At 42.6% G+C, this 144,179-nt stretch overlaps 2 protein-coding genes across 2 annotated transcripts; both read right to left on the reverse strand.

The window, feature by feature from the left end:
- Nucleotides 1-21,204: 21,204 nt before the first annotated feature.
- On the reverse strand, nt 21,205-105,324 carry UCK2 (uridine-cytidine kinase 2). The gene is made up of 7 exons (XM_054438099.2): nt 104,872-105,324; nt 42,427-42,586; nt 41,468-41,564; nt 36,486-36,628; nt 29,562-29,659; nt 26,878-26,926; nt 21,205-25,151 (listed from the first exon to the last, which is right to left on the reverse strand). The coding sequence occupies exons 1-7, from the start codon at nt 104,968-104,970 to the stop codon at nt 25,012-25,014; spliced, it is 786 nt and encodes a 261-aa protein (XP_054294074.1). The 5' UTR covers nt 104,971-105,324; the 3' UTR covers nt 21,205-25,011.
- Nucleotides 105,325-116,245: 10,921 nt separating this feature from the next.
- On the reverse strand, nt 116,246-116,638 carry LOC129009582 (large ribosomal subunit protein uL24-like). The gene has a single exon (XM_054442760.2). It carries the CDS (start codon nt 116,636-116,638, stop codon nt 116,318-116,320), a length of 321 nt encoding a protein of 106 aa, XP_054298735.1. The 3' UTR covers nt 116,246-116,317.
- Nucleotides 116,639-144,179: the final 27,541 nt, after the last annotated feature.

Below are 144,179 nucleotides of genomic sequence, written 5' to 3' on the forward strand. Positions count from 1 at the left end.
CCAATAAATAATACTCCTGTCTTCTCCTCCTGAGTTCTGAGAGGAGAAACATGATTTTTTTTTTAAAAAAAAAAAAGACTAAATTGAGGCAGAGTACATTTTTTAAAATCAATCAGTCTTGGCTGGGGACGGTGGCTCACACCTGTAATCCCAGCACTTTGGGAGGCCAAGGCGGGCAAATCACGAGGTCAGGAGATCGAGAGACCATCCTGGCTAAAACAGTGAAACCCCATCTCTACTAAAAATACAAAAAAAAAAATTAGCTGGGCATGGTGGCAGGCGACTGTATTCCCAGCTACTCAGGAGGCTGAGGCAGGAGAATGGCGTGAACCCGGGAGGCGGAGCTTGCAGTGAGCAGAGATCACGCCACTGCACTCAGGCCTGGGCGACAGAGCGAGACTTCGTCTAAAAAAAAAATCAGTCTTATTAATAGAGCTAAACTGAAGAACATGGATTAGATTTCGGGCCAAGGGGGCTTCCTGGTATGTCTCTCCTGAATGCACATGTGAAAGCAGAAGGCATCACAGGCCTTCTGGCCCTGCAAAGCCCAAGCCTATGGAGTGTAGCTGCGGCAATTGGAGAAAGAGGTCAAGCAGTAAGGCACAGTCTGTGTCCATGCAGGAATGAAAATAGTTCAGGGGTGCCCTGACAAAAAATCACAGTCCAGACCCAGGTAGCAACTCTACCTGCGAGTCAGAAGGTCAAACCCTGATGCAGGACAGCTGGGTCTCTGGGTATCACTTCTCCAAGCCCTGCTTGGTATAATGGAGTATACCATTTTTATCTCCAATATACACGTACAGGACCTGTGGCTATTGTTACAGAAGAGGGAGCTAAGGCCCAAAGAGATGAAGCAACTTACCTAAGCCCACATACCTAATAAGCTGCAGAGCTGGGATCTGAAGCCAATTAGTTGATTCCAGGCTTTCACCACTAGTCTGGGGAATGCCAGGGCCTAGCTAAAGCAAGTGACTTTGCTGCAGTTGGAGGCGGAGGCATGGGACAGCAACTATCTCAACCAAGGGGTCATGCTTATACTCTTCACTTCACCATCTCACTGCATTCACTTATCCATTCAGTAAACTTCTACCGAGCACTGCCCTGTGCTAGACCATCTTCTAGATCCTCGGGATGCAGTAGAAAACAACATAAGTCCCTGCTTACATTCTGGCAAGGAGACAAACCCAGAAGAACTATCTGCAGAGGAAAGGCAAGTACACAGGTAGAGACTAAAACAGATAAATTCAATGGAAAACTAAATCAGTGTTAAGGGATGGACCAGTCAAGGATGGCTGCTGTGAGTGTCACATCCAGCAGAGACCCAGTACAGTGAGCAAGTGTGACTATCAGGGGAAGAACATTACAGGCAGAGGGAACGGCCAGTGCAAAGTTCTCAAGAAGGAAGCAATGCAGTCATCAAGTACCAGCCAAGTCCTCTCAAGTAAGGCATTGTGGCTAAAAAACAGCAAGAAGGAGAAGCGTAGGAGGTGAGGTCTTAGAGTTAGTAGGGAGTTATGGGGCATGGATAGGGGTGATACATAGTCTAGTTGATCACAAAAAAGACTGGGTTTTATTCTTCACTGTGTCAGAAACTGGGGGATTATAGAACCAGTGAGTGACTTGATCGAATTTACATTTTTTAAATATAGCTATGGCTGTTATGGGGAGAACAGGCTACAAAGGGCAATAATGGAAACAGGGAACCTAATGCAGTTATGAAGCTATTACAGAATTTCATCTGGCACACAATGGTGGCTTGTACCAAAGGGTAAGCAGTGGAAATGTTGAGAAGTGGTTGGATTCTGGATGTATTGTGAAGGCAGCAGGGTAGGTATTGTCCCCAGAAAAAAAAAAAAAAGGGACTTGCAGAGCCCGGAAGTAGGAAGGGAGGATGAATGCACCAGGTGTAGGGTATCCAGTTATCAAGACCTGAGCCCGCTCTGGAAGCAGCTCCCTGACCCTGGCCTGGGATCTCTACATTGGATGCACCAAACAACACTGAATGTCCAAGCCAGGGCCCAGCCCCAGCCACGGATCCACCCCTGGTTCCTCACCCTTCTCCTGTCAAGACGGCAGGCCAGATGCACCATCTAACACTTGCTGTGTATTTTTCAAATGACATTTTCCCAGTAGTGAAAACACAACATGGCACTTTAATGCAAGATGGTGGAACAAAGGAACAACTCTGGGGGGAGGCATCTCAAATCCTCAAATTCACGGAACCACACCATATATCCCACAGAGAAGCCAGTGACGCTGCATTTCAAACAATATCCCTGAGCTCGGGTTTGCCAGGTGCTTGCTGCAATACCAAGGTATACATTACAGAGGGCTGTGCTCCTAGTCTGATGGTAGCGACAAAGAGACGGATAAACTAAGGGTCCAGTAGACTGTTCACCAGGGGCTGCAGGGACACAGGATAAACAAAGGCTAAAGCAAAGGATAAACCCAGGGTAAGGAAAAGAGTCTTCAGTGTGTGCCCCGAGTGAGATTTGGTGATGGGGGTCCAGGGGGAGAAGATCAGGTAGGGCAGTGTGTGAGCAGCGACCCGGAGATGCGAAAAGGCATGGAAGCAGAGTAGACCCATGCAGGGAGTAGTCTAGTGCATCCTGAGCAACAGAAGCTACAGCAGACACTAGTGTTTACTGAGCAATATGCCAAGCCCTGTACTGACAGCCTGTAGGCATTCGCTCACGTGTTCCTCACCACACTGTGAGGCAGGCATTATCATGGCCCCATCAGGTGGGATGAAGAAACTGAGGCTTGGAGAGCTTAAGTGACTTGTCCAAGATTATACAATTAGTAAGAAGTGAAACTTGGATTTTTAAAAAATAAATGTCTTTTATTGAAATATTTTACAGAAAAGATCGCAAATTCTAAGTGTACAGCTCGAGAGAGTATCACAAACAGAACACACCCAGTAACTACCACCCAGATCAAGAAACAGAATCTTACCATTCTGAAGCCCCTCTCATGCCCCTCCCCAACCCATTCCCTTCCCTCCTCCCCACAGTAAGCACTATCCTGACTTTTAACTCCATAGACTAGTTTTTGGAGTTGAGGTTTGCATCCAGGTCTGTGGCCAGGATCTGTAGTAGGCACAGTAATAGGTGGATGGCTGTCTGCAGTCTGATAGGGTCTGTGCAGGATTGCCAAGATTGTTTTCCCCAGCTGCATCCCATTCTGTGCTGTTCTTCTTCAATCTCCTTGGAGGGGGTGGTGGCTTGTGGGAGACAGGTGCTAGCTCTAAAGAGGACCTCTGGAAACAAGTGAGGGAGCCACCTGTGTCCAGTGTGGAAGAGAGTCCCTTCCTGTGCTCAAGGAGCTGGCTATGCACTAGGCTGCAGTCAATGAGGTTTGCTACATTCCGTCTTTAGGAAAATATGATTTAATGACAAGAACGTCCTTTTGGAGAGAGCAAATCAACAGCTCTGGGCAGTATCTTTGGACAGGTTTAGCCATATTCTCAAAGTAAAGGGTTTCAATCTGTGAAATGTGAAGAAAACTCTATAGTCATTACCAAAAAAAAAAAAAAATAGAAAGACTTCAGTTTGTCAACTGGATAATAAGACTCAAGACTCACTCCCACCCCTCTATCCCACCCCCTGGCTCGTGTTCTAAAACAAAAGCAAAAAATAAGCACAAATTGTGCTGAGAGAATGGTTAGCTTGGGCTCCTTTGAAGCCCTAAGTCACATAAGCCTCAGCCCATCTGCCGCTTGCCTTCATCCCATATTTTAGCCAAATCTTCATACAGAATTCCATGGTCCCAGCCTTTGCTGCCCACTCTCCTCTCAGGAAGTCTTCTGTTTCCTCTGTCCCATCATTCAGGTCAAGATGGACCTCTAACTTTCTCAAGTGGCCTCCAGCAAGATTCTGCTCTCCTCACCAGACAGTCCTGACTGGGGTGCTGTATTGCTAACTGGAAATAGCTTAAAGGGTTGTCCCTCTTGGAGGCAGCATCCCTCCTCTCAAAAGCTACTCTGAGTTTAGGGAACAGCCACCTTAAGGGAGACTTAGGCCAAGCCACGGAGACAGGTAAAATGAAATGTGGATGTTTCCATAGCATCTAAGTTGGAAATGTGCCTTTAAAATGCAGATATCAGCTGGGCGTGATGGCTCACACCTGTAATCCCAGCACTTTGGGAAGCCAAAGCAGGCGGATCACCTGAGGCCAGGAGTTTGAGACCAACCTGGCCAACATGGTGAAACCCCATCTCTACTAAAAATACAAAAATTAGCTGGGCATGGTGGTGAGTGCCTGTAATCCCAGCTACTCAGGAGGCTGAGGCAGGAGAATTGCTTGAACCTGGGAGGCAGAGGTTGCAGTGAGCCAAGATCTCACCGCTGCCCTCTAGCGTGGGCAACAGAGTGAAACTCTGTCTCAAAAATAATAATAATAAATAAAATGCAGACATGAATGACAAGGTCCCAAATGGGGATATTATAAGGAAACACAAACCCAGGCTAAGGGCCGAGGTGCTCACCTGCTGGTCAGGTGAACAGGGACTTCCACGGAGTAGCTCCGTGGAGAGCTGAGCACTGTAAAGATATCCAGGAGGGAGAGGGTTGGAGAACAGAACTCAGTCTTTGAGATAGCATGACATGGGGGAGGCAGCAGGGTGTAAGGGTATTGGGTTTACATTCTGCAGGCAGAAAAACACGGGTCCAAATTGCGGCTTCTCCATGTATTGCTGACGACATAATTTACTTAACCTCTCCTAAAGCTCAATTCCCTTTATGGAAAGAGAGGTAATTCAATCTACCTCACAGGATTCAAATGAGGTTTAAAACAAAACAATGCATTTCAGTGACAGGCATACAGTAGAGGCTAACTAGATAAATGGTTGATGAGCGAAATGAATGGGAGAAGTTACAATTGCGCCCCCTGGTGAGGTTTTGAAGCCTAGCACATTGGAGAATGACAAGCACATGGGAGATAGTGTCATTACAGGATGTGTCAATGTGTCACGGCCAGTACCTACACACACACACACACACACACAGTCTACCTCTGCCAGATTCTCCTTGCTGCTACAGCAGCAAATAGAAGTGACCATGTATTAGTCCTTTCTCCTTATTCTCACACACACACAAATGCAACCAAGAGAAAAATCTCCACATCTAAGTGTGTCCAAAAGTCGTATCCAAGTTCTGTATTATCAAACGTCTATTAGCAAACTTAACAAAAATAAACGATGGAGAAAAGACTCCCTATTCAATAAACGGTGCTGGGATGACTGGCTATACATATGTAAAAGAATAAAACTGGACCCCTATCTATCACCATATACAAACAATAACTCAAGATGGATTAACGACTTTAATCTAAGACCTCAAGCTATAAAAATCCTAAAAGAAAGCCTAGGAAATACCCCTCTCAATATTGGCCTTGGCAAAGAATTTATGACTAAGTCCTCAAACGCAACTGCAACAAAAACAAAAATTGACAAGTGGGACCTAATTAAACTAAAGAGCTTCTGCACAGCAAGAGAAACCATCAAGGAAGTAAACAGACAACCTACAGAACGGAAGAAAATATTCACAAACTATGCATCCAACAAAGGTCTAAGACCCAAAATCGATATAAAAACTTAAATCCATAAGCAAAAAGCAAATAACCTCATTAAAAGTTGACAAAGGACATGGACAAACACTTCTAAAAAGAAGACATACAACCAGCCAACAAACATATGACAAAATGCTCAACAACACTAATCATCAGAGAAAGGCAAATCAAAACCACAATCAGATACCATCTCTCGCCTGTCAGAGTGACCTTTGTTAAAAAGTCAAAAAATAACAGATGCTAGCAAGGCTATGGAGAAAAGGGAACACATATGCTGTTGGCAAGAATGCAAATTAGTCTAGCCACTGTACAGAGCAGTTTGTAGATTTCTCAAAGAAGCTGGGCTGAACTACTATTTGTCCCAGCAATCCCATTACCAGATATATGCCCAAAGGAAAATAAATCATTCTACCAAAAGGATACATGCACCCATATGTTCACTGCAGCACTATTCACAATAGCAAAAACATGGAATCAACTCAGGTGCCCATCAACAGTGGATTGGATAAAGAAAATGTGGTATATACGCACCATGGAATACTACATAGCCATAAAAAAGAACAAAATCGGCTGGGTGCGGTGGCTCCTGCCTGTAATCCCAGCACTTTGGGAGGCTGAGGCAGGCGGATCACGAGGTCAGGAGATCGAGACCATCCTGGCTAACACAGTGAAACCCTGTCTCTACTAAAAATACAAAAAATTAGCCAGGTGTGGTGGCAGGCACCTGTAGTCCCACCTACTCGGGAGGCTGAGGCAGGAGAATGGCGTGAACCCGGGAGGCGGAGCTTGCAGTGAGCCGAGATCATGCCACTGCACTCCAGCCTGGGGGACAGAGTGAGACTCTGTCTCAAAAAAAAAAAAAAAAAATCATGTTCTTTGCATCAACATAGATGCAGCTAGAGGCCATTATCCTAAGTGAAGTAACACAGAAACAGAAAACCAAATACCACATATTCTCACTTATAAGTGGGAGCTAAACATTGCATATACATGGACATAAAAATGGCAACAACAGACACTGAGGAATATTAGAGGAGGGATGGAGGGAGGGGCGCAGGGGCTGAAAAACTACACATTGGGTACTATGCTCTCTACCTGGATGATGGATTCAGTCATACCCCAAACCTCAGCATCACACAATATACCTTTGTAACAAACCTGCACAGTTACCCCCAATTCTAAAATAAAAGCTGAAAAAGAAAAAAAAATATCTATTAGCAAACCAGATGGTGCTGTTGGTGCTGTTGTTGACTGCATGATCAAATAAATCTCTAACATAAAACAGCAGAGAACAAGTTAAAACCCTCTCAGAGGAAATGCTATTCTAAAAACAGTCTCTCCTTTGTCCCCATTCCCACCCCAGCAGCCCCCTGACACACGCACATACACACACACACCAATGTGTGTGCATGGAAAGCTCACCTTAACTGAAGTTTTAAAAACACCAGTTTGATCAAATCAATAAAGGCTTTTTCAAAATAGACTCTGAAAGAAAACGGCCCTAAGGATCTCGCTGGGGTGTTCTTTGGTGCAGCAGGCGATAAGCATGGTGACTGACATTTCCAGTCTTTCCTCCTCCCCTCTCATCCCACCGATCATGAACAGGCACTTTAAGTCTCCCATCAGCTTGAGAAGGGGTCAGTCTCCTTTCCTCAAGCATGAGAGAGGATGGCAAAGCTCCCTCTACCATTCAGTTCCTTTATTGGTCCTGAAAAGTGACAGTGGCTTTTCTTCTCGGAAGCTTATCTCAGGGGTTAGGGCAGCATCATGCCCCACCCATTCTTAATCTCCTCTTCCTCAGGGTCCCTGCCTGGAAAAGGAAAGTTCCCCTCTCCACAGGCTGGAGCATAACCCTCCCACAGGGCCATCCTTCTTGGATGCCAGGCTGACACCTCCCCAGAGAGTGTCAGAGCACAATGTTCAGCCCAACACTTTGATGACACTGCTGTTTCCTGGCTCTGAGATTTGTCTGAACCTGCCTGGTATACCTCGGCTTACTGTGCGTCTCCTCTTCTGGAAGAGTGTACATTCTAGTTAATTCAGTAAATGCCCATGGTGGACCCAAACTTCCTAGACTCCGAGGGCATTTTAGGGAAATTTATATTAACAATTATTTTAAAGCTTCATAAATATATGGCACTTATGAATTTTCAAAAGTACTTTGATCTTCATTACTTTGCTTAAATCTGACACAATCCTATGAGGTAGAAAGGACTTGATATTATCATCCCTAAATAAAGAGATTAAAGATTAGAGAGTGGTTAGTCCAGGGTTATGCAAATAGTCTACTGCAAAGCCTGGGTGGTCTCTGGCGGCAACAGTAAAGCCGTCTGCACATGAAACAGGTGTCTGAAGAGGTGGGTGAGGGTGAGACTGAGACTGAGAGAGTGGATGGTGGAGGTCCTGTAAGTTTCCTTCTCACAGACTGACTAATCTGAGTTCTACAGGAAAGCCACCCACAGTTCCTCCTTCTTGAGAGCCCCCTAGATCTAGGAGTTGGGATTGTACCTCCTCATGCACATTCCATTCTGCCTTGTACAAGAGTTGTGCCTGTATGTGAGGGGCCACTGGCCATTTATGAGGACCTGGAAGGCAGGGAGGGCTTGGCACAGTACCTGGCACATGATAGGTGCTCTCTAGTGTGTTTGAATTGACCGTCCTCCAGCTGTTCTGAAGGTTAAAACAGGACTTTGCTGTGCTGTGGCTCATTCTCACCCTCTAGTGGCCACTTTTAAGAATAACGGACCACAGATGGAGCTGAGTTTCCAAAGCCAATCAGGAGGCACTGCCATGCCTAGGCCACAGTCCACCTTCTGGTCAGGAGAAACTCAGTTATCAATGGAACTCTTTAAAAATACATGTGCATCTCGGGCCAGGCGCGGCGGCTCACGCCTGTAATCCCAGCACTTTGGGAGGCCGAGGCGAGTGGATCACGAGGTCAAGAGATCGAGACCATCCTGGCCAACATGGTGAAACCCCGTCTCCACTAAAAATACAAAAATTAGCTGGGCGTGGTGGTGCGCGCCTGTAATCCCAGCTACTCGGGAGGCTGAGGCACGAGAATCGCTTGAACCCGGGAGGCAGAGCTTGCAGCGAGCCGAGATTGCACCACTGCACTCCAGCCTGGCGGCAGAGCAAGACTGCATCTCAAAAAAGAAAAAAATAATAATAAAAAAGTGTGCATCTCTGCTAGCAAGGTGTCTGGCTCTAAAGCAAAAGTCAAATAAGGAAATCAGCCAACTGTTTATCAGGCACTGACTACGTGGCAAGTACCCTGCCGGGACACATGAGATACAGGAAACACAGTTCCTGACCGTAAAAGAGCCCACAATTTAATGCGAAGTAACAACACTCCACCGCCCAGGCATCCCAGCATGCTTCACATACATAGAACAATGGAAGTTTTAGAACTCCAAGCAACATTTGATGCTATGAACAAAGCAGAATTTCTCTGGAGGAGAAAGTTTGAAAAAACCAATGAGACACTTTTTTTTTTTTTTTCATTATCATGGTTCAGATAATCAGAAAACCTTCCTGCTACAAAATACCTACAAGTTCTAGGTAAAATACAAAAAAGATAATAATAATGAAATCCTGCTTAATGCATAGCTGAGCATATAAGAAAATGACATTAGACAAGGGCCAAGAATAGCAATTTAAAACATTAGTATAAAACACAATCAAAAATCAACAAGCAGATTTGGACTATAATGAAATGGTTTTTCTAAAAGCCAAAAATATGGTCATTGAAATTAAAAACTTGGTAAGTTTTAAACAGCAAACTAAACATGGCTAAGAGAGAGTAAGTAAATTGGAAATGATCTAAGGAGCTTAGCTACAATGTAACTTGAGAGATAAAAAGATTAAAAATAAGGCAGGGCACAGTGGTACATACCAATAATCCCATCACTTTGGGAGGACAAGATGGGTAAATCGCTTGAGTCCAGGAGTTCGAGACCAGCCTGGGCAACATAGTGAAACCCCATCTCTACAAAAAATACAAAAATTAACCGGTCATGGTGGCTCACGCCTGTGGTCCCAGCTACTTAGGAGGCTGAGGTGGGAGGATCACTTGAGCCCAGGAGGTTGAGGCTGCAGCAAGCTGTGATCACTCTACTGCATTTCAGCCTGGGCTATAGAGTGAGACCCTGTCTCAAACAAACAAACAAAAAACAGATTAAAAATAAAATAAGAGAGTAAGAGACTTAGAGGAAAGAACAAAAGGTCATATGTACGTGGAACCACAGATCAAAAGATAGAAAACAGAGAGAAAAGTGAGAAGGCAACATTAGAAAAGATAATAGCTATAAATTTTCTAGAATAGATGAAACACATAGAACTTGCCTTCAGGAAGCACATGCCCTAAGTAGGATAAATAAAAATAAATCCACATTTCAACACATCATAAGGAATTGCAAAACATCAAAGAGAAGTCTTTTTAAAAGACAGAAAACAGAAGACCAATCTATTCAAAATGTTGAGAGAAACAGCTAAATTATAACTCAAGAATGAGGGTAAAATAAAGGCATTTTCCAACAAAGAGTGTCCCACTAATAATTCTGCCAAATAATTATGAAAAAATGTGTGATCTGAAGAAAACTGAATCCATAACCAAGATTAACAATACAAAATAAAATAGTGAACAAAGTCATTAGTAATAATCTGGGAAAATCTAAATGAGCACTGACAGGATAAAACAGTAATCGTAACTAACGTCAGGAATATAAAAGCAAGGTGGAACTATAATACTTAACATCAATAACATGTAAGATAGACAGAGTGGTCAGAGATTAAGCTTTCAAAGCTTTCATATTGTTTAGGAAGAGGAGAGAAATATTGATTAAATTCAGATTTTGTCAACTATCCATGTCAATTTTAAAAGATGGCCACTAAAGTAAGAAAAATATAACGTGTAATTTTCAAACCTAAAAAGAGGATAAAAGTGAACATAAAAATCTCAACTTTTGGTTAAACAGCATAGGTTGAACCACTGTTTTCTCTCTGCTGTCTTCTAACACCACTCTAAAAATAGTGAATTTAGCAAGATTGCAGAATAAAAGACCAATATATAAAAATCAATTGTATTTTTATATGCTTGCAACAAACAATTGTAAGTTGGACTTTTAAAAAAATACTATTTACAATAGCATCATAAAATATAAAATATGTAGGGATACATCTGATAAAAGATATATAAGACTTATACATTGAAAACAATAAAACACTGCTAAGAGACACTTTTAAAGACCAAAATAAATGGACAGATATATCTTGTTCATAAATCAAAAGACATAACACTGTTAAAATGTCGGCTGTCCCCAAATTGATCTATGGATTCAACACCATCCCAATTAAAGTCCCAGCATTTTTTGTAGAAATTGACAAGCTGATTCTTTACAATTTACATAGAAATGCAAAGAACTCAGAACAGCCAAAAACGATTTTGACAAAAATAAATTTGGAGAGCTGACACTACTAGATTTCAAGATTTATTATAAAGCTACAGTAATTAAGACAGTGTGGTATAGATGTCAAGATAGACAAATCCATGGAACAGAGTCTAGAAACAGACCCACATATATGGACAAATGACTTTTTCACAAAGGTGCAAAGGCAATTCAAAAGAGAAAGGACAGTCTTCAATTATGGTGCTAAAACACATGGATATCACATGTAAAATAATGATATTACCTCACACCATCTTAAAAAATTAACTTACCAGGTGCAGTGCTTCAGGCCAGTAATCCCAGCACTTTGGGAGGCTGAGGCAGAAGGATTGCTTTAGCTCAGGAGTTTGAGACCAGACTAGACAACATAGCAAGACCTTGTCTCAAAAAATCAAAAACTTAGCCAGGCATTGTGTTGCACAGCTGCAATCCCAGCTACTCAGGAGGCTGAGGCAGGAGAATCACTCGAGCCCAGGAGGTCAAGGCTGCAGTGAGCCATAATTGCGCCACTGTACTCCAGCCTGGCTGACAGAATGAAAAAAAAAAAAAAATTAACTCAAAAAAAAAAAAAAAACCCACCTAAAACTATAAAACTTTTAGAAGACAACACAAGAGAAAAACTTTTGTGGCTGGGAGTGGTGGCTCACACCTGTAATCCCAGCACTTTGGGAGGCAAAGGGAAGGAGATCACTTGAGGTCAGGAGTTCAAGACCAGCCTGGCCAACATAGTGAAACCCGTTTCTACTAAAAATACAAAAATTAGTAGTGGTGGTGGGTGCCTGTAATCCCAGCTACTCAGGAGACTGAGGCAGCAGAATTGCTTGAACCTAGGAGGTGGAGGTTTCAGTGACCCGAGATCATGCCACCGCACTCTAGCTGGGGCAACAGAGCGAGATTCTGTCAAAACACACACACACACACACACACACACACACACACACACAAAAAAAAAAAAAAAAAAACAGAAAACACTGGCTGGGCGTGGTGGCTCACGCCTATAATCCCAGCACTTTGGGAGACCCAGGTGAACAGATCACGAGGTCAGGAGTTCGAGACCCACCTGACCAACGTGGTGAAACCCTGTCTCTACTAAAAATACAAAAATTAGCCTGCTGTGGTGACATGAACCTGTAATCCCAGCTAGTCAGGAGGCTGAGGCAGAAGAATCACTTGAACCTGGGAGGTGGAGGCTGCAGTGAGCCGAGATTGCGCCACTGCACTCCAGCCTGGGCAACAGAGCGAGAATCCATCTCAAAAAAAAAAAAAAGTGACATTAGATTATGCAAAGATGTATTAGCTATGGCACCAAAGCAAAATTGATAAGTCAGACTTCATCAAAATTTAAAACAAGAGTTTTCTAAAAGACAATGTCATTTAAGAAAAGAAAGACAAGCCACAGAATAAGATAAAATACTTTCAAAGTATAAATCTGAAAGTGACTTGTATCCAGAAGACGTAAAGAACTCTCAAAACTCAGTAAAGAAGGCCAGGTATGGTAGTTCATATCTGTAATCCCAGCACTTTGGGAGGCTGAAGCAGGAGGATCACTTGAGGCCAGGAGTTCAAAACCAGCCTGGGCAATATGGCAAGACCCCATCTCTCTTAACGAAAAAAAAAAAAAACTCAATAAAAAAACAAACAACCCTCCTCCAAAACAATGAGCGAAACTTTGATATACAAAACATGGATGAATCACAAAATTGTGCTGAGTGAAAAAAAGCCAAACAAAAAGAAAAGGAGTACATACGATATGATTCCACTTATATAAAATTCTATAAAACACAAAGTAATCTCTAGCGAGAAGAAGGCAGGTCAGTGGTTCCCTGGAGTAGGAGGGAGAATTACGAGGGAGCATGAGGAAACTTTAGGAGGCGATGAATGTTCACTATCTTGATTTTGGTGATGGTTTCAGAGGTGGATACGTATCTCAAATTTATCAAATTAAACATTTTAAACGTGTGTAGTTTATTTTATGCCCTTTATACCTCAATAAAGCTGTTTTTTAAAAATAAAATTATATTAACAGATGTCATTGACTAAGTGCTTGTCATGCTTGATTGTTTCTTTTTGGTTATATTATCTTTGCACATCTCTTATTTTATTCAGGGTAGGCATGCAGTCAACTAAAAGGATCACATTTCTCAACCTCCCTAGCAGATAGATGTAGACCTAGACTAAGTTCTGGCCAAAGAGATGTAAGCAGAAGTGTTATGTGGTGTTTCTGGAAAGTCTTCCTTAACAGGAATAAGGCACACCCTTCACCTCTTCTTCCTTCTGTATAGAATGAAGATCTGCTGACTGTGATTCCAGCAGCCTTTTCAGACCATAAAGTGACTTTGAAAGCATCAACCAAGTGCTGATGATAGGAACGGGAGCCCGAGTCCCTTACGATATGATGAAACCGCCATATTAGCTCCAGACTTCCAAACCCTAGACTTCTGTGAGAAAGGTCAACTTCTACCTTGCCTAAGCCAGTTGTTTTGGTTCTTTGTTTTTCTGTTATGTGCCATTGAACCTAGTCCTTCACTGAAAGAGCTTCCCTCAGTGATGCTCAGTATGGTGGGGCTACCTCTCTGATACTGGGGTATTTAGGTCTTATGACAAGCTGACACCTTGAGTGAACGTTGTCTTCATACTTCCTGCTAGCTCGCAGATATTGCCGCGAGCCTGGCTGACACAGGCTTTGATTCCCTGAATCCACTTTGCTGTTCTCATCTGCTCTAATCTGCTTTCGGGCTTTGTGTGGACATCTTATTTTCCTTACAAATACATTGGTCTAGGCTGAACTCGATCAATTCTTAATACCACTTTGGCCCAGTTGCACTTTGTACTGAAAATAAGTAACACAGTATATGTTTGTTATAGTTTTTTTTTTTTTTTTGCTTCCAATTCATGTTATATTGATTATTTCACACGGTCTTCTAACCCACTAAATTGAGGAGGGCAGAGATGACACTCTCATCTCTCAGATGAAGAGGACTAACAGAAGCGAGCAATCTACAAATGTCCCCAGGAAAGAGTGGGGCATTGAGAGTAGAGTGAGGGCCCCGACTCTGTGCCTGTCCTGTGCTGCAGAACAGCTCTCCTTCAGTCACTCATTCCTTTATTCCCATTTGTTTTTCAAATGCTTGCCAAGCACCTGCTCTGCAGCAGGAACCTGCCATCCCACGTGTTGGGGACACTAAGAGGAGCCAGACATGCTCCGGGCTCTCAAGGAGCCACCAGTGCAGAAGAGGCCACTCACCATACACACCCACAGTGCCATGGACAAGCAAGCCGTCAGGGTGGCATCTCGGAGTAGATGATGGAGGTGCAAGGAAAAGGACAATTCCCTGGTGTCTTCCCTTATCTGTTTTTAGGTAAGAACTAGAGCATTCTGCTATTTCCTCCTCTTTTCCTTTGATCACCAGTCATTTCCACCTTCCATTCATTCCAATCATCTCCTCTTAAACTCTGTGGAATAAATGGACTTTAATATGTTCCCATCTATTCAATATCATTGCAAATATTTTGCCAGTTTATCATATTTCTTTTTGGCAACTTAGTGTTTACTTCTCTCCACCCTGGATTTCTTTGAGAAAGATTCACTTTCTCTTCATCCATTCCTTAACCAGCATTTACTCTTCCTGCTATGAGGTGACCCCATCTCCCATCACTATATCCCCTGAAGCCTTCATATTCCAGGCCTTCCTCTCCTCGGCTCTGGTTAGCTGTCCTCCTGGCATCACTCATCACTGGGCTTTCAGAGGCGGAACCCCCAAAGCCTGGGCTTGTCCTGAAAGACTCAGGCCTTCCATCAGACTTAGGGCTAGGAAAACATAACCTTTACCAAAAGGCAGCGTGATGGTAGAACATCCACTAGACCAGGGCCTAACCAAAGCCTTGCTCTCTAACTAGCTAACCATGACCTTGGACAAATCACCTTCTCTGAACCCCAATTTCCCCTTAGGTAAAACAATAGGATTCAACTGCAGCCTTGCCCAGCCCTGACATGATATAATTCTAACTATATTGACCGGTGCTGCCCAGTGACATGGCCACTAGGCATGTGGCCATTGAGCCCTTATGTGGTTAGTCCAAATTGAGATGTGCCGTGAATGCAAAATAGACACACCAAAGACTCTGTACAAAAAAAGCATGCAAAAATCTCATGAATAATTTTATATTAATTACATATTAAAATAATATTTTGGATAATTTATATGAATAAAATATAATGCAATAATAAATTTCACCTGTTTTCGGTTTTTTATTTTGTTTTTGTGTGTGTGTGACAGGGTCTCCCTCCGTCACCCAGGCAGGAGTGCAGTGGCATGATCACAGCTCCTGCAGTCTCGAACTCTCAAGCTCAAGTGATCGTCCCACATCAGCCACCCAAGTAGGACTCTAGGTACGCACCACGATGCCAGGAGTCTTACTATGTTGCCCAAGCTGGTCTCAAACTCCTGGCTTTAAACCATCCTCCCGCCTTGACCTCCCAAAGCACTGATTACAGGCATGAGCCACTGCACCCAGTCCTGCCTTTTACTCTTTTAAATGTGGTTCCAAGAACATTTTAAATTTGGGATGCTCATTTTGTTTCTACAGGCCAGAGCCAGTACAATTATCTCACAAGAAGCCTAGCACCACTGACTGAGGCTCAGCTCATTCCACACACAGGGTAAAGAGGAAAATCTTCGGTCTGCCTTAGTCTCCAGGTGACTAGGATGATTTGGATCTGGACAGGGGTTCATAACCTGAGGATAAAGCACTGAGCAGAATTCAGGTAATCCATGAACTTGAAAAATGACATCTATCTTTTCACTAGCCTCCAACTGAAAGTTAGCAATTCCTTCCATTATGAAGGCAATTTGTAGGCATCATAGAAATGTTGGCTGTATTTGTTTGTCAGCAACAGAAATCAGTTATTTTCATAACACATTATTGTTGTTACAGAATTACAAAATATCACTCAGGTGCATCACTACCACACAATTTTGGTAGATATTAGACCTGCTCCTGGATCTTGTTATTTGATGTGTTAATAAAGCAACATATACCTTACCATATCCCAGATTTGTCTTTAAGTTTTGGTAACTGTATTGCAATTTATTTCCTTTGATATTTGTGGGGTGTTATTTCATGTATGTAAAAACATTCTGAGAAGGGGTCCTTCTGTAGCCTGCTAGAGGGGTTCATGGCACTCCCCCACAAAATATATGTATATAAACCCCAACTGACAAAGATGGGGTATTTTCATCAGCCAGGGTACTGAAACACCCTGAGTAGAGGCGGACACTGGGCCTAAAGGGGTTCCAGGCATGATGTAGACTGTCCCACTAAAGATGCCAAGTGTCCCTCAGCTTGTCTGACCCCCTAGGCAGCCCCTTTAGCTGAAGAATCAGAGGACACAATATTAGACCCTTTCGTTTTGATGCCAGGACTTTTTGATTTTCACTATTTTGAAGAAATGGTGAAACACACATCATTAAATTGTAGGATCCCTTTAAAACTACTAAATAATATGCGCAACAGATATCCTTCCTTATGCCATCCCCGAACCAAACTTCCGTATCACAACCTCACCCCAAAGTGGGCATCGGGATTGGCAAAAGGCCCAGAAATGGGTGTGTCTCAGCCTGCGAGGCACAGAGCTCCAGGGCTAGGCCAAGCTCTAAAACCCATTTGATGTCTGATCAAAATATCCTGCTTTGGTTTTACTAAACCTTTCTCTGCCAACAGCTGAGTTTAGCCTAGGGGCAGGGCTCTAGCAGTGGCTGCTGAGAAGTCTAGTTTAGGTATTCTTTCCCAAGCCAGCCAGCCGCTCCCAGATCTCTGGGCAACACAGCCTCACCCACAACCCAAGCACCAGGGATAGACTAGAAGCACAAAATCAGCCACCACTCACTGGGCAGCTCTTGTGCCAACACTGTCCTGCCACTCTACCTGTAAAGTCTCATTCAATACTCTAGGCAAAGCAAGGAGGTTAGCCCTGGGTTATGGATATAGACACTGAAGCCAAACAGCCTCCTCAAGACCAGCTATTAAGTGAGGGAGCCAAGTTTTTAATCCAGGTCTGTTTAACTCCAGAGCTGTTTCCCCAAGCAAGCCACCTCCCCACTTGGTTGAGGCCAGCCAACACTGAAGTCCTTGAGGAGAAGGTGGAATCCCTTTTACAGAACTCAGTGGATATCAACTAACCAAATGTAACTTGTAAACAGTGTTCAGTTCTCTGTAAAGCCCTAATCCAATCCACTGCAGACCTACTGCCCAACAACGGGATCTTGACCCAGTCACTTTGCTTCTGGGTCTATTTTGTCATCTGTGAAATGAGAAGCCTGGGTTTAAATGGTTTCCAAGCTCAAGGGAGAGGCTAAGGGGAGGCTCCAGACCCCCCTTGCCAGTTTCAACCATACAGCTTTGCTTTCCTCTGATTTCCACGCTGAAACTTCAGGTAAGATTTCCTGAAGGGATCCATAGCCAAAACATGTTTGAAGGCCACTGGGCTCGCTAACTTCTAAAAGCACCCCAGCTCTAGCAGACATCCTAAGGAACATTCCCAGGAAAATTCCAGCCTAGAACCTCCTGGGGTCTGACAACCTTAGAGAACAGTGCTGGCTTTGAATGGGCTTGGGAGCAGCCTCGAAACCCTCTTTCCAGTCTCCATGCAGGAAGGGGAGCTCCTTAAGCAACACATAGGACATTTCTGGGAGAAATGGGATCCCCAACGCAATGAACACTAGATTTTAATGGTCTATATGGTTAAATACACAAGGCCCCTCATTTCCAACCCTGCCTGTCCATCTGATTCACCTGTATAGTTTGTTATGAAAGATTCCCTCCCCAACATGGCGAAACCCCATCTCTACAAAAATAAAAAAAATAGTTGGGTATGGTGGTGCACACCTGTAGTCACAGCTACTCAGGAGGTTGAGGTGGGAGGATCGCTTGAGGCCAGGAATCTGAGGTTGCAATGAGCCATGACCATGCCACTGCACTCCAGCCTGGGCAACAGCAAGACCCTATCTAAAAAAAAAAAAACTCCCTCCCTAGAATTCTCAGGAATGGATCCCACTAAAGTTTTTAAACAAGCCCACCCACTGATTATGATGGCCATCTTGTGGAACCACTACAACAGATGGTAGCAATTAAGAGGGTCAGCTTCTATCTCCCCTAGTGAAGACTTTAATAAAGATTTTCCAAAAGCCAGGTGCTGTGGTGCATGCCTATAGTCCCAGCTACTCAGAAGGCTGAGGCAGGAGGATCCATCCCTTGAGCCCAGGAGTTCAAGACCCACCTGGGGAACAGCAAGACGTGCCCCATCGCTTAAAAAAAATTTTTTTCCAGAAAAAAAAGAGACTTCTAGGGACACTCCAACAACTCTCTTATAAACCATGGTAGCCAAGCATATGCCAAGTTCAGCAACCCGAAACAACCTTCCTGTTGCAATCTGAATCCCACCATTAGATGGCAGGCACACATCAGACAACCTGACTATACCGCCTGTCCTACTTCCCAGCAGTTGCTTTGGGTTTAGATCAAGTTTCCTTCTCAGTAAAACTGGAGCACGACCACTCCTTATATATTTCGCAGGACTGTTTTAAGGATAAAATGAAAAGTGTTAACGAGAGCTGGAAAAGGTGAATATGAACATTACAATGCAAACTGGAAATTTCAGAAACAGAAGAGAAAGCATATGCCATTATAAAGAGAAATCTTGAGAACATCCACAACTACAATTATCTTGGGTGAAAAACTCCTGGGCTCTTCAGCATAGAATTCCACCATCACATGTGAGCTATTTAGGCAGAGGCCATGGTGGCTTTCCCTGGACCAGAACAGTCAGAATTCAGTGAACACTGCATTAAACCCTGCACCGTTTTCATTCTGGGCACCATGGCATAGGCACCATTGGATCTAGTCCAAACACACCCTAATATGAAAAGGCAATGCTAAGCGTGGATTTGACTGTATGAAAAGGGAGTGTGTATAAGGCACAACTTCATATTCTCCTGCCCCTCACCTCCATTCATTTAATTGAGAATATATATCTTGGTTTAGTCCTAACTCAAATTTTTTTACTTGGTATTTTGTTATTTTAGTTCATGAAAAAATTATAAGCACGTGTGTGTGCACGTGTATATATGTCTATATATATATATATATATATATATATATATATATATACTTGGTAGATTTTGTAAAATCTAGCAAGTAGCTTTACTACATTCTGGGTTTAGGAAGTGATCTGATTACAGTCTGCTTTAAAATAGAAATCTAAAGGCCGGGCACGGTGGCTCACGCCTGTAATCCCGCATTATAGGAGGCCACGGCGGGTGGATCACGAGGTCAGGAGATTGAGACCATCCTGGCTAACATGGTGAAACCCCGTCTCTACTAAAAATACAAAAAAAAAAAAATTAGCCAGGAGTCGTGGTGGGTGCCTGTAGTCCCAGCTACTTGGGAGGCTGAGGCAGGAGAATGGCGTGAACCCAGGAGGTGGACCTTGCAGTGAGCCGAGATTGTGCCACTGCACTCCAGCCTGGGCAACAGAGCAAGACTCTGTCTCAAAAAAAAAATAATAATAATAATAGAAATCTAAACATCCCCCCAGCACCAAATAACAGAAATCCATCTCTGGTTCCATCCTCTCAAAGCACTTTCCCACATCCCAAGTCTCCTTCTCCACCCCTTATTTAAAACCTTTCAGCAGGTCCTAACAAGTTTCTTTTAATCTGCCCCAATTAGGGTTTGATTAAAGCAGCACTAGTCAAACAGGCGTCTCCTCCTAGCTGTGGAGCTGGAGGATGGCTCAGAGGATGTTGTGACACAAGGGTGGGGAGACAAAAATAAAAAATTGACTCCGGGGCATTACTGGCCTGCACCACGGTCCCCTCCAACTACAACAAAGGTGCAGAAACACACTGTGAGAACCAACTGGCATCCCAAGCAAAGCATCAAAGTCCAGAGGTGGTCGGCTTGGGACAGGCGAGACTGCGAGCAGTGCAGAGGGAAACTGAACCACAGCTAAACACTGGCTTGCACGACCACTGCCTGTGTGACACCAGGTAAGCCACTCACTGTGACTCACGATGTCTTCACCTGCCAGAAGTTGACAATGCTTACATTAGCTCTTGCAGGGCCACTAAGTGTTGTTTAAAATAGCCACCTTCTGAGGGCAGATCCTGTTAAAAACCTGCTAAATTCACAGATGGGGTTGCACCTGTCAGAGTGGAGCTAGTGGCTAGAAAGAAAATGGCTCTGCTTATCAATGACAGTCATTGGGTGCCTGGCAGGCAGTGGTAGAAGAGTTGAACGAGAAGCTAAGAAAGGTGGCAAGCTGATAGGGGATAGGGCACCACAAACAACAGAAAAGCCGTATTTTTTTCCTTTTTTTTTGAGACTGTCTTGCTCTGTTGCAGTGGCGTGCAGTGGTGCGATCTCAGCTCACTGCAATTTCTGCCTCCTGGGTTCAAGTGATTCTCGTGCTTCAGCCTCCCGACTAGCTAGGATTACAGGCATGCACCACCACACCTAGCTAATTTTTGTTTAGTAGAGATGGGGTTTCACCCTCTTGCCCAGGCTGGTCTCAAACTCCTGGCCTCAAGCAGTCCTCCTTCCCTGGCCTCTCAAAGTGCTGGGATTATAGGCATAAGCCACCACAACCTGACAAAAGCCAATCATCTATCTTTGGTGGGTGGCCTAAGTTTTTGAAAAACAGGGATGGACGTACACATACGTCCATTCATTGCATGTGAGCAACATGCAACTGTTTGTGTTGTTATAATGTAAACTTTCCTCATCTTCCACCCACCTCCCTCAAAAAAGTTTACTTTAAAAGGGTTTGAGCAAGGAAGGGGCTGGTTCACCAGCCTAAGGAAGGCAATGGGGCAGAGGCCAGGTAAACTGGATGGCATCGGGGGAACATAGCGCCAGATTGTCCTAAGAACCAAAGGCTCCCAGAAACCCTGGCCCGGGCTTCTCACTTGACAAGAACTGCAAGTCCACCAACCTGAACCGGTATCTGAGCCCAGGTGAGGCCTGGGGTCTGCCCCACATACACCCCAGGATCATGAGGCTTTGTGACAGCAGGCCCAGTGACATCTACACCACACATGCACAGCATGGCCCTTCCTGAGCCACTTGGGCCTCACAGCCAGGATTCGGTCGCTGCTCTGGGCCAAGCATCACACAGAAGGCGAGAGCCGGATCCTTTTTGTTTGTCTTTATTTACAGCAAAGTACATAATACGTGGTCACTTTGTAACCACTAACAATAAAGGTAGGGTGGTAAAAAGAAAAGGGAGAGGAGCAAGCATCTTAAAAGGGGGGAAAAAAAGCCTAAGTCTGTATTTAGCCACTCACCCTGCTCCTGAGGCAGGACTGGGTAGGCACTCCCTGCCTCTAAGACCACAGCCAAGCTGACCTGGAATGCCAGTCCCCGGTATGAGGAGGGCAGCAGAACGTCCAGAGACAAAAGATTAAAGGGGACTGAGCTCTGGATGCATCCACTTATGCCTTTGCCAGACAGTTCCCTTCCTTGTTTTGTTTGAATGCTTCCCCCACCCCGCCCTGAGCAAAGTGTAAAGGGCAACGGTGGTACAGGAGTACAGGCGGTCCCTTCCAGCAGCAGTCCTGAACCGCATAACCCACCTACCTAGCTGCTCCTCAGCCTGCCCAGTTCTTGGCCCTGGAATCTTTAACAGGCACATAGGAGATTCCAGGGCAGAGGAGAGTATTTCCCTGCAAGAGGCTACTTCCTTCCAACAGCCGTGGGGGCCAGTGCAGGTCAAGGTTGCTAAATCAAGGAAAGTGCACGAGGGCAGCAAGAGAGGTCAAATACAAACCAACCAGGCTTCCGGCCCTCCTGCTGCCCGACTGCTCCGAGGTATACACAAGCCTCCAGCCTGACCCAGCGACCTAATGAAACTCTGGCAACCCACCCTAGGCGTGGCCACAAGTATCCAGCTCCAAGCCCAAGTGAGGCGGGGAGTCAACTTCCCCATGATTGCCAAGTGGCCAAGACCAGAAGCAGGGACGATTAGCCTAGTTCTGTGGAAAGGTGAACTGGAGACCCTGTCTCTGCCCTCCTCCCCTGGCCTGTCCCACAGACATCTCGTTGTTTAACCCACTGCCTTTGCAAGGACCTGCTCTGTCCACTCCAAATCAAAGGACACTTGCATCCTTCTTACATAGACTCCCATCTCTCTGCTCATAGTGGTCCCAGGGTGCCTGAGAATAAGAAACTTGGGTCAGTAGAAGGCTCATTAGTGTGAAGGAGTGTGAGGCCAGGCCTTCCTGTGACATAATGCTTCTATGCTTGTTTCCTAAACACGGTCCACACACAATACCTGGGCAGGAAGAGAAAACCAAGCACCACTGGATGGCTCTGGAGCCAGGGGACTTCCATGCACATACAACCAACATCACCCCACTCTGCTCATCTGTGCCTCCACCCTGAACAGCAAAGAGTTCCTAGATGGCAAATGTCATGGTTTCTGGTCTAATAATTCTACTCCTGACTCTCCATGGAATCAGAGACCCAGAGGCTCTTAAAAAACTAAGACGATTGTTTGTTCCACAGAAAGCTCAAGTTCAGATACAGAGTTGGCTAAATGCTGGGCTGCCACAGAGGGGTAGAGCCTTCCATCCCCTCCTTGTTCCAGACACAGTGTGTCACAGACGCCAGCAGACACTGTTCAGTGTCCCCAGCCAAGCCACCAAGAATTGGTGATCATTTGACAAGGGGCAGGGCAGCCCTTATAGCTGTTTCCAAGCTACGAGTGGGCTACTCAGAAATATTGGAGGCTTGGTCCCAACACCACAGGTAGATGAGGAAGCAGCTAGGTAAAGGCTCAGAGATGAGACGAGTCCATCTTCCAAGGCAGTGGGATAAACAGCCAAGGCACTAAATGGTTTGGCACCTGGGAGCTTCAAGTAAAGTTGAGCATGCTGCCCACTGAAAAGCCAAGGCTCTCCTAGACAGGGGTGGGCTTCACCTGAGCACGGCCCAGTGCCATCAAGGCCAGGGGCCCTGTGTCCTCAGGATGCTAATCCAGGCCTGCATTCCCTGCTTCATCTCAGAACTGATCAAGGCATGACTACAAGGATAATAATGATTGATCCTGAACTGATCCCGGTGAGCACCGGCTTTCAAAGGAGGCATCCTGGGAGCCTTCCCTTGCTCCAAGTAGGCGGCTGCTGTGACTGGGAGCTCCCTTCAGAGTCTGCACGGTCTCCTGAAAGTTTCCAGGTGGCAAGCTCTGTTGGGGACCAGGTTTGACTTTTTAAGATAGTAAAACAGATTTAGAGTCAAACTGAACCCAGAAAAGGGGAATCAGACTGGATGGTGCTGAGTCTGAGGGGAAAATCTGGTGTGACCAGGTAATAACGGAGACCAATTTACCTGAATGGCTCGAACAGGCTCTGAGAGCAATGGAAAGAAAAGGTTCTCCAAAATGTTTCTGGCAAAGGCAGCCACAGTGGGATAGCTAAGGGCACAGTCCACCAAGCACTAGGGTGGTCAACAATGAAATGAAAATCTCTGGCTCTTCCGCAGTCAGAAACTGAGGCTCAGGACTCTATTAATCAGACCTCCTTCAGGCTCACTTGGGCTCCCCTCTACCCAGAATGTCAGGAATCTGTACTTCCAGAGAAAACACTGCCACCAAGCAGCGGCTCTCAGGAAAGCTAGAACTCTCCACCCCAAATATTTCAACCTCAGACTCCAACTTAGGTACCTATGATTTAAATACTCTCCTTTTAAATACTTTTTAAAAACTGCTTTTCCGAGCCCCTTTTATGCTCTGCAGTTGCCATATCCACTAGGTGGTATTGCAAATAAGTAAATCATCCTGCCCATGATGCTGCCAGTGAGAATCCCTGACCAAAGTTACTCTCCTCACCTCACTGCAAACCTCCAGGAAACGGAAACTACTACCCCTCCACAGACAGAGCTTCCCTGCCACTCCATGAGGCGCTGCTGCCGGCGTCAGTTACTGAAGCCCTCACCCACACCCAGCCTGCAATGGTCCACTCTATATTCCACAATACAGGAAAAAGCCCCAAGGAGTCAGATCAGTTACATCCCTGGGAAGCAGAAAGAACCAGTGATTCTTCAGATATGACAGCAGGCAAAGTTCTGCCCTCTCCTTCCCATCTTCTGTCAGGAAGTGATCCCATAAAATCTCTTCCAGGGAAGGAAAGAGGCAGCTCTGGCTTCTTGGAGAGACGGAGAAGCTGGAGGGTGAGGAAGGAGTCACCAAGCTATCCAAGCAGCCAGAGGCAAGAGGGTGGGAGCAGGGCAGGAAGAAAATGCAGAAGACTTGTTCTCCTCAGTGGGCCTCTTCCCTGAGTTTGATTTTTGAGTTGAGATTTTACCTAATTTCAACTCAAAAAAAAAAAAAAAAAGAAAAGAAAAAAAAAAAGACAAGAGTATCTCTCATTGACATATCACTAAGCTCCAGCTCCAAGAGCGGCACGTGACAGAGGAGGCAATCAAGGTTTTCCAACCCCATTCCCATCAAGTTCCACGGGGCACTCAAAAGCAATGGGACCTTAGCCACCCTCCCTGCCTCTCACAGATGCCCGAGCCTCCCCACCCTGGGACACAACAGGCAATTTCCCCTTGGTGAAATTCCAGCTCCAGTCCTAAAACACTCAAGTACAGACCCTCCTGCAAAATACTTATGGCAAACAGCTTTACAGTATTTGTACATTTACACAAAAATAGATCCTTTTATATATATATATGTATTTATAACTGGTTACACGTTGGATTCATAATTAGGCATCACCAGTAGTAGTTGGCACAGTTTTGTTATTTAAGCTCAGGGTCAAGTTCTGTTTCATTTTGTCGTTCCAAAGTACAAAAAGAAAAAAAAATCAAAGGCATTTCATCTCCATGGTGTTTTCTTAAATACAGTAATGTCATAGGAAACAGTATGTACAGATGAGCAGTGCCTCCTGACCCCTCCTCTGTCTCTTGGAGATAGGGGCTGGGGTCCGATGGAGACGGGTCAATGCGGCCTGCTGCTGGACTCCGATGCCTGCCTCTTGCGTGAAGGGGTGTAGCCGTTGAGACAGCCATTGGTCTGCCGTTTGGAGGGCCCTCCATTCAGGATGTCCTGGATGTGCTGCACGATGAGGTTGATGGCCACTGTGGGGCAGAGACCAGCAGAGCGTTACGGGTGCAGGCACGGGTGCAGGCATGGGTGCAGGGGTGAGTGTGGGAGTCTGTCTGGGGGAAGGGCATGCAGGAACCACAGTAGAAAGACTTCCAGGGAAGTGGCTCTGCCACTTGCAGGCAAGTCATCCAACTTCCCAGTGGCTCTGCCTGAGCTAATATGATCCTCCTCCTTCACAGGAGGGCTCTAAGGAGTAAGATAGACAATGCCTACCACAGAGTAAGCCCTTAACGAATGGGCTTCTTATCAGCAGATGATCAGTCACCACTGGATGAAGCACTCGGGCCAAAGTCTGTAGACATGGTAACCAGCCATGGTTCTGACACATCAATTAGCTATGAGACCTTTCCACCAGGGAACCTTCCAGTTTTCCATCCTAAGACAGAGCATCCCTATGGAAGGCCCTCTTTCCCTCCAAAAAATATAATGCAGAGAGCTATCTTTTATTAGCATTAGAAATAAATTATACACCTCAACCAAGAGGTCAATTTAACATCACCAAAAATGGAATACACATCAAATGCTTTCTGATGTGATACACAAAGAGGACCACGCCACATCTCTCCTGGGATAATTCCTTCAGACTGTATAAGCTCATGAAACCAATCATAAGAAAACAAAAGACAAACCCAAATTGAGGACCATTCTACCAAACAATGGGCCTGTACGCTTCAAAAATGTCTTAAAAAACAAAAGATAGGGAACATCTCCAGGTTAAAAGAGGTCATATCAATGGTAAGTGTCTTTAATTTAATGACTGCATTGTGGTGATTAATAAGAATGCCTTTGTTCTTAAAAAATACAGGGTTAAATATTTATTGCTATAACTTACTCCCAAACAGCTCAACAAATAATCTTTTTAAATGGAGGGAAAATTAAATAAATTCTAAAGAGAATGAAGAAACCAGGTCCTATCTTACAGATCAACTCTGCCACACTATGCCTAGTCCAGAGACATTCATACTTCCTAGACAGGCCAAAAAAATAAATAAAACAATGAGGCCAGGTGCTATGGCTCATGCCTGTAATCTAACACTTCGGGAGGCTGAGATGGAAGGGTCGCTTGAGGTAGGAGTTTTAGACCAGCTTAGGCAACATAATGAAACCATCTCTACAAAAACACTTTTTTTTAAATTAGTGAAGCATGGTGGTGCATGCCTGTAGTCCCAGCTACCAGGAGGCTGGGCCCAGGAATTGGAGGCTGCAAATGAGCTGTGACTGTGCTACTGCACTTCAGTCTTGGTGACAGAGCAAGACCTTGTCTCCAAAGTAAAATAAAATAAAATGAAAAATAAGTACAATAACGGTATCAACGAGCTCCTTTTAGAAAGGGCTACCGTGATGGCAGGTCATTCTAAATTAGATCAAGGAGGGAATCTGCTTTTGCTAAAAGGTGGCCTCAGAAGCAAAGTACCCAAGTGTCATCATTGGGAAGTGATAGTAAAAGGTAATCTACAGCCCTCTATTCTGCCAGAGAAGCACAAGTGCATGTCTGTCCCCATAACACATGGGTGCCTACACCCAGGGACCTGTTCCCGAGGCCAGACGTGTAGGTAGAAAGGTTCTGCTGGCTCACAATCACAGACAAGCAGGGCAGCCATGTATGCAGAGCCCTGTAGGGTCACCACATCCTGCCCCAAATTATGACTGACAAAGGGCAGACATTATACTCCAGGATGACACTCTGCAGGGACTCACCTAGATTATCTGCACCTCTAGGGATGATCACATCAGCATACTTCTTTGTCTGTGGAGAAAGACAGTTAAAATGCATTAACACAGTTAAGAGACAACTGGCCCGAGACCCTCTCCAAAGGAATATGGGGAAAGGGCAGCATTCATACTAGCAAGCCCAGAGGAGCACCTTTTAAGGCTTCAAATATAATATTGTTTACAACTTCACAGTGAATGCATCTATTAATAGAAATTTGGGGAAACCTAAGGAAGTGCCTTGTTTAGCTGAAATGTGAATGAAAGAAGATAAGCAGGGAATGAGGAAAATGAGAAAGGATTGAAGACTTTCATGTATCAGTGAGGGAAAATGGTCCAGACTGAGTGGTTAATCCAAAACCAATTCATAATTCAATTTATAACTATCTACCATGGATTTTTATCCACTTTATCTACATTACAAGAATTTAGCTTTTATTCAAGTTCTCTCTCACTCTCTCTTTTTTTATTTTTTTAAGACAGTGTCTCACTCTGTCACCCAGGCTGGAGTGCAGTGGCATCATCACAGCTCACTGCAGCCTTGACTTCCTGAGTTGGGGAGATCATCCCACCTCAGTCTCCTGAGTAGCTGGGACTACAGGCACCCGCCACTACACCCAGCTAATTTTTGTTATTTTTTATAGAGAGGGGGTATCGCCATGTTGTCCAGGCTAGTCTCAAACTCCTGGGCTCAAGCGATCCACCCACCTGGGCCTCCCAAAGTCCCAGGATTACAGGCATGAGCCACCACACCCAACCGAGTTCTCATTTCTAACCCTTAACACTGTTTCAGCTTATGATCTACGCAGAGAACATGGTCTTTGAAGCCAAACACTTAATTGCCTCTATTCCACTAGCACACTATGAACTAGAAAAACCCAAACTTTCCAGGGGACGGGTTCACCTCGGACTTTTATGCATAGTCTGAAACATGACACTGTTCACTCCTAGCACAGGGTAAAACCAGAAAAACTGTTCTTCATTGATGACTAGTTCATAGGTTCTGTTATTACCCAATTTTGAAAAAAAGAAAGTCAGGCCACAAAGAGGCATATTTCTTTTTTCTTTTTCTTTTTTGTTGGTCCAAATTTACTGAGATTTTGTAGACCATTCTACAAGTAACTGCATCCTGGCATATAAACTAAGTCTAGCATAAGAACACATAAACCACACCTCAAGCGTGTGGGCATCTTACTCTGTGCAGCTTCTGCCTTAGGATTGCTGAAAGGCAACGGTGTCAGCCCCAAACCCAACTTGAACTGAGCAGACATTTATCAGGTCCAAGTTCCTGGCTTACAGGGGAATGAGCTGATCTTCCCTGAGCAAATGTGGCTGGACAGTGGGAGCAAGCAGAAATAACCCAGAAAATGTCTGCAGAATTTTTAGCTTTGTTACAACTAAGTTAAACAGCAGAAAACTGACAGCTAACTATAACTGATATCCAATAATAAATTCATTTTGTGTTCTTATTAAGTCAAAAATAACAGGAGAGGTCCTCAGATAGATAAATGGGTGGAAATAAGTTCACAGCTCCTCAGCCCCCTCTGGTCTCTTCCCAGAAACCTACTCTTATAGTCTCCAGGGCAATGGATAGGGCATCAATGTTACTCAGTTGGCTCAAAAAGTCCACCTGTCCCACATCTAAAACCAAAGTCAAGTATGGGTTGCTGTAAAAGCTACTAACATCCTTAAAGAAACAAAGACAGTTTGAGATATTTTCCCAGAAGAAAAAGAATGAAGTTTATTATTAGAATAAATAGGGAAATTCCAATACCCAGCCTTACTCTAAATCTTCAATGTCTTCAGAGATTCCAGCCTTCCCAGTATATCTCAACCAAGACCAGGTTAAGTCCCAACCTCTTCCTTCCCTTCCTCCCGGTCTCAGAGCTTAACTATAAATAATTAAGGAGCCAGACCATGGTTTGGCCAAGCTGGAGAAGACTCAGTGACTCAGTAGGATTCTCCTGAGTTAAATACTTCTCATTCTGCAGCCCCAGCACACCACACCTCTTGTCTCTGGTAGCCTTCCCTCAACATGCCCCTTCCTGTCTTTCCTGGGCTGAGGGCCAACTCTCTGTGTTCTTCCTTCTCTGAAAGCCACCTCACTAGAGAATTCCTAGCTGCCACAGGAAGGACTGGTGAGTCTGCAAGGGTGAAGGGAAGGAAGCTTATTCCAGTAAGGCATGACAATCTCCAAATGGGAGCTAAAGACAAGCTCAAAGCAGGGCTCACTGATGATGGCAGGAGAGGCTCAGAGGGGAACATCTTGGGGCACAGCACCCAGTGCATCCATACTTCACCCACTGCAGACCCTTCAGAGATCCAAATGGCTGAGGACTCTCCTTGGATATGATACACCCTCAGTAAAGGGTCTCACACCATGATCCCACCAAGCAAGAAGCCTAGAACTAGCTGGGAATTAAATGACCTGCCTAAGGACTGGCAGGACCCTACAGGGCTACCCAAAGAAAGAACAGCAGGACAGGGCTCCTGGAGAACACAGGGGACACAAGGACCAAGGGCTGCCCTCTCTTAGGACTTCAGGACAGAGGATCACTCAGAGAGAGGAATGAGATTCAGGCAGGGGAGCTCCACCAACTTGCATACCTTCGTTTATGTCATCAAATTTTAAATTCTACATTCAACAAAAACAAACCAAGAACACAACTCACCGGCAAGCAGAATTCCTCAAAGGCAGGCTTGACGAACGTAATGTACTGAGATAAAATCTGCTCAAGATCCCTGCCTCTCTCGCTGATGTCCCTTAATACTGTAAGAGAAGGGAAAATAAGAATCAAAAAACGGTGTAACGGCCAGCACACACCCGCCCTTCATGGGGTGGACCTAGCTCCCACAGGTTCCACAGTTACTCTAGATGATTCTCAAGCTGGAATCCTGAGAGGCTTGACCAAGAGCAGATCAGCAGCAGCTTCGGAAAAGACAAGTTACATTCTGACATCTTACAATGGTCAAACGTGGCAATGATACAATGCTCTTTGAAACAAAAGGCTGTCCATGGAGGCCAACAGCCTTCTTGTTTCAAGAAACATTTGCTCCAAACAAAATTTCAGTGTGAATTTTTTTAAAAAGCAGGGCAGCCCTGGAGAGTTCACTGTTAACAAGAAGCAATCTGGGCCCTGAGAGGGCTGGGCTACACGCTGCCTCCTTGCATGCACTTACCTGTGTTCAGAAGTCCAGCGACCCATTGCTCAGGCATCAGCTCACTGCTCCCAGCTCCCACCCATGCCCCCTCTGCAGCATGGAGCCCAGGCCAGGCCGAGGACCCAGCCATGGTTAACCATTTCTACCTACCTCATGCACAGAGGTTTGCCAAAAAAAAAAAAAAAAAAAAAAAATCACTCAGTGAAAGATAAGAAAACCATGGTCTAGAGAATGGTGGGCTGGGGCTGAGCTGAAGCCCAAATTGACAACAAACTCACCATCTTGTCTTCTACCTTCTTCCCCTGGTCAGTTTTATCCAGGGGCTTTTACCATTCTTTTTTTTTTTCTTTAAAAATTTTTTTTTTCTTTTAAGACAAGGTATCTTACTCTGTCACACAGGCTGTAGTGCAGTAGCGCAGTCATAGCTCACTACAGCCTCAACCTCCTGGGCTCAAGCAAGTGATCCTCCCACCTCAACTTCCCAAGTAGCTGGGACTACAGGCACATACCACCTCAATGGACTAATTTTTTGTTTGTTTTTGAGACAGAGTCTCGTCACTCTGTCACCCAGGCTGGAGTGCAGTGGCGCGATCTCAGCTCACTGCAACCTCTGCCTCTGGGGTTCAAGCGATTCTCCTGCCTCAGCCTCCCAAGTAGCTGGGACTACAGGCACCTGCCACCACGCCTGGCTAATTTTTTGTATTTTTAGCAGAGATGGGGTTTCACCGTGTTAGCCAGGATGGTCTCGATCTCCTGACCTCATGATCCACCCGCCTCAGCCTCCCAAAGTGCTGGGAATTACAGGTGTGAGCTTTTTTTTTTTTTTTTTTTTTTTTTTGGTAGACACAGGGTCTTGCTTTGTTGCCCAGCCTAGTCTTGGATTCTTGGGCTCAAGTGATCCTTCTGCCTCGGCCTCCCAAAGTGCTGGAATTATAGGCAGCCTATACACTCTTTATTAAATAGAGTCTTCTGTCAATAAATAGAAAGAAGACTGATCACCCTGGTTCTGCCGCTGTACATGAGCCTTAGTTTCCCCATGAGTAGGGAGTTTGGAAGGAGATTCTCTTACTTAAAACTGCCTCTCTTTGCAGATGTCATTTTAAATGTTATCTTAATCTAACCTTATCATCTGAGCTGCTAAATCTTTCACCCCAAAAAGTTACCACATCCATCTACAATCATTTGCAGTGGCTCTTCAGCTCCTTCCCAACCGTTTCTCAGTGAATAGACTCAAATGTTGGGTGAAACTCACTGTAAAAGAACATGGGGTATATCTGTGACGGAACTTCTGAAAGCCATTTGTCTAAATAATTCTGTCTTTATACACACATGCACAGGTGCATGCACAGAGAGGACAGGGAACGGGGAGGCTGTCACGGCTATGATCCAGGCTGACAGGAAATCTATAAGATAAGAAGGCTAGAAAACTGTCAGGAAATCCACATTTCCAGAAAGCCGGGCACTAATGATGCTGCCATTCGACTTTTGTAACAGCTCCTCAATTTATGAAGTGTTTTCTCCATGGGAGACCTGGTAATAAAACAGTTGGTTGGTCGCTAATGTGTCAGGACTTGCCTACCCAGCCCAGCAGCAGCCTTCTCCAGCTAGGAAATGGTTTTCCCCATCCCTGCAATGCTGGACCTGGGCTCCCGCTGCCGACCTGCTGCTCTGGCAGATCTGCTGGGAGACTCGCCAAGAAGAAGCCCTGAAGAGCTGCCACGTGGCTCACCCCCCAGAAGTCCCCAGAGCTCCAACACACGTGGCTAACCAGAGTAGCACCGCCAAAACACACAGCCAGCGCGGCCTCCAATTCTTCACATGTCTCCAGATAAAGCCCAAAGAAAAAAGGAAACCAGATCAAAAGGGTATCAGAGCTAGGGAAAAAACAAACACACCCGTGCTTGGGCAGCTTTTACTTAAAGCCCTACAAAAGCCTGATGCTGGATTGTTTAGCAACACATGCTTTTCATACAATTGCTGAAGGCTTTAGCACTGGAGGAAGCTTTGTCCTTCTCCCAGCACACGCACACACACACGTGCACACACACAAACACACATGCACACACACACGCACACACAGTGCACGTCCACACCCTGTCACGTAGTCCTCCTACTGCCCTCAGCCTGGGCCTTCAGCCCCCTTCCTTCTGTAGACCTCGTGGCTTCAGCTGTTTTGTCACTGGAGAGAGGAAACTGGTCGTGCAGAAAGTAGAAGGAGGAGGTAAATCACAGTGAAGCTGCTCTGTAGCCCAAAAGCTGCTTCTTGTTCTACCTCTATGGGCTCTGGGGGGAAAACTGCCCTGGACCTGAATCCTGTCCCCAATAACTCTTACCTCTGTGACCTTGGACAAGTGACTTTAACCTCTTTGAATCTTAAGTTCCTTAACTATAAAACAGGGACAATAATGGTACCTTCCTCATAAAGTTACTATTCAGGAATACAGAGATGTGCATAAAATTCTTCAGCACCGTAGCTGGCGCCTTAGCACATGTTCAATAAGCATGTGTTCTATGATGATTACGACCACAACAGAACTTGAGGACGCGTTGGGAGGGCAGTGCCTCCCCGACAGAGCAGCTCAATACCGTGGGAGCGCGGGAACCTCGAATTCAGGTAAGCAGGTCAGACCCAGCTGAGCGGGGGCAGCAAAGGGAAAAAGGAGTCCTGCAGGGCAGCTGGAAAGGCGGGGTGCCACGTGGGAAGGGAGAGCAGGACACAAGCACGTGGGACAACATACGTGAGGAGGGAAAAAAAGCAAGGAAGACAGGGAAGAGTCTCACTACGGCTTCCATGCTGGAAAAGCAAATGGGGAATGGGTCAGAATGTTGCCCAGACACTGGGAACACGCAACATCAAAAGGCCTTGCCCACCTCTGCTCCCCAAGAACCTCCGATAGAACTATCACCTCAGGCAGACTGGGCCTCCCTGAGCCAAGGACAACAGAAGGCCAGCCAGTTCCCTGCACTGAAAGGCCCTGCTCCTCAGGCAGAGTCAGGAAACAGGGCCACGCCAAGGACTGAGTCAAAACAAGGTCTTGGCACAACCTGGAAACCCCAGGGGCTCAAAACCAGCCCCTCCATCACTGCTCTGACCCCAGCACATTTGCTGGGCCAGGACAGGCCCTTTCAGAGGACAGGGTACAGGGCAGGAAGCTACAAGTCTGCCCACATTCCCTGCTGGGCTTCCACGTCAGCCTTTCCAAACCCAGACTTGCTCTTTCTGGTTAGCCAAAAGCCAAGAAAGAAACTTAGAGGGACCCAAAATAAAGATAATTCCTCAATGGTGAAGTCAATCACTTTAAAAATCTGATGAGGAAATGTGCTACTCTATAGTAAAAGAACAGGCTGAATCCCCCAAGGCCCAGTGCAGCCCTAATTCTATGAGAACCAGAGAATGATGGATGAGGAAGATGAGGGGTCAGCCATCCTGAATCTCCCTGCCCTGCTTCCTCCCTGTCCCTGTATTCAGGGCTGGGTGGCGGTAAAGAGCACAGAGGGAATATGAAGGCAAACGAGGCTAGAAACCAATCCTTAGAAGGTCAAGGGTTTCCATCAGGAAGAAGGTAGCTTCCACGGCTGCTTCACTCAAACACAGATCTCTCCCACATGAGGGTCAACTCAGAATCTGGAGGTCACATGCCCAGGAGGGTGTGACAGATGGGTAAAATCATGGAGCTAACTCAAGTCTCCAGGAATGTTCAAGCTCACTCAACAGCTGCTTCTGACTAACCAGCCTCCCTACCCCAGCACCCCCGCACTCCACAAAGCACATGCCAAGCATGTTTTTTGTCCTACGTGGAGAGAGAATGAATTTGTAGAAATAGCATGCAGAAAAGTCCCATGAGTCCATCAGGAAAGTGACTCGGCAGTAGGTGACATGTGAAGTCAGCAAATCTGAAATGAGAAAGCAGAGCCCTGCCCAGGCAGCCTGTTCAGAGAAGGCGGAGAGGCAGAGCTGGCCCTAAGAAACCCCCAGAGGGCCAGCACTATTGTAGGAATTGCTGCTATTTCACACAAGAATCCCGTGCAAGAAAGGAAGGGAAAATGTTCTGTTGAACCCACATCGCGATGATCTGTTTGAATTAGACACTAGGATGCACTTTATTTCCAGCGTCCTGCTGCTGCTCAAAACTTGGTTCTAATCTCCTGTGCTGGTTCTTGCACTCCCTGCTGCGAGGCCTCCCTCGGCAGCACTGCATCCCTGAGACTGAGTACCACTGCTGGACTAGTGATGGCATCAGTCCGGGCATCACTAGCTCCTGAAGATGTGACCGGAGCAGATCCCCTTGGAGGACCTAACTAGTCTTGTCAGAAAATTCAGAAAACGAACAGCACTGACCCCTTCGGCAGAAGCAGATTTCTGATTTGCCACATAGATATGTATTGACTAATGCACCACCAGGCATTTTACCTGCATTACCTCTCATCTTCACAACTATCGCAGGAGTACCAATCATAAGACCACATTCTAACAGGAAAATGAGATACAAAAAAGTTAAAACACAATTTGCCCAAGGTCACACATCTAGTAAGTCGTAAAACCAGGATCTCAGCCCAGCTCACCAGACTCCAAAATTTATCTGTCCCTGTGTATCATGCTGCCTCTCTAATTTGACAAGCTGACATGGACACTGAGCAGATCAACTAAAGCAGGGCCAGAGTTTGTGGATTAAGGTGACAAGCCAGGCCCTGGGGCAGAAGCATGAGGGGTTGTCAGGCTCAGGGTTCAAATATCTATCCAAAGTGACCATGCAACTCTTACCCAGCCAGAGTCGTGACACTAAGAGCAGGCCTGTCTCCCCTATATTATCCATAAAGAAACCCAAGCCGGGGTGTCACAAGAGAGCCTAGTCACAAAGTTAGCTGGGAAGGGCTCTGCTAGAACTAAAAGTCTCTCATTCCATTCTTTATTCCGTCACACAAAACTAACCGTCCCCCATCCCACCTGGGAGCAAGATGTAACTCCCACTGACTTAATAGCATGTTTATCTATTACTACTTCAGAAGGGCAAGGCTCAGGACTTGTTTCTGTAGGTTCTACTGGTCTCATGAATAGTTCTTACAATTACAGTGCTAAATGGGATAAACTACAGATCTGTTTCATGAACCGAAAAGAGAAAATTACCCAGACTTTGAAGTCAGAGGGCTCTGGGATAGAGCTTATAAAATCTGAAACTGTCAATAGTGTGTCCTGTGACTAGGAGCTAACCTCATCATTTCCTGTGTCTCCCTGCCTCTTTCACACAACGGAGACTCAAACATTCTCACCTTTCATTCCTCTATTCAGTTGCCTCCACCCACTGTCCTTGCTGGGTCCTGGTCAACTCTAACTCTGCTAATACTCTTCTCATCTCAACTCTGCTCCCTCTCCCACCCACCTAAGGACCACAGCCCTGCCTCTTGTCTAGATCAGCAGAGCGGTCTCCAAAGAGCTGCTCCAGCTACAGGCTTCACTTGCATTTCCTCTGTCAGAACCAGCGTCCAACACAGAACAGTGGCCACTTCACTTGCCTTGCCCAGAACCTCACAGTAGCTCTCCCTTGCCCACCGAGAACCAGACTAGAGATCTCAGTCTCTAAAACCAGACCCCAACCTACTTTCTAGTGTCTCTTCGTACAACCCTCTGTACACTCCAGGTTCCTGCCACTCTCGGAACAAGCCACTGTCTGTACATCTGTGCTGTGCACCTTCATGGGTTGCCTATATCGTCACCCTACCCCACCACATCCAAGTCCCAACCCTTCTTCCTCCATGAAGCCTCCCAATCTCTCCTGGTGGAAGCAAACTCTCTGCTCAATACCCTATAGAGCTCAGTTCACAGGCTGGGCTCCTCTACCAAGGGGCACTGCTGTGCCTTCAGCACACAGGCACAGGGACTTAGCACAGGCAGGTCCACACTCATTAGGGCCTGCGGAGGGCACAGCTGACTTCCCTCCTGAGCTGACTGGAAAGAGTGGTAATGCCTCCATAAAGCCTGCTGGAAAATAAAGGGCTAGAGAAGCAGGCTAACAGGATGAGCTGCCCAGCGCTTCAGGCACAGGGGATCCTATCCTCAGGGGTCCTACAGTTAGTTCCCCAAATCAAAGCATCTTCATTTTGATGTCTTATAAACAAATGGCAAGGAACTAAGCATTTAATCAAACTTTTCCCAGCAAAACCAGACGTCAATGTCTTATTTAATCTCTGTGACCTCACAAGCCTTTCGTTATCCCAAACAGTAAGTGACTAATCCCTTCTCAAATGTTACCAAGTGTCTGGGCAGCAGGATATCCTGGGGCTGGACTGGCACAGCCGGGCTGGACCATGCGACACACAGCTGCCTCAGGGAAGGCATGGGCTTCAGACTCAGGTGGGTGGGGTCCTGTCACAGGCTCCCAGCTCCCCAGCCCTCAAGGTGGCTGCCAACAGGGCCACCTGAGGCTTTTAGAACGCACCTCTGCGTGAGAGCCGGGTGTCCGCATCTGTATCCACAAAAAGCTTCATCTGGAACAGGTCTCGTACCTCCTGGGAGTAGAAGGCCAGGATCCCTTCAAAGAGCACCACGTCTGCGGGATAGACAGTAACTGTCTCCTCCTTCCTGCAAAGCACAGAGCAGATAATGGGCCAAGCCAGGCAGGGGCTATAGCAAGGGACAGAGAACAAGGGCCAGAACATCTGGCTGGGCTGGGTTCTGGGTTCCTTGCCCCCACAGACTTCAAGCAAGGGCTAAAGACTTGGCTAATATGGTCTTACAGAGTCCTTGGACCACCACCAAAGAGCCAAGGGTGATCACGGCTGGGACAAAGGTCTCCTTTGACCACTTCTGAGCTTTCACCATGAAACAGAAATACACGGCAGACATCCTTCGCCTTGGAATTAAAAAAACCTGCTGTTGAATGAAGAATAAATGCAGACAAAAACAGATGTGATTTCTTTTTTTCTCTGAAGGCGTCTCCAGGAATGCTCTCATGGCCTGGCATTTATGGAACCTAACACTCTGAACTTTAAAAACAGAAACTCACAGTTTTCTCTCAACAACCCCACCCCCTCCCCGCCAGTCCTGAGGCAACTGAAAGGAGGGAGGAAAGGACAGAAGGGGAAGGGAAGGAGGGAAAATAAAGAAAAGTTTTGGGAAAGAGGATACAGACGAGAAAGCATTTGTGAGGAAGTACAGAATTCCGATGTCTGTCTGGTCTGGCTCTACCCCAAACCAATAAAGTGGCCACAGGTCAATCCTGAGCTCCCTAGAGCTGCTCTTCCTTATCAATAAAGCAGAAATATGCACGACCTCATCCACCCAACCCACATGTTTGGGAAGCCTAGGGAAGGCACTAATTGTCAACATGACTTTTCTTTCTTTTTTTTGTTTTTGGAGACAGGGTCTCACTTTGTCACCCAGGAGGCTGGAGTGCAGTGGCGCAATCTTGGACTCACTACAACCTCAACTTCCCAGGCTCAGGCGATCCTCCCGCCTCAGCCCTCTAAGTGTCTAGGACTACAGATGCACACCACCACCCCAGGCTAATTTTTGTATTTTTGGTAGAAACGGGGTTTCACCATGTTGCCCAGGCTGGTCTATAACTCCTGGACTCATGCAACCCACCCACCTCAGCCTCCTAAAGTGCTAGGATTACAGGCATGAGCTACCAAGCCCAACCAACATGACTTTTCAAAAAGCAAGAAGGGTGAAACATTGCTAAACGGTTAGGCAATGGGCTTTCACAGATGGCCTTGCTTGTGCTCAGCTTTGCCTTGCTGCAGCTTTCACTGTGTTTTGTCTTTTGATTCTGTCCTATGCCCACCTTACATGTCACCAACTGCCTCTTGCTCAAAATTCACTGAAAATAGAGAAATAATCATCATTGCAAGGTTTTCACTCACCCTGACTAGCACATTGGCAAACCAAATAAAACAAAGTCTCTTAAAACAGTAGTTCCATCTGTGCAAACATAAGGAGGTCAGTATCAACGGCCAGCTCAAGAGGGTGCCGTTGGAACTCCTTCCCATAAACACTCCCTGATGCCTTCTCAGCTTGGACCAACAGGCTTGTGTCTGAGTTTTAAGGCAGGCACTATTGGGGTAGCTAGCAAGTGGCAGAACAGGGCAGGGAAGATGGGAGAAAAGGACTAGGATTAGGAAATGCCCTAGAATTGTGGTGTATCTGAGATGCATAGCAGAACCATCTGGGAAGCTTATAAAAATATCCCTACCTGGATCCTACCCCCAAGGAGCTCTGATTTAATGAGTCTGAAGTGGAGCTAGAACTTCAATACTATTTAGAAGCTCCCAAGATATTTCTAACATGCAGCCAGTCTAGAGGAATGTCAGCTGCCAGAAAATGGTGTGCCCATTGTGCATAAGAAGGCAACCTAGAGAAGTTCAGAAAACAGAACCAATGGGTAAGTGAAATAGCCACTCTCTAGGCAACTGCCCTACACCAAGGAGAGGGTGGGAAGGCTTTGTCCAAAAATAAAGTGAATGTATGTGCGAGAGCCCACTTGAACACACTAACAGAGAACACAATGGCTGCACTAAGTTTACATATCCAGGTTGAGTATCCCTTATATGAAATGCTTAGGTGTTTAGGATTTTTGAATTTTGGATTTTTTTCAGATTTTGGAATATTTGCATTATATTTAGGGCATCCCTAATATGGCAGGGGGAGAGAGGATCTACAATGAGCCTCCCTAATATGAAAATCCAAAATCTGAAATGCTCCAATGAGCATTTCCTTTGAACGTCACATTGGCACTCAAAAAGTTTCAGATTTTGTAGCATTTCACATTTTGGGTTTTTAGATTAGGGATGTTCAATCTGTACTGACACTAGATATTAAGAGTATTTTAGGATGCCTAATTGATAAATACTAAAAAGGAAAAGTGGTTTTCCTTCGGAAGGAGAAAATTAACTGCCTAATTTGTTGTTGGTGCCTTAAGTTAGAATTAATCATTTGCAGTCCACATGCAAGTCTACATGCAGGTCTAAAAACTGTCATAACAGCTCAGAGTTTTTAAAAAACAACAACAAATTTATTGAGCAACTACTAGCCCAGAATGTGCACGGAGTCATACCTGGCATAATATACCACTTAGGAATTTAGAGTCTGGCTGGGAAGTCCCAAAAAGAAACTAGCCAATTAGATCATTTGAGATAACCCAGTCTAACCATCTCATTTGGCTTATGGGGAAAAGGATGATCAGAGAAATGTAATTGCAACAAGTAAGTGTCTTCTTCATTTTAGCCCAACAAATTTTTATTTGTACCAAATGCCCATGGGTGGGATGGAATCAGTTAACCCTGAATGGCTCGATGTCCAATTAAGTGGCCCTTAAGATTTGCAAGGAGGTGGGAAAGGGGTGGATATGGGTCTAGGGTGATCAGTGAAAGTTTCTAGGACATGAGCTTTGAGCCACTAAAGAATAAGGTTTTAAAATATAAGGTATGAGATAAATCAGGAGGAAACGTGAAACATGTCTGCACTGGGAATTCTACCAGGATTTTCTTTTGTTGGCATACCAACTTGATGGAACTCATGATGCACGAGGTCTTCAACTTCCCTCTTCCACTCCTAGACTGCACTGGTCAGGCCCTGGCTCCTGTCAACCACGCTCAGTTCCACTGCCTTCTTTCAGGCCCTTATCAGACTCTCACTGGGGCTGTTCCAAAGGCTTCTTCACAAATGGCATTGCAGATCCTCTCCTCCTGCCACCACAATGACCTTTCCACTACAACAGTAGAGCCGTCTGTAGCTCCCTATTGCCAAAATGTCTGTGCTCCTGGCCCTGCCGCCTATGGCCCTTCATGACCTGAGGCCTGCCTGCCTTCCCACACACCCACTCCCATTCCTCCACACCTCTCCACTGCCGTGCCCCAACCAAGCTGATCCATGCCTAGCTCTGAAATGCTTCCCTAGCCAGCACCTTGGAAATCCCTTTCCCAAACAACTTCTTATCCTTTCCTATCTAAAGCTTAAATATCACCTCCTCCATACAACCTGCTCTGAATCCCCTGCTCTTCCTCCCTCCTTTACATTCTTCTGCAGGCCCTTGCCTTAGCCATCATGCTGCATTTTAAATCTTTACTTGGGAAGTGGTGGGCTGGAATGTCTCTTGTCAACGTGACACCACCACCACTTCCCCTTAAGGGAGAACTACAATTCTCAGAATCCCTTGCCCCACATGCTTCCAGGTTACTGCGCCAACAAGAGACTTAGAAGGTGAGAGTGAAGCAAAATCCACGATATTCAGGAGATCATAATACTGAGACAGGGAAACTTTGCAAACGGTCCACAAGCTCCCAGACTGAGGCTGCAAACCCAGACATGGTGGTTTCTTGGACTTTTCCATGAACCCCAGCTTCTGCTCCAGTGCCTCAGGCTAGAGTCAGTGGGGACTATTTTGTCTGATTCTCTGGCTATAAACTTCTAGGTCTTCACTCTCCCAGCCTTGATGTTCATGTAAGCTCCAAATCCTATACTAAATGCCTTCATTCATTCCTCCATGATCTGCAGTGGTTGGGTTAGGAAAACAGAGTGACACGGGAGGCATGAGGATGGTATCCTGATCTTTCACTCTCCTCTCTCCTACACAGAAGAACCTGGCCCATAGAAGGAAGTGTTTCAGAAGATTCTGGTGAGGCATGGAGGTAAGCACCAAAACAGCCCCCTCTACACCTCAACGCACACACAGGCATGCTCATTCTCTCTCTCTCTCATCTTCCTCCTGCAACCAAATCCTCACCATGCTCTCTAGTTCAGACTCACGGGAAGATGTATGTGTTCTACATTCAGGTCTGAGATGCTCTGAAGGAGCTTGGGGTCTGGCCAGCAGTGCAATCCTCTAGGAGCCCATTCCCATCACTCAGAGGGAAGGAGGATGAGGTGGAAGTGTGGCCACTCCTCTATTCCTAATCAGGAGCACTAAAATTGAGGCTTCACTGGAAAGGACTGCTTTGATTCCACTGAGAAGCTTTCTAGAGGGCTTGGTTAATTCTGAGATCATGGTCTGGTGACCTCATGCCTCTCCACATTGTCCAATCCCAAGTAAACCAGGACAGCAGAAAAAACAGTTTTCTTTGCTCTTCTTCCTGCCCTTCCTCTACCCCTCCCCTTACATCTTGTTCCAGGAACAACAGCACTGGAATGTGGATCAGAACACACATGCAGTCCCTCAAGCTGAAATCACAATCCCATCCTTCAGAGTTAAGGAATCGTGACATCAGGACTGTTCCAGGAAGCGCCCAGATGAACTCCCCAACCTCTGCAATCCCACAGCACACACTGCTGCCACCACCCACATCACTGACCGGCTGGAATGGCATTAGGCAGGGGTAGGACAGAGGTCTGAAGTGCGAGAGGTAAGGAAGGAGGTCTCAGTGCAGACCAGGGATGCTCTGAGGAGCAGTGGGTGCCATCCCTGGCCCAGAACAGCTCACTTACCGGGAATGGGAAACAAAGTCATACACGGGGATCTGGACTGTTTTCCCTTCAGTGATTTCTTTGAGTGTTTTGAGAATGAGTTCATTGTCAAAGGCATCTGAAAAATACCAAATTGTTAAAATGTTTCTTAATTTTAAAATAGTATCTCCTATAATCATACACAAGGCATCCTCATAAACATGTATATGGGCACATCACACTTTAAAGGTAATCATACTGCTCCCTAAAAAGCTGGACTTTTACCCAAAGCAGAATGGAAGCTCCCTGTGTCTCAAAATAGGATGTATAAATGAGTTCTGACAAATAGATTTCTTTTTTTTCTCCTTTGACATTCCATCCCTGACTTCAGATAGGTCTTTCCCCTCTCCAAGTTTAGCTGTTATCATCCTAGGATTGGCACAGGCTAAACTAACCTGGAAAGCAAACCCATGACTGGGGGAGTACACACAATAGGCACCATGCCCGGGTTTGCTTCTAACAATTATAAGAAACCCAAGCCAGCTAAAGGAGCAGTGTGCTGATCTAGGGCTGCAGGGCAAAAACCACTCTGGCAGCCACCCTGCCCCTCCATCTCCCTCTCTGCCAGACAGTGGGTTGAACACACATGTACACATGAGGAGGAGGGTCTGACGATGGCTGCCTCAGATCAGAGGCAGCAGGAATAGCTCTGTATGTTCGACCTCATGTCTGGCCCATCTTGAGTCCCAGGCTCATACAAAATCACCTTTGTTCAGATACAGATTCAATCAGTATTTAATGAGCCAAGCACTACATGAAGCATTTGAAAATTCCTTCTTTCACATAAGCCCCGCAATAACACTGCAAGGTAGTTATCAAGTCCCTACGTTCTAGATAGAAACAAGATTCCGAGAGGTTAAGCAACTTCCTCATGAGCAAAATAAAAATATTCCCCCCCACACACCAATACACATACATACCCCCTTCAATGCCCGACTCACCAGGGTGGTCAAAGTTGAACTGGCCCTTCAGGGCTTTGGCCTTCTGCTCCGAGGTGAGGACACGGTAGAAGCTATCCTGGCTCAGCATGACCACCTGCTTCTGGCGATAGTCCACCTCATTCTGCCCCAGGAGCTGCACGATCTTAGCACACACGGAAGACTGTGAGGAGAGAAGAGAGCACCCAGGAATAAGAGAAAGGGCATGTGTGGTACAGAGGAAGTCCCGGGAGTAACCAAGCTGATGCGCACCTTCCAAGAAGGGGCTCTGGAAGGAAGAATCCAAAGGCAGCTATCGTGCATGATGAGTTAAAGGGCTAAGGGATGCAGCCATAAAAAGAATAAGATCATGTCTTATGCGGGAACATGGATGGAGCTAGAGGACACTATCCTTAGCAAACTAACGCAGGAACAGAAAACCAAATACTGCACGTTCTCACTTGTAAGTGGGAGCTAAATGATGAGAATGCATGGACACAGGGAGGGGAACAACACACACTGGGGCCTGCTGGAGGTGGCGGGTGGGAGGAAGCAGAGGATAAGGAAAAATAACTAATGGGTACTAGGCTTAATACCTGGGTGACAAAATAATCTGTATAACAAACCCCAGTGACACAAGTTTACCTATGTAACAAACCCCTGAACTTAAAAGTTAAATTAAAAAAAAAAAAAAAAAGGCTAATGGAGAAGAGTCCGCCTTACACGCCTGTGACAGAGAAGTCTTAGGATCCCCAAAGTTCCTTCCTCCCTTCCCTTAACACAGCTTACTACCCTCAGGTACTTGCAGTGATGGTGGGGGAAGGAGGGCAGCACACACCACCTCCTCCTCCAGAAGAGCCTTTCCCAGAGCCACTGATAAAGGTAGGGCTAACTGATCCTGTCTGCTTGTGCCCTGGTATAGACGGACAAAAAAGGCAGCAGAAAGTAGAATGAGGGCATGGTGATGATGTGCTGAGGGGCTACAGGGCCTTGGAATCACAAGGTGACTGCATATCCATGGAATGCCACTCAGCCCCTGCACATCTCTTTATATCAATGGAACCAAAAACCATGGCCAGAAAGCTTGGCTAGTTAGCAAGAAGGCTATGCTCACAGCGTTAGTCCTACTTCTGTTGGTTACTTTTGCTCCAGTCCACAGCCACGACTTCACATCTACAGTAAACCAGGTGGCCTTTTCACAAATGTGTGTCACCACAGACAGGGTGACAAGGAACACAAACACCACCAACATCTAAAACAACTTAGGGGTATCCCAAACAAGAGTGGAGAAGCCAATTCCAAATGAACTCAAACCTACATGCTTTGTGTGTGTTGTTAGTAATACATATATCCTAAAATTTAAAAAAAAAGAAAAACAGATAGTAATACATGTATCTGCCCCTTTTTCCCTTCAATAACATATACTCTTCGTAAAAGGAACATTATGAAACAAGTGCATTCAACAGAATGAGATAGTGAGGGATTATATTTATCAAATAACTTATTTCTTTTTTCATTTCTTATACAAAGACTAACGTAAAAATAAAAATGTCTGTATTACATAAGCTGTAGGAGACATAACCCAAGTCTTCTAATGAAACTAATTGACCTGCCGGGCACGGTGGCTCATGCCTGTAATCCCATAACTTTGGGAGGCTGAGAGGGGGTGGATTGCTTGAGGTCAGGAATTTGAGACCAGCCTGGGCAACACAGTGAGACCCCGTCTCAAAAAAAAAAAAAAAAAAAAAAAGAGGAAAGAAACTGGTCGACCTAATAAATAGAAAGGAAAAACAGCATATTTAGGCCAGGCAGGGTAGCTCACACCTATAATCCCACAGTTTAAGAGGCCAAGGTGGGTGGATCACCTGAAGTCAGTTTGAGACTAGCCTGGCCAACATGGTGAAACCCTGCCTCTACTAAAAATACAAAAATTAGCCAGGCATGGTGGCACATGCCTGTAGTCCCAGCTGCTCGGGAGGCTGAGCCAGGAAAATCGCCTGAACCCAAGACACAGAGGTTGCAGTCAGCTGAGATCGTGCCATGTACTCCAGCCTGGGCAACAGAGTGAGACCGCATCAGAAAAAAGAGAAAAGAGAAAAGAACAGAACAGAACAGAAAAGAAAAACAGCATATTTAGAGGTTTGATGACTCAAATCTTAGAAGTTTTACTATTGAATTTATTTCACCAACTGATTTTAACAACAACAACATGAAATCTTTTAAAGTTACAATTCTTATAAAGTTGTGTTTGATTGCCCTGAGCATAAGGAAAACTGGCCATTCCCGTTGCACAAGTCAGTGCAAACTAAACAGTTCTGCAAAATACGTCCTGTTATACAAGCTGTGATACACGACTAAGTAAGGATCTTTGGAGGAACAATAATATTTTGACTCAATTATTTGCAAACAATTTATTTCACTTTCATACTTTTGCATATTAACACAGAAAAACTTTAAAACTACTCTGGACTTTGGGACCACAGATCCTCTCATGCCCCAAAATATCACAGAACGGTAAAACTTTCGTATGATAAACTAGATTCAAAAGTGAAAATGTTGCAACAAAACCAAGGCTCTCTGGGTGCTACAGATGGATGGTTGGGGGGGAAAATCAAAGGCTCTATGCAATTATAAACTATAAGGTTTTTAAACATCTGTAGGCCCTCAATTTCCTTTTCCTCCCAGGCATCTATCTTAGGACGTTTCTTACGTCCTAAGGTTGTAGGAAGGTAAAGTCTACAGCCTATATTAGTAGATAGAATTCCTCCTGGAATTCCAAAGAACAAAAACAAAAAAGTGATTCACGAAGCCAAATGTATATTATCTAGTTATTCAAATTGCGATATTTTTATTTATATTTAAAACCCATAAAACGTTTTTAATGTAAATAGCAATCCCATCACCATGAAAAAAGCATACTAAAAAGATACACTACCTAATTTTGCAGATAAACTACTGTTTCCCTTAACCCAGCACAATCTAGGACAGAACCTGTACAATGGCCAGTAAAATGGGATAATGAACATACAGTAGGTGCAATTCTAGAAAATCAGCACTCATCCCAACCCTTGACCAATGATACAGTATGACTAATTGTGTTGATCCCCCGCTGCATGTCTCAGTCCCGTGTTTTCAAGGACCTGGCTGGTGACCCTTCCCTTCCACAAACACACTACCACTGCTAATAGTGTAAATGATTACTTATTAGGCAGCAGGCCCTGTGCCAAACACTCCATTATGACCACCCTTAGAAGCCACATGTGCTCTCCTGCATGGATGAGGAAACCAAGTTAAGTAACATGGTTTCATAGAGTCCTGGCTCTTTACCTCAACCTTAGATAGTAAGAAGTCCCAAGGCAGAAGAAGCACTTTATCAGGAAGGAGATAAATAAAATTGCACAAATAAGCAAAGAAACACGTGCCTCTAGGTTAATCTAGATTGTTCAGGCATTTTCTTCCTCCTGGGCCATGTTACAAATGGGCCCTAAAAAATCCGGATAACTGTTGAATCTGGCTGACAGGTACATAGGGTTTGGTTATATCATCCTCTCTATTGTTATGTAGTTTTGAATTTTTACCTGGTAGGGAAGAAGGCAGGGAGGGAAGGAGGAGTCCCACAAAGAGACTCTACTCTGCCCTGAATAAATGCTCTTTTGCTTACTTAACGCTCACCTCTGTATCTCTTTCACTATCATCTCTGTGTTCTCCTTTTGCCTAATCCTGCCCCTCTCTTCAAAAGGATGAAATGGAGCTCTGAGGTGTCACCTTGTTCCTTAAGAATAATTCAGCTGGGCACAGTGGCGTGCACCTATAATCCCAGTGACTTGAGAGGCTAGGGCAAGAGGATCACTTGAGCCCAGGAGTTTAAGCCCAGGGTGGGCAACACTGTGAGGCCCCACCTCTACACAAATTCAGAAATTATCTAGGCACGGTGTTTGTGCCTGCAGTCCCAGCTACGTGTGGCAGGCTAAGGCAGGAGGACTGCTTGAGCTCAGGAGATCAAGGCTGCAGTGAGCCATGATCATGCCACTGCACTCCAGCCTGGGCAACAGAGCAAGACTCTATCTCTAAAAAATAAGAGAAAAAAAAGAAAAGAAAGAGAAATAATCCACCAATAACCAGGGTTTGAGAAGGCAGGCAGGCAATCCTGAGCCTATAGAAATCTAAAATGGGAAAGGGCACAACTGCTACAGTGGGCTAAGACTTAACAATTATATTAATAGTCACAAAAAGACAAATGCCATAGGATTTCACTATGCAAAGTAGTCAAATTCATAGAAACAGAAAGTTAAATGGTGTTGCCAGGAGCTGAGAGGAGGGGAAAATGAAGAGTTGTTGAATGGATTTTACACAACGAAAGGGTTCTGGAATTTGGTCATCCAATAATGTGAATATACTCAACACCACTGAGATGTACACTTAAAGACGGTTACGATGGTAAATTTTATGTTATGTGTATTTTACCAGAATTAAAAATTATTATTACTATAATAAAAGCCCTATTTCTTTCTATATGCTAGGTACTGGGCTCAGCACTTTAAAATGATCTCATTTGCATACCACAAGCTTATGTGATGGGAATTATTATCATATCCACACCACTGATGGCATAGAGGCAAAGAGAGGTTGAATGGAGCCAGGATTCCCACTCTAGCAGTCCATCTCCAGTGCCTAGACACTTAGTGGCTGCAGCTGCATAGCGCTGTCTCACAGGCAAACTGACGCTGCCCATTGGAGCGTGAGTTCAGCTTCATTTTGTATAATATCTCTATATTTAGTGAATGAATCCAGAATATATTCTGTCCCTGCCACTTCTAACACATTACTGAAATTGGAGTCCGGAGGGTTAAAGGTCTGCTAGGACTGTGGGCTGTTGTCCAAATACAAAGTTAGGCGAAGGTCAATACAAGGTATTTTAAGAAAGGAAAAAACAAAATCTATGGAAGAAATCAGTGAAGGTGATTCACAATTTCTTTACTTACATGGCATTCTGAAGACATTATCTTATTTAATTCCATTACAACAAGTATTACTTTGTCTTCTTTTTTCCTAATGAGGAAATTGAAGCTTAAAAAATTGATCACATGAAATGATTTGCTCAGTCCCAAAGCTGAGTCTCAAACCATAGGTCTAACTCCAACTGCACAATTCTTTTCACTATTTTAGAACATAAGCCGCTTTGGCATTCACCCCGATGTTCTCCATAAATGTACTTTACCTCTGGAAAACAATGACAGGGGAAGGGAGACAGGGAGGGAACTGATGAGAAACATAATACTGTTTTGTCCCACTGCATCACTAAAGTCAACATTTATGTTGAACTTCATAGAACTAAAGGCAGGCAAGTGATGTGCCTATTAAAAGGAAGCTAAAAGCTCACCAAGAAAACCTGTTCTAGAAATGTTTATTATGTTCAAAAGAATCCAGCTGTTAGGAGCCAGGGTCCACTAGACGTGCTCAACAATGAACTCCTTTAGCAGAGACTTCCCATTTGGGAAGCCCCAGTGTCAATAAACAGCTCATCAACAGGCCCCTTTAGCTGGCAGTTTCCAAAAGGGCAGCTGTTGAGCCAGCATAGGTTCCTGTATTGCTACACAAAGGATATTTCTCTAAAATCGTTCTCACTCTGGAGGTGGCTCTGACAGCCTAAACACAATCTTACTATGTTAGTTCTAGTGTGTGTCTTCCAGGATCTAATCCATAAAATCCTCTTGCCCAGTTCCAAGACCACTGAATGAATAAAAGAAAACAAGCAGGGCAATCAGCTCGGTCCCCTCTTTGTCACATACCCTCCACTACACTTCAGTGCTCAGAACCTGACATAGCCCAAGCCTGGACAGCTCAGAACAACTCAGCCCTTGGGAGGGCGTCGGGTTAGGTGTGTCCCTACGGGAATGGGCTGGCACATCTCACAGCCATCCTTACAGAAGAAGACCAGATAACCATGCTGCCCAAGATTTTTGAATCCCATCAAGATGTCTGTTGTAACACTCTGGATGAGCCGCTTCAGAATCACAGGGAGGGCTGCTCAGAGGGAGGAAAACTTAGCAACCACAGCCAATCGGCTCCAGGTTGAGGCACACTTATTGATCATTTCCTCCCTGCTTTTCAGGACGGGAAACAACATCACAGCAGAGAAGAATGCCTGAAGGCCAGACGCTTGGCCTCCTCAGGCAGGAAGACCCCATCTAGCTCCTTGGCTCTGGGACTATGTGTGGGTCACATCAATTACTCTTGGCAGTAGCTTTCCCTGTCACTATCATTAAGTAAGTATCACCACTAGCTTATGTGGTATCCATCTCAAAGGAAAAAACCATTGCAGCCCCCAGACATTACATCATTCCTTTGCGGGTAGGGGTTGCTCCCCACATGGCTCAGAAGCTCTAATTTACAGGCATTAGAAAAGCAAAGCACCAGTAATTTGCCCTGGTTTAAAACTAAGAACAAGGTTCAAACCTGCTGGCTCAACTTCCAATCCAACTGATTAAGTGGATTAAGTGGCACAATAGAGAGGTGTCACTCAAATGCTTCCCTGGAATATCTGCAAGGCCATCTATTCTTTTTTTTTTTTTTTCGGCAGCAAGATTTATTATGAAGAACGAAAGAACAAAGCTTCCACAGCATGGAAGGCGACCCAAGTGGGTTGCCCTAGGCCATCTATTCTTGAAGTCATGGATGGCCCCAGAGCCCATGCAATGCTGACTAGGAGCTCCTAGCTACAATACAATCACCACCACCCACCAATGCCATCACATACAGGATCTAAATTAGAAACTCACTAAATTACTAATAAGGCTCTCCAGTACCAAAAAGCAGCCATGGGTCAATCAAATAACCGAAGAGCTTTTGGAGCACAAGGACCAATAGTGTGACTAAGTTTTTATTCTCAGGCACCTGGGCTGGGGGGTGGAGGTGTGTCTCCCAAATGTCTGTTAAATAGAAATGTCCAAATTTATCAGAAGTGTTTTTTGAAGTCGTAACATCTTAGCTCACTGCAGCCTCAAACTCCTGGACTCAAGCCATCAGTCCTTGAATTTTAGCTGGGCACACAGACTGCATTTTCAGCCACCTTTGCAGTTCCTTATGACTATGCAACTGTTCCCCTCTTTTGACATTCCTTCCCGTTGACTCAAATGAAGACTTGATAGCTGAAGCTCAAGCAGCCACCTTGCAGCATTGCTATCATTCTAACTAAGGATGGGAGAGCAGCTAAATAAAAGCCCAAGATTCAAATAATTAGAGCTGAGAGCCATTAAGAGTGAGTGCTTCACACCTGTAATCCCAGAACTTCGAGAGGCCGAGTCAGGCAGATCACAAGGTCAAGAGATCGAGACCATCCTGGCCAACATGGTGAAACCCCGTCTCTACTAAAAATACAAAAAATTAGCTAGGCGTGGTGGCACGCGCCTGTAGTCCCAGCTACTTGGGAGGCCGAGGCAGGAGGATCGCTTGAACCCGGGAGGCAGAGGTTACAGTAAGCTGAGATCATGCCACTGCACTCCAGCCTGGTGACAGAGCGAGACTTTGTCTCAAAAAAAAAAAAAAAAAAAAGAGTGAGTGTTAAGGTCTGAATGTGTCCCCCCAAAATTCACATGCTGAAATGCTGAAACTTAACTGCTGATGTGATTGTACTAGAAGGTGGGCCTTTAGGAGGTGATGAGGGCCCATATGAAAGGGCTTGAGGGGGTGGATTCATTCTCTTCTGCCATGTGAGGACACTGCATTAGTCCCCTCCAGAGGATTCAGCAACCAGGTGCATCCTTGGAAGCAGACAGCGGCCCTCACCAGACACCAACCCTGCCAGTACCTTGATGTTGGACTTCCTAGCCTCCAGAATTGTGAGAAATAAATTTCTGTTCTTCGTGAATTACACAGTATCAGGTATTTTGTTACAGCAGCACAAACATTCTGAAATAATGAGGTACACTATCTTTAAACCCTGTTTTAGAGGTTTTCTGTCACTTTCAACAGAAGCGATACTAATACTGAGGTCAACACTCACATAACCAGCACACCTTAGTATATGGCTCTTGGTAGAAACGTTCTCTTGAAAGCTGAGGAAATCCTTTGTCCTGGTCCAACAGGCTGCCTTAATTATCACAGGAACCACAAGTAACTTATCAGCCAAGTCATTTCCATGTGAGTTTTAAAGGGTAGGGTGATGAACATTCACCTGAACCAGTGTCCCCAGACCACTGAGCACTGCTCTGTCACCTGCCGACCTCCAGATATTTACCCAGAGGTGTTTCTTCCCCCCTTTCGGCACCTGTTTGTGCCACAGACCAAGCTCTCCGTAGAGAAAGTAGTACCCAGGAGAGGGAAATCCAAAAGGCTATTAACAGTAGAAGATGAAAGATTCCCCACAATAGAAGCTCCCAGTTTTAATTCCTGATCCATCTGTTGGTGCCGCAAAGGTAGTCCAGCCTAGAAAGACGCAGATGTTAGACTGCGTCTGAGAGATCTTCTGGTTGATCAACAGTCACCAACATAAACAAGTTCCTAGGACTTTTCCCTGAAGTACCAATCTCATTAAGCTCTATTACTAGAAAATACATTTGAAAAATTCACTTCTGGGTTTATGTAATTACATGTTTGGCTTTGCTCTTTAGACTCACCAGCACTTGGAAATTAAGTGGTTCAAAATTAACTGAGTGATGATAATAATAGCTAACACACAGAACATGCTATATGCCAGGAACTATTCTGAAGGCTTTACATATATTTGGTTATATTTAATCCTCAAATCAACTCTATGAAGTGGGTATTCTTATTATCCTTATTTTACATAAGAAACTGAGTCAGAGAAGCCGATTAAGTGACTCGGACCAAAGTCAAACATCTGAAAAACAGTTGAGCCTGTCTTCAAATTCAGGTGGGCTGGCTTCAAGATGCATGCTCTTCGCCACCACACAACTGCTTTGGCTTGTCTTGCCACCTCATCAGAAGGGGATGGAAATCTTCTGATGAGAAAAGAGCCACAATAACCCTACAAGCAGGGGTGTAGTGCCAACATGTGTATACTGAATATACTGGAACCACCAGGAGCAAAACATTCTCAGCAAGGCTCTGTAATTTACTCCCTGGGGAGCTCCGCAAAGCACATGTTTGTTGGGCTTCCTTAGAAGTTAATTTTTCTGCTAAGAGAAAGGTAAGTCACTTGTGATTCCCTACAACTCATTCTTTGGTTGAAAATGGTATCTAAGTCCATGCTTAAGAGGGCTGGGATTAATCCTCTGGGAAACAGATGAGCCCACGTAGGTGCTTTTGGGAGCAGAAATGAGCAGACCAACTGTTTAAAACCTCACCACATCAAAACTGGTACACTCATGCCAGCTGTTGTGCTGTGAACTGGTAAACCCATTTTAAAAAGCAGTAGAGAAAGAATCAACATTTCTACCCTTATGTCAAGTAACAAACTTACAGTGAAATCGATCAAGATAGAAAACAAACAACAACAACAAAAAAACCCTGAGTAAGTATATATGAGGACAGGAGAGAACATAGTACAAATACTCTGAGACTATAACCATGTAAAAGATATAGGTAAACATGATGGAGAAAATCTGGAAGGTAAACTGGCCAAAAATGAGAACTACAGTTTTTCTACATCATCTCTCTTTTTTTTTTTTTTTAATTGAGACAGAGTCTTACTCTATCGCCCAGGCTGGAGTACAGTGGCGTGATCTCAGCTCACTACAACCTCTGCCTCCCAGGTTCAAACAATTCGTCTGCCTCGACTTAACGAGTAGCTGGGACCATAGGTGTGTGCCACCACACTCAGCAAATTGTTTGTGTTTTTAGTAGAGACGGGGTTTCAACATGTTGGCCAGGCTGGTCTTGAACTCCTGACCCAAAGTGATCCACACGCCTCGGCCTCCCATAGTGCTGGGATTACAGGCATGAGCCACCACGCCCAGCCTGCTACATCATCTTAAACAAAAAGGCAGAGAGGTAGTACACAGCTCACGTGAGGCTAAGTTCTAGGCTCACCCAGAGCCTGGTTAACAGCTACCACCAAGCAAAGACAAAACAGGGCTATGCTTAAGATTCAAGGGGCAATGTATCCCTCGCAAGTGAATTAAGATTATTCCATATAGAATAGTGATTAATTTCGGTCTTTATTCTAAGCCTGAATATGGAGTCTATGGATCCTACTTTGTATTTGTCCCCACAGGACAAACACAAAAGACATCACACACACACACACACACACACACACAAACTGAATGGATCTAGGCTTGTTGCTAACTTTGGTGAACTGCTGCTTATGATGCCCTCTCCAAGAAGTAGAAACAAAGAGGAGACCTGCTGGAAGATTAATTATTACTGACTTGTGGGTGCAAGTGAGGCTTGGTCTATTTCTTTCCCCTTTTACTTGAGCGTTAACAGGCAAGTTGGGATAGTGAAAAACAACAAACTGGGCCCCTTGTCCTGGGTGACACACCAAAACCCACCCACTTGCTAGGGACCTGTTTACTGAGCAAAGATAATATGCTTATTACAGAAATTATAGACTGAAAGGAAGAACTGAAGTCCTTCTGGGTATGAGACACAAAATGAAAGCTGACTTTCCTCCATTTTTAAAAAACTGAATAGATCAAGGGAGCACAATGTGCCAGTTGGATCCTCTGCCGAATCTTTCCAAATTGCAGGCCACACATGAGTAAACATTTAGTGTGGATGTACCAGCACAACAGTGCTTTGTTGTACAAAGTATATTTTAGTTAACTCCTCCATCCAGTAATCCTTATCTAAACTGGAAAATCAGAAATCAGACTGTCTAGTTATCAAGATTTTTTAAAATTTCTTCTTAATTTCTCCTCCAGCACCCACATCTAATGCCCAAATACAGAGCAACAGGGAAAGGAAAGAGAAAGCAATGCCAAGCACCCACTTCCGTTCCTTTTTCAGAGTCTCTTTCACATCTTTGAAAACTAATCTTATTATTTATTCTTCATAGCATTTGAAGAAAGGGGTTCAAGTCCTCTATTGGCTGTCTCAATTCCCTCGACTGTTCCCTTCTAAGTTTTGCTGAATTCGTCATTCATCACCACCATCTCCAGGGCCCCAAAACTCCAAGAATCAAAAAAGAGAAAAGAACTCCCAAAGCCGCACAAACCATGTTACTGTATAAGGAGGAGTAAGTTCATCACACTGGAAGTCATCATAAATTTTCAGGGCTAATCTACTACTGACAAAATAATAATAATAATAATAATAATAAATAATAAAAAGCAAACATCCTTTGAATATAATGATTTTCTTTTATTAATTTGTGAAACTGGCACAACTATCAGTAAATATGGGCCCAACTCTTATTTCAGACCCACACAAATATGAATAACTGATATGACAAAGATGCAAATGCAATTCAGTAGAGGAAGGACAGCCTTTTCAAGAAATGGTGCTGAAGCAACTGAATGGATATCCATCAACCAAAAAAATGAACCTCAAGCCAAGCATGGTGGTCTGCTCTGCAAAAGATCCTGCCAAGAGAATGACAACAAGACACAGACTGGGAGAATACATTTGCAAAAGGCATGCCTGATAAGAGGTTGTTATCCAAAATATAACAAAAAATAAAAACACAAAACTCTTAAAATTTGACAATAAGAAACAAACCTAACAAAAAATGGTCTAAAGACCTTAACAGACACTTCACCAAAGAAGACATATAGATGACATATAAGCATATGGAAAGATGTTCCACATCTATTGTCATCATGGAAAGGCAAATTAAAACAAGGTACCACTACATACCTATTAAAATGGCCAAAATGTAGAACACTGACAACACCAAGTGCTGACAAGGATGTGGAGCAACAGGAACTCTCACTCATTGCTGGTAGGACTGCAAAATGGTACAGTCACTTTGGAAGACAATTTGGCAGTTTCCTGTAAAACTAAACAGTCTTACCATACAATCCAGCACTCATGTTCCTTGGTATTTAGCCAAAGGAGTTTAAAATGTATGTTCACACAAAAACCTGCACATGGTATTTACAGAAGCTTTATTCATAATTGCCAAAACTTGGAAGCAAGCCACCAAGATGTACTAAAGTAGGTGAACGAATAAACTGTGGTACAGCTAGACAATGGAATGTGATTCAGTGCTAAAAAGACATGAGCTGGCAGCCGGGCACGGTGGCTCACGCCTGTAATCCCAGCACTTTGGGAGGCCAAGGTGGGTGAATCACGAGGTTAGGAGATCGAGACCACTCTGGCCAACATGATGAAACCCCATCTCCACTAAAAATACAAAAATTAGCTGGGCATGGTGGCATGCACCTGTAGTCCCAGTTACTCAGGAGGCTGAGGCAGGAGAATCACTTGAACCCAGAAGGTGGAGACTGCAGTGAGCCGAGATTGTGCCACTGCACTCCAGCCCAGGTTACAGAGCAAGACTCTGTCTCAAAAAAAAAAAAAAAAAAAAAAGAAAGAAAGAAATGAGCTGGCAAGCCATGAAAAGACACTGAGAAACCTTAAATGCATATTGCTAAGTGAAAGAAGCTAATCTGAAAAGGTCACATACTGTATGATTTCAACTACAGTATATGACATTCTAAAAAAGGCAAAACTATGAGGACAACAAAAAGATCAGTGGTTGCCAGGGGGTAGGGGAAAGGCAGGGATGAATGGACAGAGCACAGAGGAATTTTTAGGGAAGTGAAACTATTCTGTATGATGCTATAATGGTGGATAACATGTTATCATACATTTGTCCAAACCCACTCAATGTACAACAACAAGAGTGAACCCTAACGTCAACTATGAACTTGTTGATAAGGATGTGACAATGTAGGTCCATGACTGTGACCAACGTACCTCTCTGATGGGGGGTGTCGATAATAGGGGAGGTTGTGCATGTGTTGGGCCAAGGGGAATCAGAGAAATCTCTATCTTTTCCTCAATTTTGCTAGGAACCTAAAACTGTTCTTAAAAAAAAACATTAAAAAAGATAATAAACATGCAACTAAACTACCGTATGATCCAGCAATTGTACTGATCCCACAGAAATGAAAACATAGTCACACAAAAATATATACACAAATGTTCATAGAAGCTTTGTTAGAGCCAAAAATTAGAAACCACCCAGATGGCCTTCATTAGGCCAATGGTTAAACTGTGGTTATATCCATACAATGGACTATTACTCAGTAATAAAAACGAACGACTGCTGATACACACAACAACTGCACGAATCTCCAGAGAACTGTGCTGAGTAAAAAAGGGCAATTCCAAAAGGTTACATACAGTATGGTTATATTTGTATAAAATTGTGGAACAGATTCGTGGTGGACCAGGGTTAGGGACAGGGAGCGGTGGAGGGGCAGGAAATCCGGGGCAGGTAATAAACAGCAAAACAGCAGTAGTGATGGAAATGTTCTGTATCTTCACTGTATCAACGTCAACACTGTATCCTGGTGTCTTTTGTAATACGGGATACCTCTGTATTATTTCTTATAAGTGTTTGTGAACCTACAACTATCTCAAAACAAAATGTTTATCTAAAAAAAAGATTAGCGACTATCCATCTTCTGCCATTTGTCTTTTTATTTATCCCAGAAGTATAGCCTCTCACTTTTCAAAATTCTTAATTTTTCCTCACAAAGCAGTGTTAATAATTAATTGGGATGAGGTGAATGCATTCTGCACACAGGACAAATTTTGGGGGGTCAGTGGACCAGTTATAAGTGAGTTACATTGTTGCCCCCCAAAATATAGGATCATGTTCTAACTCCCCCAACCTCAAAATGTGACCTTATTTGGAAAAAAAGGTCTTTGCACATGTAATTAAGTTAAAGATCTTAAGATAAGATCATCCTGAATTAGGGTGGGCCCTAAACCCAATGACGTGTGTCCTTCTAAGAAACAGAAAAGGTAAAGACACAGAGACATGAGGGAAAGCCATGTAAAGGTCAAAGTAGAGACTGGGGTGATCCCAGAAATGGCAGCAGAAGCTGGGAGACAGGATGGAGGCATGGGTCTCCTTCAGACCTTCCAGAAGAGGCCAACACTGCCCCAGAAATGGCAGCAGAAGCTGGGAGACAGGATGGAGGCATGGGTCTCCTTCAGACCTTCCAGAAGAGGCCAACACTGCCCATACCTAAATTTCAGTCTTACAGCCTCCAGCACTATAAGAGAATGAATTGGTCATTTTAAGTCATCAAGATTGTAGTAATTTGTTACTATAGCCATAGAAAACTAATACACCTGTCACTTTTTTAATGGGTATATTCAATTTCTTTTTTTAAATCACAGAGGATGTACTTTCTTCAACTTTTATTTATGTACACTCCTGTACATACATTGTTTTTATCTCCTTGCAGAGGATATATGTCGTAAAGATGTATCATTGCATTTTACAAACTTGTCCTGCAGAATTTTTCCTGGTGTTTTCTGTTTGCTCTAATGGTAAACTGTTGCTGTCTGGAATATAGGTGTGTCTACCTCATCAAATATCCTGGTTAATAATTTATCATACTTACTAAATACTCAACTTAGAAGTAAAACTATACTGAGCACAGGACTTAATCTACTGTTTCCTTGGTGACTAAGACGTCACTTCCAGATCCAGTGGTGTGCTTCAGGGTCTTCAAAATGAGTAGCAATTACTAGGCTGCAGATGTATGAAACTGCCATTTAAGAGAGGTGTTGTGTTTCCATAGAAATGCCCAATAAACTTCTGGGCAAGATGGATTTTAAAAAGCAAGAGGATGAAAACTACCCACCTACTACAATATCCTAAAAAGCAAAATATAGGTCCTTGTGGTGTTATGATTTATAATGGTTTTCAACCAGGTTCCTGGTCCATAACTCCCACAGCCCTTGTTACAGTCTTTTGTGATAATGTTGGGTCAGGGAACAGAATCTCTTTCCTGCCTTCCTTTCACCTGGCCTGAGGCAGGAATCTAATCTTTCCCTACCTTTCAGATTGTGGGTCTCAAACCCTCCCCTGAAAGGGCTAAGCACTGTAGGAAGGAACGCTTCCAAAAAACCCAAGAAGGCTGGGTACAGGGAGTTTCCGGATAGCTGAACACCTGGAGGTTCCTGGAGGGTGGCACACAAGGGAGGGGTTGGAAACTCCGTACCTCTTTCCCCATGCCTTGCCCTGTGTGTCTCTTCATCTGTGTCCTTTGCAAAATATCCTTTATAATAAACCAGTAAACGTAAACGTTTCCCTGAGTTCTGTGAGCCACTCCAGCAAATGAATCAAACCCAAAGAGGGGGTTATGGGAACCTCGACTTGAAGTCAATCAGTCAGAAATTCCAGAGGCTCAGGTTTGCATGTCTGCAGGGGGCAGGGGCAGTTTGAGAGACTTGAGTTTCCAACCTGTGGGATTTGACACTATCTCCAGGTAAATAGTGTAGCAAGTAAATTGGAGGACACTCAACTGGTGTCTGTGTCTTGCTGTGTGAGGAAATCCACCCTCTCTCACCACAATCGGTCACAGAAGTCTTCCGTGTTAACTGTTGCGGTGTGAGAGTAAAGGAAAAATGTGGTTTCAGAGAGTTTCCCTACATAGTCCTTTAGCGTCAGGCTGGGCAGGGCACACAGGACCTGGCTTGATTCCTGACTCTAACACACCAGTGATATCTCGGGCAACTCAACCTCTTAGAACACTGGCATCCTTGTTTTAAACTGCAGGTAACCATATCCGTTCCACAAATGGGCCATAAGTGTTAACAAGCTACATGCCTAAGAGTGGCTAGCACAAACTATACGTTCAATAAAAATTATTCTCTTCTTTAAGATCCATCAAATTTTCATTTAGACAAATCTTTCCAGGAAAGTCCATTGGGAAGCTTTTTTTTTTTTTTTTTTTTGGAAACTCAGTTGAAAACTTCAATTCATGCCCATTAGTTTTATTTTCTTCACATCTATAAAACCGCACAAAACTACATTATCATACTATTAAACCAGACTACACAATTAAATTAAAACAACACACTAGTGTTTATACATTAAGTACCAGGAAAGAAAAAGCATCCATTTCCTTAGAGTTAGTGTTCCTGCCATAGCCACCTAAGAAAACACCAGGGCAAAGGACAGCACCCTCTCCTAGAATGCCCAAGCAACTGCAAAGCCTTTCATGTCCTTGGTAAAACAAATCTTCCATTTTAACAACCTATAGATGGAAGAAAAGGAATTCTTACGTAAAAAAAAAAATCTTTCTGTTTTATGGCAGAGGCACCTGACAGCCATAACTGAAGCATATCCTAAGAATGAAAAGTGTTGGTTTGGAGTTCCAGGCTAAGAAATCTGAGAGTGGCCAACCTGGAGATTCAGTCTTTATCTATTAAAGACATCCAAATCCCTGCCCTATCCCTTTTAACGCACGGGATGGAGACCCTTTGTTTTGGGAGGCTGCCAGGGGGAGGATACTAAATGAAAATGCTATATGAGCTACATGTTTTTTACAAAAGGTAGCAGCATGCTTCCTGCCAAGCCCGCTGCCACTGGACGACTCTGTACGTGAGTCCCCCAAATAAACCCTATATCTCATTTGATATCTCCGGGTCTTTTCTTCAGTCTCTCAAACATGGTGTCATCCCTATTGGAGTCAACAGGGGTCCAGCATAACATCTATAAACAATCAAATCACAAAGCATTCCCTCAAGAAGCAGGCTGGGTGGCCCAGGAAATGGCCCAGGTGATTGTGGAGCCCAGAGAATCAGTGCTTACGAGGGCAGAATCAAGTCCCCACCTACCCCTGTCTCTTTTGTTTTTAAAATAAAAGTAGTAGAGAAGTAAATTTATAAAATAGAAGGTTGTCCTGAGAGGATGGGATGCATGAAATTAAGGTTATGGAGGACTGCAATTACTGGTAATGATAAGGTCTAAGGTAGAGAGAGACAATGGCTAAAGTCATTACCTATGTTTACACTGAAATTGCCAAGAACTAAAGGAAGTAGTGATATTGGAAAGAAAGAGACAATAAGGTAGGAGATAAAATCACAGAGAAATAGCTCAGGAGTAGTGAGTGGCTCTGGTGATGTGAGATCCAAAGCTGGTGTTTTAGGCAGGAGGGAGGGAGGGAGAATGGTTTGAAAGAAATAGGAAGTAAGAAGGAAGCACCACCCCCCAGGTCTAGGCACTAAAGCCCAAAGATAAGCAGCATGTGGGAAAAGCTTCTCCTGAGGCCTGGCAGGAAAAACAGGGAAATCAGGAAAGAGCAAGTTTTTGACAGAAAAGGTAAAGGACACTCAAAAGAAAGGCTTGGGCATATGGAGGTTTTACTGATGATGAACTATGACAGCCCAACGGGAGAAAGGGTTTTCACACTGCAAGAAGTGAAAAAAGAGAAGGTCAGGAAGATATAAAGAATCACACAGAAATGGGAAGCTTCACTTTTTCTCATTATTAAAAAACGAACGTAATAATCTTTTTCTAAAAAGTACAAGTAGGTAAAACAAAGACAGAAATGATTGGCTAAGTCCTACTGCTAGAAATAAATGTAGCTACCATTTTGGCAAGCATTTTTCCATGTTTACATGCATGCGTGGTAGCTTGTCTCCAAGACAGTGGCCATCAGTTTCTTCCCTCCCTATGTGGGCGAGATATTCCTCCAGTGAGGGGTGAAGTCTATTCAATCAATTGCATACTGACTTCTTTTAAGATAACTACATTTTATTTGTATCTCTCTATTCTCTATCTCAGAATTCTGTAATCTGTCCCTTCTTCATTATTAAATCGTGGCAACCCAAAACCAGACATGAAATTCTGGGGGTTTTTTTGGTTTTCTTTTCTGTTTGTTGGTTTGTTTTTCGGTAGTTCCTACCCTGGTCTTTCTACTTACTTTACTTTTTATAACTAACACTGTGCTGAATAAATATCTTACTCTACTTCTCTCCACTGCCCTTTTCAAGGTAGTTGCTTTTTACATCTCCAACATGATGCAAAATTCACAGGGTACAAAATAGTATAAGGCACAAAGCCTGTCTCCTTCCTACTCTATCTCCCAGCCGGATTGCTGATCACTTCTCTGGCAGCTACTGTTTTCAGTTTCGTGTACATCCCTTTAGAGGCAGTCCCTACATATAAAACCATGTGTGAACGATTTTTTTCAAACACAGACACTAATACATGCTGTCTGCACCTTCATTCACTTATATATCTCAAAGATTATCCTGTCAATGCTTTTAAGACTGCCTCCTTTTTAAGGGCTTCAAGGTATTCCACTATATGAAGGAACTGCAGCTAGTCCTCCATTGACAGACATAAATTATGTCTCAACTTTTTCTAAAATGAACTTCAGGTATGGATATACATATATATTTGAGGCATAGATTTCCAGTAGTGGATTTGCTAGGGCAAAGAATCTGCATTTTTAAAACTTTTCATATATATGCCCAGCTAGCCCCCACCATCAACAATTTATATATAATGTACTATTTCCCCCTTACTCTTAATGATATCTAACCTTTGGTCTGTTTAATTTGCTGTCCTATTTTAAGTGAGAGTAAACGTCTTTCATATGCCTAAAAGACGGCCAGGCATGGTGGCTCACACCTGTAATCCCAGCACTTTGAGAGGCCAAGGCGGGCAGATCACTTGACATCAGGAGTTCAAGACCAGCCTGGCCAACATGGCAAAACCCCATCTCTACTAAAAATACAAAAATTAGCTGGGCATAGTGGCACACACCTATGATCCCAGCTACTTTGGAGGCTGAGGCAGGAGAATCACTTGAACCTGGGAGGTGGTGTTTGCAGTGAGCTGAGATTGCACCACTGTACTCCAGTCTGTGTGACAAGAGCAAGACCCTGTCTCAAAGAAATAAAAATAAAAAATAAGTAAACTGGCTAGAGCAGCTGGCAAAAAGAGAAAAAAAAAAAAAAGACTATGTATATGCCTAAAAGGCTTCTGTTCTTCTGGAACTGGTTTGTTGATATCCTGTCCTCACTTCTCTGTTGATTTATTGGTCTTTTATTTCTTATTGATTTATAAAAGCTCTTTATATATTAAGAAAACTGGCCATTTCTCATTTGCATCACAAATTCTTTCTAGTTAACTGTCTTTTTAAGTAGTGTTTTGCAAAGAAATTCTTTATTGATGCAGTTAAACTGATTAACCTAAACTGATTTTATCATGTTATATTCAGAAACAATTTCCTCAACCAAAGATTTTTTTTTAACTTCCCTATGTTATCTTCTCAACTTCATGTCTTCCTTACTCCTCGGTAGCTCACTTGTCCTTTCTTTGCCTTCAGCTCCCAAGATCCCAACCACATCAAAGGCAGACCACAAGAGGGCACCAATCTAGCAGCTCCTTGAACCCTGAAAAGGCAGGCCAGGCTGACACCCAGAGAGCATAGAGGGCAAATAACCGAAGAGGAAATGAGATCTAACAGAGTGGGTTGTAAGGGACTTCCTGTGCATATACAAAGCGTTACAGAAAGACCTGCAGCTGTGTCCCTGTGGAGTTCACCAGGAAAGAGACACAGGACCTGCTTTAAACCTTCTAGCCCACAGCTGCACACATGCTAAGGGATCAGGCCTGTGGCACAATTGGAAGAGCATGAAGCAGCAGCAAGTCTGGAGTACATCACAGATGAAAGCCATTTGTGAAACTATTTTTCTTTAAAACACGAGGTATATTTTCCCACCTTGTGCAGGGTATCCTGTTAAGAGTATGAAATCCTGTTTTTTTCCATACCATGAGAAATGGGTACAATAAGCAAACGCGCATGCACACACAAAAAATTCACTTCCCCTACACAAAAAGAACACCATACTAAAGACTAACAGGGGCTAGGCGAGGTGGCTCACGCCTATAATCCCAGCACTTTGGGAAGGCCAACGCTGGCGGATCACTTGAGGTCAGGAGGTCAAGACCAGCCTGGCCAACATGGTGAAACTCCTCTACTAAAAATACAAAAATTAGCCAAGCATGGTGGCACATGCCTGTAATCCCAGCTACTTGGGAGGCTGAGGCAGGAGAATGGCTTGAACCTGGACAGCGGAGGTTGCAGTGAGCCAAGATCATGCCACTGCACCCCAGCCGGGGCAACAGAGCGAAACTCCTTCTCAAAAAAAATATTAACAAGGAATTTTTGTCCAATGAAGCCTTCTGTAAAATAATAACACATATATAACTGAAGACTGGATAGTAAGCAGCATAATAAATACATGTTTCTAATCCTACCTTGATAACCTCCTTCCATGTCACTTGAAATGGTTCCTACAGATTTCTAGGAAACAGTACACAGAAAGTTCCCTCAAGGAAGCTCCCTGTAGTGTGCTGTCTACCCGTAGTGGAGCAAGAGGCTTGAATCTCTTCCTCCTACATATTAAAGCAGAACCCTGTAGCCAGACACTGAGGCTCAAAAACTCCTGTGAGCAGAAGTATCTTCATTCACATATTAAAATTATCATCCAGCAAATGGTATTGGGAAAACTGGACATTCATATGCCAAAAAAAAAAATGAAGTTAGACCTTTCCTTACTTTACACCATACAAAAAAACAAACAAACAACAACAACAAAAAACCACCACCTCAAAACAGATCAAATACCTAAACTTAAGGGCTAAAACTGTAAGTCTTAGGAGAAAATATAGAAATAAAGCACTTTGACATTGGATTTGGCAATGATTTCTTACATGTAATACTGAAAGCACAGGGAACAAAAGAAAAAAATAGGTAAGATGGACTTCATCAAAATTTAAAACTTTTGCCAGGCACAGTGGCTCAACCTATTAATATAATTAATAATTCCTGTGCTTTGGGAAGATTGCTTGAGGCTGATAGCTCAAGAATAGCCTGGGCAACACTGCAAGACCTCCACAAAAAAGTTTTTAAAAATTAGCTGGTGGTGGCTCACGCCTATAATCCCAGCACGGAAGGCTGAAGCAGAGGATCGCTTGAGCCTGCAGTGAGCTATGATCATGACACTGCACTCCAGCCTGAGTGACAGAGCAAGACCCCATCTCTTTTTTTTTTTTTTTTTTTAAAAAAAAGGCCCATGATGAGATTCTCTTTCATACCCATTAGGGTGGCAATTTTTTTTTTAAGAAACTAGAAAGAACAAATGTTAGCAAGCATGCGAGGAAAAGGAATTCTTGTGCACTGCTGGCAGGAATGTGAACTTGTACAGCCACTGTAGAAAACAGTATAGGAACTCCTCAAAAAACTAAATATAGAATTACCATATGACCCAGCAACACCATTTGTGGGGATGTACCCAAAAGAACTTAAAGTAGAAACTCAAGTAGATACAGGCATACTTCATTTTATTGTGCTTCACAGATACTACATTTTTTTTACAAATTGAAGGTCTGTGGCAACACTGTGTGAAGCAAGTCTTGTTAATACCATTTTTCCAATAGCATGTGTTCACTTTGTATCTCTGTGTCACATGTTGGTAATTCTCACAATATCTCAAACATTTTCATTATTTTATTATATGTTATGGTAATCTGTGATCAGTGATCTTTGACATTACTATTGTAATTATTTTGGGGTGCCACCAACCACGCCCATATAAAATGGCAAATTGAATCCATTAATCTACATGTTCTGACTGTTCCACTGACTGGGGCATTCCACTGTCTCTCTCCCTCTTTTTGGGCCTCCCTATGATTTCCTGCGACAGAACAATATTGAAGTTAGGCCAATTAATACCCTACAATGGCCTTTAAGTGTTCAAGTAAAAGAGCCACATGTCTCTAACTGTAAATCAATGGCTAGAAATAATTAAGCTTAGTGAGGAAGGCATGTCGAAAGCCAAGATAGGTCAAAAGCTAGGCCTCTTATGCCAAGAAGTCAGCCAAGATGTGAATGCAAAGAAAAAGTTCATGACGGCAATTAAAAGTACCACTTCAGTGAACACATGAATGATAAGAAAGCAAAACAGCCTTATTACTGATACGAAGAAAGTTTGGTCTGGATAGAAGATCAAACCAGCCATAACATTCCCTTGAACCAAAGCCTAATCCAGAGCAAGGCCCTAACTCTCTTCAATCCTATGAAGGCTGAGAGAGATGAGGAAGCCACACAAGAAAAGTTTGAAGCTAACAGAGGCTGGATCATGAGGCTTAAGTTAAGAAACCATATCCCTAACATATTGTGCTAGATGAAGCAGCAAGTGCTCATGTAGAAGCTGTAGTAAGTTTTCCAGAAGATCTAGCTAAAATAACTGATGAAGGTAGCTACACTAAAGATTTTTTCAATGTAGAAAAAATAGCCTTCTATTAAAATAATATGCCACCTAAGACTTTCACAGCCAGAGAAGTCAATGCCTGGCTTCAAAGCTTCAAAGGACAGGATGACTCTCTTGTTAGAGGCTAATGCAACTGGTGACTTCAAATTGAAGTCAATGCTCATTTACCATTCCAAAAATCCTAAGGCCCTTGTATGCTCTATCTACTCTGCCTGTGCTCTGTAAATGGAACAACAAAGCCAGTATGGCAGCATATCTCATTACAGCATGATTTACTGAATATTTGAATCCCATTGTTGAGACCTATTGCTCGGAAAAAAAGATTCCTTTCAAAATATTACTGCTCATCAGCAATGCACCTAGTCACCCAAGAGCTCTGATGGAGATGTACAAGGAGATTAATGTTATTCTCACACCTGCCTACACAACATCCCTTCTGCAGCCCATGGATCAAAGAGTGATTTTGACTTTCAAGTTATTATTTAAGAAATACATTTCATAAGGCTATAGCTGCCATAGTGATGCTTCTGGTGGATCTGGGCAAAGTAAACTGAAAACCTTCTAGAAAGGATTCACCATTCTAGATGCCATTAACAACATTTGTGATTCATGGGAGGAGGTGAAAATATCAACATTAACAAGAGTTTGGAAGAAGTAGATTCCAAGCCTCATGCATGATGTTGAGGGGTTCAAGACTTCAATGGAGTAAGTCACTGAAGATGTAGTGGAAACAGCGAGAGAACTAGAATTAGAAGTGGAACCTGAAGATGTGACTGAATTGTTGCAACCTCATAATAAAATGTAAACAAATAAGGAGTTTCTTCTTATGATGAACAAGTTTCTTCTTCCGAAAGTAGTTTCTTGAGATGGAATCTAATGCTGAAGACGCTGTGGGCATTGTTGAAATGCTAACAAAGGATTTAGAATATTCCATAAACTTAGTTGATAAAGCAGTGGCAAGGTTTAAGAGGACTGACTTTAATTTTTTTTTAATTTTTTATTTTTTGATTGCTGGGTCGAATGGTAAAATTGACTCCCACTTTGAAGGAAGTTTGACCATGGGCAAAATGCCATCAAACAGCATCACATAAAACACAGAAATCTTTCATGAAGGAAAGAGTCAATCAACGTGGCAAACTTCATTGCTGATTTTAAGAAATTGCAATAGCCACCCTAGCCTTCAGGCATCACTATCGAGGCAAGACACTCCACCAGCAAAAAGATTACAACTTGCTGAAGGCTCAGATGACCATTAGCAATAAAGCATTTTAAACTTAAGGTATCTATGATTTTTAGTAATAAAGCATTTTAAAATTAAGGTCTCTGCAATTTTTTTAGACATAATGCTACTGCATATTCAATTGACTATAGTATAGTGTAAACATAACTTTTATGTGCACTGGAAAAGAAACAAAAAAATTTTGTGACATTTTACTATGATATTCACTTTATTGCCGTGGTCTGCAACTCAACCCACAATACCTTCGAGGTATGTGTGTATTTGTACACTCATGTTCATAACAGCATTATTCACAACAGTCAAAAGGTGAAAGTAACCGAGTGCCTACTGATGAATAAATTGATATATACATACAAAGATATGTAGCCTTAAAAAGACAATTCTGACATACAATACAGTATGATGAGTCTTGAGGAATTATATTAAGTAAAATCAGCCAATCACAAAAAGGCAAATGCTGTGTGATTCCACTTAAGTACCTAGAAGAGTCCAATTCTGAGTCAGAAAGTAGAATGGTGGTTGCCAGGGCCTGGGGATGAGGAGGAATTATTATTTAGCAGATACAGAGTTTAAGTTAGAGAAGATGAAACAGCTTTGGAAATAAATGGTGGTGACAGTTGTATAACAACATGAGCGTGCCACAGAACTGTAAACTTGAAAATAAATTTTATGTTACATATATTTTGCCAGAATAATAAAATTATCTATTTATATTATTATTCCTCTCACTGCCACTAAACTGAATATATCAAGGGCAAGGATCTTATGTTATCAATCTGTGTACACTTATGCCAGTGCCAAGCCCTCAATAAAAGTACAATGAACCTAAGTCACATTTTTCAGGTAGAGTCTCTAAAACCAAGATGTCTTCCAGGTTCAAAGTGGTGAAAAGTAGCATCTGAAACCACAATTGGGCAGGGGAAACCTTGTCCTACAGCCATTTTCACAGTTATAGAAATCAATTCACTCTTAACAAATACTTTCAAACAAAATCAATAGCTTGCATTACTAATTGTCAACTTCAAGCCAGCCTCCTAAGAGGTGTTTACTTCCTGGTATATATGCTAAGAGCACAGCCTATACTCCAATCTCCCAGTTAACTTCCTCTTCCAGGAAGACTTAAGATACTGCTCCCTGAAAGTACCTTTGCTCCCTGCTCCTCCCTTTCTTCCTCTCCCTATTCCCCATACTAGCTAGCCCACCACTCAGTTGTAGGCAGCCCTTCTTCTGTTTCCAGCCACACACCAAATAACTGGTTTGGGAAAGGGGATCAGAGCTTTCTGCTTAGCAGGTGGTAAGCATTGGGTTTGATCTCGTATCTTTTTAGAATCAAAAGAACTGGCCTGAGTACTGTCACTGTTGATGAAAGCAAAGTCTCATTGTGCGAGTGTTCTTCTGTAACTGGTCGTTACGACTGTGGTTATCCTAGTTAGCTTACCCCAGACCCCAACTTCCAAGCTCTGTCATCAGAGTGCTTGGCTGGTGATCAGGGGCGTGTTCATTTCAGACCTCCTTTACTGCCTCCTCATGGTACCGGCTGTGTTTGAAGAGCGTCCTAGTGAAACGGAATGGACAGTCTGTCGGTAGCTCTCTTTTTTGTGTGGGAAAGACATTTAAAAAGGCAATATAATATAGGAAGTCTATCTTCATACATTAAAAAAAGAAAGAAAGAAATATGATTGATTGAATTGACAAAGAACACCAACTGTCCCCCCAAAAAAATGGGGAAAAAAGCAATGTCGAAAGATGATGGGAATGACTGTCTTCCTGGTTTTTGCCACCGCAGATCTTGCTGCTGCACTTGCCATGCTTTGCAGGGGGTGGGGGGCCTTTCAGTACTGTCACCCCTGCAACACACTACATCTGGTAAACTACTCACAGTGCTACCAACAGCAAGCACCAAGAATTCTGCACACCAGTTTGGCAGGAGTATAACAAATGTCTAGCCTTTTAACCAATGAATTCCACTTCTAGGAATTTATCCTAAGGAAATATTTAAAGAACAACAAAAAATTAACTTAGGAAGATGCCCGTCATTGTACAAAAGTGGATTAACAAACTACATGGTCACCAATAATGGGGGTTGTTAAGTTTTAGTACACTACACACATGATGTGATGTGTACAGCTACCAAAGGACATGTTTGAAAAGAATAGTTGGTAATATGGGAGATGTTCAGTATACATTAAGTTACCAAAAGAGTGTGTGTGTGTGTGTGTGTGTGTGTAAAATCTCAATTTTGGCCAGGCACAGTGGCTAACACCTGTAATCCCAATACTTTGGGAGCTGGGATGGGAGGATCAATTGAGGCCAGGAGTTCAAGACCAACCTGGGCAACATAGTGAGACCCTCATCTCTACAAAAAGCAGAAAAAATAAAAATTGGCCAGGCATGGTGGCTCACCCCTGTAGTCCCGGACACTCAGGATGCTGAGGTGGGAGGATCACTTAAGTCCAGGAGGTTGGGGCTGCAGTGAGCTATGATCATGCCAATGAACTCCAGCCTGAGTGAAAGAGTAAGACTGTGTCACTAAAAAATACAAATTAAAATAAATAAAACTAAAATCTCAATTTTATCCAAAACCTTTTTGTCTAAAACCTTACTTATATATGTAAGTTCCATACATATATTTTTAAAAGTTTAGAAAGAAATGTAACAGTGTTAACTATTAGTTAATGGTTAGGTTTGGGTCATGAAAGTTTTTTCTTCTTTATACTATTCTATTCTAATTACGTTTTATATACCCAATAATCAGGCTCAAGCATAATGAGGTGAAATCCTAAACCCCATACACAATATACTGATACCTATAAAAATAATTAATAAAACATTTGTTTCTGAAATATCATTAAAAAAAAAAAACTGTTCTCACTTGGTACCCTGGGTGTGACCATCACAAAAGCCAAAGAAGGCATGAAGAGGTGGCAGACCTAGGACCTGGTGGAGTCATGTACCTGGATATTGAAAAATAAGGCAGGACCCCGCCGGGCGCGGTGGCTCATGCCTGTAATCCCAGCACTTTGGGAGGCCAAGGTGGGTGGATCACCTGAGGTCAAGAGTTCGAGACCAGCCTGACCAACATGGTGAAAGCCTGTCTCCATTAAATATACAAAAATTAGCCGGGCATGGTGGCAGGCGCCTGTAATCCCAGCTACTTGGAAAGCTGAGGCAGAAGAATCCCTGGAACCTGGGAGGTGGAGGTTACAGTGAGCCAAGATTGCAAAGCAAAACTCCGTCTTAAAATAAAAAAAGGAAAAAAAAAAAAAAAAAAGGCAGGAACTACAAAAAAACTACATGACTTTTTATAAAACACATAAGGTGATTGCCATATTTAACAAATACGTTATATAAGTGATATATAATACATGCTTTCTATATAAATTTCAGAGAATGTAATTTTCATCACAAACCAAATCAGTCTGTAAACTCGCAATAAGAAACCACTAGATGACCTCCATGAGTCTACTACTAATATTCTGTATTGCTAGAACACCCTGCTAGAGGTTATTTTGGCTCAACTGTACTAAGGTAAAATCAAAACTAATTTCAAGCATGCTTTTTTAGCATCTGGTTCCAATGACAACTCCCTTTATCTCTCAGAAGCCCTTGGTTTGAAAAGAATGTTCTCTTCTTTACAAAATGCCCTACAGGCAGTCCCCAACTTACAAACACACTGCCATCAAGAAGTTCACTCACTGTGCAACACGGGAACACATTTTCCCAGACAAACGGGTGAGGATTAGGTTCCCAGCATAGCTTCTAATGCCAACTTAACCCGTACTGCTAATGAAATACTGAAGATCTGCTTAACAAAATCAGGAAACAATAATACTGCTGCAAATCTAAAACTGAAGTAAAAAAGAACACTAAAAATGCTGGTGCTTGCAGATCCAGAAAAGTCTACGTTTCTGAAGCATTTTTCCTCACGCTATTCACAACAAATGGCCAACATGGCTTGTTCTCCAACACACAAGCTGCCCACTCTGTGCAGACATCTTTACTCCAAACCTCTGCCTTGCTAATTTTCCGTGTGTCTCCAGAGATGAGCCCTCAAGTGCATAAATCCTTATGGGGTCAATCTGCAAACTAGATCTTTAGCACACCTGGCACCTGGCACTGGAGAAGACAGTGTCCTCTGATGGACATCACAATAGCTGTCTATCTCTTTTCTCTGGACCCACTGGCTCGCACATAATATGTTTCCTATGTTCCCCATCTGGCTGGGGACAGTTGAGAACCAGACCATCAGAATGATCTCTAAGTAGGCAAATGCCTAACAAAATCCCTAAAAAATAAAGTTTTTCTTTTCTACACAGGGAATTCCTATTATTTATTATTTCTACACACAAATCTGAGAAGCTTCTTTTCCAAATTTCAAAAATCATAAAAAGGGAAGTGAAAGGGAAGGTATCCAACATTTGTTGATGGCCTCTCTGTGTCAGGAACTTTTTAAAATTCTCATTTACAGAGGAAACTAAGGGTTTAAGTGTCTTGTAAAGGTCCCTCGGCAACAACATAAGACCTGTGGGCTGAAACTAGAACTCACTTGGCTGGCTCTAAAGTCAGTGGAGGCTGGGTTGCGGAAGTCAAAAACTGACATCAGAATCAGCCTGCAGCGGGCCATTCACTCACTGTTCCTTAAGGACAGAAAGCAGTGCTTGAAATACTTCCCAAACATCTCTCTCGTAAGTTTTCCCAAGTGCTAGCACTTCAGACGGGCAGTGAAACACTGCTAACCCTGAGGCTCCAGGCAGATGGGGTTTTTACACCAAAGGACCTCCCACGATCTCCTTTCGCCTCTGCCTTGTGCCCGCATCAAGCACGGGCCAGACTACACCCTATGGATGTTTTCTGATCTGGAAGCAGCACTGTCCTGAACCTGGCTGCCTTAGCAAGAGCAACTGTGCTCTTCACTTGTTAAGAATGCAGCATGAAGAGACACTCTTGGGCAGCAGTGAAGAAATTAGCTTCAGAGAAGTTTATCATCTGGGACTACGGTACTCTAAAGAAAGGGAAAACAGAGATTAAGAGCCTGTGCATATGAACAAAGAAATTGATGAGAGCCAAACTAGATGACTAATGGTTTCCGTCAAGTATTTAGCAAGGATGATTTAGCACCCTTCTACCAAGGGTGACGAGAGGACTTATGGCTTCCATTTCAGTAAGCAAGGACCTTCAAGTGGAAGTCATGAAAGAATAAAAAACGATGAGGGCTTCCATCAGTACTCCTTCTACCTTCCAAGGACTGCCAGCTAATTATCAGTTAATTGAAAATGATAACATAATTTGCTGAAATTAAAAGTGGTATCATGAAATCCGTGTGTATTTTGCTAGAGGCAGGATTGGCATGGTGAAGAGAAAAATCAGCTTAAGTCACACAAGCTGATGTCTGAATCCAGATGTGCTGTCTGACCTTGGACAAGGTTGTTAACCTCCTTTAACCTGAGTTCCTTCATCTATAAAATGGCCAGGTAGGGAATGCCTATCTTAGTAGGCATGTAATAAACAGTCAATAAACCAGGGCTATTGAGTTTTACTGTTTTTAGGATACAAATTATATGACAAGTTGCTGCTAAGGTTGGCATGCCTGTGTCCCCCTAAAATGCCTGTGTTGAAACTTAATCCACATATCAATAGTGTTAAGAGGTGGGACCTCTGGGAGGTGATTAGGTCATGAAGGCTCGGCCCTCATGAATGGAATTAGCGCCCTTTTAAAAGAGACCTGGGGGAGCCCTTATGCGCTTTCCACCAAGTGAGGACCATACAAGGCACTAACTATGAAGCAGAGAATGGGCCCCCCACCAGACACTGAATCAACTGGTGCCTTGAACTTGGGCTTCATAGACTCCAGAATTGTGAGCTATAAATTCCTGTTGTTTATAAATTACCCAGTCTAAGCTATTTTATTATAGTAGACTGGACAGATGCTTTCTTTTTCTCAACAAAGCAGTTTCAAGTATTATACTTACTCCCAGTAAAGTATCAAGTATTTTAGGCAAATCATGCAGAATTGGTTCCTACTCTCTTGGAGTTGACCACCACAGCTCTAAGGATTATAATAGAAACAAGGGAGTGAAGAATAGCGAATAGACATGAGATAAGGTTAAGAATTCACTGTGGGGCGGGGCGCTGTGGCTCACACCTATAATCCCAGAGCTTTGGGAGGCTGAGGCGTATGAATCACTTGAGCTCACGAGTTCCAGACCAGCCTGACCAACATATTGAAACCCTGTCTCTACTAAAAATACAAAAAATTAGCCAGGTGTGGTGGTGTGCACCTGTAGTCCCAGCTACTTGGGAGGCTGAGGTGGGAGAATCACCTGAGCCTGGGAAGTCGAAGCTGCAGTGAGCTGCAATTGCACCACTGCACTCCCGCCTGGGCTACTGGAGTGAGGCCCATCTCAAAAAGTGAGACCCTGTCTCAAAAAAAAAAGAATTCACTCTGCACAAACATCATGCACGACTGCAGGGAGATGGATTATAACCCTAGGTCATAGTCCCCTCTACTTCTGTCAACAGTAGAAAAGCAATTGGAAAAGCAAGGAAGGCTTCAACAGGAAGAGGGCAGCTTCAAAGGTGTGGTATGTGGCCTTCAAGACAAGGCTGTGGAGGGTGGGGACAAAGGTGGATACAAAGAACTAAGAAGGTGATCCTGAAAGGCAGCAGGCAGGTGTGATCAACACAGCCTGAAAACAAGCAGTGGGACACAGGGTGAGCATCTTGAATCTGCCCCGCAGTGCAACTGCGTGCACAAGGTTAAGGTGGGGATAGAGGACTGATCAATGTCCAGCGGTCTGGACTATAGCAAAATATGATGGTGGCTTGAGCCTCCTTCGAAGCTGTGAGCCCTGACGCAAACAGCAACCCAAAGAAGAGTAAAGACTGGTCCCGCACAAGGAGACTAGTGGGGAGGGGTACTGCAGTGGAACGGGAGGCCTGCTGTGATGGGCAAAGCTGGGTGGACAAGGTGAACAGGGGAGGGCCAGAGAAGGCAAGAGCTTCTTCCCCAGAGTTGAGTTTGGGAAGGGACTTTCACTTCCAACCCACTGATCTTATTGAGACAGGGTCTCACTCATGACTTACTTCAGCCTTGAACTCCTGGGCTCAAGTGATTCTCTCCTACCTCAGCTTCCCCCTACTCCTCCCCACCCAGTAGCTAGGACCACAGGCATGCACCACCACACCCTGCTAATTTTTTGTGGGTTTTTTTGTAGAGACAAGAGTTTTACCATGTTGCCTAGGATGTTCTCAAACTTCTGGGCTCAAGTGATCCACCCACCTTGGCCTCCCAAAGTGCTAGCATTACAGACGTGAGCCACGGTGCCCGGCCCCACTGATCTTTCTGACAGGGTGCTATTTAGGTCTGAAATGCAGGGAAGGATTCAGGGATCTGGGCCCAGAGGGCAGAATGTCACTTCACTGAGAGCTGGAATACATATAACAAGGAAAGTTCAGTTAAGGGGTTCAGTTAAGGTTAATCAACTCAGACACCAGCGAAGGACCAGCAGCGAGTCTCCAACACAAGAAGGAGACAACAGCTCTGGACTGGGGCGTGGTGGGGTGGGGCACGGGAAGGGGGTCCTCCTCCAGACATACAGAAACTTCAGGGGTAACAAATGGTGTTAACCTCCATTCCCAGGTTGCCAGCAGCCTCCTCCACAGGGGAAAATGAGATGATGCACCCACTCAGAACACCTGCCCCAAGAAGTTCAAAGTACACTTGGAAAACATGGCCTTTTTATGTAGATTTAATTACAGTCCTCCATTCCCTGTGTCATAAACATTGCAACTCAGTGAACTGTCTTATCTTTTTCATTCTTCAAAACACACGGTTATTCAACATGTTGTAGCAATCCCAGCAGAAGATTTATCCAGCAGATGCCAATCTACAGAATTTGATTTCTGGTTTACGCAGCCCTTTCAACACTCAAGTAGCTAACAAAACAGTCCCTGAAGGCCTCAGAATGATGAATATATAAAACGGGACCCGCTCCCACAGTCATTGTCACTGCTTTGAACACAGCTGGAATGCCTGGCTTCCCTGTCACCCTTGCCCCATCAGCATTCCATCTTCTTTCTTGAAATGACCCTGGCCAGGTCACTGTGAACATCTTCTCAGAGACTGGGAAGGGGAAGTTTCTATGGCTCAGGGTCCAGAAGTTGCCGCAACTCTCCCTCCTTCCATGGGGCCTCTCCTAGGCTAAGGGATGAGTACCAGGGCAGAGAGTCAACACAGGGCCCTACAGAAAGGGCTATGAGGTGGGCACTGCTGGCTCAGCAGACTGTGTGACATGTCCAGACACTTCTGCTTCATGACCTGGCATAACCTTCCTGGACTTGGGCATTCTCTCCGGGGACAAGTTCCCAGGCCTATCAGAGCAGCTGGCTGCTTGTTTGTTCACCTGTCAGCAAATCGAGCTAATGTAGGCAAGGCTCCCAAGGGGGTGGACTGGGAACCACAGCCATTCTGCAGGACACCCAGGGCAGTACTGACAGACCCACCTACACACATAGGAGGCACAGGGCATGAAGAGGTTGGCCAGCCCACATGTGAATCCTTGGTTCCATATCTTACTGGCTGAGAACTTCAGGCAGGTTATTTAACCTCTCTGAGCCTCTACTCTCTCCCCTATGACAGAGGTCCAGTACCTCACACCTCGGGATAAAAGTGCATGGACTATCAATCTTTAAGATGCATCTTGTACAGTGGCTGTAAACTCAACACATGCTAGTGGGGTCTTCAAACATCCACCTTATTCACACATCTGATATATCCTGAACTCATGAGTTTTTGTAATGGTCTGAAAGGAAAAAAACCTTTTTCCAATCCTAATACCATGCTTACTCCCTCTTTCTCAGAGTGCTAATTCTAGATGTCATGATCCACAAAACTCCTTCTGTACCAATTCTCTCAATCCCTCCAGCAGATACAGACAGTCTCTCCTAGTAGTCAGATCAGGCCTGGTGGGAGGATCTAACCTTTTACGGGGTGCAGTAAACACTGACAGCCTAAAGCAAACACTGAGAGGGGTAAAAGGGAGAAAGTAAGGCCAACAGGAGTAGGGTAGAACGACAGATGTCAGCCAAAGCTGCAGGGGAAGGACATGTGGTATACAGTGGTAATGGGACATCATTCAAACGCTTCGCTTCGCACACAGGGCTGTCAAGCCTCAAACTGCTGTTCCTGCCTCTCACTCCTGCTACGTACCAGGTGTGAGCACACACTGCTGTTCCAAGCCCTCCGATTTTGTCTGGAAATGCCACCCGGCACATGCCCGCACCCCCTTTGCAATCTGCCTAACACCTGCTCATCCCTCCAGCTCCAGCTCAGTCATTACCTCCTGTCATCTGCCTCCTCCAACTCCCTACCCCAGGCAATTGTGGCTCCCTCATGGGTGTCCCCACAGTACTCTGCACTCCAGATCATGCCACTTACGCAACTGCACTGTCATGGGTTATGTCAGTTATCTGTCTACTGCCTTACTCATCTTTGCAATGCCAGGTACTAGAGATATAACAGACACTCAGTGTTTGCAGAATAAATTAATGTATCAGATGGTACTTAGTACCATAAGTCAACTACTGCTACAGTGGACCCTGATCAGCTTAGTATAAAGCATGATTCAGAGAGAAAAGGGTTCAAGTACTGGATGTGCCACTGGCTAGCTGCATGTGCTTGGGGAAGGCACTTCCTCTCTGAGTCTTAGTTTTGTCATGTTAATACATAACAAAAGAGGGGTGAATAATACCATCTACCCCACAAGACTGTGGTTGACTCAAGGTCACTCGAGAAAGCAGATGTGAAGATTCTAGTAACTATGAGTCCTTTCTTGGAGTTGAAATACTTTCCCAAGCCCCTAAAAACATTCTCTCTGCAGAGAATGAAGACAAGGCACATGTATACCTGCCTTCTGAGCCTCATCTGTGTCAACATGTTCACAAAAGTAAAAAAAAAAAAAAAAAAAACCTGGGGCCGCCTATGAGGGCCATATTTAACGCATATCCTTAATTCTCAGGCTCTGAATACTTGTCCCAGTTGACATCTGCAGCTGCCAAGAGTGACATTTGACTCTGGAAGTGTGTTCCAATAAACTTACCTATTAAAGCTTTCCAGCTCCCACTGGATAAGCCTAAGACTGAAGACTTAGGAAGGTGAACAATTAAATCACCTCCTGGAAAACTAACCATAAGCAATTTAATATAATCATGTATCACAACTCCTAGTTCACTTACTGAAATCATTCAAAATCTCTTTTCCTAATAAATAACCCTCCGGCCAATTGCAAGATAAAAACACACAGGAATGTCAACTAAATTTTTAGACTAAGAACCAAGGGTAATGTGGTTAAAAAGAGGGAGGAGATTTTTTTTAAAAGCTAAATGCCTCTGAAGCTCATTACAAGTTACTTGTGGGGTGAGGGTTGGGGGAGGAAATTTTAATGACAAAAAAAAAATCACCTAATACCCAAAATACCAGAAGCTGGGGATACAACAGGCACATAATGTTTGCTGAATAAATTAATGTATCAGACGGTACTTAGTACCATAATTTGGCTACTGCTTCAATGGGCCCCAATCAGCTTACTAGATATCAGAATTCAAAGAGAAGATTCAAGTACTGGCTAGGCCACTGATTAGCTGTGTGAGCTTGAGAAGATACTTTCATTTGCGGGCCTTAGTTTTACCATCTAAGTGCAGACATATGTATCTTTTAAGATGTAATAAATGTTTTTTATATATACAGATATAGAAAAGATAAAACCTACACTGGAAGACACACATCACTTTATCATGGGGAAATTCTTTATGGTTTATATATATTTTCATACCTATTTTCACACTTTATTCTCACAACACTCAGATGCTATAGAAAGGACAGATTCCCAACCACTGGACAGAGATGATCAAAAACCACAGGTTAGTCAATTTGCACCAGGGCGTAAAAAGGCCAAGCAGAGAACAGATTCAGTGTATTTTGATTTCTCTACTCTGCAACTTTTCCCAAGGTTTCACATTGGCCAGGACAAGGAAACAGGGTTCCAAGTCTCCAGAGGGCCAGGCTGGCTCTGTGACGACGCACAAGCTCTCGTCCCCACCCCACATTCACCTGCACTCCTCGAATATTCATGTTCCCCATCACAGGTCGCCCCAGCTTCTACACACCAGTCAGACACAGCGACTTCCAGCAGCTCACGGACAGCAAGATTCAAGTAGCACATATTCTACTGCTCTGCACATATTCAGACACTAACAGAAACCTGGGAATGTCCAACTCAGCTGGCTGAGATGTTATGTGGGTCTCCTCAGTCAGCCTAGACAGAAGGAGCTTGCAAGAAAAAAGAAAAAACTGGGAAGTGACCGAATATACATGTAAAAACAGTTTTACTTCCTACCACGATGGATTCTGGGCCCATTGAAATGTGTTAAAAAAACTGTGTGAGCTGTCCTGAAACAAAATGTAAGGAAGTAGAATCTGTTGCTATATATAAGCACCTTATTTGGGGACATCTTTGCTGCAAAATAAATGGAGATTCAGAAAAGAACTAGGAACAGGTGTTTGTGGAATGAATTAAGAAAGCCTAATACATTATATAACTCCCCTTCACATACTAAGAGCTACCTGGACCTGTCAATCACAATCTATGTCATTCTAAAGGTAAAGTCTTTTTCATTTATTTTATAAGCATCCATCTTTCCAGGGTAGGATAGTTTAAAACGAAAGTGGGTGGGAGAAACATAGGCTGGCTAACCATCTGCACTCCTTACAATTTAAGGCTGAAAATGTAGCAATGGTAATTTTCCCCCAGTGAGCTACTTTACAGAATATGTCCCTCTCTTCTCAGTGTCATGTGTACAAAGTATCTAGAAAATTATTTATTATACCTTCATATGGGAATTTATTTAATTATTCAAACCCAGTTAAATTCTTCTCAGTTATGTTCTCCTACAGTAGGGTTCTGTACGAGTTGGGGATTGGTAGGAAAAACAGAAGTATAAAGGAAATATTTCGAGGACCAGAATAAAGCATGTAAGGTAGTATTTATGGACTAGAAAAGATATGGTGAAGTAGGATAGGAGTTAGGTGGGGAGAGTGGGGGAGCTGCTTCAGAGTAAAGGACTGAACGAAATCAGAACAAACATAGGAAAAGTCAAATACAGAATTTCTTCTAATCTGAAGAGATCCAAAAGACACACTCACTTATTTATTTATTTATTTTAAAAAAAGGAAGCCTAGTTAGCAATGTACAGTCTAACTCTAGAAGACAGGGCTGGGGGCTGCGGAAGTGGGACCCAGTTCCCTACTACACTGGTCAGGCTGGCAATGGTGCCTTATGCTACATGTTAGTTCTCTGCAGTATGTGACTAATCAGGTCCTACAGCAAAACCAGGGAAATCAGTTTACTTCCCCATGGGACACCCAAGAATCATCTGAATGAGGTTAACTAATATCCAAGGAGCAGACATAATTTGTTCTCCATTCCCCACCTGGTGTGGCAACACCAAATACCACACATATGTCCAGCAGCAGGAAGTAACACACGGGCAGGAGCAGTTTCCAACTCCCAGACAGTCTTTTTGTGTGGGATCACACGGACGTTCTCAGCCTGCCACTGTGCTCTGAGGTGCCTGGTGAAGCCACTCCAGATCCCACTGCTCCAATGCTTCCTATGCGCTCAGAAAGTCTCAACAGGCATTCTGCCTCACAATCTGAACCCCAAAATGAGAGGAGATAGGAATGGCACCTAAAGTTTCTCAGACTTCCCAAAGAGCATGGAATTCTGACTACACAGATCTAGTTGAAAGAACTGGTGAACATTTAGCATCCAAGAATCTAAAACTGTTAACTGTTAAGAAAGAAATTTTGAAAGATGAGGTCTTTATATTCTAGCAACAAAACACAGCTGCTCCCCTGAGTGGACATTCCAAAAGTCCTTGAGTTTCTATCCAGAGCCTTACACTTAGGGTAAGTTAAGAGTTCTAGGGAAGATAACTCACTTGTCTCCAGTTGTGAATACTCAAGGAGGGAGACAGAATTATAGCACAGAGATAAGAATGAAAAAGATGCAGGATAGCAATAGTACCTAAACCTGGTAATACTAGGGGCCCAAAACAAATACTTTTCATTATTTTCATGGGTCATAAAGCATCAAAGGACGGAAGGTGTAAAGAGGAGGAACAGTCTATGAAATATATTCTGGCTAAGGATGACGTTCAGTAAGGGAAGCACTGAGGTGAAGCAGAACTTAACTCTGAGGTTTAAAATTCCTTTCTGGATAAAGATCCTTTCTGGGGAAAAAAAAAAAAAAAAAAAAAAAGATCCTTTCTGCAAACACCTGGTTGGAGGGGGGGTGGGTGAGAGAGAATCCACTAGATTTAGCAGAAAGACATAATACTTGGCCTACTTTTTAAAAAATAAATATTTGACATATTTGACATGGTTTTTTTGGAATTTTTTTTAAATGAAAACAAAAAAAATATCAAATATGCCTGACAAGTGAAGGGTAGGAAATGCAATAGGGAAATATATTTCTCCTTTCACTTTGCAAATAAAGGTGGGCATTAAAATCACTGAGATGATCTGCTCTTCCCAGCACCCAAATTTTCCCCCATCTCTGATTAGATTTGGGAGAGGCCTCATCAGTAGGTTCAGCTCTTTCTGGGGCCTTTCGGCACTAGCCCTAAAGCCTAACAGCAGCCCAGCATTAAAATCTCTTCTCTATGACACATGTGATTCTACAAAACTCCACTGGAAGGCAGCCCCTTGGAACTCACACGGAGGAAGGATCAGGCCTTGATATTCATATGACAAGTAATCAAAGGGGCAACTTAGAAGAAAAGAAACCAAAGCCAGGGCCCCAAGAGAGGGATAACCTTGGGAACAATAACCTTTAAGGGAAGATCACTCTTTGATATTTATTTGAGAGATGTTTGACTATCCATTAATCATAATATCCAAGTAGTTTCCATAGAGCTGTGGCAACACTTCCCATGCTATCTATTTCCCTGCACCGTTTGTCCACATACCCACCCATTCTTTCTCCTTTCTACCCAAATAACAAGCTACCTCCTGTCCCAACTCCAGAAGAAAGAATTTATATAAGGAAGGATAGATGAAATGCTAAGAGGCAGGTTAAGGGATGTGTTGTATGGGACTAAATATATGGGTCCCCTGCTCTGGAAGCCTTTTAAAAACCATAAGCACTAATTTACATTCCTACCAACAGTGTACAAGCATTCCCATTTCTCCACAGTCTCATCAGCATCCACTGTCTCCTGACTTTTTAATAATCGTCATTCTGACTGGCATGTGGTGGTATCTCATTGTGGTTTTGATTTGCATTTCTCTGATGATCAGTGATGTTGAGCTTTTCCTCATGTTTGTTGGCCACATAAATGTCTTCTTTCGAGAAGTGTCTGTTCATAGCCTTTCTCCACTTTTTGATGGGGTTGTTTTCTTCTTGTAAATTTGTTTAAGTTCCTTGTAAATTCTGGATATTAGACCTTTCTCAGATGGGTAGATTGCAAAAATTTTCTCCCATTCTATAGGTTGCCTGTTCATTCTGATGATAGTTTCTTTTGCTGTGCAAAAGCTCTTTAGTTTAATTAGATCAATTTTATCAATTTATCAATTTTGGCTTTTGTTGTAATTAGTTCAACCATTGTGGAAGACAGTATGGTGATTCCTCAAGGATGCTGAACCAGAAATGCCATTTGACCCAGCAATCCCATTACTGTGTATGTACCCAAAGGAATATAAATCATTCTACTATAAAGACACATGTACACATACATATGTTTACTGCAGCACTATTTACAATAGCAAAGACTTATAACCAACCCAGATGCCCATCAATGATAGACTGGACAAAGAAAATGTGGTACATATACACTATGCAATACTATGCAGCCATAAAGATCATGTCCTTTGCAGGGACATGGGTGAAGCTGGAAGCCATCATCCTCAGCAAACTAACACAGGAACAGAAAACCAAATGCCTCATGTTCTCACTCGTAAATGCAAGTTGAACGAGAACCCATGGACACAGAGAGGGGAACACACACCAGGGCCTGCTGGGGCTGGGGATGAGGGGAGGGAACTTAGAGGACAAGTCAATAGGTGCAGCAAACCACCATGGCACACGTATACCTATATAACAAACCTGCATGTTCTGCACATGTATCCCGTTTTTTTCCTTTGTTTTAGAAGAAAAAAAAAAAATCCATAAGCAGCTTCAAGCCTTGAGCCCTGAAAGGGTCACATTTTAATAAATATTGCAGGGGTCGGGGAGCGGCATGCACAGAGTAGCAACAGTAGCTTTACCAGCTTGACTTTGATTCTCATCAGGCTACAAGGAGGTCTCTTTCAGAATGTTAAATTAGCCAGACTATCTATACAAGGTACTCAGGTTGGGCTGAGGTCACTTCTATTAACCACATCCAGATCCAGGAAAAAAAAACATGGGCACAAAATGAGGGCTTCCAAATAAATGTTCAAAAGAAAGTAAGACAAAGGCAAGAGGCTGAGAATCTGTGCTTGTGGGCGAAGCCAGGAAACAACGATAAACCACAGAAAGAAAAACCATCATGACAATGTGCCTTTCACAACCGTCTTTCTCACTACTGCTGCCCCTGGGGGCACATGATCTCAGACACACCCAGGTGCACTGGACCAACTCTAAAGACGAGACAGAGATAACAGGGGGAGCAGAATCTCCAGTCTGCCTTCTCAAGATTCACCCTGTGTGACCTGGAGGGGACTTCACAGGCTGATTAAGCTGGGCGCACTGGCTCACACCTGTAATCCCAGCACTCTGGGAGGGCAAAGGGGGAGGATTGCTTGAGCCCAGGAGTCCAAGCAACATAGCGAGACCCATTCTCTATTAAAAAAAAAAAAATTTAAAGGCCGGGCACGGTGGCTCACGCCTGTAATCCCAGCACTTTGGGAGGCTGAGGCGGATGGATCACCAGGTCAGGAGATCAAGACCACCCTGGCTAACACTTTGAAACCCCGTCTCTACTAAAAATACAAAAAAAAAAAAAATTAGCTGGGTGTGGTGGCAGGCGCCTGTAGTCCCAGCTACTTGGGAGGCTGAGTCAGGAGAATGGCATGAACACGGGAGGCGGAGCTTGCAGTGGGCCAAGATTGCGCCACTGCACTCCAGCCTGGGCAACAGAACCAGATTCCATCTCAAAAAAAAAAAAAAAAAAATTTAAAAATTAGTCGCATGTGGTGGCATGTGCACCTGTAGTCCCAGCTACTTGGGAGGTTGAAGCAGGAAGATGGTTTCAGCCCCGGAGTTCAAGGCTGCAGACAGCTGTGATCACGCCACTGCACTCCAGCCTGGGCAACAGAGCAAGACCTTGTCTCTAAGAAAAATTTAAAAATTAAAAAATAAGGCTGGGCATGGTGGCTCACACCTAAAATCCCAGCACTTTGGGAGGCCGAGGCAGATGGAACACCTGAGGTCAAGAGTTCGAGAGCAGCCTGACCAACATGGAGAAACCCCATCTCTACTAAAAATACAAAATTAGCCGAGCGTGGTGGCGCATGCCTGTAATCCCAGCTTCTCGGGAGGCTGAGGCAGGAGAATCGCTTGAACCCAGGAGGTGGAGGTTGTGGTGAGCCAAGATCACAACACGCACTCCAGCCTGGGTAACAAGAGCAAAACTCTGTCTCAAAATAAATAAATAAAAATAAAAATAAAAACAGTTTTTTAAATGAACAAAGACTGTTTAATTCAGTCTCCTCAACTTAGATCTAAGGAAGCTGTCTTCTCTGGGACACGTAGCGATCTCAGGTTCTTCTCGCTATTTCATACCATTTCTGGGTCACTCCAGTCCAAACTCTTACCTGTTAATCCAGTCACTCTCTGAGTAACAGGTGTTATTAACTACACCTAACTTACAGAGAAGATGACTTGCCTGTAGCTACTCAGCAAAACCTGTTTAAGAGCTGGGTGAAAAATGTGGAGTCAGGCACCACACCAAGAAAAGAAAAGAAAACTACCTTGAGCAAGAAAACCTTCTGCTACTCATTCCAAGAGACAGATTTTTCCTGTCTAAAATGAGCTTCTCCATTTTCGCAGGTTTTCCAGATTCCCTCACTACAATCACTCTCCAAAATTGGTTCCTAACTTCCAACACAAAAAGTTTAGAGCCAAAAATGGAAAAAGGAACTCTGTTTTAAGCAGAAATGTCATGTTTTTCTATGCAGGCTGGAAGCTGGCATTGTGTAAAACTATAATTAGTGCCCTAGCACTGGCTTCCTCAGGAGAAAAAGGCTTGGCCTTCCTCATCTCCCTTCACCTCTGGCCCACTGCCCTGCCCACCAACCCTCTCAATCTCAGAGGCCAGAACGCCCTAGACCAGGCTTGCTTCAGGACAATTTCATTAACTGCAGCCCCATAGAGAAATCTGCTTTGGTCCCAAGTCCACTCTTTCCCAGATCGGAGCCCACGGTTGTGCCAAGCACTACACAGAGACAATGTTTTGCCTCTCGGTCAGGTTCTCAGAACAGAAGCTCTCCACTACCTGACCACCTCCATCTAGTTCGTTGGTAAACACCTGAGATCCACAAAACCACAACTCCCCCTTTTTCCTTATGCTCTGCCCCTTCCCCCACTCTGGGTAGACTGTACCAAGGAAAACTAAATCAATACTGACATTCCAATTATTAGATCAGCCTAATCCTTTTGTTGAGTGCACTTTTAAGAAACCTCTGCTCTTCCCTACTATATTTTTTAAGAAATGGGGTTTCACTTTGTTGCCCAAGCTGATCTCAAACTCCAGGCCTCAAGCAACCCTCCCACCTGAGCCTCCCAAACTGGAATTACAGGCCTGAGCCACCGCACCCAGCTCCATCATTCTTACTTTTCATAATCATATTAATTTGCCTTTTCCCACATCTGGCTCATTTTGTACCAAATCCAACTAGGTTGTCCCATCTGAGTGCTTTCCTATGACCCACCATGTTTTCTGAAATATGGTGGGCTTATTTCTATGGGTAGAAAGTTAAGGTTTTCCACTCACAGATGACAATCTAAGAATAAAGACGTGAAGGGCAGATAGTATCAAAAGCTGACACAGATAACAGGTCATCTATTTGTATTCCAAACTCCTCATCTATGGATATAAAGCTCAGGGGGTTTTTTGGTGTGTGTGTGTGTGTGTGTGTGTGTGTGTGTGTGTGTGTGTGTGTGTGTGTGTGTGTGTGTGTTGTCTGGAGACAAGAGTGTGTGTGTGTGTGTGTGTGTGTGTGTGTGTGTGTGTGTTGTCTGGAGACAAGAGTCTTGCTCTGTCATCCAGGCTGGAGTGCAGTGGCACGATCTCAGCTCACTACAACCTCCACCTCGGCGGGTTCAAGTGATTATCCTGCCTCAGCCTCCCGAGTAGCTGGGATTACGGACACACGCCAACATACCTGGCTAATTTTTGTATTTTTTGTAGAGATGGGTTTTCACCACGTTGGCCAGGGTGGTCTCGAACTCCTGGCCTCAAGCAGTCCTCCTGCACTGGCCTCCCAAAGTGCTGGGATTACAGGCGTGAGCCACCATGCCTGACAAAAGCTCAATGTTTCTTCAAGAAGTTCAACCTCCACCAATATTTTCTAACAGTCCAGACTGCTTGTACAAACCAGTAAGGTAAAACTGAGCATCTGAGGAGAAAAATGAGCACGTCGTAAAATAAACCTAAATAAACTACAACCACACGACAACCTTTAACTTCACTCATAACTAAAGTCAATAAACAATATTTCACCCAACTTTTTCAACCCAGGTTAGCAGTTAAAATGTTCATATGATCATTATGTTAACACTAAATGTCAATTTAACCAAAACTTCATATAATTGCATCAGAAGATGAAGAAAAGTGTAGGGAAGCAGGAGGTGTCACTTAAAACCTAATTTTCAGCCGGGTGCAGTGGCTCACGGCTGTAAATCCTAGCACTTTGGGAGGCCAAGGTGGGCAGATCACTTGAGGTTAGGAGTTCGAGACCAGCCTGGCCAACATGGTGAAACCCTGAACCCAGGAGGCAGAGGTAGTGAGCCAAGAGTACGCCACTGCACTCCAGCCTGGGTGACAGAGCAAGACTCGGTCTCAAAAAACAAACAAAGAAAAAACCCTAATCTTCAAGCTGGGAATGGTGGCATATGCCTGTAGCCCTAGCTACTCTGAAGGATGAGGCAGGAGGATTGCTTGAGGTCAGGAGTTCAAGGATGCAATGTGCTATGATGGTATCTGTGAATAGCCACTGCATTCCAGCCTGGGCAACATAGTGAGATCCTGTCTCTAGAAAAAAATAAAAACCTGACCTGATCTTCTAAAAGAGAAAGTCAATAAAGAGGCTTAACATAGTTGAGGCTGAGGGAGTGATGCAAATTAAGAAAATGTAATTTTTTGAAATATGGAGATAAAAGAAATAGCTAGAGGATTTAAAAGTGGTTGTTTCCTAAAAATGGGATGGGATAAAGAAAGAAGGATTACTGACTTTTGGTTACAGGCCTTTCTAGGTGTCATTATTGTTATCAATACCACCACCATCATAAGAGATAATTATTGTCGGTTTTCCATATACCAGAAAACATTTCAATTGCCTTTTCTGAATTATTTATTATTTTATGTAATCTTTACAATCCTCACAATACAGGCAGGCACTACTTTGGTACCCATTTTATTGATGAGGAAAATTGACACACAGCAAGTAACTTTGCCCAAGATCATGTCACTAGGAAGTGGTAGCACTGAGACAGTGTAATTTGTCTTTTTATACCATATACTTTTTTTTTTTACTTTTACCAAAGTAATAACCTATATGTTAAATTTTTAACAATACACAAGCACACATACACTTCACAGCAGCAGCAGCCTCATTAACTGGCCAGTTAAATGAGGGTGTGAGCTATCTCCACTCTACATGATACAAGGCTCACAAGGGGACAAAGGCAGTCATGACATTGCTGTCATACCACAACATGAGATTTAATATGAACAGGTGCCCCCGTATACAGGCTGAGCCCATACATCCACCTGATGAGTGCGAACCCCTGTTCTTCACTGAGGAATAGTCCAAACTACCCTCTCTCATTTTATTCCCACTGAAATCATTTTCTGGGACTAGGAATAAAAAGGAAAAACATGTTCTAATCCCTAAATCAAGTCAGCTTCCAGGATCCTTGCTGCCAACTTGACAAAGAATACACCTATATCAAAAAGGGTTCGTGCTTATCCTCATCTTGGGATCTGACATGAAACACTCTCCCCAGTGAAATGTGAAATGCACACTTAAAATCCTACATGTAGTTTCAGAAGATAGATAGCCCTTCTGACGCCTATCCATGGATCCCAGGCTAATCTAAAAACTCTTGACCTACAGGTAAACTGTCTGCTACCACCAGAGGGAAACAGAAGGAAAGATAAGACTTGACCAACTTCCAGATGTTTTGTTTTGTTTTGTTTTTTAAAAAAAAGGGCAGTCTCTTTTTTCTTATCAGCACAGTTATAGAAACTAGGAAAAGACCACAGTCAAAATCCCACACCCATAGGAATTCAATACCTGTAGGAATCCAGGGACATTAAATAAATTTTAAAATGTTGTGGTTTTTTAGAGACAAAGTCTCACTCTACTGCCAATGTTGGAGCACAGTGGCACAATCATAGCTCACTGTAACCTCAAACTACTGGGCTCAAGTGATCCTCCCACCTCAGTCTCTAGAGTAGCTAGCTAGGCTACAGGTGCCACACTCAGCTAATTTTTTTTACTTTCTTTTTTAATTTTCTGTAGAGACAAGGTCTCACTGTGTTGCTCAGGCTGGTCTGGAATTCCTGGGCTCAAGTGATCATCCCACCTCGGCCTCCCAAAGCACTGGAATTACAAGCATGAGCCACTGCACCTGGTCAACTTTCTTTGCAGGGCATGACATCCAGTGAGAACGCACAGAATGCTGGGCACAGTGGCTTATACCTGTAACCCCAACACTTTCGAAGGCCAAGGCGGGAGGATCACTGGAGTGCAGTTAGAGATCAGCCTGGGCAAAAAAGTGAGACTCCATCTCTAAAAAGAATTTTAAAATCAGCTGGGCATGGTGGCACACTCCTATAGTACCAGCTATTCAGGAGGCTGAGGCAGGAGGATTGTTTGGGTCCAGCAAGTTGAGGCTGCAGTGAGCAGTGATCATGCCACTGCACTCCAGTCTGGGCAACAGAGTGAGACTGTGTCTCAATCGATCAATCAATGAACAAACAAACAGAAAACAGCAGCTTCCGTCTGCAGGAGCACCCCCTTCCCCAAAATACTGCTGATGAGACTTAAATATTTCTCAAATCTCAAGGAGACTGATATTTAGCTGATGTAAAACGACTCAGATCCAGTTAATTGTTACACAGCTAAAATAATGTCACATCTCAAGGGACACGCTCTCCAAAGAGTTGCAAAGAAAAAAAGTCTGTTTCCCAAGAGAGGTAACATTCATTTTATAAGTACTACATCTGTGCATAAATATATATTTGTAATTGAAAAGGAAAAGCTTTATGAGGAAAACAAATTATAGCAACTAACCTCTGAGGAAGAGTGGGCCAAGAAGATGCAGGAAAAAAACCAAAGTGCCTTTCCTACCCTCTACTGTGCACAGAATATTTCACCTCTGGTCACCAAAATGTGTGGAGATTTCTCCCCACCAGCAACCAATCAATTCACCAGCAGACACCAGCTGGATGTCCTGTAATTCAATTCTGACACGATCTACCAGGAGAGAACACCAGATCCCACAGGCTGAGGGCTCAGTCCCCAAGACTGCCCCATACTTCAGATGCCAATGGCAGGTCCCAGGTTGTGACCTGTGCTTCTGACAGAGGCTTTTAAATCAGGGTTCTCATGACCCCTCCTCAGGTTCGATTAATTTGCTAGCTTGGCTCACTGAGCTCAAAGAAACACTTACTTATGTTTACCCATTTATTATAAAGGGAACAATTTATTATTTATTATGAAGATTATAAAGGAAACAGAGGAACAGCCAGATTAAAAAGACGCAAACGGCGAGGCATGTGGGAAGGGTGCAAAGCTTCCACACCCTCTCGAGGCAGTCACCCTCCAGGAACCCCGACCTGTTCTGCTATCTGGATGCTCATTCAAACACTGTTCTTTTGGGTTTTTAGGAAAACTTCATTATATACGCATCATTGATCACAATGCTGCCATTAGTGATCAGCTCGACCTTCAGCCCCCCTCTCCCTCTCACCTCCCCAGAGGTCAGGGGCATGGGGCTGAAAGTTCTAACACTGTAATCACATGGTTGGTTCCCCTGGCAACCAGCCACCATCCTGGCTATCCAGGAGCCCACCACAGTTATCCTGTTAGAACAAAAGATGCTCCTATCACCTGGGAAATTCTAAGGGATTTAGGGGCTCTGTTATCACCCAGGAAATTACAAAGGTTTGGGGGGCTCTGTGTCAGGAACATATTAGAACAAGAGGTTTTCCTAGTGCCCCTATCCACAGGGTTTTAGGAGCTCTGTGCCAGGAATGAGGGAACAGAGACCAAACACATATTTCTTATTATATCACAGTACCGCAGGTGCTGAAGGATTTTATTTTTACTTCTTACTTGCAATACCTCGTGTTCATCCACACTGAATGTCAACTACGAGGAGGGAGCCGTTCTAGGTGCAGGCACTGCAGGAGAAGGCATACGTGCCCTTTCAGGCTTGCACTGAGACTCAATAGAGCAGAGTAGGTTTTTTGGACTCTGAAGCCAAGAGTTTAAATGCCAGCCCCACCTGGCACTCTATACACAGTGGGTACTTAACTCCTTGGTGCTGCAGTCTTCCCATGCTGAAATTGGGGATAATTATAGTACCTTACCTGAACGGGCTGTGAGAGGAAATAAAGGCATTAATACAAATAAAACACTTAGAATAGCACTCAGTATATAGTTAGTGCTCGGGAAGTATTAGCTATTACCAAAAGAAATACATTGAAAAGAGATAAACAATAAACACATGCAAAATTATTTCAAATGGTATTAGTGATATAAGAAAAAAATAAGGCAGTGGAATCAAGAGTTGCAGTAGGCACTCCATTAGTATTAAATCAACATTTTACAAGAACATGTGTTACTTCTGATTAAGAATAAAAAGTGGCAAAACATGATAAAGGTTGTTCTCCTCTTTTTTAGAGATAGGGTCTCTCCATCTGTCACCCTCAAACTCCTGGGCTCCACAGATCCTCCTATCTCAGCCTCTTGAGTAGCTCGTACTACAGGTGCATGCCACTGCACCTGGCTCATTACTTATTTTTTGTAGAGATGGGGGTTCTACTATGTTGCCAGGCTGGTATCAAACTCCTGGCCTCAAGTGATCCTCCTGCCTTGACCTCCCAAAGTGCTGGGATTACAGGCGTTGAGTCATCAAGCCCAACCAAAAGTTGTCCTTTTTAGTAAGTTAAAAGCCTGTGCCATCCCTCAAAAAACCTGTGGCCTAACAACTTCTTCAAACTCAGTCATGTCCCTAATTTTTGCCATAAATGTAGGGTTCATTTAAAGATGACTTTTCCCAAAACTATACATGTGAAATTAAGTTTTCAAATCTTAAATTCTGATATGAGAATGAGAAACAAAAAAGACCCAGATGAACTCCCAGGTAATCCAATCTCACAATCATGGTTTAAAAAAAAAAAGACTTGAATACATTCACTCCAGTACGTTTGAGCAGCTACAATATTCTAGGCACAATGGACAGAGATAAAGACAGTGACCTTAAACTCAGTCTACTGAGAAGAGAGCAGTATGGGGTGTCAGAGAAAGAAAAACACATGATGCAAACCTCAATTCAGATTGCAGTGAACTAACAAAACACTTCCTAGGGGAAGTGACAGCTGAAGAGGTCTTTGAAGGATGAGTAAAAGTGACCACACAAAAGATGCACATCAGAAGCAGCAGCATCAACACGTGCACTAGTGTGGAGGTGAGCTCTCAAGAGCTGGGAACTGGAAGTGCTGACAACTCAGGGTCGGGGAGGACCGATAAGGCAAAGAGGGAGTGACAGGAAGCAAGGCTGGAGGGACTAAGCCTCCTGTGGCTTAGCTGGGAGAAAAGGATGACAGCAAGACTGAAGGCAAAGAAGAGCTACTGAAGAATGTACCCAACGGACAGGCAGCATCGGAGTTGCATTTTTAAAAGATCACTCCAGCAGCAATGTGGAGAATGTTTTGGCGGTGGTCCAGATTGGCAACTGGGAAATCAGTCAGTGGAGAGTTACCCAGGCAAGAAATATGGATGCGGATTGGGAGGAGAAATTATTTCAAGAGAATTCAGAAAGCAAGATTCACTGCACCAGGAGACAGGATGGATGTGGGAGAATGTGGAAGTGCAGGAGTGACAGAGATGACTGTAAGGTTTCTGTCTTGTGCATCTGTGTGGAGAGAAAATACAGGTAGAGCAGCAGGTCTGTGGCTAGGAACAGGAGGAGGCAGGGTATTGTTAGGGGTCTCATTCTGGATAAACATTGGTGAAGAACATGATGTGGAAATGCCCAGTGACAGCTGAATAAATGAGAAAGAAGCCCAGAAAAGGACTCAAGGCAGGAAGTACCCAATCTGTGAATCACTGACAAATGGAGAATACAGAAGACGGAGGGGGAAAAAACAGTGAACCAAGAAGGGGATTCTGAGGCATGACACAGCCATAGGCAGAAAAGGGCCCAAAGATGACTGAGAAGAATGGTGAGAGTGAAGAAAGCCAACCAGCCAAGAGCAGTGAAACCAAGAAAACTTTCCCAGAGGACAAGGGCACTGTCAAGTGTTACAGAAAAGTCAAAGTAAAGAATCTACAGCTCAAATGGGATTTAGAGACTAGGTGATTACTGGTGACTTTAGCAAGAAAAGCTTTAGCATAGTCATTAACACTTTCTGACTCCTCTCCACCTGCGACAGCACTTAATGACTGTAGCATTTACTTGGTATTCGGCATACTTTCAACAATCAGACTGAAGCCCTCCCTGTGCATGAGACTGGGGACACAAGAGGGATAACTGACACTCCAGGATCCTGGAATCTAGAGGTGTAAACAGCTAAGCATGACACAAGAGAATGACTGCTACAGAAAACCAGTAAAGGGAGTATTACTTAATTCAGTTTGGCAGATGCTTAAAAACACCAACCATGACACTGGGCACTGGGTTAACACATATGAGTCAGACCTAAACATACAAGCTCCCTAAAGTCAGGGCCCTTCTCTAATGCACTGCTGTGTTCCCAGCACCTCACAAGTGTCTGACACACTATAAGTAATCAACACACATTTACTGAACGAATGGCTGAATGAACGAAGACATGGACCTTTTCTTTCAGGAGCAGGAAGGGGTGGTAGCTTCAAAAACTGCAATTTGTGACCTGGATCAAAGAAGCAGTAAGGGCCAGGTGCAGTGGCTCACGCCTGTAATCCCAGCACTTTGGGAGGCTGATTGGGGGTGGATCACCTGAGGTCAGGAGTTCGAGAACAGCCTGGCCAACATGGTGAAATCCCCATCTCTTCTAAAAATACAAAAATTAGCTGGGTGTGGTGGTGGGCGCCTGTAATCCCAGCTACTCGGGAGGCTTAGGCACGAGAACTGCTTGAACCTAGGAGGCGGAGGATGCAGTGAGCCGAGATGGTGCCATTGCACTCCAGCCTGGGTGACAAGAGCAAAACTCCATCTCAAAAAAAAAAAAAAAAAAAAAAAAAAAAGCAGCAGCAGCAGTAGGATTTTGCTAGGCTCATGGAGATTTTTATATTCATTTTATATATATATATATATACACACACACACACATGTGCACACACAAATATATATCTCCTGTACAAGGCTGTTACTAGAGTCACACAGATATTGGTCAAACACTACCTTGACTCTAGCAGGTTATCAAGAAACAGTTGATAGGAGAGGTAGCAATGTATGGAGAGGGCTTTCCGTGGTGCTGGGAATAATCTATGTTCACCATATGATAATTCATTGAACTGTGCATTTAGAATTTATACATTTTGCTAGGTGTTCTATTAGTAATTAAAAGATTTTTTTAAAAAGATGCTAATAAACTGTTTTTTCCCCTAACTACCTACTACAAAACAAGAGACCTTAACTCCTTCAGGAAAAAGGCACAACTTAACTACAGGAAAGGATAGCTAAGGCCTACAGACAGCTGGTAACACAAGAATAACAAATTTGAAAGGTCGACCCAGGAAGAGGGGTGCCCAATATCTGACTAGTTATGGGTCTTATCAGCAAAGAAGTAATAACTCACATTAGTCAGTGGGACTCAAACTATAAGGCTCCTTATCACTATCAATGCCTCCATTCCTGGACCCTGTCAGGCACAGATGCCAGGGAGCCGTGCTGGCTAGAACTGGACAGCAAGACTGACCAAAGACATACTGGAGGGACAAGTTCAAGGGATCGACTGCACCACATGCTGACTATGGTCAATAGCAATGTATTGTATACTTGAAAATTGCCAAGAGAGTAGACTTCAATTGTTCTCACCACAAAATAATGACTAAGTGAGGTAACAGATATGCTAATTAACCTGATTTAACCATTCCACAATGTATACATACATTAAAACATTAATGTGCACACTATAAATATATTTTCATTTGTCAATTAAAATCAATGAATAACTATTTAAAAACATTTTTAAAGGCTGACCAGGCCGGGCATGGTGGTTCATGCCTGTATTCCCAGCACTTTGGGAGGCCAATGCCAGGGGATAACTTGAGGTCAGGAATTCGAGACCAGCCTGGCCAACATGGTGAAACCCCGTCTCTACTAAAAATACAACAAATAGCCGGGCATGGTGGCACACGCCTGTAGTCCCAGCTACTTGGAGGCTGAGGCAGGAGAACTGCTTGAACCCGGCAGAGGCTGCAGTGGGCTGAGATCGCGCCACACTCCAGCCTGGGCAACACAGCAGGACTCTGTCTGGGGAGGGGGCCGGGGTGGGGGAAGGCTGGCCAACCAGCCTGTTCTGACAGCACATCTGCACAGAACATGAATCATGGTACCAGCAAGTGACCGGCCCACTGCAGAAGCATTGCTATGTATATACCTCTGCATACATTTTATCGTTTAATCCTAACACCTCTCCAAACCAGACATCATCTCCTTTTCACAGATGTAGGAATAGGTTCAGAAGAGACAGATTAAAAGTGGCCAAACAGGGATGTTAACACAAGCCTGGCTGACTCCAAAACCCACGCACGTTCTCCACTCCATCAAGCTTCCTGGGCTTATCTCAACAAGGAAGCATTTTCTGAACAAACCAGGGATCCTCAATCCTAACTTGAAGTGGAGACATTATAAAGCTTCAATTCTATCACACCAAAAAAACACCTTAAACTCCACCAAGACCCAGCAAGCAGAGCCTCATGGCAGGCTAGGACTGAGTTCTTCCCAGAAGACAGGTCCAAAACACAAGCTTTTCCACCTTAACAATGGATGTCTCCTGACCCCTTCCTCCAGAAACCAAATGGCCAATCTGATGCCCACTTCAGCTTGTGTCCTCCCTCTGTAGTCAGACAAGGAGGGCTCACTCGGCTTGCATTTCCTTCCTGAAGAGTATTCACTACCTCTCTTGTTCAAACACTATGTATCACTCAATATTCTATTCCTTCTGCTCTCAAATGTTTACTTTCTCTACAAAACGAGGTAGAGAAAAATGTAGCCACCGACTAATCAAAAAAGCATATTTTACCTCAATTAAAAAAAAAACATTGAGTTAAACAAAATAGGTGACAGTTCTTTAAGAGCTTGACAATAAGAATTTAAAGTTAAAAGTTTAAGTCACTCTCTGATTTTTTTTTCTTTCTTTCTTTTTTTTTTTTTTTTTTTTTTTTTTGAGACGAAGTCTCGCTCTGTCATCCAGGCTGGAGTGCAGTGGCGCAATCTTGGCTCACTGCAATCTCCACCTCCCTGGTTCAAGTGATTCTCCTGCCTCAGCTTCCCAAGTAGCTGAGATTACAGGCACCCACCACCATGCCCAGCTAATTTTTGTATTTTTAGTAGAGATGGGATTTCACCATATTGGTCAGGCTGGTCTCGACCTCCTGACCTCAGATGACCTGCCCATCCCGGCCTCCCAAAGTGCTGTGATTACATGCATGAGCCACCGCACCCAGTCTGATTTTTTTTTTTAATGCACCACTAAACAGGCACCTAAGCCATCTAGCATGCACACTTACAAGACCAAGCTCAGTGACTGACAACGTGCCAGCAATCTTATCCAGGTGATGGTAGCCCAAGAGGAAATACAAATGTGAACAGCAAAGGGACAGCTATCCACATCCCCCAGCAACACGTTTAATGTTAAAACTAGTATTAGAAGCAGTAACTGAGCAAAGTAACTCATTCTTCAACCATTCAACAGATATTTGAGTGTCTAATGTTTACAATTTTAAATAGAGTGATCATGAGAAGGAGACACGTGAGCAACACTTGAAGGAGGGAAGGTGGTTAACGATACTGATATCAAGAGACGCCCTGGCAGAATGAACAGCCAGTGCAAAGGACCCATCTCTAGGGCCCTCCCGATCTTGTTGTGGACTTAATTTACTAGGAGTAAAATGGGAAGCCACTGCAGGGTTGTATCAGAGCAGGGAACTATCCAGCTTTCATTTTCACAGGATCACTCTGGCTGTCATGAGAATAGAATGTGTATACAAAGAAAGAAGAGGGAGATGGGTCAGGAGACAACTGCAATGATGCAACCGACATGATGACGACCTGGACCAGGGTAGAAGCAAAGGAGTGGAAGGAAAAGTGCTCAGGCTGCAAATATGTTGTGAAGGCAGGGCCAACAGGATTTCCTAAGGGAATGGATCCAAGTGACTTAACGATTATGAATGCAAACATGTTTGAAGACTATAGTCCAAAGTCAACACTCTTACCAGCCCATTCTTCATAAGCTCTCTCTAGACAGCCTAAGAGGCTACAGAAGAAATAAAGAGTAGTCAAGGATAACCCCGAGGTTTTAGGCCTGAGCAACTAGAAAGATGAAGCCGTCATCAACTGAGATGGTGAAGGTTAAAGATTGAGCATGTTTAAGGGGTGAGATGAGGAGTTCAATATTGGAAATGTTGAGATTCCTATGATACACGAAGTTTGAAAAAAAAAAACCTTAATATTTGGTTATTCTACAAACATTTGAGAACCTCCTCATCCTTCCTGTTTTTGGACATGTGTTAGCTTCAGGCAATAGTGAGGTAAAACAAAGTCCCTGATCCTGAGAGCTCAGTCTAGAGAAGGCAGACTAAACAAGCAAGGACCACACACGGCAAGGGAAAAAAATTCTGCAACTGAGGTCTGTTTAGGATGCTTTAGCAACATAGAAGAGGAGGCCCAAAAAGAGCAAAAGAGCAACACCTGCAAAGGCTTGAAAGTGACAGTAAGCATACTGAAGGGTCCCGGGACCTTCAGGAAATCTAACCGGTATCCAGTTGAGATGAACGTTAGCAAACGGCAGGGGATGTCAGTCTTTCAGAACCCCACCAAAGAAAGCTTGCAAATGACTACCACTTACACAGGTTCAGATTCAAGAAGTACTTTGTGTGACCAGTGGTAACAATTACAGGATACTCAAGGCTAGTTACAGAACTGTGAAAACGTAAGGGCTTGTAAGGACCCTCTTCTGTAGATGAATATACAGATACTTAATAAGTAAGTGGCAACAGTGGGCTGGAATACAAGGGCTGTGGTTTGAAAGTGTCCTCCAAAGTTCACATGTTGAAAACTTGATGCCCAATGTGGCAGTGTTGGGAAGTGGGGCCTGATGGGAGGTGTTTGGATCTTGGAGGCACCACCCTCATGAACTGGATTAATGCCATTATCATGGGAGCAGATTCGTTATGACAGGGGTGGGTTCCTTATAAAAGGAAACTCTTGTTTGAACCTTTTGTGCATGAGGACACACACTTCCCTCCCCCTCCTCTCCTCCTGCCCTTCTGCCTTCCAGGACGGGATGACCATGACACAGCAAAAAGGCCAGGTGTCAGACGCTCAATCTTGGACTTCTTAGCCTCCAGAACTGTGAGAAATAAATTTCTGTTCATTATCAGGTATTCTGCTATAGCAGTACAAGACAGACTAAGACACCAAGCTACCTAAATCAGTTGTCTTCAAACTAGGGTACATGAAAACTTCCTGAGCCACATGAAAGCAAGCACACCCTTTCTCAATCAGGCTTCTCCCACTTTACAAAATAAAGGCCCGTCACCCCTCCATTCTGAATCCATGCAAAAAGGTGATCCAAAATACTCGAGCTGATACTGGAAGATGAATGACTTAATGACTGAATAACAATTCGTTTTACAAGTCTGGAGGTTTCCGGTTTTCATGCTTTCTACAAAATTAGAGGAGATGAATGGCAAGCTAGTTGATTCAAAAAATCCACTGTATTTTGACATATAATTTCAAAGGTAAAAACTGAGTCTGAGTGACCTTGATATAACAATATTCTGTCCATTTCCATCTACTTATTTATGTCAACAGGGTTCCTTAAAGCTCAGATCTATACAAATGAAAAATATTATTCTAGTATTAAACAGTAATTATCCACAGAATCATCAAATAATTGGGGGTGGAAGGCTCTATCTCATCAAGATGCTTTCTTCAAAAAAATGTATAATATATCCATTTTTTTTTTTTTTTTTTTGAGACGGAGTCTTGCGCTTGTCTCCCAGGCTGGAGTGCAGTGGCGCAATCTCGGCTCACTGCAACCTCTACCTCCTGGGTTCAAGCGATTCTCCTGCCTCAGCCTCCAGAGTAGCTGGGATTACAGGCACCAGCCACCACGCCCAGCTAATTTTTTGATTTTTAGTAGAGATGGGGTTTCCACATGTTGGCCAGGCTGGTCTTGAACTCCTGACCTTAGGTAATCCGCCTGCCTGGGCCTCTCAAAGTGATGGGATTACAGGCGTGAGCCACCACACCCGGCAGTATCCATTTGTTTTGATGAATTTTATACTAATAAGTACAGTAGTAATGCAATCCAAAAGAAATAAATACTTAGATTCATGAGAACAAGAAATAAAATTTTAATGTATACTTCTGTCACGTGTGATAGAACGACCAATAAAATATTTTCAAGCATAAAAATAAATGAAATTAAATTAATATTTTGCAGGGGAAGTGGAACTGAAATATGATTGAGGAAAAAAGAAAAATGAACACTTCTGACACAAATTAAGAGCTTGTTCATCTATATGTTTTAAAATGTATGACAACAGGTCAAATTATTACAGATTTAGAGCCCATCAGATACATTTAAAAGAAAAATGAAACAATTGTTGTTTTTAAGTGTATATTTATAATATATCAGAAATTACTTCCTTTTCAACTCTTTACTTATAATGAAAAAAACTGATGTCAAAAATATGTGATGGTGCCCAGTACAGTGGCTCTTGCCTTGTAGTCCCAGCACCTTGGGAGGCCAAGACAGGACGACTGCTTGAGGCCAGGAGTTCATGCCAGCCTGGGCAACATAGTGAGACACAGTCTCTAAAATAATAATAATAATAATAACTAATTTTAAAAATACATATTTTTACAACATATAAAAATATATATTTTATAACATATAAAATGTATAATATTTTATAACATATAAGAATATATATATAATATGTGCAAAATGGGATGAAGAATTCTCCAAAATTCTCTTAGTGGTTATGAATGCAAAAATGTCTTTTAGACCATAGTCCAAAATCAGCACTGTTATCAGCCCATTCTATCACAAGCTTTCTCTAGACAGCCTAGGAGACTAGAAGCCTGTGAAGGGCAAAGACAGCGCTCATCTCCACTCTCAGGGAAAAGCAATCCCAGAGACATAGAACTTTGGACTTATAGAGAGGACAGGCGAGGGAAAGCAGAGCACGCTAGCTGAGATGACAAAACAGCCCTTGCTCCCTGCTAGTCAGCCAAAAAAAAAAAGGTAAAAATGTCAGACCAAATAGCATACTTACGGGCTGAATAAAGAAATAAAGAAGCACAACTCTACAACCCACACGAAATTTTTATGTTTCTGCCCTGTATGTACCAGGCAAAATTCTTACCAAACACTACATGGGACAGGAAGAAAAAGTACTGCTTGCTGGTCACCTGTCCCATAGAGTACTGAAGGTTAAGTGTGGGCATTCACAGAAATACTGACACTTTTCCTGTAGTTTCACAGGGAGAAACCAAGTAAAAACAACTGCTCTAAAAAAAACAAAAAAAGAAAGAAAAAAACCCATGTTATGGAAAGAGTATTGCTAATAGCGAGTTGGCAAAGCAAACTGAATTTTTCAGAGTTGTCACTTTCTCTCATTGTTCAAAATTCTCAGGCATACATTTAGAACCACTGCCCCCTCATCCAATCAAATTACCGCTTATGAGGCCTGAAAGCCTAATGCTGGAGGGCTTTATATGGGTCTTTGTATTTTTCAGGTTATTATATTAAATTGTCTACTAATTGTACTTTTTTTGTTTTTTCTGAGATAAGGTCTTGCTCTGTTGCCCAGGTTGGATTGCAATGGTGGGACTAAGGGCTCACTCCAGCCTCAACCTCCCAGGGCTCACGCAATCCTCCCACTTGAGCCTCCCAAGTAGCTGGGACTACAGGATGAAAATTTTTTAGCTCGTTTTAAGGAAAAGCCATAGCATAACTGGAGGATGGGAATATCATGATTTAGTAAGTACTACAAAATGCTGACTTTCCTCTACTTGGATCTTTTTAGAGGTAACTTTTTCAAATATGATAATCATTAAATAAAAATTCAGAAGACCAAACTTAGAACAAAACCTTCAGTCTTGAATGATTACCAAAACTAACACCACCAAGGTCATCCAAGACTCACCAAGTATTAAACAAGACTTTTAAAAATAAAACGCCTTTCAATCTTCAGTCACAAATAAAAAATATTTTAGTATCAAAAGATTTTATACCATTAAAGAAATTATGTTTCTAAATGTTTCCTTTTTCCCATTTTTTATTCCTACTTTGTATGTCATAATTATATATGGGTTATGCTTATATATTTTATATATATGATGAAAAGATCAAATGCTTTCATGACAAATCAGCTTAATGACTGAAATGGTTTAATGGACACGAAAGCATACAGACATATGCATACACACTCACATATAAAAGTATACTCTCAACCCTTTTTTATTGATTTTAAAATACTGAAATACAAGTCTAAGATTTAGAGACCATAAGTAGTTCCAACAGCACCATCACAGAGCCCACTAGCAAAAAAGGTCAGGTCTTCAGCAGTGAAATTCCCAAAGACAATCTGTCTCCATCACAGAACCTCATAAAAGCAAGATTTGAAGAAATGACACGAAAGCAAATGCTATGTAGTGAACTGGTAGGTGACCACAGACAGAGTGAGCATCAGAAACCATACTTCAAAGACACTCAAGGAACAAAGAAGAAATACAGCCTGAGGAAAGGCAGCAGGATAGGAACTACTGGAGGCAGCCGGACCCAGGGTTTCTTCTTCATTCTACCAGACATCATGCTAGGCATGGCTCAGTGAACAAGCAGGAGATTCTCAGGCAGAGCAGACAGCAAATGCGGACATCCTTGGCTGGGGGAAAGCCTGCCACGCCAAGAGTGGGTGTGGCTGGACTAGCTAGAGTAAGGGGGAAAGGGAAGGGGGTCCGAAGGGCCAGATCACACCAGGCCTTCCCAGCCATGGCAGCAGTTTGAGGTGACGGGAAACACACAATGCCATCTCTGAGAAAAACAGCAAAAGGACCAAACCAGCCCCACAGTCCTGGGAACACCTGACAGGAAGGTGTGGAATACATGATCTGGCTGGATGGGGATGGCGACCAAGGTTCCAGAACAGGGCAGTGGGCGCTGACATGGGTCCAGAGCACATTCTGAAGCATTCCAAAAGCAGATGCTGACTCACGGCCAAGCTGCACTGAGGTGGCAGTCCACACCTCAGAGGGGACAGCATCTCCTCTCTTATCCTATATTGGTCACACACAGGCCAACCTCCCTAAAAACACTCACAGGAAGAGGCCACTGCTTGTGGAGAAAGTTCAAAACAGGTACAGATTTTAAGAAAAAAAACCAGCCGGGCACAGAGGCTCATGCCTGTAATCTCAGCACTTTGGGAGGCTGAGGCGGATCATGAGGTCAGAAGATGAGACCAGCCTGGCCAACACGGTGAAACCCCGTCTCCACTAAAAATACAAAAATTAGCCAGACATTGTGGTGGGCACCTGTAATCCCAGCTACTTGGGAGGCAGAGGCAGGAGAATCGGAGGGGTTGTAGTGAGCCAAGTTCACACCCCTGCACTCCAGCCTGGGTGACAGAGCAAGGCTCTGTCCCAAAAATAAATAAAAAATAAAAAATAAAACCCTAGATCCTAATCCCAGTCCTACCACTAAGTCAAAAGTTCCCCTAACCTCATCTTTCATTGTCATCTACCAGTAGGGAAGACACGTGCCTGACTTCAAAGGGAATAGACAATCAAATGCTTTAATGATAAAGTGACTTGGTGATAAAAACAGTGGAAGAAATTTATAAACAGTAAACTGCTAAGGACAGAGACCTTCTCTCATGGTTCCTTAAATCCTTATTTCCCCTCAATCCCAAGCACTTAAACAGGTTAAGTAAGAAAAAGTATTCTCTCACAGAACACATACTCTATGGGAAGAAGCAGTCAACAAATAAGCATAAGACAAGAAAGATATGGTAAGTCTACGGAAGCAGAAGAGAGAAAAAATAATTCTCATTAAGGAAATGGGTAACAAAGCTCCCTCAAGAAAGTATTAACAGAGCTGAGCCTTAAAAAGACTAAAGACCATTACAAAAAGAAGACCACTGAGCAAAAATGTAAGTGAAGGCAGTTCAGTAAGATGGTCTGTGTGCATTTGGCTGTGTAGAAAAATAAGGCCGGGCACAGTGGCTCATGCATGTAATCCCAACGCTTCGGGAGGCCAAGGCAGGCAGATCACCTGAGGTCAGGAGTTTGAGACCAGCCCGGCCAACATGGTGAAACCCCCACCTCTATTAAAAATACAAAAAAACCAGCCAGGCCTGGTGGCACATGCCTATAATCCCAGCTACTCGGGAGGCTGAGGCAGGAGAATTGCTTGAACCTGGGAGGTGGAGGTTGCAGTAAGCCAAGATGGCACCACTGCATTCCAGCCTGAGTGACAGAGTGAGATTCCATCTCAATAAAAAATAAAATAAAAAATAAAAATAATAGCCTGGGACCATATTCAGGGGCCAAGGGGATTTGTACTGTACTGAAGTGTTTGACCTGTACTGAGCAGTGGGGAGTTACCTAAGGTTTCCAAAAAGGAAAATGGCACAACCAGAGCTATTCCTAAGGAAGACCACTCTGATGGCAGTGTAATGGAGCAGATTTTTCTCATTTCAGAGGCTATTTTAGTTGTCCAATGAAGAGGTCACAGAACAAGGAACAGGCAAAGATGAAAAGGAAACAGAATGGCACCTAAAAGTCACAGATATACATGCAGGCAAAGAAGTTTAGCCTGGGTTTTTTTCCCCCTTTTAGTGTTATTACTACACCTATCCTTTAGGGGGAAATATGAGAATCTGGTTTGGTTTGGTTTTGAGATGGGGTCTTGCTATGTTGCCCAGTCTGGAGTACAGTGGCACCATCAAAGCTCACTGCAGCCTCCAAGTCCTAGGCTCAAGCCATCCTCCTGCCTCAGCCTCCTGAGAAGCTGGTGGCACAAACCACCATACATGGCTAATTTTTATTTTTTCGTAGAGACGGGGTCTCTCTCTGTCGCCCAGGCTGGTTTTGAAGCCATCCTCCTTCCTTGGCCTCCCAAAGTGCTGGGACTAGAGGTGCGAGCCACCGTACTCAGCCATAATCTTTTTTGGTTTTTGTTCGAGACAGGTCTTGCTCTGTCACCCAGGCTGGAGTGTAGTGGCACAATCACAGCTCACTGCAGCCTCGACCTCCCATACTCAAGCATTCCTCCCACCTCAGCCTCTAGACCTGCACCACCGCACCTGGATAATTTTATTTTTTGTAGAGAACAAGTCTCACCATGTTGCCCAAGCTGAGAATCTGGTTTTTAACATAGGTCAAAATAACTTTCTCAACCCACCACAATTTTCATTTTATACAGACGGGGTCTCACTATGTTGCTCAGGCTGGTCTCAAACTCCCGGGCTCAAGCAATCCTCCTGTCTCTGCCTCCCAAAATGCTAGGATTACAGGCGTGAGCCACCAGGCCCAGTCTTGGACTTTTTTAATAACAAAAATATCAATAATCTTAAAGGATGACAAACTATCAAATCATTCGTATGTCAAAAATGTACAAACAAGCTTGGGCAACATGGTGACCTATCTCTACAAAAAATAAAGATTGCCGGGGGCAGTGGCGCACGCCTGTAATCCCAGCACTTTGGGAGGCCGAGGCGGGCGGATCACGAGGTCAGGAGATTGAGACCATCCTGGTTAACATGGTGAAACCCCGTGTTTACTGAAAATACAAAAAAATTGGCCAGGCATGGTGGCGGGCACCTGTAGTCCCAGCTACTTGGGAGGCTGAGGCAGAAGAATGGCATGAACCCGGGAGGCGGAGCTTGCAGTGAGCCGAGATCGTGCCACTGCACTCCAGCCTGGGCAACAGAGCAAGACTCTGTCTCAAAAAAATAATAATAAAAAAAATAAAGATTAAAAAGCCAGCCCAGGTAGTGGCTCACACCTGTAATCCCAGCACTTTGGGAGGCAGAGGCGGGCGGATCACTTAAGTCTAGGCATTTGAGATCAGCCTGGCAACATGGCAAAACCCCTTCTCTACAAAAAAAAAAAAAATTAGTCGGGCATGATGGTGCAAGCCTGTAGTCTCAGCTACTCTGGAGGCTGAAGTGGGAGGATCACTTGAGCCCGAGAGGCGAAGGGTACAGTAAGCCAAGATCTCACCACGGCACTCCAGCCTGGGCAAGACTGAGACCCTGTCTCAAAAACAAAACAAAACAAACAAACAAAAAAATTAGCCAGTCGTGATAGTGCCAGCCTGTAGTGCCAGTTACTCCAGGTTGAGGCTGAGGCTGCAGTGAGCCGTGACAGCGCCACTTAACTCTGGGCTAGGTGGAAATGCCAGACCTTGTCTCAAAAATTAAATTATTAAATAAAAATGTACAACATGCTTTGAAAACTGCAGAAAAACAGACCCTTTCTTTCTTGGGAGTTTCTACACTCTTCCTCCTGGATGAAAAATAGCAGAGAATTAGCTACTCCCATATTGGCTCACCACTATTCCCATCCCACACTTTACCCAAGTAACACCAAAAGCTTGATTACCAAGTTAGAACAGGTGACGACTGAGAAACACACAAGAAGAACAGAGTTATTCACCTTTCAGGGTCGCAGTTTTCACCCTCATGGTAACTAACTTATTTAGATGATTACCAAGATCATTTTGTTTCTAAAAGCTCATATGCAAGTTTAAGCCTCCTCCCCACTTTAGGAGGACTGGACTTCAGCTTAAAATTTTGACCCCACTACATGCCAAGCAGGCATTGTGCTAAGGAGGGCTGGGAAAACAGCCATGAACAACAACAACAAAAAATGCTTCCAATCCAACAGGAATATGCCAGAAGAGCAAGAATAATTCTAAAAGAACAGGTAAAGCTTCCTGAAAGGGCTAGCATTCTGGTTTTGCTTTGAATTACTAGTATGTCATAGTAAAGAACACATTCAAAAATTACAAATTTTTTTTAAAAGCCTTCAACCAGGGAGCACACAGAACAGAAACTTCAGGACCTAAAGCAGGCCGATTCCTAACCCTGGGAGCTAGGGACGAGATCAACTTCATCAATAAAGAAGTCCAGCAGTTCCAGCCGCCGTGTCTGGCTGGGCTCCTTGCGCTAAAGTAGTCCACACCAGGAGGGAAAAATGTAAAACCAAAATGGAGGAGGGGCTACTGACGAGTCGGTTCGGGAGCTAAAACCTCGTGGCTCTTTCCTCATGGCGCCAACCAGCCTTCCTGCTCTGCTCTCCCCAGCCGGGGGAAGCATCATCCTGCCTCTCCAAACCAGCACCCAGCACCCAGCTCTCAGGATCCCTTGAGGAACCTGTGCTCCAAATGAAGTTGGAGGGTGTTAAACGGTGGGAAAAACAAGTAGCCACATCTTAAAAGCTGTTAGGGGAGCAAAGAAAGAACCATCTGGGAGGACTCCACCCTTCTCCACCTGCAGAAAAAAACCCCGGGTAAAGCTAGGAAGTTATTTCCCTTGTCTCTCCTTGCCTTGCTGATAAAACAAAGGAAACAGGCTCCTAAGAGGGTCAGACACCCATACGATGACCCCCTTCCGTGGATCCAAGACGCGTACGTCCCGGACACCGAAGAGCATGGAGCCAGTACAACTTTCTCATTGAAGCCGACCACGTTTCCTCTTACAACCTTAAAAAACAAAAGCCCCTACTATTATCGTTTCATTGATGTCACGGCACCTATTTGGCTCTCAGACTTTTACCCGGAAACCCCTGTAATCCCCAGCCCTTGCGCGCAGCCCCACACGGGGGTCCCCTTCCCCAGGATGCCGCCTCGCGCGTTCCCGCCACCCTCGCCCTCCCGGCCGCGCTTCCCGGCTCGCTCCGCCCTCGGCACCAGGCTGCGCCGCGGGGCGAGCACGTCTGCGCCAGACCGGGGCTTGGGGGGGGGGGTCCATCGGGGGTTCGTGGGGGATCCTGCGGAAAGCCCTCTCCCCCGACACTGGACTTGCAAAACAATAAGCATCCGCTTCCCTGCCCTTCCCCCATAGGACCCCGGCCACGAGTTATTAACGCGGGGGGAGAAAAGCGAGGGGAGCACTCCCGCCCTGCGATCGTGGCCGCGTACCCCCAGAACCTCCAAGGCCCGAGTCTTCGCCCGCCCCCGCCGCAGCGCCCCCAGGCCGCGCCGGGCGCACTCGGCGCTGGAGCGCGGCCGGGAGCGGAGGCGCGCGGGCCACGCGGTGGCTGCAGCAACTGACACGGCCCACGGCCGCCGGCCACATGCGCCGCTCGGGGACAGGAGCCGGGAAGGGAGCGCGGCTCCGGGCCCCGCCGTACCTTGCCGCTAGCCGTTCCCCCGCTGACGCCTATAAGGAAGGGCTCGCCGCCGTTGGGCTGCTGGTGGTTCTGCAGGGTCTGCTCGCTGTCCCCGGCCATGGTTCGCGCCGCCCCTCCTCCCGCTGCCTGTGCGAACGGACGCACGCTCGCCGCCCGCGCCCGCGTCGGACTCCCTCCGCTTTCCGCAGCCGCCGCTGGGCGCTGCCGGGGCTGAGGTCGCTGCCGCTCGCCTGCGAGCCGCTCGGAGCCCGGTGATGGGGCTGGGTTTCCCGGAGGAGCCAAGAGCCTTCCTTTGCCCGCAGCGGCTGGTCCGGTTTACATCCCAGGCAGAGGTCAGCGTGATGCTGCTGCTCCAATCCGGGCGGGCAGCGCGCTGCTATTCGCCGAGGCGGAGGCGGCGAGGCGTCTGGCCCCAGCCTCCGCCCCTCCCGGGCCCCGCCGCCGCCCGAGGTCTCTGCGAAAGGTGTGAGCCCGACCTTCCCTCCCACCCGCCCGGTTAACCCTTTTTCCGGACGCGCCCTAGCGGACCCTGGGAGAAAGAGGCTGTTCTGTATTTTAATTTGGTATGCTACCACCTATTTCAGAAGGGATAAAAAGCTTGAAAGAAATAATAGGCAGATTAAATAAGAAGGAATGGCCCAGGTTTGAGAAGCAAAATTTGAACAAAAAGATTAGGGTGGAACAAAGAGTTAATGTCATTTACCCATTATCCAAGCTAAAAACTTGTGTTTCCAAAAAATGAGTGTTTTTTTTCCTTCTCCCTTTCGCCAAGATAATATGTCAGCCGCTGGCTTTAGATATTTCCTGTCTTGGAAACCCCCCAGCGCCATCCTTTTTAGCAGGCCTGTCCTCATGCGACTCTCTAGAGAAGGGCAATTTGAGGGGCTTATCTGAAGGGTGCCCTCCATTGGAAAAGCAATTCCCTTCTAAACCGCAGTATCTCAAATCCCATACACTGAGCTTCCTATGGAGTTAGGGTATCTGAAAACATACTGACATTTTGATCCATTAATACCTTCAATTGAACCGGTTTTCCAGAGATTGGCAATCAGTCACTTAGAAAGGCAGTTTCAGACTCCACCTCTGGAGCCAGATTTCTGCATTCACTTCCAGGTCCCTGAGCAAGTTACTTAATCTCTCTGTGCTTCAGTGTTCTCATCTGTTAAATGGGAATAATAATGGCAATTACATCCCAGGATTTTTCTGAGAATTAAATGAATTAGTATATGTAAAGTTCTCAGAACAGTGCTGGTACAGTCTAGCCCCGGTATTAGTGTTTGAAGAGAAAAGGTCTCTAAAGCGCTGAAACTGGAAAGAAAAGTTTTGCTGGGACACACCTGAGAGAGGCAGGACTAGCCTAGTAACTTCCAGTCTCTTCTCCTGTGAACTTGGGACTAGTATCAATGAGCTGATGGGGCCTACAATCTAAAACAGAATTTACGTTAATAGCATTATGTTTTGAAACTTAGTAAATTACCTTAAATTGAAAATTATTTTGAAAAAAATAATTTTCTCTCAAGTCAGGGAAATCAAGGCTGCAGTGAGCCATGATCTCCCCACTGCACTCCAGCCTGGTCAGCAGAGCCAGAGCCCGTGTCAAAAAACAAAAACAAAAACAAAACAAAACAAAAGGACACCAGAAAACACAAACTTTTTTTCACTTTTAAATTACAGTTGACACTTGAACAACGCTGGTTCAAACTGTGAGGTTCATTTTTATGCAGTTTTTTTTTTTTTAACCAAAGGCAGATGGAAAATACAGTATTTGTGCAGGTTCCTCAGGGCTGACTGTGGGACTTCATGTGTGGATTTGGTCCTGGTCCTGGGACCAGTCCCTCCGCATATATCTAGGGATGACTGTATTTTATGTCACCATGTAACACCAAACTCGGTAGCAGCTCAGACAGGAAACAAAGATGGGGAGAGTGGCCACTACCTGGTACCCAGAAGCAGGCATTTGGGTGAAGTTTCCTAAAGGGGTGCCTTACCAAATAGCTATGGAGTGGGTGAATTTTAGGTGGTCCTAGAGTTAGCCTCTTCTCCAAAAGGTCTTTTCTCTACTAGATAGATTTATTAGTCGTCATGGACTTTTGTAGAACTCTTTATAGCCCATTGGAATTTGGAAGTTGAACCTACAACTAAGGGTTAGCATGGGGATATTAGGTAGTTAAGGAGAAGAAGAGGAGGATAAAGGAATGCCAAAGGCCAGTGGGGTGGCTCATGCCTGTAATCCCAACATTTTGGGAGGGAGAAGAGTGAGGATCACTTGAGGCTACGAGTTCGAAACCAGCCTGGGCAACATAATGAGACCCCCCCATCTCCACAAAAAGTACAAAAATTAACTGGGCATGGTGGTGCACATCTGTAGTCCCAGCTACACCAGAGGCTGAGGCGGGAGGATCACTTGAGCCCAGGAGTTCGAGTTTGCAGCTGTGATCATGCCATTGCACTCCTCTATCGACTTGTCTCTTAAAAAAAAAAAAAAGAATGCCATGTCTTTCAGAAAATTTTCTCAAATCTGCACCTTCCTTGTCATTCCTATAGTGTTTCTTCCATAATATTTTATCATAAAAATTTTCAAGCACAGTTGAAAGATTTTACAGCAAACACCAATATACCCACCACCTAGACTCTATCACTAACATTGTACTATATATATATATACTTGCTTTAAAACATAACTGGTCATCTACCCATCCCTCTATCCATCAAGGCATTTTTATTATAGGACTTATTTCCTTTTGCTTTGTTAATTTTAATTGACTTACTCCCCACTGGCTTATACATTTCTTGTTTGTTTTGTTTTGTTTTTAATTACTATATCCCCAGCGCCTGGAACAGTTATGGCACCTTGTAGGGCCTCAACAAATGAAAAGACATAATGTTTCATTTCTACATCCCCCAGGCCCACTGAGCAGAATGACAAGCAAGTGGGAAGCATTTAATATATGATAAACGAATGAACAAATGAATGAATATGGAAGTAAGACACCAACAAGTAAACTTAATTTCCATCACTTTGGAAGGAAAGGCTTGTTCCCTTGATTGTATTAATGTGGTTACTACACTTATTTCTGAATGTTTTGTTTTCCCGGCATTCCAGAGTGACTGTCCCCATCTAATCTTAATGCATCTATTACCTAGTTGAGCTAATTCATTAACTGAGCTCATTCTCCATACTTCTCTGCACTTTGTTTAATAATAATAATATTTGACCTCTGCGCGTGAGTTAATATACATGAAAGTGTCTGAAAAAATCAAAAGCATTCTATATAAAGGTAAGGCCTAATTAGCAGAGGGCTGCCATCTGCACTGTGTACTCCCTGTTTTTCTTTCTCCTTCCTATCCCTAGGGCTGGCTTGCCTACATATAAGGAAATTACCCGTGTCCATTTAAATTACAAAGAGTACTCTCAGCTCCACTGACCTCAACAAGCACTTTCACATCTCTGCCCCCTACAAAGCAAGGCAAGCTGCCTGTGCTATTCCCTGTGCTGTGTCATTCTCTCTTGGGAGCTTGGTCACCAAATCCCATAGCTAGGGATGTTCAAATCACGAGCCTACCATAACAATTACACTGCAGATTCTGAATTAAGTGATTTTGAGCTGTCCTCCTTTCCCTCCCACTAAAAAAAAAAAAAAAAAAAAAAAAAAAAAAAATCGAATTTTTTAACAAAATTCAGAGTTAGAACAGATTCAAGGAAATACATTTTCTTGGTATCTGTGATGATTTTTTTTTTTCTTTTACAGATTTCAGTCTGATCAAGTTCTGGCCTAGTTAACATTTGGGCATGAAGTCAGCATGAGTATGCAAGTGCAGCTGTAGCCAAAGAACAATAAGAGACATTGCTGTTGACAGTCCTTTGTCTGCCTGCCTTCTCCCCTTGAGTAGCCATAGTTCTGAACTAGACAAGGAACGTTACATTTTGCACCCAACTGAAATGTTCTTGCTCTAGGTGCTTCATGCACCATGATCAATTCTCTATTTGTTTATCTCATTCCCCAGCCAGCAAAATAGATGTTATCACACTTCATCATGTATCCGAATCATTATTGTTCTCTGTATTACCTTTCTAATTACTTTCCACATTTTATCAATCAGCAGTTGCTTTGTCAGATCATAAGTACTGTTCTGAAAAGATGGCTGGATGACGTTAAAGCTCTCTGACCTTAATCAGTCACATCCAACTCTGTGACCTTAATCAATTACATTCTCAGGTACTGTTAGGCAGCACAACATAGTGCAGTCTCAGACCGGCAGCAGCAGCATCTGGGAATGCAAATGCTTAAGCACCACCCCAGAACTAGTAAATCAGAAACTCTGTGTGTGGAGCTCCACAGTCTTGTGTTTTATAAGCCTTCCAGGTGATTCTCATGCCCACCAACGTTCGAGAACCACTGTTCTGGTGCAAAGAAGATGAATAAGCTGTAGTCAGAAAACAAAGATTTATAATCTTACTTTGTTACTAACTTTATAACCTTTGACAGGTTACATAATTTTTCTTTTCTTTTTTTTTTCTTTTTTTTTTTTGAGACAGAGTCTTACTCTGTTGCCCAGGCTATAGTGCAGTGGTGCTATTTTGGCTCACTGCAACCTCTGTCTCCTGGGCTCAAGCAGTCCTCCTGCCTCAGCTCCCAAAGTAGCTGGGACTACAGGCGCCAGCCACCATGCCCGGCTAATTTTTGTACTTTTGGTAGAGGTGGGGTTTCACCATGTTGCCCTGGCTGGTCTCAAACTCCTGAGCTCAAGCTATCTGCCCACCTCAGCTTCCCAAAGTGCTGGGATTATAGGCATGAGCCACCACACCAGGCCAGGTTACATAATTTCTATAAACCTCAGTTTCTTCAACTGCTAAATGATACCTCACTCACAGGATGGTTATGAAAGTAATGATACACATTAGTACATAGTAGTTGTTAAATACTATTTCCCCTTACCCCCCTAGTTCTGTCACAGCTCTCTGATTTATCACAGATGTCCACCATTTAGGGGTCAGGCGTTCCAAAAGTAAGAATTCCTAATCCCCAAGGGCACTTTCTTTCTTTCTGTATTTTTTTTTTCTTTTTGAAACAGGGTCTCACTCTGTTACCCAGACTGGAATGCAGTGGCATGATCATAGCTCACTTGCAACCTTGACCTCCCCAGGCCCAAGTGATCCTCCCACCTCAGCCTCCCAAGGAGCTGGGACTACAGGTGCACACCACCACGCCCGGCTAATTTTTGTATTTTTTGTAGAGACGGGGTTTTGCCATGTTGCCCAGGCTGGTCCCGAACTCCTGGGCTCAAGTGATCTTCCCAACTTGGCCTCCCGGAGTGCTGGGATTACAGGGGCACTTTCAAATAAAAATTAAAAATTAATGTCCAGAATGGGCCCCATCCGATGTAGATTTGTGGTTGCCTATGGCTAGGGAGGTTAGTGTGGGAAATGGAGAGAGACTGCTAATGGGTCCAGGATTTCTTTCGGGGTGAAGGAAATGTTTTAAAATTGTCATGATGGTTGCACAACTTTGAATATAGTAAAAGCCATTGAATTGTACAATTTAAATTGGTGAATTGCATGGTATGTGAATTATATCTTAATAAAGCTGTTTAAAAAAAAATTGGTGTCAACCAGAAGGCTAGAAGAAAGAGTTTTAGGAAATGGGAACAGAAATGGGCAAAAGCAAAGAGAAATGACTGAGATTTAAAAAGACAGCATCAGAGAACATCATAACCTGTAAGACATTACGCAAATGTAGGTTATTAATTTTGTTGAATTTAGCATATACCCTCTCTCAGCAAAGATAATAGTCATTCAACGGCCCTTAAATTTTAGTTGGCCCAACTTCAGAAATCTCATAAGAAGAAGCCTTCACAGAATTGAAAAAATTAATATACAGATTTCTGTATGTTGTAGAGATTTTCTGATTTTTCTCTCCCTTCCCCATACTAGGACACTTTCTAATGTGATTCTTTGAAAATAGGCTGAGATAAAGTCAAGAGTTCTATTGTCTTGCCCAGCCAGCTACCAGCACCTGTTAAGAGGAGGCCCCAGAATCCGTGTTTTATTCACCATGTTCTAAGCTGTTTGGCTTCATCCTGTTCACCTAGACCCATATCTGATCCTTTACTTCTTTTCTTGTCACCAGTCTTTTTTTTTTTTTTTTTGCTATTTTTTATTATTATTATTATTATTATAATTATTATACTTTAAGTTTTAGGATACATGTGCACAATGTGCAGGTTAGTTACATATGTATACATGTGCCATGCTGGTGTGCTGCACCCATTAACTCGTCATTTAGCATTAGATATATCTCCTAATGCTATCCCTCCCCCTTCCCCCCACCCTACAACAGTCCCCAGAGTGTGATGGTCCCCTTCCTGTGTCCATGTGTTCTCATTGTTCAATTCCCATCTATGAGTGAGAACATGTGGTGTTTGGTTTTTTGTCCTTGTGATAGTTTACTGAGAATGATGATTTCCAATTTCATCCATGTCCCTACAAAGGACATGAACTCATCATTTTTTTATGGCTGCATAGTATTCCATGGTGTATATATGCCACATTTTCTTTTTTTTTTTTAATTAAGTATTTATTGATCATTCTTGGGTGTTTCTCGGAGAGGGGGATATGGCAGGTTCATAGGATAATAGTGGAGAGAAGGTCAGGAGATAAACACATGAACAAAGGTCTCTGGTTTTCCTAGGCAGAGGTCCCTGCGGCCTTCTGCAGTGTTTGTGTCCCTGGGTACTTGAGATTAGGGAATGGTGATGACTCTTAAAGAGCATGCTGCCTTCAAGTATCTGTTTAACAAAGCACATCTTGCGCCGCCCTTAATCCATTTAACCCTGAGTTGACACAGCACATGTTTCAGAGAGCACGGGGCTGGGGGAAAGGCCATAGATCAACAGCATCCCAAGGCAGAAGAATTTCTCCTAGTCAGAACAAAATGGAGTCTCCTATGCCCACCTTTTTCTACACAGACACAGCAACAATCTGATCTCTCCTTCCTTTCCCCACACTTCCCCCCCTTCTCTTCAACAAAACCGCCATTGTCCTCATGGCCCGCTCCCGATGGTCGCTGTCTCTTCAGAGCTGTTGGGTACACCTCCCAGGCAGGGCGGCCGGGCAGAGGCGCTCCTCACCTCCCAGACGTGGCGGCCGGGCAGAGGCGCTCCTCACCTCCCAGACGGGGCGGCTGGGCAGAGGCGCTCCTCACCTCCCAGACGGGGCGGCCGGGCAGAGGTGCTCCTCACTTCCTCCCAGACGGGGTTATATGCCACATTTTCTTAATCCAGTCTATCATTGTTGGACATTTGGGTTGGTTCCAAGTCTTTGCTATTGTGAATAGTGCCACAATAAACATACGTGTGCATGTGTCTTTATAGCAGCATGATTTGTAGTCCTTTGGGTATATACCCAGTAATGGGATGGCTGGGTCAAATGGTATTTCTAGTTCTAGATCCCTGAGGAATCGCCACACTGACTTCCACAATGGTTGAACTAGTTAACAGTCCCACCAACAGTGTAAAAGTGTCCCTGTTTCTCCACATCCTCTCCAGTACCTGTTGTTTCCTGACTTTTTAATGATTGCCATTCTAACTTGTGAGATGGTATCTCATTGTGGTTTTAATTTGCATTTCTCTGATGGCCAGTGATGATGAGCATTTTTTCATGTGTCTTTTGGCTGCATAAATGTCTTCTTTTGAGAAGTGTCTGTTCATATCCTTTGCCCACTTTTTGATGTCTTAATCGTTGCTATCCCACTTTTATGCAATGACTTCTTTCATTTTCCCTAATTAGTTCTTAGGTTACTGTCTCTGCAGATAATCTACTACTACCTCTTCCCTCCTCCTGTGGCTGATGCTCTTTCCATCAGGTCATAATGGATGCATTATAGTTGGTGATATAGAGCTGGGATTAGGGTGAGACAAGGGATGTGCCTTGAGTGCAAAAAGTGAGGAGGCACTGACTTTTGGGTTGAGCAAGCGCAAGTGCAGGGTGGGAAAGGAGCAGCTCCTTCATACCCTAGGCACCCACTTTGCCTCACCCTAGTCTCAGAGCTCTGGTGATTGTCAAGAGGAGAAGCAGAGGATGGTACTGCTGATGGCATCAATGTCAGAGAAGTAGTTACATTTAGTCTAGTGGCTTGTATTTGAACTGGTGGCCAAGGATGGCAGGTTTGACTTTCCTCAAGATGATGGGCTGAGGTGCCAAGTGATGTTGGAAGCCAAATGAGGTTAGATAGATTAGTTCTTGCTCAGTGTTCATGGTATGTTACTAAAAGTTACTTTGGTGTCTTGAAGTGAACTCTCCCCAGGTCATTAGGAGAGAAGATTAGTTTGGTTTTCCTTCAGAATGAAATTATAGTTGTTCTTGGTGGCAAGGATGCCTACAGCTTCAAGTGATGAATGCTAGTGTTTCAGAAATATTTTTAGTCAGAGACACTGAGAAACAAACAAAAGCAACAGACTCCCCAGGAAAACACTGTGTATGCACACACAGATAGAATGTTGAGGATAACTCAAAAGGGTTCAGAGAGCTCAAGAAACCCATTCATGAAGAACTCCAAAGATCCTTGATTAAGAAACCCTGGTGTAACTGAAAAGGCCTTGAACTGAAGAGAGAGAGTCAGTTAAGCAAGTTCTCCTTTCAGGGTGGTGGAAGAGACTGGTTTGATCCCTGGATACCTCTCCTGAGAGAGTTTGCAAGATCTTCAGCTGGTTAGGTCATCAGAACTAGAAAAATAAGATTTAAAAATTATGTGTGTATCTGTATCTACATCTATGTATCTACATTATATATATATAATACATATTATATATCTACATTATATATATAATATATATTATATATCTACATTATATATAATATATATTATATATCTACATTATATATATAATATATATTATATATCTACATTATATATAATATATAATATATTATATATCTACATTATATATAAATATATATTATATATCTACATTATATATAATATATATTATATATATCTACATTATATATAATATATATTATATACCTACATTATATATATTATATATATCTACATTATATATATAATATATATTATATATATCTACATTATATATATAATATATATTATATATATCTACATTATATATATAATATATATTATATATCTACATTATATATAATATATATTATATATCTACATTATATATAAATTATATATATCTACATTATATATAATATATATTATATATCTACATTATATATAATATATATTATATATATCTACATTATATATAATATATATTATATATATCTACATTATATATAATATATTATATATCTACATTATATATAATATATAATATATATCTACATTATATATATAATATGTATTATATATATCTACACTATATATAATATATATTATATATCTACATTATATATAATATATATTATATATATCTACATTATATATATAATGTATATTATATATATCTACACTATATATAATATATATTATATATCTACACTATATATAATATATATTATATATCTACATTATATATAATATATATTATATATATCTACATTATATATAATATATATTATATATCTACATTGTATATAATATATATTATATATATCTACATATATAATACATATATTATATATCTACATAATATAATATATATTATATATCTACATTATATATAATACATATATTATATATCTACATTATATGTATAATATATATCATATATATCTACATTATATGTATAATATATATCATATATATCTACATTATATGTATAATATATATCATATATATCTACATTATATGTATAATATATATCATATATATCTACATTATATATGATATATATCATATATATCTACATTATATATGATATATATCATATATATCTACATTATATATGATATATATGATATATATCTACATTATATATATCATATATATCTACATTATATATAATATATATCATATATCTACATTATATATTATATATCATATATCTACATTATATATTATATATCATATATCTACATGATATATGATATATATCATATATCTACATGATATATGATATATATCATATATCTACATGATATATGATATATATCATATATCTACATGATATATGATATATATCATATATCTACATGATATATGATATATATCATATATCTACATGATATATGATATATAATATATCATATATCTACATCATATATGATATATAATATATATCTACGTTATATACGTAATATATATAATATATATCTACATTATATATGTAATATATATAATATATATCTACATTATATATGTAATATATAATATATATCTACATTATATGTAATATACATTATATATCTACATTATATGTAATATACAATATATATCTACATTATATGTAATATACAATATATATCTACATTATATGTAATATACAATATATATCTACATTATATGTAATATACATTATATATCTACATTATATGTAATATACATTATATATCTACATTATATGTAATATACATTATATATCTACATTATATGTAATATACATTATATATCTACATTATATGTAATATACATTATATATCTACATTATATATATTATATATCTACATTATATATTATATATTATATATCTACATTATATGTATTATATATTATATCTACATTATATATTATATGTTATATATATCTACATTAGAAATATTTATTATATATCTACATTATATATTATATATAATATATCTACATTATATATTATATATAATATATCTACATTATATATTATATATAATATATCTACATTATATATTATATATAATATATCTACATTATATATAATGTATATCTACATTATATACATTATATACATCTACATTATATATATTATATATCTACATTATATATAATATATATATCTACATTATATATAATATATTATATATATCTACATTATATATATAATATATATCTACATTATATTATATATCTACATTATATATATAATGTATATATTATATATATATACATTTTTTTTTGAGACAGGGTCTTGCTATGTCACCCAGGCAGGGGTGCAGTAGTGCAGTAGTGCAGTAGTGCAATGTCAGCTCACTGCAACCTCTGCCTCCTGGGCTCAAGCGATCCTCCCACCTCAGTGTCGCAAGTGGCTGGGACTACATTTGGGTGCCACCACACGGGGCTGACTTTTGTATTTTTTATAGAGACAGGGTTTTGCCATGTTGCCCAGCTGACCTCGAACCCCTAGACTCTAGCAATCTGTCCACCTCAGCCTCCCAGAGTGCAGAGATTACAGATGTTAGCCACTGTACCCAGCCTGTATCTTTTCTTTTTTGTTTGTTTGTTTCAAGTTTTAATCAAAGCTTGTATATAAGATTAGTTTATTCCTGCATCTTCTCAATTGTTTCTTCCTAGTATTTGCCCTTTTCCTTTCCTACTTGGCGAGATTTGGCTTTCCATTCAAGAATCTTTTTGCAGTCTTTGTCCAGTTTTAGCCTAGTGATAACCACCTTTCTGGGGTGAATGCCTGCGTGGACAGTTGTGCCATTAGCCTTTTCCCGCTGCATCCATTCAATGTAGATGACATGTTTCTTCCTGTAAACCTGGACTACTTTACCAATTTGCTGACCTTTATAGTGTCCTCGTACAACCTGAACTTCATCATCCTTTCGGATGGGCATGGATTGCACGTTGTACTTCTGTCTTAACTCTTTGGAAAGAGGGGAAGACATAATCTTCCTGTGAATGTGGGAAGGTGCATTGAAATGCCTTTTGTGATTTTTCTTCGGTTGGAAGTCACAAAGGGATTGAACTTCATTTTGGCCGCTGTGTCACCCAGACTGAAGTGTAGTGGTGTGATCATAGCTCACGGTAACCTCAAACTCCTGGCCCCAAGCAATCCTCCTGCCTCAGACTCCTGAGTAGCTAGGACTACAGGCATGCACCACCATGCTTGGTAATTTTTTATTTTTTTTTGGACAGATAGGGTTTCACTATGTTGCCAAGGCTGGTTTTGAACTCCTGGCCTCAAGTGATCCTCCCAAAGCTCTGGAATCACAGGTGTAAGCCACCATGCCTGACCTATGTACTGTGTGTGTATGTGTCTGTGTGTGTATGTGTGTATCCTCCCAATGTGCTATATATATATACACACACATATGCATACATACATATTTTGTATACATGTAAATGTGTATATTGATGTGTATCTATATCTGTAAATATACACATATATATTTTGTATCTTAAGATAGAAAAGAGGTTAAAGGAATAAAAAATTTTTAAAGGGATATAGCATTTTAAATGTTAAGCTATTAACCAATGTTAGCCAAGAGAACATAATCATCTTGATTAACTTCTAAATAAAAGCTCTAGGACATAATTCAGCAGCATTTTTCCTAGCCCCAGGCTGGAAGTTTATAAAGTTGAATACAAGAAAATATAAATTCAATATGACATTAAATTATAATATGAATACAATAGAATAAAAGAACCCCTTATTTTTAAATAAATAATAAATAACTTAATCAGCTCTAGTCAAAAGTTAAACACCTCCTCTAGAGATTATTCCTATTTTTCTCTCCAGATTTCAGTTTTAATTCACCTTTCGGAATGTGTAACAAATTACCTGATTTAATGAAATTATCATCATCAACAACAACAAAAAGCCTTATTTTGCCATTCCATTCCTTAAAACACATACTTCTACTACTTTGGGGCCCCGTCATTTCAATGGGTGTTAATAAACCCAACACTGTGACCTCTTCTCTTAGATTAGCCCTGGCCTGCAGAGGAGAGCCACCACCAAATTTCTTAGGATCAGTGGTACCTCTCTTCCAGCTCCTTCCTGATGGCTTTAGCAGTGTGCCCTCTAGGCCTTCCAATGGAACATAATTATCTGGTTGGTCTTCTTGCCTTACATATCAGTTTCGGCATGCCCACCTTCCTCTGCGGTTTGTCAGGGCAAGGCAGGTATTTCCACTTCTCTGAGATTTGGCCATTATTTTTTCCAGGCTTCTTAAATCCTTGCAGCAACTTTGTCCCAACTCCTGGAGTTCCTAGTAGAATATTAAATCTTTTGTCCTGAGAAAGTACCCCCACATCAGTGAATTCTTGCTTATCCAGTCTTCCATTCTGACATCCTTGATTAAACATCCTCAAATGCTATTCCCAGGAATAATCCCCTGACTCCTGCTAAGTCTTGCCTTTTTTTTTTTTTTTTTTCTTTTTTTTAAATGGAGTCCCCCTCTGTCTCCCAGGCTGGAGTGCAGTGGTGCAATCTTGGCTCACTGCAACCGCCACCTCCCGAATTCAAGCTATTCTCCTGCCTCAGCCTCCCGAGTAGCTGGGACTACAGGTGCATGCCACCACGCCTGCCTAATTTTTTTGTATTTTTACTACAGGTGGGGTTTCACTGTGTTAGCCAGGATGGTCTCGATCTCCTGACCTTGTTATCCGCCCGCCTCGGCCTCCTAAAGTGCTGGGATTACAGGCTTGAGCCACCACATCCAGCCCTTGCCATTTTTTTAAGTACATAGTCTCTTTTCTCTCTTATCAGGCCCAGCACAACCCCAGTTATCAGCCTGGTAGCCAGGAGAGGAGGTGGGGGTAAGGGCAGCATCAGAGGAGGGCACCTATTTCCAGCACAGCCAAAGTGCTAGCTCTTATTAAGAAAGGTAAGGTACCTCTGTAAACCCAGAGGGTCCAGGGGCACAGTGGTTGCAGAGGCCAGACTCTTCAAAGCCTTCTCACCCACATCTTAGGATCTCAGGTTTTTATCACCAAGCCCTCATCTTCACTATTGCTTTGACTGAGCAATGCAAAACTATGGAGCTTAAGACTCTACATATTAAGTCTTCAGCCTGCTGCCTAAATGTGCCTGCCTTTCTACTAGAAGAGATAAGGGCCTCTTTGTAAGCTACCACACGGGTTCTGAATCTCACACTTAACCATTAACTGATTGTTTGTTTGTTTGTTTGAGATGGAGTCTCCCTGTGTCTCCCAGGCTGGAGTGCAGTGGCATGATCTCAGCTTACTGCATTCTCCACCTCCTGGGTTCAAGAGATTCTCCTGCCTCAGCCTCCTGAGTAGCTGGGATTACAGGCACGTGCCATGATGCCTGGCTAATTTTGTGTGTGTATGTTTTCAGTAGAGACAGGGTTTCACCATGTTGGCCAGGCTGGTCTCAAACTCCTGATCTCAAGTGATCTGCCTGCTTCAGCCTCCCAAAGTGCTGAGATTACGGGGTGAGCCACTATGTTGGCTGACTGTTAAGTGTCCTCAGTTTCTCATTATCCTTATGTAGTTGTATCACTACGACTTAGCAGCAACCAGCCAACTCCAGCTCCACTGTCCTTGAAAGCATTGTTTCTCCATATTTTTGAAAGGCCTGAGATATTGCACCTGCTACAGCATTCTCATCCATCAGCATTCCCCTCTAGGGATGCATTTTCCCACATTACCACTAGTGACATCTTCAGCCTCCGAGCCTCCACCTTGTGCCATGCCCCACTTCACAACCACAACAGCAACCTTTTCATTTGCTGGGCAGTAGGTGAACTAGTCCTAAGTGAGCCAAGTCCCCATCTTACTGCCTATTTTCTTAGATCACTCCTGGAACCATTTGTGTTAGTCTGGACCTTTTAAGAAGCAGACACCAAGACGGCATTAAGTATACAAAGATTTTATTAGGGGAGGTGACCATGAGAAAAATTAGAGAAGGAACTGGAGAAGTCATCAGACTACAATACAACCTAAATCTGAATGAAGGAGAGAGAGAAGCAAGGTTGGGTAGAAGCACCCTAGACTACTATACAGAATAAGAAAGTTTCAGCAAAGCTGTTGTCCTCGAGTCAAAGTTCTTGATAATCCGAAGAGCCCCATATCTCCCGGGAATGAGGCTGCCTTAGCATTCCAGCTACATGCAGTCATTGGCTAATAGTAGCCTAGGGGAAGCATGGCCAGGAAGCAAATGAAGCAGTTGATCTCAGAGTACACAAGTTAGGGTCTTGGTCAATTATGTTGTTCCTTGTAAGTGAAGGTCTTTAAGGCACGTCTCCTGGCCACCAGATACTGAGGGTGAAGTGGATTGTCTATTTTTCTTTTGAATTATGTCAGGTTTTTTGCTTCATATATTTTGGGGCTTGTTAGGTACATATATATTTATAATTGTTATTTTTACATATTGATGCTTTTTCATTATGAAATGTCTCTATTTGTCTCTAACAATGAAATGTCCTTATTTGTCTCTAATATGTCCTAAAGCCTGTTTTGTCTGATATTAAAATAGCCACTCCAGGTCTCTTATGATTACTGTGTGCATAGTATATTATTTTCTGTCTTTTAATTTTAACCTGTTTATGCCTACAACTCTAAAGTATGTCTTTTGGTGGACAGTATATAGTTGAATCTTGCTTTTTTTTTTTTTAAGACAGAGTTTCGCTCTTGTTGCCCAGGCTGGAGTGCAGTGGCGTGATCTCAGCTCACTGTAACCTCCGCCTCCCAAGTTCAAGTGATTCTCCCACCTTAGCCTCCCAAGTAGCTGGGATATAGGAATGCGCCACCACACCCAGCTAATTTTGTATTTTTAGTAGAGACAGGGTTTCACCATGTTGGCCCAGCTGGTCTCGAACTGCTGACCTCAGGTGATCTACCTGCCTTGGCCTCCCAAAGTGCTGGGATTACAGGCGCAAGCCACCTTACCCAGCCTGAAAAGAAGGTTCTTAAAATCTTACTGATGCTATGGTTTAGAACAGTGCCCAGCCATCTTGCTTTTTGATATAGTTTCACAATCTGTGATTGATCGGTTAGCAGTATATTGGTCTGCTAGCAACATATTCTCTCAGTTTTTGCTTATCTGGTAATGTCTTTATTTTAACTTCCTTTTTTTAAAAAAACGATTTTGTTGGATATATAATTCTTGGTTGAAAGATTGTTTTGTTTTGTTTTGTTTTTCCAGCACTTTGACTTTGTCTTTCGGGCCTCCATTGCTTCTAATGAGAAGTTGGCTGTTAACTGTATCATTTCCCTAAATGTGATGAGTCATTTTTCTCTTGCTGCTTTTAAGAGATTTTTCTCTTTGGCTGGGTGCGGTGGCTCACACCTGTAATCCCAGCACTTTGGGAGGCTGAGGCAGGTGGATCATCTGAGGCCAGGAGTTCAAGACCAGTCTGGCCAACATGCCAAAACCCTGTCTCTACTAAAAATACAAAAATTAGCCCAGCATGGTGGCGTGCACCAGGACTCGAACTCCTGACCTTGTGATCTGCCTGCGTCAGCCTCCCAAAGTGCTGGGATTACAGGCATGAGCTACCACGCCTGGCCTCCATTTTTTGGTGTTTTTTTAAAAATACTATGTCGCTATTTAGATTTCCTTTTTGTTGATTTATTGTTAGCATTTTAAAAATTATTTGAACAGCCAGGTACCGTGGTTCATGCCTATAATCCCAGCTCTTTGGGAGGCCAAGGCGGGTGAATCACTTGAGGTCAGGAGTTCGAGACCAGCCTGGCTAACATGGCTAAACCCCGTCTCTACTAAAAATACAAAAATTAGCCAGGCATGGTGGCACGTGCCTGTAATCCAGCTACTTGGGAGGCTGAGGCAAGAGAATTGCCAGAACTCAGGAGGCAGATGTTGCAGTGAGCTGAGATCGCGCCACTGCACTCCAGCCTGGGTGACAGAGCGAGACTCTGTCTCAAAAAAAAAAAATTTTTTTTTGAACATATTTATAATAGCTACTTTGAAGTGTTTGCCTGTAAAAACTAAAATCTGGGCCCACTCAGAGTCAGTTTTACTAAGTGCTTTTCCCCCCCGTATATGGATGATACTTTCCTGCTTTTTGCATGTCTAGTAATTTCTGGTAAAAAACAACATTTTAGGTGATATATTGCAGCAACTCTGAATTCTGTTTTCTATTTTTAATGGTTGTTGGGTTTTTCCCCCGCTAATAACGTATCCAGATTTAAATGGCAGAATCTGTATCTCTGGTGTGCACCCGCTGGTGTCCCTACAGTGGTATGCTCCACCACTTGCTTTGAACAAAACCTCATTCTCAAGCTGGCAGAGCTATGCATTTTTCCTATTTGTACCCAACTAAGTGCATCATTTATTGCTGGCAAGACTATGGGGTTTTGCCCCTCATGCTGAATGGAGTCTTACTCCTTTCACAGAAATGAACTCCAAAATGGAAAAGTTTCCAGTGAAATAAAATACAACAAAATAAAATTCCAGGCCCTAATACTTTTGCCAGTGAATTCGACCAAACATTCAAAGAAGAGTTAATGCCAAGATTATACAGACTCTACTAGAGAGAAGATGAAACATTTCACAACTCAAGTTATGAGACCAGTATAACTTTAATGCCAAAACCTGACAACATATTACAAGAATAGAAAATTAAAGGCCAATCTCTCCTATGAGCATAAAATGTAAAAATTTTTGTTTTATTTATTTATTTTTATTTTTATTTTTTTGAGACAGAGTCTTGCTCTGTCACCCAGGCTGGAGTGCAGTGGTGCCATCTCAGCTCACTGCAACCTCCACCTCCTGGGTTCAAACAGTTCTTCTGCCTCAGCCTCCTGAGTAGCTGAGATTGCAGGCACCTGCCACCATGCCCAGCTAATTTTTGTATTTTTAGTAGAGACGGGGTTTCACCATGTTGGCCAGGCTGGTCTCGAACTCCTGACTTCAGGTGACCCACCCGCCTTGTCCTTCCAAAGTGGTGGGATTACAGGCGTGAGCCACTGTGCCCGGCCCCTTTTTGTTTTATTTTATTTTAGTTTTCAGAGACGAGGGTCTCATTATGTTGCCCAGGCTGATCTCGAACTCCTGGACTCAAGCATTCCTCCCACCTCAGCCTCCCAAAGTGCTAAGATTACCGGTGTGAGCCACTGCACCCAGCCAAAATGTAAAAATTCTGAACACAGTTTTAACAAACCAAATCTCACAATACATAAAAAGGATAAATCATGACTATCAAATTTTGTTTATTCAAAAAATGTAAGGTTTAATATTTGAAAAATCCATACTTTAATTTAGATCTGGCTCAAAAACTATGTGCAATGACCAGATATGGATAAATCCTGTAATAAGTAAGAATACCCAGCCAGGTGCGGTGGCTTACACCTGTAATCCCAGCACTTTGGGAGGCTGAGGTGGGCAGATCACCTGAGGTCAGAAGTTCCAGACCAGCCTGGCCAACATGGTGAAACCCCATCTCTACTAAAAATACAAAAATTAGCCGGGCGTGGTAGCGTGTGCCTGTAATCCCAGCTACTCGGGAGGCTGAGGCAGGAGAATCACTTGAGCCCAGGAAGTGGAGGTTGCAGTGGGCCAAGATTTTGAGATTGGCCACTGTACTCCAGCCTGGGCGACAGAGTGAGACCCTGTCTCCAAAAAAAAAAAAAAAAAAAAAAAAAAGTCTTAAATAAAGAATACCCCTCAGTGTGCAGTATCCTGTAATAAGTATTACAGTATCCTATAATAAGTAAGCATACCCCTCAATATGCAAAGAATTCTCTCCTGAACGCCCTAAAGCAATGCTTCCCAAAATGTGCTCCTTGGAACAGTGGTCCTGGGAGGAAAAGGGATACTAGGATACTAGGAACAAATGAGTTTGGAAAAACCTACATACTGCACTCCATTCCCACTTTAACTTCTCAGAATCACAATGTGTATTAGTGCATTAAATAGACTACAAATGCTAGTAATAATAAGCATATTTATCTTTGTTTAGACCTTGTTTTACCAAATTTACCAAACCACAAAATCTTTTTTTCTGGTATGTCCAGTATCAAGCAGCAAAATTAATGTTCTGTGGATCTCACCCTAAGAAATGCTTCTCTATAGTAACTTAGTGTTTGTCTAGCAAATTATCTCTTACAGGGAAACAAACGGTATTCCGCTGTCTTGGGAGAGGTCCTAAGAGACCTATTTACATTGAGAAGCATATTTATTGATGTTAGCTTTCTATTGATAAACATCTCATGTTTAATATTAAGTTAATAATTTTTTTTCAGTTTATTGCATGAAGGAGTTACACTAGTCCAAGTTAAACACAGACCCCTAATAATTTATCATAATTTTTTTAGCATAAAAAGTTATAGATGTTCTGGATTTAAAAAAAAACTAAATAATGCAGAACTTGTTTTGAGACAGGGTCTCACTTTATCATCCAGGCTGGAGTGCAGCAGCATAATCATACCTCACTGCAACTTCAAACTCCTGGGCTCAGGCAATTCTCCTGCCTCAGCCTCCCAAGTAGTTGGTACTACAGGTACGCACTGTCGTGCCCAGCTAAATTTTTTTTGTGGGGGATGGGGGTCTCACTGTGTTGAACAGCCTGGTTTCAAACTCCTGGCTTCAAGCTATCCTCCCACCTAGGCCTCCCAAAGTGCTGGGATTACAGGCATGAGCCACTGCCTGGCCAGAACATTTTGTATTGAATGAGAAAGTTCCCTTTAATACCCTCCCTTAGAGATCATCATTATGAGCAGGTTAGTGTTAGCTTAGCTTTTAACATTTCATATTTGCAGTTGTTTTAGAATAACTGCTCATTACTAGAAGAGTTGAGTCAGTTTTCACTATCTAACAAAAAGTGTACATATTAATCATGTAAAAACACTTAAGCTTGCAAATAAATGTGAAAATAAATATTAGCATATAAAAAATCTTGGAAGAGAATATAAAAAGCTAAACACAAAAGAGAAGATTAAAGAAGAAATAAACCTAGGGAAAAGAAAGCTGAAGATTGAAATCTGATAACTTCAAATAAGAGCTAGGACGTAATAAAGATGTGAAACAAGGGCATAATTCATTTTTTTATTTTGGCATACACAAAACATCCTTTGAATACTCTAACACTATTATAAGAAAAAGTTTCCTCTATTGCTATTATAAATCAAGATATACTTAAACGGGAAAATATTCATAGGCATAAAACTGCCATGTTTGCCAAAAGTAGAAAATGAATAAAAGGCATCATTAGTTGATAGTTATGATTGAGGGGGAGATGTGTCTCATCTTACCAATCCAAGATTTGGAATGAAATGATCAACACTAGAGTGTCTCCAGACAATTGTCATCCTGTTGACACCTGCAGCACCACTAATGGTCACCAGTGAAAACAACTTCATTTCCCTCTCTCTTTTAGTGGTACTTCTGGGGACATAGTAGTTTGTAATGATAAGACAAAGATGTTTGTAAATAAGGCCATGTGAGTTGTAAGAGTCATGGGTTCATGGTAGGACATCTGACAATGGCATCCAGGGCTATTTTGTGGAAGGGTCTGATGTTCTTCTAGGTGACAACTTCAAAAGGTTTGGGTGCAGACCCAACAACTGCATTTTCTTTGAACATCTCTGACTGAAACAGCAGAATGCTTTCATTCTATTCTGGATCTTTCCAACTCTCAGATCAGTTTCTTTTCCTCCTGTAGCCCTCCTCTAGCTATAGTGTATCTTTTCTCAGGTAAGGACACAGAACTATATACAGTGTTCCAGATGTGGCCCTCATTTCCTTTTGTGTTAAAATGCCCTTCATAATCCCAAATTTTTGTTGGTCTTTGTGGCTGAGGAAGCAATCTGAACCAACATGTTCAAAGAATATGCTGATCCTCTTTGTATGGATGTAAGTAATAGCCAATCTTTTTTTTTGAGTCTAGAGGAAAGAGAACTTGACGAGCAAGTTGGGAGATCTGGCTCAAGGTCTAGTTCTGCCAACAACTGTGTGATCTCATAAGTTATTTAAATTGTATTGCCTTCAATTTATTCATCTACAAAATGAAGGATTTGACTTTTCAATGTTTTAAGATCCTTCCCAGCTCTGAATTTTTATGATTATAACATTGTAGCTTATCTGCCACTTTTCTTGACATTCTTGCATCTGATAGGAACTTTTAGTAGTATATCCTTAGATTGGCATTTCATTTACTGGAACTGATTAGTGTCAAATGCAAACTTAAACATTTCACTCTAAACCTCCAGTCTTAAATGTAAAACTCCTACCCTTTATTTCCTAGCTTTAATGAGATCTCTATCCATTAATTCATTTATACACTCTTCTTTTTTTTTTTTTTTTTAAGAGATGTGGTCTCGCTCTATTGCCCAGACTGGAATGCAGTGGTGTGATCTTGGTTCACTGCAGCCTCTGCCTCCTGGGTTCAAGTGATCCTCCCACCTCAGCTCTGGAAGTAGCTGGGACTACAGGCCTGTGCCACCATGGTTGGTTAATTTTTGTATTTTTTGTTGAGATGGTGTTTTGCCATGTTGCCCAGGCTGATCTCAAACTCCTGGACTCAAGTGATCCGCCTGCCTTGGCCTCCCAAAGTGCTGGGATTACAGGCATGAGCCACCACATCTAGCCTCCATCTATTTTTTTTTTATTTGTTTGTAGAGACAGAGTCTCGCTATGCTCCATTTATACATTATGACATTAAATATTAATTTCCTATTATTTGCCAGTAAGAAGAATATAATCTCTACTCTTACTGAGCTTACAATCTGGAAAGAAGGACAGCCATTGATGCAAGCAATGACATGGAAATATAATGCTCGGGAAAATACTAGGGAATACAAGATAATACAGACAAGTGTCAGAGCAATTTCAGTGTTTTAAAATAACCTTTCAGCTTGGTTATTCAAAATTTGGAAATTTTAAATTATTATAGTTATATCCACAGCTCTTCTTTATTTAAAATAAGGTAATAACAGTTAGAAATTCTCCTTTCTCTAAAAAAGTAGGTACATTCAAATACCTCTATATATAAATAACACCTTACAACCAAGAAAAAGATTTGCCAAATGGCTTAATACTTATTTCCTAGTAGTTGGAGGAACTGCTTCCTTCCTTTTGAAAATATTTGAAAAACAACTTGGCATTTTCTCTAAGTATTGTGCAAAAGTGGCCTGGCATAGATGAAATGAGTCAAACCTAATATAATTTATCCATTGTTCATAGAAATGTTTTGGCTGTATTCTACATGGACTCAGTGTAATGCACTACAAAGGAACATAATTGGCCAGCAAGTCTTTTGTTTATTTAAGAGAGTAAGGCTTTCCTGTTGTTATTGTTGAGTATTTTTTAATCTTAAATTTTATGATATTGAGTTTCATTATTTCCTCATTGTATAATATACAATTGCAGACAAATTAGAAAATCTGATTTAAAATATAATAAAGAGATACAATCATCTTAAGGCTCCAGTAAGAGATAACTACAGTTAACACTTCAGTGTATAACCACCTGTATGTTTTTCCATTTCCTTCCTTTCTTTTCTTTTCTTTCTATGCTTTTCTTTTCTTTTCTTGACAGGGTCTTTCTATGTTGCCCAGGCTGGTCTTGAACTCCTGACCTCAAGTGATTCTCCCACCTCACCCTCCCAAAGTGCTAGAATTACAGGTGTGAGCCACTGTGCCCAGTCCTCTTTTTAAAAGTCTTTTAATGGACTTCAATCGCACAGATTTTGAACTAACCGTAACCCTTATTTTGTAACTCATTGTCATCATTGACCCTCTTATTATTTATTTAATTAATGAACATCTGCCATTCTATGTAAGATCCAGAATATTGGCAATAAATTACAAGTTACTGTCGGTATTCTAGATGTCTTTCTACGTATAATGTATACACTGTTTTGTTTTTGTTTTTGTTTTGAGACAGAGTCTCGCTCTTGTCCCCCAGGCTGGAGTGCAATGGCGCTCTCTCCTCTCCACTCACTGCAACCTCCACCTCCTGGCTTCAAGCAATTCTCCTGCGTCAGCCTCCTGAGTAGCTGGGACTTACAGGCGCCCGCTACCATGCCTGGCTAATTTTTGTATTTTTTTAGTAGAGACGGGGTTTCACCATGTTGGCCTGGCTGGTCTCCAACTCCTGACTTCAGGTGGTCCGCCTGCCTCGGCCTCCCAAAGTGCTGGGATTACAAGCGTGAGCCACCACTCCCGGCCATGTATATACTGTTTTTAACAAAGTCTTCTTTTTGAGAGATGAGAATTAGACCCTCACGTATATGGTCAATTGATTTTTTTCTTTTTTATTGTGGTAAAATTTATATATATATATATATATATATATATATATATATATATATATATTTGTATTTTTTTAGTAGAGATAGGGTTTCACCATGTTTATATATATTATATTATTATATATTATATATTATATTATATATCTAAAAAACATTAAATCTACCAGTGTAACCATTTTTTAACTTTACAATTCAGTACTGTTCTGTTTTTTTCTACATTGCTGTAAAACAGAAAAACAGATCTGCAAAACTTTTTCATCTTGCAATTCTGAAACTCTATACCCATTAAACAACAACTCACTTTTTCACCCTTTTCCCAGCCCCTGGTAGCCACCGTTCTGCTGTTTCTATAAATTTGACTACTTTAGATATATAAGTGGAATCATGCAGTATTTGTGTTTTTGTTACTGGCTTATTTCACTTAGTATGATGTCCTCAAGGTTCATCCATGTTGTAGCATGTGGTAAGATTGTCTTCCTTTTTAAAGCTGAATAATATTTCTGTGTGTGTGTGTGTGTGTGTGTGTGTGTGTGTGTACCACATTTTGTTCCTCTACTCAACATCAATGAACATTTGGGTTGCTTCCACTTCCTGGAATAGTGTAGAGTGCTGCTATAAACATGGGTGTGTAAATATCTCTTCAAGACCTCTCCCTCAATCTTTTTGAATATATACCCAGTAGTGCAATTGCTGGATCTATTTTTAATTTTTTAAGGAACTTCCATCTGTTTCACATAGCAGATGCACCATTTTACAAAACCACTAACAGTGAAGGAGGGTTCCAAATTCTCCACATCCTCACTAACACTTGTTATTTTTTGTTTTTTGATAGCCATACTAATGGATGTAAGGTGATATCTCATTGTGGGTTTTTCTTTTTTTTTTTTTTTGAGGCAGAGTCTTACTCTGTCGCCCAGGCTGGAGTGCAGTGGCACGATCTCCACTCACTGCAAGCTCTGCCTCCCGGGTTCACACCATTCTCCTGCCTCAGCCTCCCGAGTAGCTGGGACTACAGGTGCCCGCCACCACGCCCGACTAATTTTTTGTATTTTTAGTAGAGATAGGGTTTCACCGTGTTAGCCAGGATGGTCTTGATCTCCTGACCTTGTGATCCGCCCTCCTCAGCCTCCCAAAGTGCTGGGATTACAGGCGTGAGCCACTGTGCCCGGCCTTCATTGTATTTTATTTTGTTTTGTTTTGTTGTTGTTGTTTTGCATTTCTCTGTTGATTTAGTGATGTTGTGCATTTTTTCATATACTTATTGGCCATTTGTATAGCATCGTCAGAGAAGTGTCTATTCAAGTCTTCTGCCTATTCTTTTTTTTTCTGTTTCCCTATGACTGATTTTATTTATTTATTATTTTTTCTTTCCAACTTTTATTTTAGGTTTGGGGGTACATGTGCAGGTTTGTTACATGGATAAATTGCATGTTGCGGGGGTTTGGTGTATAGATTATTTCCTCATCCAGGTAATAAGCATAGTACTCAGTAGGTAGTTTTTCAGACCCTCACCCTCTTGCCACCTTTCACCCTCAAGTAGGCCCTCGTATTTATTGTTCCTTTCCTTGTGTCCATGTGTACTCCATGTTTAGCTCCCACTTATAAGTGAGAACATGTGGTATTTGGTTTTCTATGTTAGTTTGACTAGGATAATGGCCTTCAGCTCCACCCATGTTCTAGCAAAAGAAATGATCTCAGTCTTTTATTATTATTATTATTATACTTTAAGTTCTGGGATACATGTGCAGAATGTGCAGGTTTGTTACATAGATATACACGTGCCATGGTGGTTTGCTGCACCCATCAACCCATCGTCTACATTAGGTATTTCTCCTAATGCTATCCCCCTGCCCAGTCCCCCACCACCAGACAGGCCCCGGTGTGTGATGTTCCCCTCCCTATATCCATGTGTTCTCATTGTTCAACTCCCACTTATGAGTGAGAACATGCAGTGTTTGGTTTTCTGTTCCAGTGTTAGTTTGCTGAGAATGATGGTTTCCAGCTTCAACCATGTCCCTGCAAAGGACATGAACTCATTCTTTTTTATGGCTGCATAGTATTCCATGGTTTTATATGTGCCACATTTTCTTTATCCAGTCTATCACTGATGGGAATTTGGGTTGGTTCCAAGTCTTTGCTATTGTGAATAATGCTGCAATAAACATACATGTGCATGTGTTTTTATAGTAGAATGATTTATAATCCTTTGGGTATATACCCAGTAATGGGATTGCTGGGTCAAATGGTATTTCTAGTTCTAGATCCTCAAGGAATCACCACACTGTCTTCCACAATTGTTGAACTAATTTACACTCCCACCAACAGTGTAAAAGCATCCCTATTTCTCCACATCCTTTCCAGCAGCTGTTGTTTCCTGACTTTATTTTTCTTTTCTTTTTTTTTTTTTTTTTTTGAGACAGAGTCTCGCTCTGTCGTCCAGGCTGGAGTGCAGTGGCGCGATCGATCTAGGCTCACGGCTCACTGCAACCTCCACCTCCCGGGTTCAAGTGATTCTCCTGCCTCAGCCTCCTGAGTAGCTGGAATTACAGGTGCGCATCACCACGCCTGGTTAATTTTTGTATTTTTAGTAGAGACGGAGTTTCACCATGTTGATCAGGCTGGTCTCAAACTCCTCACCTCGTAATCTGCCTGCCTCAGCCTCCCAAAGTGCTGGGATTACAGGCATGAGCCACCGCACCCGGCCTGTTTCCTGACTTTTTAATGATCACCATTCTAACTGCTGTGAGATGGTATTTCATTGTGGTTTTGATTTGCATTTCTCTAATGACCAATGACAATGAGCTTTTTTTCATGTTTGTTGGCCGCATAAATGTCTTCTTTTGAGAAGTGTCTGTTTGTATGCTTCACCCACTTTTTGATGGGGTTTTTTTGGTTTTTTTTTTTCTTGTAAATTTGTTTAAGTTCCTTGTAGATTTTGGATATTAGCCCTTTGTCAGATGGATAGATTGCAAAAATTTTCTCCCATTCTGTAGGTCGTCTGTTCACTCTGATGATAGTTTCTTTTGCTGTGCAGAAATTCTTTAGTTTAATTAGATCCCATTTGTCAATTTTGGCTTTTGTTGCCATTGCTTTTGGTGTTTTAGTCATGAAGTCTTTGCCAATACTTATGTCCTGAATGGTATTGCCTAGGTTTTCTTCTAGGGCTTTTACGGTTTTAGCTCTTTCGTTTAAGTCTTTAATCCATCTTGAATTAATTTTTGTATAAGGTGTAAGGAAGGGGTCCAATTTCGGTTTTCTGCACATGGCTAGCCAGTTTTCCCAACACCATTTATTAAACAGGGAATACTTTCCCCATTGCTTATTTTTGTCAGGTTTGTCAAAGATCAGATGGTTGTAGATGTGTGGTGTTATTTCTGAGGCTTCTGTTCTGTTCCATTGATCTATCTCTCTGTTTTGGTACCAGTACCATGCTGTTTTGGTTACTGTAGCCTTGTAGTGTAGTTTGAAGTCAGGTAGTGTGATACCTCCAGCTTTGTTCTTTTGGCTTAGAATTGTCTTGGCAATGCGGGCTCTTTTTTGGTTCCATATGAACTTTAAAGTAGTTTTTTCTAACTCTGTGAAGAAAGTCAATGGTAGCTTGACGGGGATAGCATTGAATCTATAAATTACTTTGGGCAGTATGGCCATTTTCACGATATTGATTCTTCCTATCCATGAACATGGACTGTTTTTCCATTTGTTTGTGTCCTCTCTTATTTCCTTAAGCAGTGGTTTGTAGTTCTCCTTGAAGAGGTCCTTCACGTCCCTTATAAGTTGGATTCCTAAGTATCTTATTCTCTTTGTAGCAATTGTGAATGGGAGTTCACTCATGATTTGGCTCTCTGTTTGTCTATTATTGGTGTATAGGAATGCTTGCACATTGATTTTGTATCCCGAGACTTTGCTGCAGTTGCTTATCAACTTAAGGAGATTTGGGGCTGAGACGGGGTTTTCTAAATATACAATCATGTCATCTGCAAACAGAGACAATCTGACTTCCTCTTTTCCTATTTGAATACCCTTTATTTCTTTCTCTTGCCTGATTACCCTGGCCAGAACTTCCAATACTATGTTGAATGGCAGTGGTGAGAGAGAGCATCCTTGTCTTGTGCCAATTTTCAAAGGAAATGCTTCCAGCTTTTGCCCATTCAGTATGATATTGGCTGTGGGTTTGTCATAAATAGCTCTTATTATTTTGAGATATGTTCCATCAATACCTTGTTTATTGAGAGTTTTTAGTATGAAGGGGTGTTGAATTTTATTGAAGGCCTTTTCTGCATCTATTGAGATAATTGTATGGTTTTTGTCTTTGGTTTTGTTTATGTGATGGATTATGTTTATTGATTTGCGTATGTTGAACCAGCCTTGCATCCCAGGGATGAAGCCAACTTGATCGTGGTGGAAAAGCTTTTTGATGTGCTGCTGGATTCGGTTTGCCAGTATTTTATTGAGGATTTTCGCGTCGATGTTCATCAGGGATGTTGGCCTGAAATTTTCTTTTTTTGTTGTGTCTCTGCCAGATTTTGGTATGAGGATGATGCTGGCCTCATAAAGTGAGTTAGGAAGGAGTCTCTCTTTTTCTATTGTTTGGAATAGTTTCAGAAGGAATGGTACCAGCTCCTCTTTGTACCTCTGGTAGAATTTGGCTGTGACTCCGTCTGGTCCTGGGCTTTTTTTTGGTTGATAGGCTATTAATTACTGCCTCAATTTCAGAACTTGTTATTGGTCTCTTCAGGGATTCAACTTCTTCCTGGTTTAATCTTGGGAGGGTGTGTGTGTCCAGGAATTTATCCATTTCTTCTAGATTTTCTAGTTTATTTGCATAGAGGTGTTTATAGTATTCTCTGATGGTAGTTTGTATTTCTGTGGGATCAGTGATGATGTCCTCTTTATCATTTTTCATTGTGTCTATTTGATTCTTCTCTCTTTTCTTCTTTATTAGTCTTTATTCGTTCTTTATTAGTCTGGCTAGCTGCGATGAACATTTCAAACTTCCCAGTGGCTTTGTTTACACTGTGAAGGGAAAACTGCCTACTCAAGCCTCAGTAATGGCAGACGCCCCTTCCCCTACCAAGCTTAAGCATCCCAGGTCAACTTCGGATTGCTATGCTGGCAGCCAGAATTTCAAGCCAGCGGATCTTAGCTTGCTAGGCTTCAGCCCCCTTTCCAGGGGAGCGAATGGTTCTGTCTCACTGGCTTTCCAGGCGCCACTGGGGTATGAAAAAAAAAACAACAACTCCTGTAGCTAGCTTGGTGTCTGCCCAAATGGCCACCCAGTTTTTTGCTTGAGACCAGGGCCCTGGTGGTTTAGGCACCCAAGGGAATCTCCTGGTCTGTGGGTTGTGAAGACCACGGGGAAGTGTAGTATCTGGGCCAGAATGCACCATTCCTTAAGGCACAGTCCCTCACAGCTTCCCTTGGCTAAGGGAGGGAGTTCCCTGACCCCTTGCGCTTCCTGGGTAAGGTGATTCCCCACCCTGCTTTGGCTCGCCGTCTGTGGGCTGTGCCCACTGTCTAACCAATCACTATGAGATGAGCTGGGTACCTCAGTTGGAAATGCAGAAATCACCCGGCTTCAGCGTTGATCTCACTGGGAGCTGCAGACCAGAGCTGTTCTTATTTGGCCATCTTGCCAGCCACACCAATCTCATTCTTTTTTATGGCTCCATAGTATTCCACGGTATATGTGTACCACATTTTCCTTTCTTTATTCAGTCCACCACTGATGGACACTTAGGTTGATTCCATGTCTTTGCTATTGTAATAGTGCTACAATGAATATACACGTGCATGTGTCTTTATGGTAGAATGATTTATATTCCTTTGGATATATACCCAGTAATGAGATTGCTGAGTCAAATGGTAGTTCTCAGTTCTTTGGGAAATCTCCAAACTGCTTTGCCCATTCTCTAATGGGGTTATATTACTTTTTGTTGTTGAATTATAGGAGTACTTTATATATTTTGGATATTAACACCTATTAAAATAAAAACTTCAGCCAAATTAAATTTAAAGGAGTTTAATTGAGCAATTAACAATTTGCAAATCGGGCAGCCTCCAGAATCACAGCAGATTCAGAGAGACTTCAGGGATACCTCATGGTCAGAACAAATTTATAGACAAAGAAAGGGAAGTGACACACAGAAATCAGAAGTGAGGTACAGAAACAACTGGATTGGTTACAGCTCAGCATTTGCCTTATTTGAATACAGTTTGAACATTCAGCAGTGTATGAGTGGTTGAAGTATGGCTGCTGGGATTGGCCAAGACTCAGCTATTGTTACAGGTGCATACTCCTAAGTTAGGTTTTCAATCTTGTCCACCTATTAAGTTAGGTTACCAGGACCCAAATAAAGAAGTACAGAGTCCTTCTCAGGCCATATTTAGTTTGCTTTAACACATGTTATCAAATATATGATTTGTAAATTTTTTTCTCCCATTCTGAGGTTGCCTTTTTCACTCTGTTAATTGTGTCCTTTGATACACAAAAGTTTTTAAGTTTGATGTAGTCCCATTTGTCTATTTTTGCTTTTGTTGTCTGTGCTTTTGGTGTTATATCCTAGAAATCATTGCCAAGTCCAATGTTGTGAAGATTTACCCCCACATTTCCTTCTAGGAGTTTATTAATTTTAGGTCTTATATTTAGATCCTTAAATGTAAGGTCCTTAAATGTAAGGACCTAAATATAAGGTCCTTTTTCTCTTCTCTTCTCTTCTCTTCTCTTCTCTTCTCTTCTCTTCTCTTCTCTTCTCTTCTCTCTCTGTCCTTTTTTTCAGGGTCTCACTGTGTCCAATAAGCTGGAATGCAGTAGCACGATCACCACTTACTGACGCTTTGACCTCCCAGTCTCAAGCAATCCTCCCACTTCAGCCTTTCGAGTAGCTGAGACTACAGGTGTGTGCCACCATGCCCAGCTAATTTTTTTTTATTTTGGGAGAGATGGGGTCTCCCTATGTTGCTCAAGCTGGTCTTGAATTCCTGGCCTCAAGCAATCCTCCTAACTTGGCCATACGAAGAGCTAGGATTACAGGCATGAAACACAGCACCCGACCCCAACATAATTCCTTGACATGTGAAGATTCAGTTTTCCCAACACTATTTGAAGAGAGTCTTTGCCCCATTGAGGGTTCTGGGCACCCTTGTTTAAGATTATTTGGCCACATATGGGAGGGTTTATTTCTTGGTTGTCTTACTCCATTGGCCTACTTGACATCATTATGTCAGTACCACATTGTTTTAATTACTGTAGCTTTGAAACATGCTTTGAAATCTTTTGAAGATTTTGAAGTTTGAATCTTTTGAAGTTGCTCTTCTTTTTTTTTAAATTGTTTTGGCTATTTGAGATTCCTCGAGATTTTATACAAATTATTTTATTTCTGCAAAAAAGATGCCATTGGAATTTTAATAGGGATTGTTTCATATGTAGATCACTTTGAGTTAAAAGGTCTTTTCAAGCCAAAGTTTCATTAACCTAGTCCCCACAATTACAAGATTGCACTAAGAAGCAAAAGCTGTCCTAACACATATTTACCAATAAACCAAGATTATACAATGTATGGTGAACTTTCAATGCAATTAATATGCATTTATATCATTACTAATACTGAAAAGTATTCCCTTGTGTAAATTTACTATATTTAGCCAGTGCTTTTTTTTTTTTTTGAGATGGAGTCTCACTCTGTCACCCAGGCTGAAGTGCAGCGGCATGATCTCGGCTCACTGCAACCTCCACCTCCCTGGTTCAAGCAAGTCTCCTGCCTCAGCCTCCTGAGTAACTGGGATTACAGGCGTATGCAACCACGTCTGGCTAATTTTTGTATTTTTAGTAGAGATGAGATTTCACCATGTTGGTCAGGCTGGTCTTGAATTCCTGACCTCATGATCTGCCCGCCTTGGCCTCCTAAAGTGCTGGGATTACAGGCGTGAGCCACCACACCCGGCTGGCCAGTGCTTTTTTTAAAAAAATTTAGATATTCTTCCTTTTTAATTAGGTAAGAATGTGATGTGAAAACACCCTTAAACATGCTTCTTGGACCATCTGGGTGATTGTTTTCTTTTATTGAATCAAAGGGTATGCATGTTTATTTCAGACAGGGTCTCTGTTGCTCAAGCTGAGTGCTGTGGCATGATCACAGCACACTGAAGCCTCAACTTCCTGGCTCAAGCAGTTCTCCTGCCTCAGCCTCCCAAGTAGCTGGGACTACAGGTGTGCACCAACATGCCTGGCTAATTTTTGATTATTTGTGGAGACAGGGTCTCCCTATGTTACTCAAGCTGGTCTCTAAGTTCTGCACTGAAGTGACCCTCCCACCTCAGCCACCCAAAGTGCTGAGATTACAGGTGTGAGCCACTGCACCCATCCCAAAGGGTATACATGTTTTTAAAGCCTCTGCTACATCCTGCTAAATTGCTTTTAAATGTTTAACCCAATTTCAGCTCTCACCAGAAGTATGTAAGTGTTTAAGGTCCTTTTTCTTTCCATGAAGTTAGTGTTACTGTTTTTTAAATCTTACTTATTTGTTTATTTTTAAAATGTATTATTATTTATTTTTAGAGACAGGGTCTTTCTATGTTGCCCAGGCAGGACTCGAGTCCCTGGGCTTAAGTGATCCTCCTGCGGCAGCTTCCTGAGAAGCTAGGACTATAGGCATACACACTGTGCCCAGTTTATTTCTTAAATCATTGCCTTGATTATTGTTCAGTGCTCTACTTTAAGCAAACTTCGTTACAGATCCCAAAATCCATATTGACACAGAAGAATATATCCGAAGATATCTATTCAAATTAAGGAGGGTTGACTGAGTTCCTTCAATAAGGAAAGAATAGAGAATTTCAAGCTTTCCATTGATACCCACTTTTTCTTCTATTATTTTTGAAACTTCTAACTGGTTTCTACAAGTTTATTTTCTCTTCTATTCTGCCAGGCCCTCTAATGCTTCTCTTCTCCTTCTTCTTCTTTTTTTTTTTTTTTTTTTTTTTTGAAACAGAGTCTTGCCCTGTCACCAGGCTGGAATGCAGTGGCGCAATCTTGGCTCACTACAACCTCCACCTCCCGATTTCAAGCGATTCTTGTGCCTCAGCCTCCTGAGTAGCTGGGATTACAGGTATGCACCACCATGCCTGGCTAATTTTTGTATTTTTAGTAGAGATGGGTTTTCACCATGTTGGCCAGGCTGGTCTCAAGCTCCTGGCCTCAACTGATCCACCCACTTTGGCCTCCCAAAGTGCTGGGATTACAGGTGTGACTTGCCATGCCCAGCCTCTAATGCCTGTTTTAAAAGTAAACTCTGATGGCCTTCAAAACCTAGCAAATTAAGACCAAATTCCTTAATCTGGTATTCAAGCCTTTCCAGTTTTATTTTTTGCTTTTTCCTTATACATACCAACACCCCAGTAATGAGGCTACACTTACCATTTCCTAAATACACCCAGTGTTTTCCCTCATTAAAAGGGCCTTCTTCTCATCACACCTATTGAAATTAAAATGCATATGCCGCCTTCTTCGTGATTCTCTCTAGCTGCATAGAATTTTTTTCTTCCTTAAAACACCTACAGCATTTTGCATGCACCTCTGAATATTCTGCCTTGCAGAATTTTTTCCCTAGCACTAGCCTATGAATGCCTTTAGGATAAGAGGTCATTTTTGGGGGTGGGTGAGGGGGATGGGGGGAACAGGGTCTGGCTCTGTTGCCCAGGCTAAAGTGTAGTGGCATGATCTTGGCTTACTACAACGTCTGACTCTGGGGCTCAAATCATCCTCCTGCCTCAGCCTCCCAAGTAGCTGGGACCACAAGCCCACGCCATGACGCCCAACTACTTTTTGTATATTTCATAGAGACAGGGTTTTGCCATGTTGCCCAGGCTGGTCTTGAACTCCTGGGCTCAAGCGATCTGCCCATCTTGGCCTCCCGGTGTTGGAATTACAAGCATGAGCCACCGTGCCTAGCAAGGTCACTTTCTTAATCTTTGTATCCATTCTAGAGCCTAACAGGACACCCTGTAGTCCCATACCCATACATACTTGTTGAATTAATAGGCAAAACATTACTTCTTCTACTACAATGCGAGTGCACTAAAAATAAGCATCTGTTTATAGAAAATCACTTTATAAATCTCCTATTATTTATTTTAATTAATTAATTAATGTTTGTAAAGAGAGGGCTCCCTATGTTGCCCAGGCTGGTCTCAAAACTCTTAGCCTCAAGGGATCCTCAAGCTTCAGCCTCCCAAAGTGTTGGGATTACTGGCATAAGCCACCATGCCAGGGCTACAAAATTAAAAATCCCATATTGAGCAATGTGGTTTGAGTAGAATAGACAATCCCTTCCTTAGCTTCTCAGGGTTGAAAGTAATGAAATCATTTACCAACGAAAAGAAAAAAAAAGAATAAATAATCCTTAAGGCCTCCTTCACTTCTGGTATTTGATAGCTCTAAAAGCATCTAGGATAGTATATCTCACCTGATTTCAGCCCTTATGTGTTAATTCAGATTCCCCACAAACAGACCTTGAGATAAGGATTTGAATGTAAATAGTTTATTTTGGAGGAGATTCCAGAAAATACCAGTAGAAGAATGTGGGAAACTGAAAAAGAGAAGGGAAGGCCACCAAGTTATGAAGCCAGTTGTCACTGTGGTTAAATGGAACTCTGGGAGTCAGTGAAGATAAGTATTTCTGAGTTATCCCACCAGGGAAGGGTGCTGGGGTGTTTATAAACCAACTCTGCCAGTCATTGGTTCAGGGCTGTTCCCAAGAGACCTTAATTCTCTTCATTTGCTGATTGGCCTCCCTAAAGGGGCAGAAGCTTCTGTTGCCAGAAGATCTTCAGCACCTGGAAGTTGCTGGCATAAATACAATAGTCAGACCCAAAGGTGGGCAGGGGACTGACAAGGTCTACCATGTTTCAGGAAGAAATCTTAAATTATATATAGTTTTTAAAATTTGGGATATTTCAGCATGTTTATAGGTTATATATGCAAGAGTAACAGCAACACCTATGGTTGGAATGAAAAGTCACAGAAACAAAACCTGGTGTGGCCAGAGGTGGAAAGTTCATAGAAAAGGCAGATTATATGATGAAAAGTATGAAATCATTTAGAAACACAAAAAGCATAACTGTTAGGTCCAATCTAATTTTTAGTTCTTTGTAATCGTTAGGCCAATTTTAAATATGCAACATGTAAGCCTTTAGGTAAATGAAGACTAGAACAAACATTTTTAAACTCTTATATGTTTCTATATATGCAAGTAACAAACCCATATTTAAATACTTCTCTAACCTAAATTTATCATCTTCCAACATCTTCCCACTCCTCCCATTTACCAGTTATTTTAGGTCTCAGAAATGGTAAAGAAAAATTGTAAAGTAAAATTAAAAAATACATATAGACAGAATAGGTAACATGTGCACAAGGTTAAAAAAAAATACTAAAGAGTATAAAGGAAAAAAGTAAATCTTTCCCATGTGGCTTCCATTGTTCCTTCCCAAAGGCAGTCACTCTTACTGGTTTCTCATGTTTTCTTAAGATAGTCTATGCATAACACACACACACACACACACACACACACAATAGTAGCATATGCCAAAGACTATTATGCATTTAAAAACAATTACTGCTAGGCACAGTGGCTCATGCCTGTAATCACAGCACTTTGGGAGGCCGAGGTGGGCGGATCACTTGAGTCAGGAGTTCAAGACCAGCCTGGCCAACATGGCGAAACCCTGTCTCTACTAAAAATACAAAAATTAGCTGGGCATGGTGGCAGGTGCCTGTAATCCCAGCTACTCGGGCAGCTGAGGCATGAGAATCACTTGACCCAGGGAGGCGGAGGTTGCAGTGAACGCAGATCCTGCCACTGCACTCCAGCCTGGGTGATAGAGCGAGACTTAGTCTCAAATAAATAAATAAATAAATAAATAAATAAAAACAATTACTATATCTTGGAGGATATTTCATATTAGTATACAGACATTTGCTTCATTAAAAAAAAAAAAAAAAAAAAGCTGGGCATGGCGGCTCCTGCCTATACTCTCTCAGCACTTTGGGAGGCTGAGGCGAGAGGAGGACCATTTGAGTCCAGGAGTTCGAGACCAGCCTGAGCAACACAGGGAGATTGCGTCTCTACAAATAATAAATAAAAACTAGCCAGGAGTGATGGCACACGCCTGTGGTCCCAGCTACTCAGGAGGCTGAGATGAGAGGATCACTTGAGCCTGGAAGGTTAAGACTGTAGTAAGCCATGCTTGGGCCACTGCACTCCAGCCTGGGTGACAGAGTGAGATCCTGTCTCAAAAAAATCAAATCTGCCTCAAATCAAACAAACAAACAAAAACCTTTTAAATTAAAAGCAAAATATAAAATTGTTTTAGGGCGGGAAGAAATAGCTTTTGAGTGGGGGAGGGTAAGTAGATGAGGGAAATATCTATTCATTCCTTCCTTCATTTACTGACTCAGTATGTTTTGAATGTTTACCATATATGAAGTGCACTTTATTGGGTATTAGGAGTACAAAGACTGATTAGAAATCATTTTTACCTTTTAGGAATTACAGATTCTTAGGAAATATAGGTGTATAAATAATTAAGCAATTATAATACTGTGTGATGTGGTATTACAGTACACAGCAGCAACACAAAGCATTAAGTAACCAACTCTACTTGTACCAGGAACAAATGCTAAGTGATTCATGGACATTAGCTCATATAAGACTCACCATTGCCCTATTAAATGCCTGTAGCGGGTACTTTATAGTCAAGGTCTCATTAGAAAAGTCCCCACAGTTAAGAGATTGCACTAAGAAGCAAAAGTTAACTAATATATATTTGCCAACGACCCAATCATTTGTAAAATTAGTTCTTAAGCATCCCTCCTCATATAATATATCTTTCTGTCCCCATTCATCTATTTGCAAATTTATTCCAAACTCTTTGAAAAGTCAAATTGAAAATCTCTTGCAAAAGATGTAGGATTTTCAGAAAGTCAGAGAAAACAATAATTGAGAGCTGCTCAAATCACAAGCAAAGCTGCTGACAAAAATAAGGATGTTGTGGAACTAGACAATAATTGTAGAAGAGAAAAGCAACAACAGTGGTGGCATAAACTGACACTTCACAAGAAAATTATTTGAAAGGAAAAGGATTCAAAAGTAAAATATCAGGCCAAGTGCAATGGCTGTACAGTTTATGATTCCCAGGCTGGGCACTCTGGCTCACGCCTGTAATCCCAGCACTTTGGGAGGCAAAGGCAGAAGGATTGCTTGAGCCCAGGAGTTTGAGACCAGCCAGGGCAACATAGCGAGATCTTGTGTCTACAAAAAAAATTAAAAATTAGCCAGGGGTGGTGGTGTGTGCCTGTATTCCCAGCTACTGAGGAGGCTGAGGTGGGAGGATAGCTTGAGCTCAGGAATTCAAGGCTGCAGTGAGCCATGATTGCACCACTGCACTTCAGCCTGGGCAACAGAGTGAGGCTCTGTCTCTGAGAGGAAAAAAAGGGTAAAATATCTTTCAAAAATGACCCTTTGGGAACAAGACAGAAAATTACCATGTCTTCCTCCTTCAACCCAACTGTGAGGATGCTTACTGTAAGAAACCTTTGGGAGTAAAAAGAGTCTGTCAGTTTCTGAATGGAAGGAAATGGCAGTCTGAACAAGTAAGAGCACCAGTGTCATGAAAATAGGTATTCCAGATGAGAATTTACTTGTGTTTGTCTTTTTCTTTCTCCCCGACATTGAACTGGGCACATCATTGCTTACTCTTTCTCTACTGTGTGGAAGAAAAATATCAGTAATACCACCATCAGGCTAGTGTCAGGGCAATATTGGGGCAGTGTTAGAACCTGGAGGAGGAGGGCTGGGCACGGTGGCTCCTGCCTGTAATCCCAGCACTTTGGGAGGCCAAAGTGGGCAGATCACCTGAGGTCAGGCGTTCGAGACCAGCCTGACCAACATGGAGAAACACCATCTCTACTAAAAATAAAAAATTAGCCAGGCATGGTGATGCATGCCTGTAATCCCAGCTACTCGGGAGGCTGAGGCAGGAGAATCGCTTGAACCCGGGAGGCAGAGTTTGCAGTCAGCTGAGATTGTGCCATTGCACTCTACCCTGGGCAACAAGAGCAAAACTCCATCTCAAAAAACAAGAAAAAAAAGAAGAAGAAACTGGAGGAGGTAATTATAGGTGCAGGCAGACTAGTTGGCTCCTTTTTTTTTCTCTGGATCCTTCCCCACCTCCCCTCACCTCAAGTGAATGCAAGAAGGCAGCTCTTAGGAGACAGCAGAGCAGAGAAGCAAGCTTCCATGAGGGGCAGAGTTCCCCGACAGAAGTTAAGTGGGGGTGATGGGCAGATAATAGGAGATGGTCCAGTCCAAATATCTGAGGAGAACAGGCATTGTACAGGAAAAACAAAATGAAACATTCTAACAGAGAATTAACAGACCAAACAGAACAAGAATTTAAAACAAACATATTAAATATCCTTAAAGAGTTAAGAGAAGATATTGGGAAAAGGAAAAAAGAAAAGAAAATTATGCTGGGACTCAAACATATAATGACTGAAAGAAAAGCACTCAATGAAAGGAGTAATGTGAAAAATGAGTAAATCCAAAGAACAAACTTGTGAGCTAGGAAATAAGGTCGGAAACGCTAAGAAGAATCTTTAAAAAAAATTCTTAAGGTAAAATATGAAAGAAAAACCGTATGGAGTCAGGAAATGATAATGTTGAAACCAATATATGCAACATGAATCCAAGACAGAAAAAAATGGAGGGGAGGGAATATCTGGAGAAATGACAAGAATATCCTAGAACTAAAGAAAGGCGAAAGTCCTCAGATTGAAAGGCTTCACAAAGTGCCCACAATATAGAGAAGAAAAAACCTCCACTTAGACTAATTATAGTGAAAAATTTCAATATTTTAATAAAAACATTCAAACAGAAAAGTTGAGAGAGCAATACAATGAACAAGTGTATATCACGTAGATCCAACGATTACTAGCATTTTTTGCAATATCTGCTTTTTCTTCCTTTTTTGGAATCATTTTAAAATAAACAGCAGACATCAAACTTCACCCTAAATGCTATAATATGCCTGTTGTAAGGATAAGGACATACCCCTATATAACCACAATATGAATTCCCTAAAATCATCTTTCAATCTGTATTCCAATTTCCCCAACTGTCCCCAAAATATCTCTTATACCTGCTTAATATGAACAAGAACTAATGAAGTTTCTCTCATAGCACTTTTTTGTCTTCTTAGACTTGTAAAATCTAGAACATATCCTCACATTTTTTTGTTTATAACATTGGTTTTTTTTTTTTTTTTTTTTGGAGAGAGTAGACCTATTTTCTTGTGGAATGCACCACATTCTGGATTTGTCTAATTATTTCTTCATGGTGTCACTATCTAATCCCTGTACCCTCTGTATTTCCTGAAAACTGGGAGTTAAGCCTAAAATCTTGATTAAATTCAGATGAAAATGAGCTTGACAAGAATTATTTATAGGTAATGCTATATATTTCATAATACATCTTACCAGAAGGCACATAATGTCAGGTTTAGTGATGCTAAATTCAAGCTCTGATTTAAATAGTGAATACTAGAGCTTATTCAATAATCCCATACTGATGGACATTTAGGTTGTTTCTAATCCGTTGCTATTACAAATTATGTTACAATGAAACATCTTTGAAATATATTTTTATATATGGAAATGTCTCTTCAAGGTAGTTTCCTGAAAGTTGATTGGCATATATAATTAGATAATGCTAATTCTCTTTTATGGGGTTGTATAATTTTGCATTGCCATTGGTAATGTATGAGAGTGTCTGATCATTCACAGCCATGCTAACAGAATGTGCTGTCACATTTCTGAATTTCTGACAATTTGGTAGTTGAGATAAAATGATAGCTAAGGAATAATGTATTAGTGTTGCTTTCAATGAACTTTCTCTTACTACGAGTGAGCTCAATTATCTTTTCACATATTTAAGGAGCATTTGCTATCTTTTTTTGTGAACTATTTGTGAATTTTCTCCATTGTCCTTTCATACTTTTAATCTTCTCAGTTTTTAAGGCAAATCAGCCTTTTGTCTGTGGTACAAGCTGCAATTATCTTCTGTTTTTCATTTGTCTTTTGCTATGCTTATGGTCTTTCTATACCCATGCAAATGTTTTTTACTTTAATCCTTATGTTTTTAAAATTGTCAGCCTTTATTATGATTTCTTCTGATTTTGAGTAATAATTAAGAAA

The sequence above is a fragment of the Pongo pygmaeus genome, chromosome 1 (genome assembly GCF_028885625.2).
Source record: "Pongo pygmaeus isolate AG05252 chromosome 1, NHGRI_mPonPyg2-v2.0_pri, whole genome shotgun sequence".
Taxonomy (NCBI): Eukaryota; Metazoa; Chordata; class Mammalia; order Primates; family Hominidae; genus Pongo; species Pongo pygmaeus.

Bases quoted from the DNA above. Each gene is read 5' to 3' on its own strand.
- UCK2 (XM_054438099.2), bottom strand. From the start codon at position 104,970: ATGGCCGGGGACAGCGAGCAGACCCTGCAGAACCACCAGCAGCCCAAC. The intron at 41,565-42,426 runs GTGAGTCGGGCA...GGTATTTTTCAG, and splicing joins GTTCAACTTTGACCACCCTG to ATGCCTTTGACAATGAACTC. The intron at 29,660-36,485 runs GTGCGTTCTAAA...CTTCTCTTACAG, and splicing joins CACCCGGCTCTCACGCAGAG to TATTAAGGGACATCAGCGAG.
- LOC129009582 (XM_054442760.2), bottom strand. From the start codon at position 116,638: ATGTCTTCCCCTCTTTCCAAAGAGTTAAGACAGAAGTACAACGTGCAA.